Genomic DNA, 104,620 nt, shown 5'->3' on the forward strand with positions numbered 1-104,620 from the left:
TCTCATCGCAGAGTTACAGGGTCAGGGAGTCAGAGGCATAATCCTTAGGGAGAAATCCTGACGATCCAGCAGACACAATCTGGTGAGATTTGTTATTGAAGCCTGACAAAAACAAAGAAAACAAAACAACAACAGCAATACACCATGTATCACTCGAGGTGAGGAAAACTTCAATCCATTTGGAGTAACTGTAAAACATTAACAACATCTTTTTCCTGAAAAACAATTAGCATATTTGCCAGAGGCCCAGGGAACCGAATGTGCATATTTACCAAAGGTCCGGACCACTTCGCTTCCGCAGCACCGACCGGTATCCAGGAAGGTGAAGCCTGAAGCGCTGGCACGTCGCTATATTGCTGCGGCTACACCCCCAGAAGCCGAGATCTTTTCCCCCGTGCCAAGATCATTAGCCCCTCTGCTGTTTGTCCTCTGTTGCCCCGTACCCTCCGTACTTTTCCTACCTTTTCAGTGGCTAGAGTCAAAACCATGTCTGACTGCCCCTTGTCTTCTGTTTCTAGGCCCATCCCTCCCTGTGTCATTGATGGCCAGCCTGAGTACACGGTGAGACGCCTCTTGAGGGTTCGACTAAGGGTCAGGGGTTTCCAGGACCTGGTTAACTGGGAGGGTTATGACCCGGAGGAGAAGTGCTGGGTTCCGCTAAAGACATCTTGGACCCAGCCCTCATCGCTGACTTTCATCGCCGGCACCTCAGTCCACCAGGTATCTACCCAGGTGGAATGCCAGGTGGTGTCCCTAGAGAGGGGGGGTACTGTCACGCCCTGATCTGTTTCACCGTGTCCTTGTGCTTGTCTCCACCCCCTCCAGGTGTTGCCCATCTTCCCCACTTATCCTCTGGGTATTTATACCTGTGTTTTCTGTCTGTCTGTGCCAGTTCGTTTTGTTTGTCAAGCTTACCAGCGTTCGACCTGTCAGCTCCTGTCTTTTCCCAGCCCCTCTTTTTCTCATCCTCCTGGTTTTTGACCCTTGCCTGTCCTGACCCTTTACCCGCCTGCCTGACTACTCTGCCCATCCCTGAGCCTGCCTGCCATCCTGTACCTTGCTCCTACTCTGGATTACTGACCCCTGCCTGCCTTGACCTGTCGTTTGCCTGCCCCTGTTGTTACAATAAACATTGTTACTTCACATAGTCTGCACTTGGGACTTACCTTGATTCCTAATAGTGTTATGACAAGGTAGAAGTGGTGCACAGAAGATATCCCTATTTGATAAAAGACCAAGTCCATATTACGGCAAGAACAGCTCAAATAAGCAAAGAGAAACGACAGTCCATCATTACTTTAAGACATGAAGGTCAGTCAATCCGGAACATTTCAAGAACTTTAAAAGTTTCTTCAAGTGCTATAGCAAAACCCATCAAGTGCTATGATGGAACTGGCTCTCACAAAGACTGCCACAGGAAAGGAAGACCCAGAGTTACCTCTGCTGCAGAGGATAAATTCATTACATTTACCAGCCTCAGAAATTGCAGCCCAAATAAATGATTCACAGAGTTCAAGTAACAGACACATCTCAACATCAACTGTTCAGAGGAGACTGCGTGAATCAGGCCTTCATGGTCAAATTGCTGCAAAGAAACCACTACTGAAGGACACCAATAAGAAGAAGAGACTTGCTTGGGCCAAGAAACATGAGCAATTGACATTAGACCGGTGGAAATCATTCCTTTTGTCTGATGCATCCAAATATTTGATTTATTCCAACCGCCATGTCTTTGTGAGACGCAGAGTAGGTGAACGGATGATCTCCGCATGTGTGGTTCCCACCATGAAGCATGGAGGAGGAGGTGTGATGGTGTGGGGGTGCTTTGCTGGTGACACTGTCAGATCTTGATATACAATTCAAAGCACACTTAAATAGCATGGCTACCACAGCATTCTGCAGCAATACGCCATCCCATCTGGTTTGCGCTTAGTGGGACTATCATTTGTTTTTCAACAGGACAATGACCCAAAACACACCTCCGGGCTGTGTAAAGGCTATTTGACCAAGACAGAGAGTAATAGAGTGCTGCGTCAGATGACCTGGCCTCCAAAATCACCTGATCTCAACCCAATTGAGGTGGTTTGGGATGAGTTGGACCGCAGAGTGAAGGAAAAGCAGCCAACAAGTGCTCAGCATATGTAGAAACTCCTTCCAGATGAAGCTGGTTTAGAGAATGCCATGACTGTGTAAAGCTGTCATCAAGGGTGGTTATTTTTGAAGGATCTCAAATATAAAATATATTTTGATTTGTTTCACTTTTTGGGTTACTACATGATTCCATATGTGTTATTTCATAGATTTGATGTCTTCACTATTATTCTACAATGTAGAAAAAGTACAAATAAAGAAAAACCCTTGGATGAGTATGTGTCCACACTTTTGACTGGTACTGTAAATCACACCCTGTATTCAAAAACACCTTGTGTTATTTGTAGTGGCTGCAGACCACGAAAACACTTCTCTTCTAAATGCCTACAGATAGCTGTCAGCGGGGCTTTCCATGGTACCGTTACGCCCTAACTCTAGTCTTCTCATAAAACTAGTGAACATCCTTCTCTCTATAAGACCATGAGTACCTTTTTATGCATTACTCGCCTTAAATTATTTTTGTATCATTTATTTTAATTTGATTCAGATCAATTTAAATTGACGTACTGAAATCAGTTGCCGTCCCTCAATTGTTTGCGGATGATGTGTCTCTTCCTGGGCAGCTCATAGTAAGGGTCTGGTCTGGGCGGGTCTCATCCTCTTTTGGTCAGACAGGAATTTCCCCCACGCTTTATAAAATGTGCCACCGGTTTTCCTCTCAGACCACCAATGGAAAGCTCCTCAGGCAGAATCAATCATCCTATTCGTGATGCCCAATTGTTGTGGATATTCTTACACAGGGACACTCAAAGTCAATCTTAAATGAATCATTGTTTATTATCAGTACGCTGGAGAGGTTCCAACCAACTCAATGCACCAAGTACACATGTCGATCAGGAGCTCTACCGGGGAAGACCCGTTAGTTCCCTTATATACTAGTTACAGACATGTTACATAGGCATAGTTCATAGGGTTAGTTCCGGCATGTGTCTGGCACCGTGTCCTATCTTAACTTGAAGAACTTGGGCTTCCGAGTGGCACAGCGGTCTAAAGCACTGCATCTCAGTGCTAGGGGCGTCACTACAGACACCCTGGTTAGATTCCAGGCTGTATCACAACCGGCCTTGATTGGGAGTCCCATAGGGTGACGCACAATTGGCCCAGCATCGTCTGGGTTTGGCCGGTGTAGGCCGTCATTGTAAATAAGAATTTGTTCTTAACTGACTTGCCTAGATAAATAAAGATAAAAAATGAATAATTTAAGAACATATTCTCGGCGATCTGCCAGATAAGGAGGAGAGTCATGACAGCCCCCCTTCATATCTTTACCAGCACAGGCAGGAACCAAGGGTTGTTTTTTGACACCAAAGCCAAGATGAACCCAAGGGGCATGAATTTTCGAGCTCTACCCATAGATTTTACGGTGAGGTAGTGTCCCCATGAGTGACAGAACACTGTGCCATTCACGGCACAACGAGAGAGCATTACCAACCCCTATGCTTCGTATGTTTTGCTGGCTGCCCCATCACCACCACAGAAAGCACTGGGCTAGGCTGAAACACCTGCATTTTGAGGCTGCCTTACTCAAGAAAGCAAAAAAGAGACCAAGTTTGTATTCTTTCTTTTTTTAACGTTGTTGGCAAACTGATATGTGATACACATTACTATATACAGTATAAATTCCAGTCATAGTTTATCAAAAGCCTTTTCAAAGTCAGCTATGAAAACCAGCCCTGGTTTCCCAGATTTTTCAGTGTTCTATTGTTTCCAGAACTTGTCATATTATCTCCAATGTACACTGCTCAAAAAAATAAAGGGAACACTTAAACAACACAATGTAACTCCAAGTCAATCCCACTTCTGTGAAATCAAACTGTCCACTTAGGAAGCAACACTGATTGACAATAAATTGCACATGCTGTTGTGCAAATGGAGTAGACAAAAGGTGGAAATTATAGGCAATTAGCAAGACACCCCCAATAAAGGAGTGTTTCTGCAGGTGGTAACCACAGACCATTTCTCAGTTCCTATGCTTCCTGGCTGATGTTTTGGTCACTTCTGAATGCTGGCGGTGCTTTCACTCTAGTGGTAGCATGAGACGGAGTCTACAACCCACACAAGTGGCTCAGGTAGTGCAGCTCATCCAGGATGGCACATCTGTGGCAAGAAGGTTTGCTGTGTCTGTCAGCGTAGTGTCCAGAGCATGGAGGCGCTACCAGGAGACAGGCCAGTACATCAGGAGACGTGGAGGAGGCCGTAGGAGGGCAACAACCCAGCAGCAGGACCACTACCTCCGCATTTGTGCAAGGAGGAGCAGGAGCAGCACTGCCAGAGCCCTGCAAAATGACCTCCAGCAGGCCACAAATGTGCATGTGTCTGCTCAAACGGTCTGAAACAGACTCAATCAGGGTGGTATGAGGGCCCGACGTCCACAGGTGGGGGTTGTGCTTACAGCCCAACACCGTGCAGGACGTTTGGCATTTGCCAGAGAACACCAAGATTGGCAAAATCGCCACTGGCGCCCTGTGCTCTTCACAGATGAAAGCAGGTTCACACTGAGCACATGTGACAGACGTGACAGAGTCTGGAGACGCCGTGGAGAACGTTCTGCTGCCTGCAACATCCTCCAGCATGACCGGTTTGGCGGTGGGTCAGTCATGGTGTGGGGTGGCATTTCTTTGGGGGGCCGCACAGCCCTCCATGTGCTCGCCAGAGGTAGCCTGACTGCCATTAGGTACCGAGATGAGATCCTCAGACCCCTTGTGAGACCATATGCTGGTGCGGTTGGCCCTAGGTTCTTCCTAATGCAAGACAATGCTAGACCTCATGTGGCTGGAGTGTGTCAGCAGTTCCTGCAAGAGGAAGGCATTGATGCTATGGACTGGCCCGCCCGTTTCCCAGACCTGAATCCAATTGAGCACATCTGGGACATCATGTCTCGTTCCATCCACCAACGCCACGTTGCAGCACAGACTGTCCAGGAGTTGGCGGATGCTTTAGTCCAGGTCTGGGAGGAGATCCCTCAGGAGACCATCCGCCACCTCATCAGGAGCATGCCCAGGCGTTGTAGGGAGGTCATACAGGCACGTGGAGGCCACACACACTACTGAGCCTCATTTTGACTTGTTTTAAGCACATTACATCAAAGTTGGATCAGCCTGTAGTGTGGTTTTCCACTTTAATTTTGAGTGTGACTCCAAATCCAGACCTCCATGGGTTGATAAATTTGATTTCCATTGATAATTTTTGTGTGATTTTGTTGTCAGCACATTCAATTATGTAAAGAAAAAAGTATTTAATAAGAATATTTCATTCATTCAGATCTAGGATGTGTTATTTTAGTGTTCCCTTTATTTTTTTGAGCAGTGAAAAATACATGAAAAAAAAACCTGTCTGATTAGGATGAATAATATCCGACAATACTTTTTAATTCTATGCACTATGCATTTTACTAGAATTTTTGCATCACAACACTGAAGTGTAAGGGCCTCCATTTTTTTTAAATGGACAGAATCTTTATATTTACCACTTGGATCCTGTTTCAGTAGTAATGAAATCAGACTTTCTTGTTAAGTATCTGATAATCTGCCATTTTCATATGAGTGGTTAAAACATGCTAATAACGGTCATCTGAGTACAGCAAAAAATATTCTGTATACCTCAACTGGTATGCCTTCCAGCCCAGGAGTTTTCCTGGACATAAAGGCTTTAATTGCATCAAAATGTTCCTCCCCTGTAATTTGGCCTTCACACGAGTCTTTCTGTACAGCTGTTAATTTTACATTATTAATAGAACAATTAACTTTGGTTCGTGGAGATGGAGGAGACAGAAACATATGCTTAAAGTACTTTGCTTCATCTTTCAAAATATAGTTTGGTGAATCATGGGTGACTCTGTCATTTGTAACAAGTTTTTGTTAGCATGCAGTTTGCTTAATTTTTATAATGTATTACACTTCACATTTCTTGAATAAGTTCCTACATTTCTTTTTTTTCTTGCTATCTGTACTGTTAGTCCTTCTATTTCCTTTGTTAACTATGGACTCTCTTGACCTAAAGTGATTTTGTTTTAGAGATGAGTATTGAATTGCATGGCCTCGAAGGCACATTTAAAAGTGTCCTATATAATAAGAGGATCTGCTGTATCTATATTATTTCTGACATTTTTTATAAATCCTTCTGTCCTAGTTAAAAACAAGTATTATTAAATTTCCAATATTCTAGCCCAGGGGGAAATTCTGTAAGTCTAACGTATATGCCAATGATTTGATGGTCCAACTACATTGTCCCCCATCAACGCTTTTTTCACTTTTGGTGCCAGCAAGAATGACATACAGTTGAAGTCGGACATTTACATACATTTAGGTTGGAGTCATTGAAACTCGTTTTTCAACCAACCCACAAATTTCTTGTTAACAAAAAATAGTTTTGGCAAGTCGGTTAGGACATCTTCTTTGTGCATGACACAAGTAATTTTTCCAACAATTGTTTACAGACAGATTATTTCACTTATAATTCACTGTATCACAATTCCAGTGGGTCAGAAGTTTACATACACTAAGTGTAACGGTTGTCTGTGGTGGAAGAAGAGGAGGACCAAAGCGCAGCGTGGCATGTGTTCATGATGTAAATATTTAATGAGTCAAACTGAACACTGAAATACAAAACAACAAAGTGAAAGACCGACCCTACAATGACACAGTCCTGTCTGGTGACGACACACAACAGGAAAATAATCACCCACAACTCAAGGGTGAAAACAGGCTACCTAAGTATGGTTCTCAATCAGGGACAACGATTGACAGCTGCCTCTGATTGAGAACCATACCAGTCCAAACACAGAAATCCCAAATCATAGAAAAAAGAACATAGACTGCCCACCCCAACTCACGCCCTGACCATACTAAAACAAAGACAAAACAAAGGAACTAAGGTCAGAACGTGACACTAAGTTGACTGTGCCTTTAAACAGCTTGGAAAATTCCAGAAAATGATGTCATGGCTTTAGAAGCTTCTGATAGGCTAATTGACATAATTTGAGATAATTGGAGGTGTACCTGTGGGTGCATTTCAAGGCATACCTTCAAACTCAGTGTGTCTTTGCTTGACATCATGGGGAAATCAAAAGAAATCAGCCAAGACCTCAGAAAAAAACTGTAGACCTCCACAGGTCTGGTTCATCCTTGGGAGCAATTTCAAAACGCCTGAAGGGACCATGTTCATCTGTACAAACAATAGTACTCAACTATAAACACCATGGGACCACCCAGGAAGGAGATGTGTTCTGTCTCCTAGAGATGAACATACTTTGGTGCGAAAATCAATCCCAGAACAACAGCAAAGGACCTTGTGAAGATGCTGGAGGAAACAGGTACAAAGTATCTATATCCACACTAAAACGAGTTCTGTATCGACATAACCTGAAAGGTCACTCAGCAAGGAAGAAGCCACTGCTCCTAACCTGCCTTAAAAAAAAGCGGGGAGAACTGAAAAAGTGTGTGCAAGCAAAGAGGCCTACAAACCTGACTCAGTTACACCAGCTCTGTCAGGAGGAATGGGCCAAAATCGACCCAACTTATTGTGGGAAGCTTGTGGTATGCTACCCAAAACGTTTGACCCAAGTTAAACAATTTAGAGGCAATGCTACCAAATACTAATGGAGTGTATGTAAACTTCTGACCCCCTGGAAATGTGATGAAAGAAATAAAAGCAGAAATAAATCATTCTCTCTACTATTATTCTGACATTTCACATTCTTAAAATAAAGTGGTGATCCTAACTGACTTTTTACTAGGATTAAAATTCAGGAATTGTGAAAAGCTGAGTTTAAATGTATTTGGCTCAGGTGCATGTAAACTTCCAACTTCAACTGTATATACTGCATTTCATACTATTCTGCTGTATCTTAGTCTATGCCGCTCTGACATTGCTCCTCCATATATTAATATTTTCTTAATTCCATTCAGTTACTTAGATTTGTGTGTATTGGGTATATGTTGTGAAATTGTTATGATATTACTTGTTAGATATTGTTGCATTGTCGGAACTAGAAGCACAAGCATTTCGCTACACTCGCAATAACATCTGCAAAACACTTGTATGTGACGAATACATTTTTGGGGGGGATTGTCCTTCACAGGCCATTGATGTATTTAAATCCGTATTATAATCTGCCACCATAATAATATAGTCTTGTATTACTTGAAGGTTTGATAAATTAGTATATATGTATATACGTATATATACACAAAGAAGCGTGGATCATCATTATTTGGACCATATAGATTAATGAGCCAGATCTGTTTATGGTCCAATAACATATTTGAAATAATCCATCTACCTTGGGGATCGTTATGGACAATTTGCACATTCGGATTCAAATTATTGTTAATTAATATCATCACCCCTTTTGAGTGTCTTTGCCCATGGGAGAAGTGTATTTCGAACCCCCCCCCCCCCACCATTAATTTTCCCACACAACTTCATCAAAAAAAATTGAAGAGTTTCCTGTAAACAATAGATATTATATTCCTTCTCTTTTAGCTAGGTAAACACATCGTATTTTCTTATAATCTGCTAAGTCATTACAATTACAACTGACTTTACTTATTTCACCATTTACCATAATGAGATACAAGTTTCAATTCGATTTATCATAAGATATGTTTGTAAGCTTATTATTAAAAAGTCATGACTGAGTGTCCATATAGCTGTACCATGATATTTGCATTGCTACTAAGTAAACCTCCAATTGTTCTCCACTTTTGCATATGATAAAACCTCTTCCCATCCCAAATGGGTTGTCATCCCAGTGACCGGTACTCCAGCCCATCCCCCCGGATCCCAGGGCCCCCGAGAGACTGGGACCCATCCTTCAAAAAGAGCACACAGTGCCACCCACAGAATGCCTGTCCTAACTTAATAATGGACTAATAAAAGTATAAAGAGTGTTTTTTGCAGATGCAGGAATGGCCACATGCAGGAACGCCCCCAAATTGCAGTCCACAATTGCACCCTTCTCCCAACAGATGGCCTGCCATGCCATAATCAGTTACATACCCAACCAAAAAACTCACTTTGATCAGAACCCTCATATACAGCCAAAGCAGTAGGTGGCGGCATGCACCTATATAATTTGTTTGCCGACAGACATAATATCAAAGAAGAATACCCGGTACTGTAGGTGGCGGCAATATGGAATGTTTTTTTTTTGTTTTTCTTATTCAATACCCGGTCCAGCTGGTGACGGTAATGCACCATTAACATTGGATGCCAACCGCCGTTAAACCCCATCGAAGAAGAAGAAGAAGTGGCGGCGGCAATACACCAGTCGGTGTAGTCTGCCATAAAACTTTGAAGGAGAAGAAGAAGAGCACGAGCACTCCTCAGGGTGTATAGTTCTTTTCTTTCAATGTTTTATCAAGACAAGCAAGTTGAAAATGACCTTTGCCTTTCCTCTACGAATGAATGTTTTTATAGATGAAGACCTAGACTAAAACTTTGAATAGCTACCTGAATGGAAACTTAATAGTTGAATAAATGAGACTGACGTCTTGAAAAGATAGAACATGTACCTGTTGCGCTTCTCTATTGCCATCATTCTTGGGTTTGTGTGGTATTTATTTGACCGCGGACAAGTAGCGGCTCAAATTGCTTTATGTTTACTATTTTGGCAATCAACCCCAAATGTTTTAATAAAGACCAGACGGGAAAGCGGAACTCAGACAGACGATGTGGCTGAAGAACATTTATTCCAGGTAATTTAAATATTCTATACATTTGTCATGACTGACTATTCAATTGCAGTAAAGTGTTACTGTTTCATCTGCACGAGAGCTCATCATTGCTACAATTTAACGCTCATAATGAGATTCAATGTAACAGGGCAAGTGAGCCATGCACGTTACTTTTGTTTACATAATGACAGAAACAATGTAACCAGTTCATGATTCATGTCAGTGATGTCAATGTTCACTCATTAATACCACCAAACATTTTAATATTTCAACTGATTGCCTGTCTGCAATCTATTAAGTCGTTAGCCAATGAAACATTGCAGTTGTAGTAGTTGTGGGGTCAAATGAAACGCATAAAATTTAAATGGAAAGTTATTGACATGGACCTCCTCATGTCCTATATATAGCTGGTGGCAAATTGCCCATATTTTTACAAGTGAAGGGGAAAATAAGGTGATACATGGGTGATGAAAGGAGCGCAATGATAACACCCGCGAAATAATGGTGTCCCCTAGCCCAGTAATCCTTGTACCATCTAAATCGCTGTGAAATATATTTTCAATAACATCACCTGTTTTAAGGTGGTGGGTGGTTTTGGTCCACCAGCTTCAAACATCTGTGAAAACTTTTTTGCGATTTAGATGGTGCAATGCTTCCCTACTCGATTCAGTGCTTGTTTTTTTTTTTCATGAACTGAAATTGAGCCAACAGTATTTTAGCAACCAGGAAATGACAGAGCGATTTCCGCTAGATAACACAACCACAAAGTCAGAACATTTTGACAACAGATGCCGCTGCAGAGAATATTGATAAAAGTCCCCTTGTCCGAGAGATTTACATGGTTATTAAAATGTCACACCAGGGTAAGCCTACAAGAAACACAGCCCTTATTTTAAGTGTTTGTAAAATCTCCTATGGAAAAAATGAATGGTGAAAACCGATTGGAATAATTTAAATATTTGACCGCTAGGTGTTATGACACCTCCACGGTTAGGCTTTATTAGCGCCCGGTATATTAGGGACAAATAAATATAAGTCCTATGTGTAGCACCTTTAAACTTCGCTAAGTGAAGTGGACTGACACCTGGTAATAGACTTGCGGAAATGTAATTTCACCATGGGTCCCTGATGTGTACTACACAGAAATGCATAATTATGGATACGAAAGTCGTTCTCTTCATTGTGATGTATCCAAAACTTCTACCTGTTATGCAAAGGTAGACATATGCAATATCCTTCTTTGCCTATTTAGGTATTATTCTACAGACTGGCTATTATTTTAAAGCTGCACTATGCAAAAATAGCATAGCGTAGAAATAGCACACAGAACAGATCTACCGGTTCTTAAACTTGCTTTCAATGAGAATGACAGATCTATAACATACATTTCTATGTGAATTTGGTCAGGTCTCCAAAAAAGTGACATATTGCAGCTTTATTTGAGCTCTGCCACCAAACAAGAACAAATGATGTTGGTCCGGACTGGGCCAAGTCTTAACCTATCATAGACTATCATGTTTCACAAGTCTTAAAATCAAAGTAAAGCTCAGTAGGGTATTGCATAGTAGAGTACAGTACATTGTAGTGTATTCAACTGAAGTGTTCTCTACTGTGCACTGTACTGAACTCTATTCTACTCTACTAAACTCTATTGTACTATACAGTGCTGCCCAAACTTGTGAAACAAGTTTACAAGACGTCTATGGTTGGTTCAGATTTACCGAACCAAATCTGAACCTATCATGGCCGTCTATGTTAGGGCCAAATTTATGCCGGTCCAGGCGTCTGTGGGTGTTGAAATCTGCTTGTCAATGTCCATGGACGTCCGGCGTTGACTACTATGATTTCCCATTGTTGCTCAATTGCAGAGATTCCATTACAGATTTTTCCAAAATTCTGTTAGCGATTTGGTAACAGAATTTCTAGTTTTAATCATTTAATAAATTATCAACAAAATTGATATCAGTAACAACACTATAACTAATTGATAGGTCTACCTTGTTACTTCTGTGAACTTTCATTATCCTCCCTCATGAAGGAGAGAAATTAGGAAATACCTTGAAGGTATGTGGGTTTTTGGTAACAGAATTTCAAGGCACAAGGCAACGTGTCTTAAACATACAGAAGGCGGGAAAAAATGTTACTAAACTAAATATGTGTTGATTTGAATTGACAGCGGTCTTTACTTCAACATGGTAGTGTTTTGATCACAGGAGGTTGGTGGCACCTTAATTAAAGAAAACAGGCTCGTGGTAGTGACTGGAGCGGAAGAGCTGGAACGGTATCAAATACATCAAAATACACCATGCGTTTGATGCAATTCTATATGCTCTGTTGCAGCCATTGTTATGAGCCGGCCTCCCCTCAGCAGCCCCCACTGGTTTTGATGTATTGATAATACCTTTTTACCTTTTTTCCCCCTGCTCGATGTTTTCTAAGACCCCTTTTTTTAATAAGTCAAACTGACACCCAGTCATTTGACACCCAACTTCACATGTTAGTGCTCATGCGTCCTTTTACATTGAAAATGAACCTATGCCATCTTTCTACTTAATCTACATGGAATTAATGATGTCCAAACACTATATTCACCTCTTTACTGTGCCCTGTACTGTACTCTTTACTGTACTGAACTCTACTGTAATGTATCTGAAATGTCTTACAGGAAACCACCGACCATTTAGGTTGTGATGTGACTGATACAACAAGCACTAAAGCTGAAACATCACAGGAGAGACAGTTTCCCCATGTGAAGAGATCTCTTCAGCAAGGTGTGCAATTTTCCTCTGCATAATTTGAGATCTTGCCAGAATGTTCCTAGACATTTAAAAAAAAAAAGTAATCCCGTCAGGTTTTCTGCCAGGGTAAGAGATTTGTAAAGCGGAGTCTATTGTTAAGATCAAGGATGAAATAACCAAAACACTCTGCCCTTTTCCTTAGTGTACTTGGTCAGCCACATGTAGTTCTTCTGTATTCTGTGACACAGTTGAATAGGATAGCAAATGCAGCTGCAGACATATCTCATGTTACATGATCTGGGGCTTGGGTGACAAAGATGTTGAGGCAATAGACACAAAAATAACTCTGTCAATGTGCTGTGCTGTGGATTATGGAAAGCGGGTGTTGCTTTACCAAGCTCTGCTTGGAACGAGTTGGTTGGCATATTTTGTATAAGGCATGCTCAGACCAGTTTGGACTGTTTTCTGTCGGGAAGTGTTTTTGATAATCCTGCTAAAATGAATTTCCCAGCTCACTTCAACCTACACCTTTGAATAAATCATAAGTACCAAATGTAGCCTTTCACTTACAATACTCAGGGCTCTTTTGAAGTGTGTTCAGAAAGTATTCAGACCCCTTCACTTTTTCCACATTTTGTTACGTTACAGCCTTATTTTAAATTGTATTAAATCGGTCCCCCCCCCTCAAACTACACACAATTCCCCATAATGACAAAGCAAAAACAGGTTTTTAGAAATGGTTGCAAATGTATATAAAAACAAAACCTGCAATATCACATTTACATGAGTATTCAGACCCTTTACTCAGTACTTTGTTGAAGCACCTTTGGCAGCAGTTACAGCCTCGGGTGTTCTTGGGTATGACACTACAAGCTTGGCACACCTGTATTTGGGGAGTTAATTCCATTCTTCTCTGCAGATCCTCTCAAGCTCTGTCGGGTTAGATGGATAGCGTGGCTGCACAGCTATTTTCAGGTCTCTCCAGAGATGTTCGATCAGTTTCAAGTCCGGGCTCTGGCTGGGCCACTCAATGACACATGGATTGGCCAGGTGATGAGTGGTGCCTGGTTTCCTCCAGACGTGACACTTGGCATTCAGGCAAAAGTGTTCAATCTTTGTTTCATCAGACCAGAGAACCTTTTTTCTCATGGTCTGAGAGTCCTTTAGGTTCCTTTTGTCACACTCCAAGCGGGCTTTCATGTGCCTTTTACTGAGGAGTGGCATCCGTCTTGCCACTCTACCATAAAGGCCTGATTGGTGGAGTGCTGCAGAGATTAGTTGTCCTTCTGGAAAGTTCTCCCATCTCCACAGAGGAACTCAGGAGCTCTGTCAGACTAACCATCGGGTTCTTGGTCACCTCCCTGACCAAGGCCCTTCTCCTTGATTGCTCAGTTTGGCCAGGCGGCCAGCTCTAGGAAGAGTCTTGGTGGTTCCAAACTTCTATTTAAGAATGGAGGCCACCATGTTCATGGGGACCTTCAATTCTGCAGAATGTTTTTTGGTTCCCTTCCCCAGATCTGTGCCTCGCCACAATCCTGTCTCGGAGCTCAAGGTACAATTCCTTTGACCTCGCAGCTTGATTTTTGCTCTGACATGCACTGTCAACTGTGGGACCTTTTTATATAGACAGGTGTGTGCCTTTCCAAATCATGTCCAATCAATTGAATTTACCACAGGTGGACTTCAAGTTGTAGAAACATCTCAAGGATGATCAATGAAAACCTAATGCACCTGAGCCAAATTTCGAGTCTCAAAGCAAAGGGTCTGAATACTTATGCAAATAAGGTATTTCTGTTTTTTATTTTTAATACATATGCAAAAATGTCTCAACCAGTTTTGGCTTCGTCATTATGGGCTATTGTGTGTAGATTGATGACGGATAAACAATAAAATAATCACATTTAGAATAAGGCTGTAATGTATCAAAATGTGGAAAAAGTGAAGGGGTCTGAATACTTTCCGAATGCACTCTAAATGTACAATATTTTTTTTTGTCTTTGCCAACTATTTAGCCTTTGTTGATTTTGAGTGTACGTTTTCCCCAGTGTTTGACTGTGCCTACGCCCAGCTAGTCCTCCCCTGGTACAGCGTCCCTGGGCCCTGTGACAGTCAGCTCCTGCACCAGGTGCTGTGGAAGGAGTTTGACCAAGTCATCGATCAAGTCATCAGCAGAGGCAAAGACTTTGATGTCTGTGCTGCAAGTGTGGGCTGCATTCGCATCCTGACCCAGCACCTCCATAATGCCAAACAGTCTCATAGGTAATACAGCTCTCCTGCAGTCGCTAGTAGAATATCAATAGAAGCAATAGATTATGGCATCACCCATATTGAGTTGCCGTTCTACAGCTGTATCGCTTGCCTATACTGTTGAAGTGGTTTATGTATATGTGATTGTTTTGGATTTTTTTATTTATTTTTATTTTACCTTTATTTAACCAGGTAGGCAAGTTGAGAACAAGTTCTCATTTACAATTGCGACCTGGCCAAGATAAAGCAAAGCAGTTCGACAGATACAACAACACAGAGTTACACATGGAGTAAAACAAACATACAGTCAATAATAAAGTATAAACAAGTCTATATACAATGTGAGCAAATGAGGTGAGAAGGGAGGTAAAGGCAAAAAAAGGCCTTGGTGGCAAGGTAAATACAATATAGCAAGTAAAACACTGGAATGGTAGTTTTGCAATGGAAGAATGTGCAAAGTAGAAATAAAAATAATGGGGTGCAAAGGAGCAAAATAAATAAATAAATTAAATACAGTTGGGAAAGAGGTAGTTGATAGGGCTAAATTATATGTGGGCTATGTACAGGTGCAGTAATCTGTGAGCTGCTCTGACAGTTGGTGCTTAAAGCTAGTGAGGGAGATAAGTGTTTCCAGTTTCAGAGATTTTTGTAGTTCGTTCCAGTCATTGGCAGCAGAGAACTGGAAAGAGAGACGGCCAAAGAAAGAATTGGTTTTGGGGGTGACTAGAGAGATATATCTGCTGGAGCGTGTGCTACAGGTGGGAGATGCTATGGTGACCAGCGAGCTGAGATAAGGGGGGACTTTACCTAGCAGGGTCTTGTAGATGACATGGAGCCAGTGGGTTTGGCGACGAGTATGAAGCGAGGGCCAACCAACGAGAGCGTACAGGTCGCAATGGTGGGTAGTATATGGGGCTTTGGTGACAAAACGGATTGCACTGTGATAGACTGCATCCAGTTTGTTGAGTAGGGTATTGGAGGCTATTTTGTAAATTACATCGCCAAAGTCGAGGATTGGTAGGATGGTCAGTTTTACAAGGGTATGTTTGGCAGCATGAGTGAAGGATGCTTTGTTGCGAAATAGGAAGCCAATTCTAGATTTAACTTTGGATTGGAGATGTTTGATATGGGTCTGGAAGGAGAGTTTACAGTCTAACCAGACACCTAAGTATTTGTAGTTGTCCACGTATTCTAAGTCAGAGCCGTCCAGAGTAGTGATGTTGGACAGGCGGGTAGGTGCAGGTAGTGATCGGTTGAAGAGCATGCATTTAGTTTTACTTGTATTTAAGAGCAGTTGGAGGCCACGGAAGGAGAGTTGTATGGCATTGAAGCTTGCCTGGAGGGTTGTTAACACAGTGTCCAAAGAAGGGCCGGAAGTATACAGAATGGTGTCGTCTGCGTAGAGGTGGATCAGAGACTCACCAGCAGCAAGAGCGACCTCATTGATGTATACAGAGAAGAGAGTCGGTCCAATAATTGAACCCTGTGGCACCCCCATAGAGACTGCCAGAGGTCCGGACAACAGACCCTCAGATTTGACACACTGAACTCTATCAGAGAAGTAGTTGGTGAACCAGGCGAGGCAATCATTTGAGAAACCAAGGCTGTTGAGTCTGCCGATGAGGATGTGGTGATTGACAGAGTCGAAAGCCTTGGCCAGATCAATGAATACGGCTGCACAGTAATGTTTCTTATCGATGGCGGTTAAGATATCGTTTAGGACCTTGAGCGTGGCTGAGGTGCACCCATGACCAGCTCTGAAACCAGATTGCATAGCAGAGAAGGTATGGTGAGATTCGAAATGGTCGGTAATCTGTTTGTTGACTTGGCTTTCGAAGACCTTAGAAAGGCATGGTAGGATAGATATAGGTCTGTAGCAGTTTGGGTCAAGAGTGTCCCCCCCTTTGAAGAGGGGGATGACCGCAGCTGCTTTCCAATCTTTGGGAATCTCAGACGACACGAAAGAGAGGTTGAACAGGCTAGTAATAGGGGTGGCAACAATTTCGGCAGATAATTTTAGAAAGAAAGGGTCCAGATTGTCTAGCCCGGCTGATTTGTAGGGGTCCAGATTTTGCAGCTCTTTCAGAACATCAGCTGAATGGATTTGGGAGAAGGAGAAATGGGGAAGGCTTGGGCGAGTTGCTGTTGGGGGTGCAGTGCTGTTGACAGGGGTAGGAGTAGCCAGGTGGAAAGCATGGCCAGCAGTAGAAAAATGCTTATTGAAATTTTCAATTATGGTGGATTTATCAGTGGTGACAGTGTTTCCTATCTTCAGTGCAGTGGGCAGCTGGGAGGAGGTGTTCTTATTCTCCATGGACTTTACAGTGTCCCAGAACTTTTTTGAGTTAGTGTTGCAAGAAGCAAATTTCTGCTTGAAAAAGCTAGCCTTGGCTTTTCTAACTGCCTGTGTATAATGGTTTCTAGCTTCCCTGAACAGCTGCATATCACGGGGGCTGTTCGGGCTGTTCGGGCTGTTCGATGCTAATGCAGAACGCCATAGGACGTTTTTGTGTTGATTAAGGGCAGTCAGGTCTGGGGAGAACCAAGGGCTATATCTGTTCCTGGTTCTAAATTTCTTGAATGGGGCATGTTTATTTAGATGGTTAGGAAGGCATTTTGGATTTATTGGATAAATCATTAACATCCTCAGTTCTGAATTTCAAACTTAAAAAAAAAAATATATAGATTTAATGTGACCTAGGGTACTATGCAGGTTGTCACATGATGGAAGAATGGCCTGTATGAAGTATTGCGGTGATAGAATGTCTCGCTTTTCAATGTGTTGTCCTCTGTCCTGATATCATCAATCTAGGTATTGTTGCTCACTTTGTCATTATTCCAAATAGACTATTTTTATTAATATTGTCTGTCTGTTTTGTTCTCTCTCTCCGTGTGTCAGAAAACCATTGTTCCGCTCTAGAGGAGAGGAGGTTGAAGTTCTCCGAGTGTTCTCTGAAGCACTGGTGCGAAACCTTTTACCCCAGTCCCTATGGGGACTGGCAGTCAGCCACTGTGCCTTAAATGAGATAGTTGCCTTAAAAGGTAAGCTCCACAATATAGGCCTATCAGTGCCTCATGTAATTCTCTCAGCACATTGCGGAAGTTTTGAAAAAAGAAGAAATTAGCATGAAACCATTGTTTCTTATCATTCTATCATGATAAGTAAAGGATAGAGGTTAGAAATACTGCACATACTGTTACTAAACTAGGGCTATCCTTAGAGGAAAGCTAACACAATGTGTTGTTGAAACCTGCAGATAATGTAGAACACATTTCACTGCACCTATGTGACAATAAAATATATATATATATATATATATATATATATATATATATATAATGGTCAGTGGCTCTGATCACAGGAGCCAGTGAAACGGCTTGGATAATTTACATTTATGGCTTTGTAATGGTAAGGGTGTTTAACTGTTGTAGATAAAACATTTAACTTCTGTCTTCTGCACCTGTAACCTTAATTGAGTCTCAATAATGTTCAGTGAAACTTGACCGTTAACACCATTTTTTTTAAACCTGGGAGACGTGGATAATGGTGGATACTGGAGGTGGCCATTGGTATAAAAGTGAAACAAGTTGGAAAGGTTCTCCTTAATGGTCTGTTATTCTGAGCCAAAGTGTGTCTGCTTTTTACCTATATATACTGAGCAAAAATAGAAACGCAACATGCAACAATTTCAAAGATTTTACTGAGTTGCAGTTCATATAAGGAAATCAGTCAAATGAAATAAATTCATTAGGGCCTAATTTATAGATTTCACTTGACTGAGAATACAGATATGCGTCTGTTGGTTACAGATACCTTAAACAAAATGTAGGGACGTGGATCAGAAAACGAGTTCGTATCTGGTGTGACCACGCCGCCTCATGCAGCGTGACGCATCTCCTTCACATAGAGTTGATCAGGCTTTTGATTGTGGCCTGTGGAAGGTTGTTCTCTTCAATGGCTGTGCAAAATTGCTTGGTATTGGCGGGAACTGGAACACACTGTTGTACACCGCGATCCAGAGCATCCCCAACATTCTCAATGGCAGAAATGTCTGGTGAGTATGCAGGCCATGAAAGAACTGGAACATTTTCAGCTTCCAGAAATTATGTACAGATCCTAGCGACATGGGGCTGTGCATTATCATGCTGAAACATGAGGTGATGGTGGCGGATGAATGGCACAACAACGGGCCTCAGGATCTCGTCATGACATCTCTGTGGATTTAAATTGCCATCGATAAAATGCAATTGTGTTCATTGTCTGTAACTTATGCCCATACCATAATCCCACCGCCACCATTGGGTTCTCTTTTCACAATGTTGACATCAGTAAACCGCTCGCCCACACGATGCCATACTAGTAGTTTAAGGTTGTGAATCCAGATGGACGTATTGCCAAATTCTCTAAAACAACGTTGGAGGCGGCTTATGTTAAGAAATGTACATTTAATTCTCTGGCAACAGCTCTATTGGACATTCATGCAGTCAGTATGCCAATTGCATGCTCCCCCAATTTGAGACATCTGTCATTTGTTCCTTTTGCTTATTTTCAGAATAACTGTAAGATGTAAATATTGTGTCGTTCCTGGAAGCTGTTGCCGTAGTGATAACCAAAAGATACCTATGTGAGACAACTGCACATTTTAGAATGGCCTTTTATTGTCCCAAGCACAAGGTGCATCTGTGTAATTACCATTCTGTTTAATCAGCTTCTCGAAATGCCACACCAGTCAGGTGGATTGATTATCTTAGCAAGGAGAAATGCTCACTAACAGGGATATAAACTAATTTGTGCACAAGATTTAAGAGAAATAAGCTTCCCAAATTAGATATTTTATTTCAGCTCATGAAACATGGGGCAGTTTATATTTTTTGTTTAGTATTTATTGAACATGGTTTTGTCCCACTACTATGTGGTTTTACTCTGTAGTAGGTATCACATTGACTTTGTCATCCATGCCCTCAGTACTGGACCTGCTGGTGCGTTGGCTCTCAGACCCTGACAACCTCAACCAGCTGGTGGTGAGTCAGCTGGATGGAGCGACCCGTAAAAGCTCTGTGGCGGATCTGTGTGAGTCCCACTCTGACAGGGCCTCTCCAGCCTCCCTGGAGAGCCAGGCCAGTGGAGCGTGAGTGGACCTTTTCCTACCAGGCTGCCTCTCTTGTCTTTAATAAACACACTTCAGTGCTGCACGGGTGCAGAGAACACAGAAAGAAATTGTGCTTTGATTTTGTTTGGTGGTCTTTTTAGGACGCAGGAAGAAACAGAGGATGTGCAAACCAGTGACAGCAAGTCCAAAAAGAAAGGTGAGGGTATTTGTGTATTTGAAACCATCACTAGGCTAATTAAAATGTCCAGTTTATTCTGTGTGTTTTTCTTTCCCCTGCCTTAAAGTTATCACAGTTTGCAGTCAACTTGTGACATAGAAAAGGGCAATGAAAAAGGTTGACACTTAGCTAATCAGATATGGGTGTTTTTCCAGCTAACAAATTGAAGGAAGGCTGGTCTAAATTCCTTGACAAGATGAGATTGAAGAATGCTAAAAGGGAGAAGATGAAGAAAAGGGAGCAGGCGCTGGTTGTCATGGCCATGTCTATCCAGGGTCGTCCATCAAACGAAACTGAAGGGAGTAGCCGGGAGGGCTCCATCCGGAACCAGCAGGACTCTGACAATGTAAGGACACTGCACCAGAAAGAGCAGCTCTGCAGTCATCACTGCACTATTCACCCTGTTCTAGCCTTTTTTTTAAATAGCAATTCAACTGATTTCTAAAGACAGTGCTGAAGACAGTGCATACGTACAGACAGTACATGTTTTGCCATCTATCCAATAGAATATTATTTCTGAATGTCCTCTCTCCTCCCTAAACATTGTTCTATTTATAGTCTGGTAACATTAAGTATCAAACTGAGGATGAAATATAACACGGCTGACATTTTTATTTTGTCATTGGCTTGTTTCACCAGGAGGACAGTGATCTGGAGAGCTACTGGAACAGTGTACAAGAGGATATGATGGAATTCAATCTGTCGTATGAGCTGTGGCGGGTTGGCCACTGGGCTGTCAGCGTCCCTTGTGTAAGTCACTAATCGCACACAAGTCACTGTGGAATGCTTTGAATGTAACTACTGTTAGTTATGAAACTGAGCTGTGTGAAGACATGTCCTTGGTCGTTCTGTTACCTGTTTGTGCCAGAATGGTGTGTAAAGTAAGATGTTACTGTCTGTAGGTGGAGAGGGAAAACGAGGAACTGTGTTTTACAGTTCACCTGGAGGAGAGGGACAACCCTGAAAACCTTCACTGGAACGTGAGGAAGACCCAAACAGACATCATCCACTTCCGCAACCTATGGCAGGTTAGGGAATTATGAAGAGGGATATTGTATTGTTGCTATTGTGTTGCACAAGGTATCATTTCACTATGTAACCTCATGGCCAATGAAATGATGTAAAGCCACTATGCTGTTTGGTATTGAATTAATTCAGTGTAAAAGGTTATTGAGAAATGAGACCAATGGTAACTTCCTTATTTTGTTGGGTCTCAAGATGACAAAACCACAGCACTGTTGTCAAAACAGACCGCTGCAGGACTTGTGGATGTAACAGATACCGTACTGTTTCATTTATCTCTGACATCGTATGGATGTTGCACAGATACAACCAATGCTAATAGTCTTGAGTGTATAGTCTCTTCTGACACTGGTCCCCCTTTTGCATCCTCAATATGGGTCCAGATTTACATTTGAGTCATTTAGCAGACGCTCTTATCTACAGATCATACAATTTATATTTTATTAATATTTTTCCCTTGTTTGGATTGTTTGTTTTAGGACTCTGCTACTTTACCCTCCCTATCCGTGTTAGAAGAGAGTACTGTGGTGAACATCAGTGAGGATTTTAAAGAAGCCAAAAAGTCAATCAAGCACTTCTTACAGGTACACTGGCATACTTCAGGTAAGAGCATAAATTAACACAGATAGGTGATCTGATATGATAAAAATAAATGTCCTTTCCAGGAGCTGGTGTCTGATGATCTAGTGGGCCACACTCAGCCAGTGTTTCAGTTTCTGTGTCCTCTGGACAAGCTGCTGGTTGAAGAGGATCATGTGGGGGAAGTGTGGGGCCTCTTCAGTGGCCTGGCCTACTTCCTGACTCCGGGCCAAGAGGAGGATGAGGTAGGCATTTTAATAACCTGTTGAGCAAGGCCTGCAAGCCAGGTCGTCTTGTATCATGTCAGTGTCACCACAAATGGCAAATGATGCCCTCTGCTGGTGGATTAATAAACCAAACCAGTTGTGAGTCTCTAGCAGTCAGTCAGTATTTGTGATAGTGTTTCAATGCACAACTTTCAAAGACATTTGAAAGTAAGTATTTGGGTATTTGTATATATTTTTTAAACTAAATACCTGGCCTCCTAAGGCACTGCATCGCGGTGCTAGAGGTGTCACTACAGACCCGGGTTCAATCCCAGGCTGTGTTGCAGCCGGCCGCAACTTTGGTCGCCAGCTGTACAGCGTTTCCTCCTACACATTGGTGCGGCTGGCTTCCGGGTTAAGCAAGCAGTGTGTCAAGAAGCAGTGCGGCTTGACGGGGTTGTTTTTTGGACAATGCATGGCTCTAGACCTTCGCCTCTCCCGAGTCCGTACGGGAGTTGCAGCGATGGGACAAGACTGGAACTACCAATTGGATACCACGAAATTGGGAAGAAAAAAGGGGTAAAAAGTGTAAGAAAAACAAAATACTCTGTATTTTCAAATAATCTCATGCATTTGAAAGTAGGTCTGTTTGTTATTTGAAATAATGTATTTGGAAAAATGTTCTAATAGTAGGCTTTTTATGGGAAATGATTAGAAAATACATCAAAACACCTCGAACAGAAGTAGTAGCTAGTTCACATTATTTAAACATACTCAAACATACTCAAACATACTCATACCAAAAACAATAATTTTAATAATCAAATGTACATGTATGTGAACCCAGGTCTGCAATGCACATTGAATTTTTCAGGACAAGCACAACAGCCTTGGAAGAGGGACCAAACCAGATGATTCCAACACAACGGAGGCTGCAGACCCAACTGCAACTGAGAACCTGGATGGCGATACAAGGGATGACCTGGCCCGGGGCCCATGTATCATCATCTCCCAATGTGATGAGGATTCTCCTCCAGAACCCAGTTCCATTGAGTGCTGCAGAGATGACGAAACCGAACCAATAGAGAAATCTGACATTTTGGTTAATGCAGACAAAACCGAGGGATCTGAGAACCCCAGAACTTCTCACCTAAAGATGGCAATCAAAAGGCTATCTAGATCAGAGGAGTGTCTGGCCCAAACAAAATCAGACACCCCTGAAGACCAGACTGACTCTTTCTGTAGACTGCGACGTTCCAGTGAAAATGGAAGCTTGCAATTTGACCTCGCTGTCAGTCCAACACATCCTTTTGGTGGAAAGTCGAATAAAAAGGAGAAACTCACTTTCAAAATGTCAGGAGGGATGCCCAAGAGTAAAGGAAATGAAATGGGGAGTCAGCCAAAATTAGAAGACTCACCGTGTTTGAAAAAGGAACAATCCAGCTGGGAGCAAATGGAAGCAACCAAAGCCCTTTTTGATTTGTTGAAAGCAATATCTGGTTAGTTCTACCTTCCTAATTTGTTTGAAATTGTATACTGGGTTCGAGTCCAGGCTCTGTTGCAGCAGACCGCGACTGGGAGACCCATGGGATGGCGCACAATTGGCCCAGCGTTGTCCTGGTTAGGAGACGGTTTGGTCGGCAGGGATGTCCTTGTCCCATCGCGCACTAGCGACTCCTGTGGCGGGCCGGGCGCAGTGCACGCTGACACGGTTGCCAGGTGCACTGTTTCCTCAGACACATTGGTGAGGCTGGCATCTGGGTTAAGTAGGCATTGTGTCAAGAAGCAGTGCGGCTTGGTTGGGTTGTGTTTCGGAGGACGCACGGCTCTCGACCTTCGCCTCTCCCGAGTCCGTACGGGAGTTGCAGCGATGAGACAAGACTAACTACCAATTGGACATCACGAAATTGGGGAGATTTTTTAAAACATTTTTTATAAATAATAAATGGTATACTGAACAAAAATAACAAAAATATAAATACAAAAATATAAGTGCAACATGTAATGTTGGTTTCATATTTTTCTCTCAAATTTGTTTACATCCCTGTTAGTGAATATTTCTCCTTTGCCAAGATAATCAATCCACCTGACAGGTGTGGCATTTCAAGAAGCTAATTAAACAGTATGGTCATTACACAGGTGCACCTTGTGAGAGGACAATAAAAGGCCACTTTAAAATGTGCCGTTTCGTCACACAACACAGTGCCACAGATGTCAACATTTTTGCAATTGGCATGCTGACTGCAGGAATGTCCACCAGAGCTGTTGCCAGAGAATTTAATGTTAACTTCTCTACCATAAGCTGCCTCCAATGGCACTTTAGATAATTTGGCAGTACGTCTAAGTGGCCTCACAACCGAAGACCACTTGTAATCACACCAGCCCAGGACCTCCACATCTGGCTTTTTCACATGAGGGATCACCTGTTACCTGTCTGAAACGTCTCAGGGAAGCTCATCTGCGTGCTTGTCGTCCTCACCAGGGTCTTTTTGATTGCAGTTCAGTATCGTAACCGACTTCAGGGGGCAAATACTCACCTTCGAATGGCCACTGGCAAGCTGGAGAAGTGTGCTCTTCACAGATGAATCCTGGTTTCAACTGTACCGGGCAGATGGTAGGCAACATGTATTGTGTCGTGTGGGTGTGTTTGCTGATGTCAACATTGTGAACAGAGTGCCCCATGGTGGCGGTGGGGTTATGGAATGTGCATGCATATGCTTCGGACAATGAACACAATTATAATTTTATCAATGATGATTTGAACACACAGAGATACCGTGATGAGATCCTGAGGCCCATTGTCGTGCCATTCATCCGCCGCCATCACCTCGTGTTTCAGCATGATAATGAATGGCCCCATGTTGCAAGGATCTGTACATAATTCCTGGAGGCTGAAAATGTCCCAGTTCTTCCATGGCCAGCATACTCACCAGACGTGTCACCCATTCTGTAGGTTTGGGATGCTCTGAATCGACGTGTATGACCAGTGTTTTCCAGTTCCCGCCAATATCCAGCGACGACACACAGCCATTGAAGAGGAGTGGGGCAACATTCCACAGGCCACAGTCAACCGCCTGATCAACTCTATGTGAAGGAGATGTGTCGTACTGCATGAGGCAAATGTTGGTCACACCAGATACTGACTGGGTTTCTGATCCACACCCCTATTTAAAACAAAACAAAAAGTAATAATGGTGTCTGTGACCAACAGATGCATATCTGTATTCCCAGTCATGTAAAATCCATAGATTAGGGCCCAATGAATTTATTTCAATTGACTGATTTCTTTATAACTCAGTAAAAAGAAAAATATTGGTGCATGTTGCATTTATATTTTTGTTCAATGTCATTTTATATGTTTATATTTTAATTAGAGTCACCTTTTGAGGATGGTTATGAATATTAATGACATTTAATAGTGTGTAATAATCAGCACCCTACTTTGCCCTCCAGGCAATTCCATCCTTCTGAACATATTTGATGCGATTTTGAAACCCGTCATGCCGATATTGAAAAAGTAAGAACTGTGAAATATTCTCCCATTTTTCCACTGCAGTCCTGGTTTGTCATACTGACAGAGTAATAGGATGATCTACATTTGTCCTTTTGAGAATCCCAGCATGACTTTTTATAATATTCTCTAGGAAAGTGAACAGCTTCTTGAATAATATGAACCCAACGGAAGCACAGATTGCCTCCTATATCGACAACCTGCGTGAGAAACAGTGGCCCGGGGGCTTGCCGGAGGTGACATGCCCTATACCCCATCGCAGCAGTGAGGAGAAGCATGAAACCAAAGACCGAGCTCACCATCTCATCAATGCCAGATGTATGTGATATACACAGCGTTTTGTTTTTTTTCTATCTAAATGTTTGGAATTCTGCTTTTCATGCTTGGACAGAAATTTGAGAAGTTTGTCACAGTTCACTAACAACATGTTCTCATTTTAGATTCAAACTATTTAATCTTGAAGAAGACCGATATGGAGTCAGCATTTAAGCTCTTCCAGGACTGTGAAGAAAACAAGAAGCTGGTCTATGTGCGTATCTAGCCTCTTGAGTTTCTGTAGAGAGCACTGGAAGAGAGAACTCTGGCGTCAAGATCCTAATGTCCTCTCATCAATGTTGCAGTTCTGTCTCTCTATATTTGATATCTGTCAAATGTTCTAAAAATATACAGTACCAGTCAAAGTTTTAGACACCTACTCATTCAAGGGTTTTCTTTATTTGTACTATTTTCTACACTGTAGAATGGTAGGGAATACATCAAAACTATGAAATAACACATATGGAATCATGTAGTAACCAAAAAAGTGTTAAACAAATCAAAATATATTTTAGATTCTTCAAAGTAGCATTGATGACAGCTTTGTACACTATTGGCATTCTCTCAAATAGCTTCACCTGGAATGCTTTTCCAACAGTCTTGAAGCAGTTCCCACACATGCTGAGCACTTGTTGGCTGCTTTTCCTTCACTCTGTGGTCCCAACTCATCCCAAACCATCTAAATGGGGTTGAGGTCGGGTGATTGTTGAGGCCAGGTCATCTGATGCAGCACTCCATCACTCTCCTTGGTCAAATAGCCCTTACACAGCCTGGAGGTGTGTTTTGGATCATTGTCCTGTTGAAAAACAAATTATAGTCCCACTAAGCGCAAACTAGATGGGATGGCGTATCTCTGCAGAATGCTGTGGTAGCCATGCTGGTTAAGTATGCCTTGAATTTTAAATGAATTACATGCAGTGTCACCAGCAAAGCAGCATCACACCACCTCCATGCTTCACGACGGTAACCACATATGCGGAGATCATCCGTTCACCTACTCTACATCTCACAAAGAACCAAACATCTCAAATTTGGACAGATTTCCACCGGTCTAATGTCCATTGCTCGTGTTTCTTGGCTCAAACAAGTCTCTTCTTCTTACTGGTGTCCTTTAGTAGTGGTTTCTTTGCAGCAAGTCGACCACGAAGGCCTAATTTCACGCAGTCTCCTCTGAACAGTTGATGTTGAGATGTCTGTCACTTGAGCTCTGAGTAATTTATTTGGGCTGCAATCTAAGGTGCAGTTAACTCCTCTAATGAACGTATTCTCTGCAGCAGAGGTAACTCTGGGTCTTCCTTTCCTGTGGCGGTCCTTTGAGAGCCAGTTTCATCATAGCGCTTGATGGTTTTTGCGACTGCATTTGAAGAAACATTCAATTCATAGTTTTGACGTCCTCACTATTATTCTATAATGTAAGAAAAACCCTTGAATGAGTGGGTGTGTCCAAACTTTTGACTGGTACTGTAGACTTTCTTGTACAGTTATGTTGATTCACCTTTTGCTTCTCTTTCTTTTCAATAGATGCTGCTTTCATTCCTGTTGAGAGAGCTTCTGCCAGGTGAGGATGCCCTTAATGTGAGTGCCATAACCCTGCAGAAAGTGAACGTCAACTAACTCATTTTTAGATGTTCTCAGGTGAATCATGCTTTTAAATGATCTTTAGTTCAGTGAACTTTCGTTCTGATGTTTTAGAAAATGTTCATATTTATTTGATTGGTTGTCAGGCCTTACAACAGTCCCATTTAGTAGCATTTAATCCATATGTCTACACTTGATTGGAGTATTATAATAAATACATCTTTATGATACATTTCCAGGAAAACATATTTTACCTCATGCATTAAACATGCTGTGAATCATGCCTATTATTTAAAATGTATCATATGTTGACTATGAAATAAGTTGATCTTGATTATGTATTTAGCAACATGGGCAAATAATGTGTGGTATAAAAATGTGTGGTTATTCAGGTTCAAATGTCCTTTACCAGTGTAGAAAATGTCAATATTTGCTATCGAGATGGTAACAATGTACTCCATTGTCAAACTCAGAGGGACCATAAATGCACTTTTATTTCGAAAAACTTTACTGGTAGGGACAAACAGAGCACTGTGAATAAAATGTTAAAATGTTGTCCAAAACGTTTATAATCACGTTCAGAGTTGATGGGGAGATGTGTTAAATGACCAGAATCATTTGACTGAAGTTGTTCATATTGTGTTTGGTTTGGAGAATAATTAATTCTTATTATTCTTAATTCTTATTATTCTCCGAATAATAATAAGCCAGTAATTACACATGTGATCTAGGTTTTACCATGGCTTCCGAAGCAACTGAATGTGATGTTTTCGGTGTCGATGTGCCTTCTTAATAAAGTTATTTACATTTTTCTTGCTTTTTTGACATATGCCTGTTATGCTTTCATTTTTAACAATTTAAATAGGCAAGTCAGTTAAGAACAAATTCTTATTTACAATGACAATGACAGCCTAGGAACAATGGGTCTGCCTTGTTCAAGGGCAGAACGACAGATTTTTTACCTTGTCAGTTCGGGGATTTGATCTAGCAACCGTTACTGGCCCAACGCTCTAACCACTAGGCTACCTGCTGCCCCTTTAGATTGTGTGGTAAATATATTCTGTCTTCTGAATATGGATTCATCCAGTCCAATGGTATTACTGAGTTTTAACTGTCTTTCTCTATGTTGATCATTATTAAAGTTCACAGACAAAAATAAATGGATTATTAAAGTGGCAATATGTCACTTTTTGGGCGACCTGACTAAATTGACATAAATGTGAGCTATAGATTTCTAATTCTACTTGAAAGCGAAACGATTTCGGCATAGTGCAGTTTTAAGAGATTAACAACTCATTTGGATTTTGTAGCTATACTTAAGGATACCCAAGATAATCGATGCTGGTGGGAGGAGCTATAAGACAGACTGATTGTAATGGCTGGAATGGAGCTAGATGCAGACACCAACCCCCGGACCTTCTGGCAAAAAATCAAAACAATCAACGGAGACAAAACCAATAACATCATACCTGTGCTAAAGTCTCAAAACCAACTCATCGAAGACAACGAAACAAAAGCAACATTATTCAGAAACCACCTACAAAATGTTCATTCTTGTCCCGGCGATCCTCTCTTTGACAAAGACTGGAAAACCATCGACGACAGAGAAATGCAGAAAACAGTGTACACCTCAAATCCGACACCAGTAGACCATCCCCTCACCCACTCTGTTAGCGTTGAAGAAATCAAGACTCACCTGAAGAAAAAAAAAAAAAAAAAAGCACCAGGGGAAGACAACATTGACAGCACACTCATCAAACAAGCACCTGATGAATACCTGCACCTCCTTTCCAACCTCTTCACAGAATGTCCCACGGAAGGCTACTTTCCCCTACCTTGGAAATCTGCAGTTGTCACAATGATCCACAAACCTGGCAAAGACCCATACAACGTCACAAGTTATAGAACAATCAGCCTCCTCAGTCATGTCGGGAAGCTGTTTGAGAGAGTACTCACCCAAAGACTGAGCGGCCACATCGAGGAAATGGGCCTCCTTGGAATCCACCAAGCTGGCTTCAGGAAAGCAAGATCAACCACCGATAACATTCTAAGACTGTCAGAGGACATCCTTCGGAACTTCAAGAAAAAAAGAACTTACCCTGGCGGTTTTCTTTGACATAGAGAAAACATTTGACAAGATGTGGCACAATGGACTGTGTTACCGGCTCGCAGACTCCAATCTCAAACTACCGCTCTCCATCAGAAACATCATCACCAGCTTTCTCCATAACCGTACAATTAAAGTGAAGGTCTCCACAGCAATATCCTCACCTTTCACCCCGGAGGCAGGTGTCCCACAGGGGGCAGTTCTAAGTCCGCTACTCTTTCTACTCTACATATCAGATATCTACTACCCTCCACCCACCATAGGTCAAGTCTCACAGTTTGCCGATGACCTCTGCTACTGGTCCAGCTCCAAATGTCCTCAACTTGCTGCAAAAAAACTCCAGAAGTCTATTGAAAGGATCGAGTCGTGGTCTAACATGTGGCGAGTAAAATTGAACCCACAAAATACCCAATGTGTCCTCTTCACAAGAAGCACCAGCAAAAAAAACAGGAAACCCATAGATCTCAAACTCTACGGTGAAACAATAAAAGTAGAAAAATAAGCAAAATTCCTTGGAGTCACCTTCCAGAAGAACATGCACTGGACAACCCATAAAGCGAACATAGAGAGAGAGGGACAAAAAAGACTAAACCACCTAAAAACGCTGTGCGGAAGAAAATATGGATTCTCACCTCAGACTGCTGAAAGTCTACATCAGCATATCTGGACTGACATCAATAAACAATAGACAGTCAATCATTGGCCAGAAGTTCATCAACAGAGCCACTCACAACACATCATTGAAGGAAGCCGTGGGACAGGCCAAATGAACCACAGATACACACACCCATGTCCATAATGCTGAAACTGACCTAGAAGAGGGGAAGAAAAAAAATACAAAATACAAAAAAAAAAATATATATATAACAACAACAAAATAATAATTTGTGTGTGTATGAAAATGTGTAGATATATGTGAATGCACTCCTTAGCGCCCCCACCCCTCTCCCCATGCACAGTTGTGAGCTATAATTGTAATTACGTTTTTTATCCCTTATTTTTTTACTTTTTTATTTTATTTTAGATATTTTTTTATTTTTTTACTGCTATTTTTAAAGCAAAACACCACGAACTCATGCCGGGGAAAGCAAAAAGGCGAAACTGGCCTGCCCTGCCTCTTCCACCAATCCAATTGTTTCTTATGGACAGAAAAGAGCAGAGGCTCTGAGCTGTCCGATCAGGTCCATTGTCTACTTACTTGCTGGAATGGAATTCTTGGAACTGAGTCAAATGTGGTTTCCATATGTTTGTTTTTGATAACTTTCTAATTATTCCATTCCATTCCAGCAATTACAATGAGCCCATTCGCCTATCAAATTCTATTAGTCACATACACATGTTAAGCAGATATTATTGCGGATGCGGATAGCGAATTGCTTGTGTTTCTAGCCCAAACAGTGCAGTAATTTCTGTAACTATATCCTATAGTTCTTTTTTGAATGAGCATGTATATGAAAGTACTTATATATTCTTGATTTGATAGCACGTATTGTTGAGCTCAGTGATTTTGCTCAGCTCAAAGTAACACGTTTTTAGCGTTCCTCTGCTCTGCTGAATGCTCTTGCCTGCAATGCTATTCTTCAGTTTCACTCCAACACATTAGGTGGCAGCATTGTTGGTGGCGCGCTCACCAGTGAGTGTTTCGGGTTAATTCAAAATGGCTGCGCCCTGAGCATTAGTTGAAGGTGTCTGCTTTGAGCATTGAATAACGGGAAGGTACGGTAAAGGGGACTTTTTTCTTTCTTACATCTGTGTCTGCTAGCTAGCTTAGTCTTTGCAGTTTGTTTGAATGTGTATACATACTATTTATCTAACGTTAGCTAGCAAACGATAGCTCCTATTCTGCAATGTAACTAGCACGAGCTCACACTAACTAGCAAAAAGAGGATATTAGCTAAATGTTGTGTGCTTCTTTGCACTGCTGCTCAAACTGTTTTGTAATCACCTTTTCTATGGTTGGTGCCAGGAATTAGCTGGACCACTGTTTCAATTGTTTTGACGAGTAGTTATGTGCATGGTTTGTCAATAATAAAATAAAACACACTTTACAGACGTCAAATCTTCAATCACAGTGACGTCACTCGAACTCTCCAGTACAGCAATGTACTAGTTATGTCTTCCGTCTATGAAGAGCTGAAGGGAATACAGAATGGCATTTGCACAAGAACGAACCACCTCTCCCGTCTCAGTAATTGTCCTCGTCTTCTTTCCTTCATTCTGCACTCATCTGATAACACTGGCAATGGTGGATGCCTATAGGGAATGAGCTTTTCTCTGCTTCCATGCACATTCTCATCAGTGTATATGAAGCAAACGAGACGAGGAAGCCTGCGGTGTTTCCATTAGTTAGATTCCGTTGCAAAACATTTGGTCTGTTAAACGTTTTGCAACAGAAATCGTTTACCATTTTAGGGAGCAAACGGAAGCCGGGGGGGGAGGAAACTTAGAAACTTATTTGCTAAACGTTTTCCATTTGGAGTAAACGGTTTCAAGTGAAAAACATTTTGCAACAGAATCTGGCTAATGCATTCACGCATAATGTGCACCTCTATTTATAATAGTAAGTCTGAACAGGACCCCATGGGCTTGTTCATGTAATTGAAACAACATGCACAGCGCTGCAGATGTCAACTGGAGCTGCCCCTGAGGCCTCATTTTATAACCGCTGAGTACATTTCGCACTAAACTTCTGCGTGCACCTTTTCAGAAAAGTCTGCGCACCTACCAAAATATTGAGGTTTATTAACTTGGTGCACGCCATTCATACGCATGTTTCCCATAATAAATCAGTCATGTTGTAAAACTGTGTGTGTGGAAACGAGCATTGATACTCCACCTTTTATGGTGACAACGCCTTTATTTGCTGTATAATTTTGAACTATTGACGTTATGCCATGACACGCAAAATACGAATGAAATATTTCCAGTACCTTCACATTTTGTTGTGGTACAGCTTGCATAACATTTTATTTCGTCCATGTACACCCAATATCCCACAATGACAGGGAAAATGTGTTTGTAGACATTTTTGCAAATTTATTTTGAAAGAAATGCAGATCTCATTCACATAAGTTTTCACACCCCTGAGTCAGAACTTTGTAGAAGCACCTTTGGCAGCAATTACAGCTGAGTCTTTCAGGGTAAGTCTCTATGAGCTTGCCACATCTTTCCAAAAATGTTCAAGCTCTGTTAAATTGGTGGTTGTTCATTGCTAGACTACAATTTTCAGGTCTTGCTATAGATTTTCATGTAGATTAAGTCAACTGTAACTCGGCCACTCAGGAACGTTCACTGTCTTCTTGGTAATCAACTCCATTGTAGATTTGTTCTTGTGTTTTAGGTTACTGTCTTGCTGTAACATGAATTAATCTCCCAGTGTCTGGTGGAAAGCAGACTGAACCAGGTTTTCCTCTAGGATTTTGCCTGTACTTAGCTCCATTCAGTTTATTTTTTTATCCTGAAAAACTTCCCGGTCCTTAACAATTACAATCATACCCATAACATGATGCAGCCACCACTATGCTTGAAAATATAGAGTGGCACTCAGTAATGTGTTTTATTGGATTTGCCCCAAACATAAAACTTTGTATTCAGGACAAAAGCGTGAATTGCTTTGCCACATTTTTTTGCAGTGCCTTGTTACAAACAGGATGCATTTGGGGGATATAAAAAAATGATGTACAGGCTTCCTCCTCTTCACTCAGTCAATTAGTATTGTGGAGTAACTACAATGTTGTTGATCCATCCTCAGGTTAAAACTATCACAGCCATTTAAGTTCTAACTGTTTTAATCACCATTGGCCTCATGTTGAAATCCCTGAGCGGTTTCCTTCCTCTTCGGCAACTGAGTTAGGAAGGACGCCTGTGTCTTTGTTGTGACTGGGTGTATTGATGCACTATCCAAAGTGTAATTTAATAACTTCACCATGCTCAAAGGGATATTCAATGTCTGCTTTTTATTTTATTTTCACCCAACTACCAATAGGTGCAAGTCTTTGATAGGCATTGGAAAACCTCCCAGGTCTTTTTGGTTGAATCGGTTTTAAATTCACTGCTTGACTGAGGGTCTCGACAGATAATTGTTGTACCTCACACATACAATTTTAGGTAGTCGTAAAAATTCAATAAAAAAAAAATCATGTTAAACACTATTGAGTCCATGCAACTTGTTAAGTACATTTTTATTCCTGAACTTATTTACGCTTGCCATTACAAAGCGTTTGAAAACTTATTGACTTAAGACGTTTCCACTTTTTGTGTGTGTGGGAGAGAATCTTTATCAGTAATTTATGCTGTATCTGGATGAGGACTTTCTTTTTCAGACACTGACAATGGACCTGAATTAGAGGTCGACCAGTTATGATTTTTCATCGCCGATACAGATTATTGGAGGACCAAAAAAAGCCGATACCGATTTAATTGGACGATTTTAAAATGTGTAATAATGACAATTACAACAATACTGAATGAACACTAATTTGAATTTAATATAATACATCAATAAAATCAATTTAGCCTCAAATAAATAATGAAACATGTTCAATTTGGTTTACATAATGCAAAAACAAAGTGTTGGAGAAGAAAGTAAAAGTTTAATGCCAGCTAGCAACTTACCTTGGCTTACTGCATTCGTGTAACAGGCAGGCTCCTCGTGAGGCAGGTGGTTAGAGCGTTGGACTAGTTAACTGCAAGTTTTCAAGATTGAATCCCCGAGCTGACAAGGTAAAAATCTGTTGTTCTGCCCCTGAACGAGGCAGTTAACCCACCGTTCCTAGGCCGTCATTGAAAATAAAAATGTGTTCTTAACTGACTTGCCTAGTTAAATAAAGATTAAATAATGGTAGAAAAAAAAATCGGCAAATCGGTGTCCAAAAATACAGATTTCCGATTGTAATAACTTGAAATTGGCCCTAATTAATCGGCCATTCTGATTAATCGGTCAACCTCTACTATGCATTCAGGCAGGTAGCGTTCTCCTGGCATCCGTCAAACCCAGATTCATCTATCTGACTGCCAGATGGTGAAGAGTGATTCTTCACTCCAGAGAACGCGTTTCCACTGCTCCAGAGTCCAATGGTGGCGTGCTTTTTACCACCCCAGCCGATGCTTGGCATTGCTCATGGTAATTTTATGCCTATGTGCAAGTGCGGCTGCTTGACTATGGAAACCAATTTCATGAAGCTCCTGACGAACAGTTCTTGTATTAGCGTTACTTCCAGAGGCAGTTTGGAACTTGGTGGTGAGTGTTGCAACCGAGGACAGACGATTTTTACGCACTGCACGCTTCAGCACTCGGCGGTCCCGTTCTGTGAGCTTGTGAGGCCTACCACTTCGCGGCTGAGCCGTTGTTGCTCTTAGATGTTTCCACTTCAATAACAGCACTTACAGTTGAAAGTCACTGAGCTCTTCAGTAAAGCCATTCTACTGCCAATGTTTGTCTATGGAGTTTGCATGGCTGTGTCCTCGATTTGATATACGTCAGCAATGGGTGCGGTTGAATCCACTAATTTTGAACGGATGTCCACATACTTCTGTGTGAGATATATATATATATATATAACGTGTTTTTGTTCAGTATAGATCAGCTGTTAAATTCAACTGTATATCGGTATTATAAACTGCTGCCTATGATAGTAAATATAGGCTAGACCTATTTACTAGGCTACTAGGGTCCAATTAAATGAGATGCACATGGTAATTTGTTGAAGGCTATGGCTTCTTTGGGAATATGAACCTATCACAACCAGAAAAGGTGATGAATATATTCTGCAACGGTTATGATAATGAAAGGAAAAAAGTTCCTATGTCAAATTATTTTGGATTTTTGCTCTTCTCACTAGTGGTATATTGCTGCGTTCTGTTTTTGTTTTTTTGTATGAATAAGCTTTTATAACCCCATTTTGCACAAAATACTTACTTTCCAGCTTGCAATGCAATATTTCAACCACTAGCAGATGTGAGTACGCATGGTCTAAAGTTTGCTGTGAGGTGAGCACATTCTTACGTCAAGTAAAATTTGTATAAATGCCAACTTTTGCATGAACTGGCGCGCACACACATTTTGGGGTATATGTGTACTTAAGCATGGTTTTATAAATGAGGCCCCTGGAAATGATCAGAGGCCCGTCAGCCCAGTTTCTAGCCAGTCTTAGCAGCAGCTGCCTGACATGATCACTATTTTGAGATTTCAGCTTTATCAATATTACGTTTGGGCTTGGTAGAGTGATCTACTGTATAGCCTTGTCTAGACATGGTCAGTTAGCATTTTGTGAGCATTTCTCCAAGACTTTACTTATTGAGTTCTTTGTCTGGCCTTGAGAATTGGTGGCAAATCTGATGGCCGAATGGTAAATAACATCTAGCCGCTCGAGAGCACCCTTACCTGCCGATCTATAAATGATGTCTGCGTAATCTAGCATGGGTAGGATGGTCCTCTGAATCAGGGTTAGTTTGGCAGCTGGGGTCAAAGAGGAGCGATTACGATAGAGGAAACGAAGCCTAGATTTAACTTTAGCCTGCAGCTTTGATATGTGCTGAAAGGAGGACAGTGCACCGTCTAGCTGTAGTTGTATGAGGTGACTACCTCAAGCTCTCAACCCTCAGCGGTAGTAATAACACCTGTGGGAAGAGGGGCATTCTTCTTACCAAACCACATGACCTTTTGTTTTGGAGGTGTTTCGAACAAGGTTAAGGGTAGAGAATGCTTGTTGGACACTAAAGAAAGCTTTGTTGCAAAGCAGGCAGGCAGTGACTGAGACAACAGATTTTCTGACTTTATACACTGCACTCTTTGAGAGAGGTAGTTAGCAAACCAGGACAAAGACCCCTCAGAGACACCAATACTCCTTCGCCGGCCCAAAAGCATGGAATAGTCTCGTATCAAAAGCTTTGGCCAAGTCCATAAAAATAGCTGCACAATATTGCCTAGAAGGGCAATGGTGACATCATTGACAACCTTTAAGGTTGCAGTGACACATCCATAACCTGAGCGGGAACCAGATTACCAGAGGCGGGACCAAGTCAATGTTTTTCAAGTCACAAGTAAGTCTCAAGTCTTAGCACTCAAGTCCCAAGTCAAGACAGGCAAGTCCAAGTCGTCTCAAGTCCTAAACAAGTCATAATGTGCTCTTCACCAAATGTAATACCATTTCATATTTAACAAGAGTAATAGTATATTACATTTATGCAAATCATGAATGCTTTTATAAATATGTATTACTTCCCAAAAACATTATTTCCATGGAAATACATGGGTAGCCATGAGAAGAGAGAACAAAATATTGTAGGTCTCTCTCTCTCTCCAGATATACTCTAGACGCCTAAAATAATCCTGCCGTAAAGTTACAATCATTTATTAAAAGGTACATCTAAACAACTGATACTGAACTTCAAGTAGGCCTACAATTTGAACACTGGCATGAATGTCTGAGAAAAAAATACAGATCCCAAAGATGGGAGATAAAACCTGAACATGAAGACGCCGTGTGTGTGTGTGTGTGTGTGTGTAATGCATAAACAGTTTCATTTTTTTCTCTTATCTCCGGGCCCTATGATGCATTGCATTTGCAAAAGACCAAATTCGATAAAAGTCTGTCAGTCATTTGTGCTCGATGAGGCCGCGGTATGATGCCACCATGGCTGAAGACACGCTCCACTGGAGGCTCTGCCAAGACCCTGATGGCCACTCGGGACAGTGAAGGAAGAGCCTTCCTGTTCATTGCCCAGAAAAAAGAGGACATTCTGTCCTTCGCATATGTCAAGGTAGTGACTTAACTGTAGTGCTGGAGTGATCCCAACAGTTTCCTTCTGCCTCTTACAGTATGCTGCAAACGGCCCTTCTTCTTGTCCAAGACTATGGTCCTCTCGCTCTTCCTCATCAACAAGAGGCACAGCTTGCTCAGTCCCTGCAGCATCTTGCAGAATCAGTTCTGGCAAAACATGTAAAAGCAGAAACAAAAAGTCCGGTATTGGCGATGCAGTGGGTTAAACTGAAAAAGTATTATTGTTGCAGTCAATTGGATTAAATTATGAGAAGTAACATTAAACTCAATATTTACCTTTCACTCTTTGTGTCACCTCCTTCTTGACCAGCACATGGTGGTCCACCCACATCAGAGAAAAAGCTGGATCCAAGGCAGCTGCTTTGAGGTAGACTGGATCTGAAAAGGGGGCAGTGATTCCATCTTGTGTCCTGGCCATTTTCACATTGAAGATTCCAAGAAATATTTTGTTCAGGGATGCCTGGAGACTTCTGACCAGGCCGCTCAGGAAATGGACTTGAGGCTTCCGCTGCTCCAGGTGGTGATTCAGGGACAGGACCGAGGGAACAACAGAACTGATTGTGACCTATCTTCTCCCCCTGTGTCATATCTGTTGCTTCTCCAAATGGCCTCAGGATGTCCACCAACTCCTTCAACTTACTCCACTCCCGTACTGTGAACAACAACTCCTTGTGCCCAGCCTTATGTAGAACATGACTGAGCTTTTGATGGTCACATGTCTGTGTTGAGTTCCATCTTGTGTTGACAGCAGCAGGGATGCCTCTTTCCCCAAATTCAGCCTCAAACACCTCTTTGAATGTTGTACTTGTATGTAGCAGTGAGCTGATTTTTGATAACTTTGAAAGAGGAGTCATCACTTGTTTCTTTCAAGCCATCTTCTACCACCAGCTGGAGAGTGTGGGCTAAACACTGCAAGCACAGTTTTTTTTGCAATAGCAGTATCAACTGTTTGCTGGTCTTCCAGGGTTAGGGCATTCCAGAGCTCTGGGTCATCAAGGTGACCTTCGTCATGTACTTCATCTTCTTGTTCAATGGGGAAGCACAACGTGAATGCTTTTCTCATGTTGGTAGCATTGTCACTAATGATATAGTCCAATTTATCTTTAATGCTGTACTCACCACATATGGCCTCAAATTTCTCACAGATTCTTTTGGCCTTGTGTGGTCACAGGAAGCAGTCACAGGCCAAGCGATTGAACTTGAGCTGTATCCTCTCCATCTTTCTCCATACAGTTCAGTGACACCAAGGAACCCCCTCGTCTTTCGGTCGGAACAAATGTCCACTGTCACTGAAACATGGTCTGTGTTCAGTTTTGAACATCTCTCTGTAGCGAGGTTCTTTTGATGTCAATGTTCTACGACATACTGGGCTGTGCTTACTGTCAACCACTGACAGAAAGTGACAAACTCTTGTTTTCCACAATAGACAGTGGCAAATTGCAATCGATAACCAGGTCGGACATGATTGCATTGTTGAAAGCTTTCTGCTGTTCATGATTCATGCTGTACTGCCCTACACGGGTCTCCATGAACTGTGAGATTGGAGACTGTTGTGGTTCACTTGTGACATGTTTGTTCATCTGGTTTTGTTCAAATCTGTAAGCATAAAAAAAATAATAATTGAGCGGGGCAGTAGCACAATCTTGCCTGGTCTCAATCTTGGGTGTAATGATCACGTTCCTGCACTGGCTGACTCTGTAGGCTCATTGATTTAATGTTATGTTAGCCTACATGCTATACTAGCAAAGTTAGATACAGCTGTCGGCTATATTAGCCACGACTTACCGTTCTTTGTGCAGCTTCAAATGTCAAACAAAGTTGGAAGTTGTTGCGTCTCACTCTGTAATTTTCTTCCCGCATGTTTTGCAAGTTGCAATCTGTGTTTTGTTGACTACAGCGTAGTCTGTTGATACCCAAAATTATTATTTTCGGATAATCTTTCTAATGGCTCAATCTGAATTGACCCGCTGACGTTCCTCTGCACTGCCACGCACAACTTTTTCTCCACTGGCACAATTTGATTGGCTGCTGTCCGATTCAAACTTAAATCCGTTAAATGAAGAGTTGATACACTGCACACTTTTTTTTCCCCTCTTTTTTTTCTTAACGGCATCATTTTTTAGATTTGGGCTTTGGGTGTGTATCAAGTCAGGTCGAGTCATAAGGCTCAAGTCAAGTCACAAGTCATTGGTGTTAGTCAAGTTGCAAGTCATCATATTTGGGACGCTAGTCCAACCTCTGGAGAATACTATAGACATCAAGAAAGCCAGTCAGTTGTTTATTGACAAGTTTTTCCAACTCTTTTGATAAACAGGGCAAACTAGAAATAGGCCTATAACAGTTAGGATCAGCTTGGTCTCCCCCTTTTAAATAAAGGATGAACTGTGGCTGCCTTCCAAGCAATGGGAACCTCCCCAGAAAGGGGAGAGAGGCTTGGCGTTGATAGGGGCGGCAACCTTAAAGAAGAAAGGGTCTAAACCATCTGACCCAGATGTTTTTTTGGGGTCAAGTTTAAGGAGCTCCTTTAGCACCTCGGACTCAGTGACTGCCTGCACTGCCTGCAGGGAGAAACTTTGTAGCGGGGCAGGGTGAGAAGCATCGGGGCTAGTCGCATTAGAAGGGGTGGGAGATGAGGAAATGTTGGACGTGCAAGGAGGCATGGCTGAGTCAAATAGGAATCCTGACTTAATGAAGTTGTGATTTAAAGAGCTCAGCCATGTGCTTCTTGTCAGTAACAATCACATCATCAACATTAAGGGACATGGGCAGCTGTGAGGTAGAGGGTTTATTCTCCAGGTCTTTAACAGTTTTCCAGAACTTCTTGGGGTTAGATCCACAGAGCGAGAACTGCTCCTTAAAGTAACTAACTTTGGCCTTCCGGATAACGTGAGTGCACTTATTTCTCATTTGCCTGAACGATAGCCAGTTCATGAAGGAAGGCTTGCTCATTAAAGTTTTTTTAGCAAGCGTCTATGACAAATCAGGACAGGTAGTTTCACTGAGCAGCCATTACGAACACAGGCTGTAAAACAGTGATCACTAAGGTCATTACAGAAAACACCAAACTGATACCTATCAGGATTATCTTGGACTTCGCCATCAATTGTCATCTGAAGTTTTGGCATCTTCCATTAAATTGTGGCCATGAATCGGCCATAGAAATAGTTAGAAAGAATAAGATGACCCTCCGCACGGAAATTTGGATAACTATTGAAAGATGGTGTATATGCGTTTTTCTATTGTTATGGAAACAGTGCAGCCTCTGGTAGGTAGGCGGCTGGCAGGCTTCAGCTGCGGTACAGCAAAGCCAAGTCAGCCCGTGCTTATGGGGGAAGTGAAATGATAGGCTACAACGATTTTGCTCATGATCATGCACGCTTCATTTTCCTTATCTGGATAGACACTTGTAACGTTAGATAGAAACCACACCAATCAATGCAGTGGCATGTGTAGTGAAGCAATTTTAGTGGTCAAAACCATTCCTCTGTGGGCAATGGGGGGAGCAGGTTAACAAAATGCTATCATATAACACAATTATACCATTTATAAAATGGTCATATACACTCATTGGCAAGTTTATTAGGTATACCACCCCGTTGAGGAGTGGAAAAACATTGCCACATCCCACGAATCCAAGTTCCTGTTGCGTCATGATGATGGCAAAGTCAGGATTTGGTGTCAACAACATGAGCCCATGGTCCCATCCTGCGTGATGTCAATTGTTTCGGCTGGTGGCGTAATGGCACACGTTAGGGTCCCTTAATACCAATTTAGCAACGTCTGAATGCCACACCGTATCAAAGTCGTTGCTGACCAGGTGCATCCCTTCATGGCTACATGGGGGTTCGACACAGTACTAGATGGGTGTACTTAATAAACTGTCCACTTGAGGTATTTTTGAAATGTATTTTTTATAATTCCTCTTAAAGATAGGCCCCCTTTTAAATTTTCGCCAAAAATGACATACCCAAATCTAACTGCCTGTAGCTCAGGCCCTGACGCAAAGATATGCATATTCTTGATACCATTTGAAACGAAACACTTTGAAGTTTTCAAAATGTGAAATGAATGTAGGAGAATATAACACATTAGATCTGGTAGAAGATAATACAAAGAAAAAAACAACCGTTTGTATTTTTTTTTTGTACCATCTTTGAAATGCAAGAGAAAGGCCATAATGTATTTTATTTTTATTTTACCAGGTAAGTTGACTGAGAACATGTTCTCATTTGCAGCAACAACCTGGGGAATAGTTACAGGGGAGAGGAGGGGGATGAATGAGCCAATTGTAAACTGGGGATTATTAGGTGACCGTGATGGTTTGAGAGACAGATTGGGAATTTAGCCAGGACACCGGGGTTAACACCCCTACTCTTACGATAAGTGCCATGGGATCTTTACTTTAATGACCTCAGAGAGTCAGGACACCCGTTTAACGTCCCATCCGAATGACGGCACCCTACACAGGGCAGTGTCCCCAATCACTGCCCTGGGGCATTGGGATATTTTTGTAGACCAGAGGAAAGAGTGCCTCCTACTGGCCCTCCAACACCACTTCCAGCAGCATCTGGTCTCCCATCCAGGGACTGACCAGGACCAACCCTGCTTAGCTTCAGAAGCCAGCCAGCAGTGGTATGCAGGGTGGTATGCCAGCCCAGGTGCAGTTTAGATTTTGTCCTCTAGATTGCAGCAGTGTATGTGCAAAGTTTAAGACTGATCCAATGAACCATTGCATTTCTGGTCAAAATGTTGTATCAAGACTTCCCAAATGTGCCTAATTTGTTTATTAATAACTTTTCATGTTCAAAACTGTGCACTCTCCTCAAACAATAGCATGCTATTATTTCACTGTAATAGCTACTGTAAATTGGACAGTGCAGTTGGATTAACAATAATTTTTCTGCCAATATCAGATATGTCCATGTCCTGGGAAATGTTCTTGTTACTTACAACCGCATACTAATTGCATTAGCCTACATTAGCTCAACCGTTCCGCAGGGGACTCACCCGTCCTTTAGAAGTTTTAGCTAGGCAAGTCAGGTAAGAACACATTTTTATCTACAATGACTGCCTACCCCGGCCAAACCCTAACCCGGACTATGCTGGGCCAATTGTGCACCGCCCTATGGGACTCCCAATCACGGCCGGTTGTGATACAGTCTGGAATCGAACCAAGGTCTGTAGTGACGCCTCTAGCACTGAGATGCAGTATCTTCGACAGCTGAGCCTGTGTGTGTGTGTGTGTGTGTGTGTGTGTACATAAATAAAAATAGACAAGCAAAAAATAATAAGTCAACATTGACAAATGTTCGGGTAAAAAAAATAAGTGGAGGTGCAAAAACCCAAGTTTCACCCCCGTTTTAAATTTTCTCCAGGCAGCCAAGTGAACACAAGGCTTTGGCTCATCTCAGTTGCGAAGAGTAATAATTTTGCAGCTGTTTCTGGTTAATAAACATACTGGTGTGTGGTAACGTTTAAATTAAAACCCAGCTCTGAAACAAAATTTAGGCTGAAAAATAATTTGTATGCCGTATCATAGGAAAAGACACTGCATACACATGGATTTGCATGAAGTGAGCAGTTGGGATTTCTCACTTCATGCCCAAATATATCATACTTTGACTAAAACGAAGAATCATGGATTTATACCTCATGGGTAAGCTCTGGCCATAGACTTTCAGTTTGAAAAGGGAAATTTGTAAGTCCAATTTTCTCTGTGAACATGTCTGCTTTAATTGACATGTTTAGCTTTGTTCTTCATCTGGTCTATGTTCCTATCAGTATTGATCAGAACTTCAAGACCTCCTTTGCATTTGATTGACAGGCTAAACTATATTAATCTCATCCAGACCTATGGTGTGATTCATTGGGGTTCTATTGACTTTGGTGGTGACAATTCATTGCTGTGCATAACATCACAATGTTTGACAGAGGACATGTAAGGCCTGTGTCCCTTGACTGATTACGAAGGCTGAGGGTACAAGGCCCCAAGCCTGTGTGTTTGCAGAAATATCTTCAAATTATGTCCCAATTTGACTGTTGTTCAATAAGAGGTTGATGCTTTCTTTTGTGATCAATGTTTGGCTAGGAAAAGAAAGTCGATTCCTAATTTCTTATTGATTATCCAGTCTCAAGTGTTTTAGCATGCTCATCAATGGTAGGTTGGCTCTAGAAGCACAGCAGGTGCAGAAATAGCAATACACATATCACCTTCTAATAATGTATCAGCTACATATCTCCAAGAGAATATTGAGTTACAAAGAGCGGTATGATTTAGGAATGCAAAATGCAGTATTGTGAAATGTTGTTGCTGTTATCTAGGTCAGTACTTCACGAGCCCTCTGCTTGGCCTTCTGATGAACAATTTAATTTTTAGCGGGAACTGCTGTTTTCATTATTCATACTCGGGCTTGGGTCGTGGTGCATTAAAGCATGACACAGTCACTTCCTCACACTGCAAATGTTATTCCCGAACTCCCATATTTGGAGTACTAACTCCACATTTTCTGCCATTTCAAATGACTGTCTAGTGTATTTTACCATAATTCCACATCTTGCCTTGCATGTCTGTGTTTGTGTTAGGATGATGGTCCATTTATACATAAAATAAATAAAAAAAGGAATATAACTCCTAAGGCAGTTTGTCAGTTTCCTCAGTTTTTTGTTAATTTATTTTAATTTCTCTGTGCTATTTCTTTGATCGTTGCTTTTTCCCCCCACCTGAAATTGGGCAGATTACCCTGCTCATCTATGAATGCTGGACTCCTCTCTTTCTGACTCGCTCCCTAATCAATTTGAACTGCTACATGATTATTTTACAGGGGAATTACACGTTATGTGAGTAGCATGAAATTGACTGCCGAAATGTAGTGGCTGACCTGAGTAACATTTTCAAGGGCTAGAGTAGAGTTCTTAAAACCAAAATAATATTTGCGTTGCCCCACACTTAGCGACCCAGTTTGAATTCCGTTAACATTCTTACTAAGCCTCAAAATTGCTTTTAATTTAAGGACGATTCTGTAGAAAAGTCAACCTAGGCATCCCCAAATAAGGTTAGCATTTTCCGAATGAAACCACGTTCATAATTGTCCTTAAGGTACAGTTAGAGTTCAGGCTTTATTTTAAATGTTTAAGTAGGACATTTTATGGATTTTGACTGTTAAGGATTAGGATGCCAAGTCTCAAAGGCGCTTCAGTTTTTTGGTGTGTGTTTTACAGTCTTGTAAAGGTGACTGGGACAGGCAGTCTAACATCCATAATGTTTTGGAGGATATATATATTATTATTTTTTTTTTTTACGTGCTCCTTACTTTCAAATATCTTAACTTTCTATGTAAAGCTGGCTTTCATCAATGTTTTAATATGGTCTATAATTGTTTTCTCTCCGTAAAAATGTGCATTCACCACATTTTGTGTGCTTGTTCTGAAATGTATTCATCAGGCTTTTACTGAAGCAACTGATAATGTTATTTTGGAAAATGTATGCTGAAATGAATTTCTCATACGTGGCAGTACTAGATAAGTGTTTATCAACGATTTGTGAATAGTCCTGGAGTTCAACTGAAAGCTCCCCAAAATATACTGACTTCATCCAGTGTCCAGAAAAGTGGATTGGTAGTGTACAGTAGGCACATGTATAGTGGGTTGAAATTAGGGACACCCTTAACAAAGATGCGCAGTAATGATTGTATAAAATAAATGATTCCAATACTGAGCTATATTGTATGGTCAACATTTTTGGGGAAATGATGTTGTTATACTAATACAATTGCTCAGAAAGAGATTTTGTTTAACAAGTAATATTTTTTTCCCTCAAAGGTAGGGGTCAAAATGATTAACACCCCTAAAAGTTGAAAAGTAGTCAAGTTTACTATTTGGTCCCATATTCCTGTAACGCAATGACTACATCCATACAGAGGGTCAAAGATCATACATGCTAATCTCCCCTGTTATTGGTAATGGTGAGAGGTTAGCATATTTTGGGGGGGTATGACCTTTTTGAGCCTCTAACTTTCTCACTCATCTGTAATCATGGTAGCATCCACATTAATGTAGAGGTGTTTAGAAATTGCCTGTTTATAATAAAAGTAATTCCAAAATGACACTACATTATTTTTCAATTCTATTGGGCACAAATGATCTGAAACACAACCAAAACAAGCTGCAAATGCTTCCAGCAAGTTTGCAGTCACACGCTTGATGTTGTCCTTGCACGCTACTGTAGGAATATGGGACCAAATACTAAACATTTTCTTATTTTCTAAGAATCTTTCAGGGGTGACCCCTACATTTTTGAGGAAAAGTATTACTTGTTCAACAAAATATCTTACTCTAAGCAATTGTTTTAGTATGAAAAGAATGGGAAAATATTTCTCAGTATTTGAATTATTTTATACAGTCATTATTGCTCATCTTTATCACGGGTGTGAATAATTTAGGATCCCACTGTATATTGTCTAATTTGGGTAATTTGTTACAATATTTCAGAAAAATCGTCAAGCAGAAAAGTTGTATTTGTGTCTAGCTTCAACTGGTAAAGGTTCATTTTTTATATGTATAAAGATAGATAAATACTTGTAATGGTGTGGTGTATGGCCTTGTATACTATTCCGGCTGCCTGTAATTATGCAATTCTAGGTACTATACCATCTGCTGACATTTTTAAAAACCTTCCAAATGAAAAATGTGTTATGATATATTTTGACCAAGACATTTGAATGTCCATTCCTTCTGAAATTGCTATCTGTGATTTGATCTAAGACTTACAACCTCAGACTTTTGCTAATGTGTTCAGTCTCCCCAAAAAGCTTGTCCGTTTCATGTAACGTCCATAACACTTCTTATTTGCTTAATTTCTCAAATATTTAGAAGTCTGCTTATTTGGGTATACTGTACACAGTGCCTTCAGAAAGAATTCACACGCCTTGACTTTTTCCACATTTGGTTGTCTTACAGCCTGAATTTAAAATGGGTCAAGTAACAAAAAAATGTGAGTGGCCTACACACAATGACAAAGTGGCATTATGTCGTTTTGAAGTTTTTACAGATGAATAAACAATGAAAAGCTTAAATATATTGAGTCAAGTTCAGGAGTAATTAGGTGCATAATAAGTTACATGGACACACAGTGTGCAATAAGTGTTTGACATTATTTTTGAATGTCTACCTCATCTCTGTACCACACACACACACAATTATCTGTAAGGTCCTTCAGTCCAGCATTGAAATTCCAACACAGATTCAATTATAAAGACCAGGAAGGTTTTCCAATACCTCGCAAAGAAGGTCACCTATTGGTAGATGTGCAAAAAATATATATATATTGTGTGTGTGTGTGTGTGTGTAAAAATAGGTATGTCGGTCCTCTGTTGCAACACTCACTACGAAGTTCCAAATTACCTCTGGAAGCAACGTCAGCACAATAACTGTTTGTCGGGAGCTTCATGAAATAGGTTTCCATGGCCGAGCAGCCACACACAAGCCTAAAATCACCATGTGCAATGCCAACGTTGGTTAGAGTGGTGTACAGCTTGCTGCCATTGGACTCTGGAGCAGTGGAAACACGTTCTCTGGAGTGACGAATCACGCTTCACCCTCTGGCAGTCCTACAGACAAATCTTGGATTGGTGGATGCCAGGAGAACGCTACCTGCCCGAATGCATAGTGCCAACTGTAAAGTTTGGTGGAGGAGGAATAATGGTCTGGGGCTGTTTTTTCATGTTTTGGGCAAGGCCCCTTAGTTCCAGTGAAGGGAAATCTTCACGCTACAGCATACAATCATATTTACATTCCATACGATTCTGTGCTTCCAACATTGTGGCAACAGTTTTGGGAAGGCCCTTTCCTGTTTCAGCATGACAATGCTCCCATGCACAAAGCGAGGTCCATACAGACATGGTTTGTCGAGATCGGTGTGGAAGAACTTGACTGGCCTGCACAGAGCCCTGACCTCAAACCCATCAAACACCTTTGGGATGAATTGGAATGCCGACTGCAAGCCAGGCCTAATTCTCGTGTGGCTGAATGGAAGCGAATCCTTGCAACACTTCCAACGTTAGTGGAAAGCCTCCCATAAGAGTGGATGGAGGCTGTTATAGCAGCAAAGGGGAGGGTTCAACTCCATATTAATGCCCATGATTTTGGAATGAGATGTTCTATGAGCAGGTGTCCACATACTCTTGGTCATGTAGTGTATATTAGTGTTTTTCTTTTTAACAAATGTTTAGAATTTTTCTTCCACTTTGACATTAGAGTATTTTGTGTAGATCGTTGACAATAAGACAATTTAAATCCATTTTAATCCCACTTTGTAACAACAGAATGTGGAAAAAGTCAATAGGTGTGAATACTTCCTGAAGGCACGGTACACTTCCCTCAAGGGGTACTATCGACACACATCATTTTTTAATTTCTATTTTGCTTAACCATTCCGTGAGACATTAAAGTTTAGATTTTGCGTGCAAATGTGAAGTCCATAATGCTGAAATTGCCCTTAAACAAACTCAGCTGCAGTATATAGAACAACATCTTCTCATTGGTAACTTCTTCTTTGGATCACCAAAAGTGCCCCGCTATGTCTTTTTAGGTTGGGCAAAAAATTAGATCAACAAGAGCAGACACAAACGGAATTGTTTTTACGTCTCCTCTCCACTCCTTCGAGGTTCTAACTTTTATTGAATGCAGGTCTCACCCAATTCCACCCGGCTAAACCTTAGCTCCCTACTTGTCTCTTGTGTACACCCATTGATCTTTGGGTTTTACACCTGTGGTCTTTTCCAAGTGGGCATTACAGTCTACAGGCTTGCTATTTATGTGTTCTGGCTCTTTCTGCGGAGCAGGGCAAAGAGTTCAGCCCACTCTCCCCACTCCGCTAATTGACTGGTAATTTGGTAAATGCATTTGAAGGTGGAATGAAAAAGAAGACCCCTCTCTGCCCTTACTGTAGAGTGACGATGCTTATCCACCTGACCTTGCCTTGGCTAGGTTCCAAATGACCCCTTTACCTCTGCTGATGGGATCAGCACAGAGACATATGATGGAACTGAGTCATACAGCTTACTATGGTTCTGTACTGGTTCGGTGACGGTATCAGATTAGATACAGTGGAGACATTTGGACTGCAACCCATGTTTAATCTCAGAATCCCTAAATCCAGCGAGTACTAAAGGTCCTTCTCCCAAGGCCTTGCTTTTCACCCAGACACACTGATCCACACAATGCCCTCCAGGTGACTTGCAGGGAGTTCGAAGGCAAATTCCTTTTTAAATTACTAGACTGCTACGAAATATAAACCCTCGGGCTAAACCCGGGTTGTCTTCTATCGATTAGACTGTGTGATATTTTAATGAGCCCATCATGTTTGTAAATTAGTTGTTTTAAGGTGATGTCTTTTGAAGTTAATAGCATTTTTCTGCTCAAATTTCTTACACTGTAGTTTCTCTCTCCTTACAGACGGACGGATAGACGGCGTTCCATACAGAACGGGATGTCCAAGATCTCCAAGGCCGTGAAGAAGGTGGACATGGAGGGCGTGATCCGGGCCATCGTGAGGTTAGGACAGGCGGCTCCCGGACCTCCTCCTGGGTCCTGTCCTGGGACAGGTAAACTTTCTGCTCAGACTCCACTTCCTGTCTCATCTATTCGATTTCCCTTCAAACAAGAAGAGAGAAACTGTGTCAGATTCTTAACATGTCTTCTCTTGAATGTCTTGGAGTGTCAGGCTCTTGTGCATCAGTTGGTGGTTGCTCTTGAAATATACTTTGGAAGTTCCTGCCAAAAAGAAAGTGTTGGGTCCTTTTGAGGGTTGAGCTATGATGAATGATTTAGACTTCATTCTGTTAAGTTTCTCCCTCTCCCACACTGTGGGGGTTGGGGAGCTCAGGAAAATATGCCTTTGTGTGGTAGAGAGAGCTGTAATGAGGTGGGATGAGTTGCATCCAGGCAAAGCCGAGCCGTATGTTTGTCTAAAGGTACTCTCTTAGTGGTTTCGTATGCCATATGTCAGTGTTGCGGCATGCCATGCCAGTGTTTTTCTTTGCTCCCTTGCTCCATCAAGCTCTGTGTGTGTGTGTGTGTGTGTGTGTGTGTGGTAAACGGTAAATGAGTGCCAGTCGGCAGCCACTAGGCTTTAGGCACCGGCCTTGGCCCTTAAATTTCCCTCTCTCCTCTTCCCCTGCCCTTCTGACTAACCACCCCTGACAGGGGAAGCGCAGAGAGGTAGGCTGTCGGCTGCGGGGCAAATTTAAACAAACGAGAGAAATAAAAGGGGACGCAAGATACAAAAGGCAAGAACTGACAGCTTTGGTGGGGGAGAATAATTACAGTCCATAGTGAAATTAGCACACTCCAATGAGGGAGGGAGGAAAAAGAGCGGGACCACTAATATTTCTTCAGGACCTCAGGAAGATGCTGAGGATTGTACATGGGGCTTAACAGGTGTAACAAATTCAAGGAAGTAGTCATTTTCTGCAGCTGTTGCCGATGCAGTTACTGCTTTTTATATCAGAAATATGAGAGACGTTGGCCAACTGGGAGTGCATCCAGAATGCGTAGTTTAGAAATGGAGAGAGAGTAAGGGAGCGAGAGATGAAAGAGAGAGAGCGAAGCGGACTCCCGGTCTACTGATCTGAACACATCTCCGACGTTTCCCCGTCTCTCTCAAAACTACAGAGAAACTCCCTGGAGGAATGGCTTTACTGGTAACTGTGTGTGTGTGTGTGTCTCTTAGCGCATCCTGTAAATCAAGCATAAAGCTGTGTGTATAAGCTCTTAGCATTTAGACAAATGGGTCCCAATTTCAGTGAATAGGAGCATTAATGGTTAGAGGGGAGGCAGAAGCGGTGCGGAGTGCATTAGGAACCACTGATGGAGATTGAATAGACCCTTTCCTATCCTAAAAACAGCACTTCCTCTCTCTCTCACACTAGTGCTGAGCGATTAGTGCTTTTTGAGGTCGGTTTCGGTTCGATCATTAAAAAAATAAAAAAACATGAAATGCATCACGAAATAATGACGTTACAATGATTTCAGAGTTTATTAATTAATAGACTTCCAAAGCCCCAAATGGTGAGCATTCAAAATATTGAAAATATTCTATTGTCTCTGATCAGGTAGACCTCAATAGGATATTACTATGACATTCAATATTTCAGTTTATATTACTTTGTTTTATTTGACTGCTTTATTCTTTTTAATCTCTGCTCAGGCAATAGCAGTCAGCCAGCCAGACCATCTGTTATGTTCTCCTCATACTGGACTGTCTGTAGTCATCCTATTTAGCTTGCCTGCCTAAGTATGCTGTAGAGGTGCCTGCCTGTCAATCATTTTACTACTTCTTCAAAGTAGATGAGGCATACTTTCCAGAACTGTCTCTGTCCCTCGTTGTGTACATTCCTTTCTCATACGGTCTGTGTATATCTAAACCTAACATAGCAGGCGTAAAATTGTATCCGTACAGAGATCTGTATATAATGGTGATATTCTCATGTCGCTGCCCTAACAAGGGGTGTTGTCCCAAAGGCGGGAAGGCAGGTTGCAAGTTTAGCTTCAAAATAAGCCCATAGAAATGCATTGGGCTGATTTTGGCGAGTGAAAAAGCTGGCGCAGTGGATTATGGTAATTGTAGTTAATTACCACATTTCTGTGCTGAACTAAGTTGAATATTTGCTTAGTGAACACTACAACACCCTTCAGCCTAGCATCCCACATAGTTCTTGACTTGATTTCTTTCGTGAATGATTTGAGAAACAGCGTGTTGGGCTCACACAAAAAATAAATGGAATTCAAGTAATTGAACCGACATCGTTCAATTAGTTGTTTAATAATTGAAAAAAATAAAATATGATGATTAATCGCTCAGCACACACACACACACAAACTTTAGCACATCTGCAGGCTCTACTGTTGAAACCTTAAAGCTGGACCAGCAGCCAGATGACTGGCTGAAGGATCACTGCATGCCTATCAGGCTGGTGCTGCTGGTCTAATTGTGATAAATGATAGCTGTTCCGCTGTCTGTCACTCTCTCTTCGCACATTGCACTGCCTGCCTCAGATGTGTGGAGGGCTTCACCCCAGCAGCTCCCGATCCATAACATCGGCCTGTATCTTCAACAAAGAAATGCTGAAGTTTTCACTGAATATGTAAAGGGTAAACACATTTGCTTTGATGCAGTGGATGTTTTGAAAGTTAGAGGGCCTCAGGGGTATACTAGATGTCACTAACTGTGAATGGTCAGCCTCTGATCCTGTCTTCTCCAATGTTGTGGTGACAGGCTGCCAATACCCTCCCACACATGGCCAATAAAGTGTCTGAGCCTGTGAGTATGAAACACTTTATTACAGTTTAGAAGCTGTCCTGGAGGTGTAGCTGACAAGAGCTGTGGAAGAGCTTTCACAGTACACACACTGACTCACACCATGGTATTATGTCTGAGTCCCATATGACGCAAATCATGTCTGTGTGGAACCAGTACTGAGGATTGTAGCTCCTTGAAAAGCGAGGCACTTCTTCGCTGTACATCTCTCACTCTGCCCCAGCCCTGAGCCTTCTCTCTCCCTCGGATAACCAAATACTACATGCTGCCAGGACCCAGGGGTGGATAAATCATCCCTTTAACCAAAGTGAGCTAATTGAATGAGTTACTGATGTGATTGCCTTGGCTGGTCCACAGAGCATGGGGTGTACGTGTTGTTTTTAGTTTGTTCGTCTGTGTGAGGCCAACGGTCTTCACTATTCAGTGCTAAATGCTTCCCTAACTGGGGAGTTCCGATAGCTCGGCTTCAGCTGTTAAGCTGTCTGTCTGGACAGTTTCTAGAGTTCATGGGAGATGAAGGAAGGGCCCAGAGAGGTCTCTGTGGGATCCAGACTGATGTGTGACACGGAGTGGCTGTGGGAGCGGGACATTGTGTGGTTGCGAGAGGGTGGCCTGGGGGTGGTTTTGCCTTGGGCTTGGACTTCTGTCTGCTCTGAGCTCTGAGTTGCCAGGGTGGAGTCCATACTTGACTCTACTCCCGCCCCGGCCCCCATCCCTGTCCCCCTGCTCCCACCTTGCTTGTGCCTCTCCCAGGCAGAGCTCAGCTTCACAGCCAGGGCCAGCAGGTTCTTCCCCAAGAACACTGTCGAGACCCTGGGGTCCCTGTACCACAGCATGCCTGTGCCCCTGAGGGCCATTGTGAACACATTGATGGTGACCAGGCTAAGCCAGGGGTACAGGGCCTCCTTACGGGGCCCCCTCTGTCCCGGCAGGGCTGCGGCCCCCAGCTCTGTGAGGGCCACGCAGGGCAGCAGCAGCAGCAGGGCATAGCAATAGAAGAACACCAGGCCTTCGGCCCACAGGGGCACCCCCAGGTCAGTGGCCCCTGTGTGGGCTTCCCACAGCCCTGCCTGCAGGTCCAGAACATCCAGCAGGTCCACCACAACCCAGAGCAGCCTCCCCCGCACTTCCTGTTTCCTTCGCAGGGGCGTCATGTTGTCAGCCCCAGTCAGGATGAGGAACAGGGAGGGCAGGCAGACTGACAGCAGCAAGGTGAGCGTCTTCCTGGCCAGGGGGTCAGGCGGTCGGCGTTCCATTCGGTAGTTCTGGCAGACAAAGAAGAGTTTGAGCTGGAGCAGGGACAGGAAGAGGAACCAGAGTGCGTTGGCAAAGCCTCGGCGAGGCGAGTGCGCTTCAGACACCACTCCCGCCGACACGAAACGCAGAGCCAGCAGGAAGCCCAGGTCACCTAGCAACACAGCGGCACACGGCCACACGCCGGGCCCGGCCTTGCCACGGGCTCCCAGCATGCTCTGCTCCAGCAGGTAGAGGTCGACCACTGCCATGGTGCTCACCGTGACCAGGGTTGATACGCACACCTGGGGCGTAGGCACCATGCCTGGGAGAGGAACACAGAAACATGACAAAGCTGAGAGAAGGGAAATAATACAAAATATAGGAACTGTTTTGTTCCCGTCTAGACTCTGACCTCATTCATTTGCCAAAGTGAATTTCCCTTGCATGATAGACAAAAGCTTTCTTCACGACTCTTGTCTACTTAAGTGATGTTAGTCATTCTTTTTTGCTTGTTGCTATGGATAAAGATAATTTTGATGTCAGTTCAGCAGTGAGCTTTGGGTCAGAGGCCGTTCTTCCCTGGTCATACATCCTGAGGTGTTAGTTCTCACTCCTCTGCGGCTTTTTAATTTAAATGGGTCTCTTCGGCGATGAAAGTTTCAACCCCTCCCGGCGCCATGGCTAAAACTCTTGAGTATGACACAGGTTTCCTTCCATGGTGTTTTGCTTGGGTGGTCTTACCTTTATTCATTATTAATTAATTGTGTTAAAGTGCAGTAAATCTTTTTTTCTCCTTCCTGTTTACTCGGCCTGTTTGATTCTCATTGTTGCTGCCTGCCGCAGTCTTAAATTGGCAGAAAATTGCCTTCTCATTTGGGCTGAATATTAATAACGTCTCTTATTAATATTTGTTCTGAGATGTTTTTGACGGTAATTGCTTGTGTGTTCATGAACACACGTGTGTGTGTGTGTGTGTGTGTGTGTGTAAGCCATTCTAATTGGCTAATTATGTGCCATATTTCAGCAGTGAACAGTATAAAACCTCAGTATTGATTGGGAGTGTGAAATTATCAGACTTTACGGTGAAATCAAACACTCCTCTCCTTATCGTATTGAGGAGCCAGGAGAGCTGAGGAGGGTTGTCGGCCATCTGACTAGCACCGTCGAGGGTGTCAACACCGCCATGAGATCTGGCATTTTAAAATGAAATCATTACCACCTCAGATATCCCATAATGGCAACATTTGAGGGTGTGATCGAGCGAAACGATTGTGGGCTCCACGGCCATAGGGGAACAAATGAACAGAGCTAATAACGTGTGTTTATGTCTGCTTCTGACTGACGACAGGCATCAATCTTTTCAATGCACCGCTCATCTGAGCCCTGTCATCCACTGAGCGAGAGGGACTGTCAAAGGGTCTGCAGGAGAGACTTGTGAGAGGGGATTGAAAGTAAGATATATGCTCTTGGCTGTCTACATGCCTAATAAAGTATTACTGCATGATGGTAATAGTTCATAAATTAACTCTGCTTGGAGAGAGTTGGAGGGGAGATGAGATGAAAGCCAAAAGTGATGAAGAGGAAGCTGCAGACATAAAGATGTTGACGCAGGCAGCTAAAGAAGACATGGCATCTTACGCCTGCTCTGTGTATGAATAGATTTAAATGTATTCATCACCAGGGATCAGAGGAAATTAAACACTTTAATATCTGGAACAGAGGAGTGAAAAATGGATGGGTGAGAAAAAGACCTAGACTGACTGACTAATCCTCCTAGGGGCATGGTGAGGAAACGAAGAGGAGGGGCACAAATGTCAGCTTCACTAATATCTGATTATCATACATTTTTGTTTCACTGCGTCCTGATTATCAGTGCTGGAATTGAATGGATTCTAGTGTACCAAGCCGCTGACTGTGAGAATATTGGAATTGAAAAATGTTTTATCTGAACAAACCCCCACCCCCCCAAACTGCAGTCAGTGGAAGGAGAAAGGTAGTCTGCTACCCCAGACAGTGTGTTTGCCTTTCTCATTCCCAACACGCCTGTTGGCAATTCTATGTGCGTCTTAAATTGTACCCTGGAACCCTGGCATTCCTCTGTCAGCCTGTGTTTGTGTTGTGACGGCTTGTCAACGCACATTGATTTTGTTCTGAGTGAGCGGCCCAGATGACTGCCGTGTGTCCACTCTGCTCATCAATAATGACCAGATTCATCATCCCTATCATTAGAAAGCCGTACTGTAACTGACAGGCTGATTCAGGCTTCCGCTGCAAGTGTAAGGAATGGGGCCTGTAAAGGTGGACAGATAAACATTTTGTTTGTGATTCTTCAGCCGACGGTGTACAAGGACAGAAAGACTTCCTTCTTGTTTGTTATGCGTGTCGTGTGTATTGTGAAGAAAGGAGTGTTTTTGCCAATCACCCAGGTAATCTGTTATGGTTTTCAAATGAGCTCCCCTACACACATGGAGACACACACACACACCTCGTCTGTTTTCCTCTAATATTGGTGGTCTGCCAGGTGCGCTGGGAGGCAGGTAAAAGGAAGATGAATTGCTCTAGACTTATAATTCATATAAAAACATCCCCAGGATATTTGTCTTACTACAAACTAAATCCAATGTAATCTTACCCAGCAGGAGGGGAGATAGCTCAGTCTAGCCTAAGTTGTACATGGGGCTATGTGAAAGCCTGAGGTGCTTGCTTGTTAGAGAGAAAAGGGGATTTCTCTTCAATTAAATTCATTTATGGAGGTAAAACGTGGAGGGGAAAAAAAACATCCAACTAATGGTATAGTATTGGCAAATCGTGTCTCATCCAGGTGACTGAGTTGCCATCCAGCAGTAACAGCTGATGTCTCATGAGGCATTTGTACGCCTATGGGAACAGCTATTACATGTGTAGGGGTTGTAGGTATTGGAGCATGTACCCCAAATGATCATTTTAACAGAAATCTGTTTAAATACCTTCTCTAAGGGCGATTTTGTCTACCATTATGTTGGAGCCACACACTTAACACCTAGTCACTCATTCATTTATGGTACATTTTAATGATGCACCACCTGTTACATAATCACTCTTTATTAATACGTGCATACATAATTCAACTCTTTCAAAGTAGTGGATAGCTAGTTACCCAAAGCATGCGTTCTTCGCTGCTCCTCTTGGTTTGATTGAGATCCACGTCGCCTATTAGTCGTACTAGAACGGTCCCTGGATAAACATTAAAGGTCAAAAATGATAATCTGTGATTCCTAAATTAGTCTTTACATCGGTTGCTTTGTGTTAGACCTATAATGCTGTGTGTCTGTCGGGAATATTTGAACAAACTCCCACTCTGCTATGACGATCTTATCATACTGATAAAATAGGGGGAAAGTAATTGTCCATCTTCGAGTTTGTAAGATTTAAAACGTCAAGCCGCTTTTGCTTTTTCGGTCATCAGATAAACGTGTCATTTTGCACAGTTATCCCACAGTCATCGTGGGCGCAGAATTATCCATCTCTTGGTATGTCCGTATTGAATTTGACACCTTGGCTCTCCGGTCTGGCAGCCGAAGATCCAGTTATTCGGGAAGGAGCTGTGCGGGCTTGTTCGCCGGGCTCCGTATTCTGTGAGCTGTCGAAGTCGCTCAGAAGTAGACGGCTGCTTGACGCGGAATGATGATCAGGAATAGACGGCCAGATAAGTATCGACAGTAAAGCAAACCTCGAGGACACGAGAGAGAAACATGAGGAAACTCGCCGCTAGAGTTTATGATTGCGGTGTTAATTTGTAGGCAGGTTACATACTCTCGGCTCCCCGCCTCGTTCTCTCTCACTGGGTGAGTTCGTTTTGCATCGCCCAGTGCCCCGGGTAGGCGGAGTTAAAAAATAAATAAAAAATATATATATTTATATATATATTTTAGACCATTCCATTGGTCCTTAAGTGAAATCTTAACACACCGAGGGTACCGCTGCATAAATGTAGTTGCCCACAGTTATGTCCATCGGTTATGGTAATTATCATTATGCCACTTTGATGAAAACTAGCGTAATGGATTGGTATTAGATGGAAGTAGGTTACAGCCTTGATTGCCCTGCCAGTGCCGTACCCTAATGAAATTTATACGGAACGCACTCAGATATACGGAGCCAAGTAGAGCGAGAGATGCCTGTAGCCTATGGACACATCTCAAAACGCAGATGTTACTACTTTAATTAGACCCCTTCTGTTTCTTACCGTCTTTAGTTACACAACAAAACCATCCTGTTTCTTGTTGTAGTGTAGATTTAAAACAGTCCCAGCTGGCTGCCTTATGGCCTAAAGGGTTTAGGAATGGATGATTTTGATAGTCAAGGAGCATGCATTGCTTCACCTTGTCATTGTGTGTTCCGTTAAGTGAATGCATATGCATATCAATCTCCACCTTCTCAGCATCACTTCTAAACTCAAAGGCTTTCTCATTTAACCATCTCCCTTTTTATTATCTCGTCTCTGTGTGTGAGACAGGGGAAGGAGAGTCATCATTCTTGTCACAATCGGCTTCTCGCTCCACTGGCTTCCAGAGGTTTTCCATTCCCTTGGTTCAATTTGTTTGTTTTTCTCTCAGCTCTCCTCTTTCTCTCCCTTCTCATGCCTTCCAGTTTCATTCTCTCTGTCTCTCTTCTGCCTTTTTCCTTTGGTTCCCTGTGGGTGTGGTTGAAGGTCACTCTGCACTGGCTCTCTTTCAGCATGAAAAGGGGGAGCAGACATAGTGGGAGAGAGAGAGGGGGACAGAGGGAGGGAGAAAGGGAAGGCAGACTGTCCACAGCAGTGCATAGTCATCGCTTTCCCTCCTAAACATGAGGAAGTTTGGAAGGACGTGGGGTAAGAGACCGTCCAAGAATGCTAAGGACTGATTGGTTCCAAGCTGATGTCCACCAGTGGCAGAGGCCAACCACCACAGAGCCAGAATAGAATAGCAATCTCCTCTCCACCATCTGCTCTCACTAGTCTCCTTTCCGTCACATGTATCAGAGCTCTACCCTCTGCTGCTATTCATGCACAGCTTTACCTACCACACTGAATAATTTAGTTTAATGTGGCAATTGGAATGCCTTCTAAATTGCACAAATGAGAAAGTCACTTTAACTCTAACTACATGTACATACAACTAACCGGTGCCCCCTCACATTGACTCTGTACCGGCACACCCCTGTATATATTGTTATTTTTTACTGCTGCTCTTTAATTACTTGCTACTTTTATCTCTTATTCTTATCTGTGTTTTTTTTAAACTGCACTGTTGATTTGGGTCTCGTAAGTAAGCATTTCACTGTAAGGTCTACACCTGTTTTATTCGGCGCATGTGACTAATACAATTGGATTTGAAATTAAATGACAGAACCTTTCACAACCATAATACCTCACTACTTTTCTGTTGCTGCTACTACAGCTGCTACGACTACTACTGCTGCACTCCAATGCAACACTACCAAATCAATACCCATGTGATACAGTTCCTGGCTCTCCCACTAGCTCCTCCAGAGTTCCTGAGGCATCTTGTTGATGCCTCCAGTAGGCCATTCAGCTGCTGCTGCCTCTACACATGATTAATCATGAAGCACAACACTGTCGACAGTGTGAAGGGAACTTAATGGAGTCGAAAATACCATGTTTTCTTTGATATGGTGTAATCACTTGTTTTCCTGCCCTGCTTGCTGATCTGATTGGGCAGGTTCTCTGCTGTGTAGACTCAGATGGAGCCAGTATACGCCCTTGGAGCAGAGCTGTGCTGCTGGTTGTTGCTCACCCGTTTCGCTTGTTATGGAAAGGAGTTCTTTGGGAGTTTGGCCGTCACTGTCCGTCGTCATCATCCTGGTCATTTGGAAAATGTGCTTGAAGTACACTTATTTCAGTACAATATGTGAGAGTTGACTGTGGGCTTAGAGGACCTGAGCTGACCTGCTATTCTCTGTGGCAGACTGCCGTGTCCCTACCCCCTCTCTAGGCGTGCCGTGCAGGGGTAAGATGGGTCAACCCAATCAGCTGAATGACGTCCTGATAGGGATGAGTGATAAAACGGCAACATGGCAGCAGATTAAATGAACACGATAACGAATGAGCGTTTCACCGGAGTTTAATTAACCCCCAGCCGCATCCTACCCCCCACTCTCACGGCACACACCCCTCTGTAACTCCTCCCTTCTCCCTATCCCACCCAACCACCACACTGCCTGCCAGAGCAATTTATCCCCTGTCCTTCTTGTGTGCCCGGGGCAATTAATCCTGCCCCAAGGCCCCCTCCTATGTCTGTGTCCTCTACCTGCATGTCTGCCACACTTGCTTACACACATTCTCTTTTTCTTGCTGTCTCGCTCTCTCACGCACACATGCTTCTAAGACACCTGTAAACTGGAGGACCCTTACACTTCAATTATCTAAAATTTTAGCAATATGCATAGAATTGAAAAGTTATCGTCGGATATTATTCATCCTAATCAGACAGGTTTTTTAAATGGAAGATATGTAAGCGATAATAGAAGACAAGTATTAGAAACTATAGAACAATATGAAGAATCTGGGAAACCAGGCCTGGTATTCATAGCTGATTTTGAAAAAGGCATTCGATAAAGTATGACTAGAATTTATATATATATATATATATATATATATATATATATATATATATATATATATATATATATATATATAAAGTAAATGAATGAATGCCTGGACTATTTTAATTTATACAATGGGTTAAAGTTGTGTGGTAAATAATGAATACTTCTCAGAAAGTCTTCAACTGTCGCAGTAAAACGATTTTGTCCATTATCGGCATATCTATCTGTTATGGTCATCGACATAACAAATAGCTATTAAAATGAGCTCCAACAATAACATCAAGGGGCTGGAAATCCAGGGCTTAAAATCAAAGGCGTCAATGTATGTGGATAATTCATGTTTTCTTTTATATCCACAACTTGTATCCCTGCACAACCTCATTAACGGATCTAGATCATTTGTCTAACCTCTGGATTAAAACCAAATTATGATAAGTGTACCATATTACATATTGGATCGCTAAAAAATGAAATAATTTTACCAATAAAATGGTCTGACGGTGAAGTGGTCATATTCTGTATTCATATCCCGAAATACACTCTCACAATACATTTAATCAGAAATAGATAAAAATAGATAAGCTGATGCTACCATGGAAAGGTAAATGCCTTTTTTTTTAAATGGATTTTAATTGAGTCATATCCCAGTTGACCTATTTTTACTTATGGCCCTGCCCACACCGATTTACTTGTTTTAAAAAAAATTATATGCGCAAAACATATTCCACATTATTTGGAACGGCACGCCAGACAATATTAAACAGGGTTATTTTATATAAAGAATATGAATTCGGAGGGCTGAAATGATTAAATATGAACGTATTGAACCTCTCACTAAAGGTTTCAGTCATACAAAAGTTAATTCCAAACTCATTAAAAGTGCCTTTTCCCCTTTATTCCAATTACAACCTTTCACTTTAAGTTATTTGAAAATGAAATGCGACCGACCGGCTCGATTTGGTATTATGTAAAAAAAATAATAATAAATTGTGTTTTTTATATTGGATAAATGTATAGAGTCGGAGCTAGAAAATTGTATATGATATACTACAATTGCAGAAAAATGGGAAAGTAATTCTGCCTTGAAAGTTGGTAAACTTGTAACCCCGCTTTTGGCTCTTGAATGTTTTGGTACACCTACTGGAGAGCTCTTCTTTGTCTACACCCATTCTGTAAGTGAGGACTTGGTGGACTGTATATTCTTTAGGTTAGGTTTTACTTTGTGTTTGCTCCCATGTGCTGGTAAAGGCACAGATGACAGGCAGGTAGGATTCAAATTGAGGTGGTTTAATAACGCTGAAGATGCACAGGCACGGAACAGCACTGCACAGCGTATATAGTATGGATCTGCTAAGGTACTTGGTGGTCTGGCAACTTGCTTCAACGTGTGTGTGTGTGTGTGTATGTATGTGTAAAGAGATAAATAAAGATGGTGAATGACAGAATACAATCTCTCATAAACAATATGCATGGCAATAACATACAGCGTAATAAAACAAATAAGTGCATTAATTTAAGATCAAAAGGGTGCCGCCGCACGTGTACTACAAAGCATAGGACCATCTTCAGTACAGGGCTACAATGAACTTGAATACCTCTAAACAGTGAAATGCAATGTTATACCCATATAATGATTTACCCTACGTATACAATTACAGGGCATATAAAAAACGCACTTGGGGACATTATCCTATACAAATACAGGGTTAAATGTCCAAAATTATATGGGGGAAAGGGGGATACCTAGTTAGTTGTACAACTGAATGCCTTCAACTGAAATGTGTCTTCCGCATTTAACCCAACCCCTCTGAATCAGAGAGGTCTGAAGGTCTGCCATAATCGACATCCGCGCCTTCGGGGGCCCGGGGAACAGTGGGTTATCTGCCTTGCTCAGGGGCAGAATGACAGATTTTTACCTTGTCAGCTCAGGGATTCGATCCAGCAACCTTTCAGTTACTGGCCCAATGCTCTAACCACCATAACAGAGCTTGCCAGCTCACAGTAGCTAGCTCGCAGTAGAAACTACTAATTAGTGTAACCATAAATAGGACATTGTCGCAGAGACATAAATACCTGAAAGATATGTAATAAGGACGCACACTGGCCTTGGCTAACACAATGAAAGCTAACTGGTGGGAAAACACGGGTGGCTGGAGCTTTCTCTCACTTGACTTCTCTCGAGCTGATCTTCTCTGAGCTAGAGATCACCCAGCATGCTCTGCTCCACTTCACCAGTGGGCGGAGCTACATCTCAGATATGATGAACTAACATTACTGATACGGTTAACTACAAATACTTAACAGCGTTTTGTACACGTTCAGCATTGTTCACACCCTCTTAAGCCTTAGCCCCACCAATCTCTTTTTAAGGAGTCACATGTGAGGCCATGTGCTAAACAGAATGAGTACAGTAGTGTATTAAACAACCAAAGATTAAAAGCTGGTTTATACTACATGTCTGTAGACAGTTGTTGTTCATGATGTCACTGCATTCTATTGTCGTCCGACATCAAACTTGTCATTGTTGTTATGAAAAAGTATAAACACAAAAACTATAGGCTGCATGATATCAGCAGCCTGGTGGTCCAAAATAGCATCGCTGGTGTATTTTAACACCAACTGTTTAGAGTAGTACACAGCATTGTACGAGATCTTCAGTTTTTTGGCTATTCCATGTGAGAAAGTGCTTTCATTTCTCAGAACAAGAATAGACTGAAGAGTTTCAGAAGAAAGGTCTTTGTTTCTGACCATTTTGAGCCAGTATTCGAACCCATAAATGCTGGTGCTCCAGATACTCAACTAGTCCAAAGAAGGACAGTTTTTTTTTTTTTTGCTTTTTTAATCAGGACAACAGTTTTCAGCCATGCTAACAAAATTGCAAAAGGGTTTTCTAATGATACATTAGCCTTTTTAAAATGATAAACTTGGATTAGGTAATACAACATGCCATTGGAACACAGGTGTGATGGTTGCTGCCTATGTAGATATTCCATAAAAAAATCAGCTGTTTCCAGCCACAATGGTCATTTACAACATTAACGATGTCTACACTGTATTTCTGACCAATTTTATGTTATTTTAATGGACAAAAAAATGCATTTTCTTTCAAATGCAAGGACATTTCTAAGTGACCCTAAACTTGAACGGTAGTGTATGTCTGTCTATTTCGCCAAATATCTCACAATGTGTAATTTAGTTGGATGCCATTTTTAATCATGAGAATCTCCTCTTTCTAATTATGTAAGGCTGGGCAGTGTATTCCGTTGTCATCAAATGCTAGTCAACTTCTGACTATTTCTGGATTTTTTTCCCCTACTTCCTCGTTATGCAGACATAAGCACACTTGGCACCATTGGGGTGCGGATGTTTTACTTCCTACACAAGTTATTTTTCAGTTTCGTCCTAAGACTAGATGGTAGTGGTAAAAAGAAAGGGATAAAAAATGTTGGTGCCATTAAGGCAAAATGTAATTCTAAGTGTCACTCCAGTCAAAACAGGCTTTGCGAATGTTTGATTCCATTAATTTGCTATGGGCTAGTGTTCCAGCTTAGGCAATGTTCTTTTGCCATTTTTCAGCCTTGGGTTAATTTTGACTCATTCTATTGTCCAGCCTTCCATAATCCCAACTCATAACTTTAATACCCTGCATGAATCTACAGGTAGCTCAAGCTAACCAACTAGCAATGCAGAGCCACTGTGATACAAATACTATTATACACAAGCTAACAGTACGCTTTAACTTGCAATAACTTTCTGACCAAAATTAGAAACGTATAATGCCCTAGACCACTGCGCCACCTGGGAGGCCCATCAAATCAAATGTTATTGGTCACATACACATGGTTAGCAGATGTTAATGCGAGTGTAGCGAAATGCTTTCGCTTCTAGTTCCAACAGTGCAGTAATATCTAACAATTAATCTAACAATTCCCCAACAACTACCTAATACACACATCTAAAGGGGGAAATGAGAATATGTACATATAAGTATATGGATGAGCGATGGCCAAGCGGCATAGGCAAGGTGCAGTACATGGTATAAAATACACTATGTAATATGAGTAATGTAAGACATGTAAACATTATTAAGTACCCAAAAATTGGCAGCTGCACCATACAGATTACAAAATAGTTGGGAAGAGATTTTCTATGTGCCGATTCTACAGCACATACAGTTGAAGTTGGAAGTTTACATACACCTTAGCCAAATACATTTAATTTCAGTTTTTCACAATTCCTGACATTTAATCAGAGTAAAGATTCCCTGTCCTAGGTAAAATTAGGATCACCACTTTATTTGTGTCAGAATAATAGTAGTGATTTATTTCTGCTTTTATTTCTTTCATCACATTCCCAGTGGGTCAGAAGTTTACATACACTCAATTAGTATTTGGTAGCATTGCCTTTTAAATTGTTTAACTTGTTATGGCTGCAATCCCGATACCGGGATCGACATGACAACTACCAGTGAAAATAGAGGGCGCCAAAATTCAAACCACAGAAATTCCTAAAACATACATGTCTTATATCATTTTAAATCTACTTTCGTTGTTAATCCCACCAAAGTGTCCGATTTTTCAAATAGGCTTTTCAGCGAAAGCACTACAAACGATTGTTAGTTATCCACCAAACCACAATAAGCACAGCCATTTTCCAGCAAAATATAGCCTTCACAAAAAACAGAAATAAAGATAATTGAAGGTTAGTGATTAATTTTATCTTCATCAGATGACACTCATAGGACTTCATGTTACACAATACATGCATGTTTTGTTTGATAAAGTTCATATTTATGTAACAAAAATCTGAGTTTACATTGGCGCGTTAGATTCACTAGTTCCAAAAACATCAAGTGATTTTGCATAGCCACATCATTCAACAGAAATACTCATCATAAATGTAGATGATAATATAGTTATACACCTGGAATTATAGATATACCTCTCCTTAATGCAACCGCGGTGTCAGATTTCAAAAAAACTTTACGGAAAAAGAAATGCATGCAATAATCTGAGACGGCGCTCAATTTAAAAACACCACAGCCGCAAAGATGGCGTCTACATGATAAATATGCCCTTCTACATCAGAAAGCACTCCAGGAATCCCAGGTCCACAATAAATGTTTGTTTTGTTCGAAAATGTCCGTTATTTATGTCCAAATACCTTCTTTTGTTAGAGAGTTTGCTATACATATCCAAACGCTAATTCTGGTCAGCGTTATATCGGACAAAAACTTCAAAAAGTGATATTACCGGTCAAAGAAACATTTCAAACTAAGTACAGAATCAATCATTAGGATGTTTTTAACATATAGCTTCAATAAAGTTCCAACCGGAGTACTCCTTCTTGTCTTCGTGAGCAATGGAACGCAAGTGACTACCATGAGGAAAAAGTGGAATCACAAAATGGCTGCTTGATGGACAGCTGATATATTCTGCTCTCATTCACTCCCACAACAACATAGAAGCCTCCATTATAATTTATATTGATGGTTGACGTCTAGTGGAACCCATAGGCAGTGCAACATCATTCATATTGCAAGGGGATTTCATTGGGGACTCTGGTGAATAGATACAAGCTCAGATTTCTGACTTCCTGTTTTGATTTCAACTCAGGATTTTGCCTGCCAATATGAGTTCTGTTATACTCAGACATCATTCAAACAGTTTTAGAATCTTCAGAGTGTTTTCTATCCAATACTAATAATAATATGCAAATATTAGCGACTATGACTGAGGTGTAGGCCGTTTGATATGGGCACCTTTTTATCCAAGCTACTCAATACTGCCCCTGCAGCCATAAAAAGTTAATTTGGGTCAGCTTCCCACAATAAGTTGGGTGGATTTTGGCCCATTCCTCCTGACAGAGCTGGTGTAACTGAGTCAAGTTTGTAGGCCTCCTTAAATCGCAGACTCTTTTTCAGTTCTGCTCTCAAATTTTCTATAGGATTGAGGTCAGGGCTTTGTGATGGCCACTCCAATACCTTGACTTTGTTGTCCTTAAGCAAATTTTGCCACAACCTTGGAAGTATGCTTGGGGTCATTGTCCATTTTGGAAGACCCATTTGCGACCAAGCTTTAACTTCCTGACTGATGTCTTGAGATATTGCTTCAATATATCCACATCATTTTCCTCCCTCGTGATGCCATCTATTTTGTGAAGTGCACCAATCCCTCCTGCAGCAAAGCAGCCCCACAACATGATGCTGCCACCCTCGTGTTTCACGGTTGGGATGGTGTTCTTCGGCTTTCAAGGCTCACCCTTTTTTCCTCCAAACAGAACGATGGTCATTATGGCCAAACATATCTATTTTTGCTTCATCAGACCAGAGGACAATTCTCCAAAAAGTATGAGATTTGTCCCAATGTGCAGTTGCAACCTGTAGTCTGGCTTTTTTTTTATGGCGGTTTGGAGCAGTGGCTTCTTCCTTGTTGAGCGGCCTTTCAGGTTATGTCGATATAGGACTCGTTTTAGTGTGGATATAGATACTTTTGTACCTGTTTCCTCCAGCATCGTCACACGGTCCTTTGCTGCTGTTCTGGGATTGATTTGCACTTTTCACACCAAAGTATGTTCATCTCTAGGAGACAGAACGCGTCTCTTTCCTGAGCGGTATGACGGCTGCGTGGTCCCATGGCGTTTATACTTGCGTACTATTGTTTGTACAGATGAACGTGGTACCTTCAGTCGTTTGGAAATTGCTCCCATGGATGAACCAGACGTGTGGAGGTCTACTTTTTTTTTTGAGGTCTCTGCTGATTTAATTTGATTTTCCCATGATGTCAAGCAAAGAGACACTGAGTTTGTACAGAAACCCAACCTAAAACCCTAAACAGCAAGCAATGCAGGTGTAGAAGCACGGTGGCTAGGAAAAACTCCCTAGAAAGGCCAGAACCTAGGAAGAAACCTAGAGAGGAACCAGGCTATGAGGGGTGCCAGTCCTCTTCTGGCTGGGCTGGTGGAGATTATAACAGAACATGGCCAAGATGTTCAAATGTTCATAGATGACCAGCAGGGTCAAATAATAATAATAATCAGTGGTTGTTGAGGGTGCAACAGGTCAGCACCTCAGGATTAAATGTCAGTTGGCTTTTCATAGCCGATCGTTGAGTATATCTACCGCTCCTGCTGTCTCTAGAGAGTTGAAAACAGCAGGTCTGGGACAGGTAGCACGTCCGGTGAACAGGTCAGGGTTCCATAGCCGTAGGCAGAACAGTTGAAACTGGAGCAGCAGCACAGCAAGGAGTCGTCAGGTAGTCTTAAGGCATGGTCCTAGGGCTCAGTTCCTCCAAGAGAAAGAAAGATAATTAGAGAGAACATACTTAAATTCACACAGGACGCCAGATAAGACAGGAGAAATACTCCAGATATAATAGACTGACCCTAGCCCCCCGACACACTAAATACTGGAGGCTGAGACAGGAGGGGTCGGGAGACACTGGCCCCCAGACGATACCCCCAGACAGGGCCAAACAGGCTATATATAACCCCACCCACTTTGCCAATGCACAGCCCCCACACCACTAGAGGGATATCTTCAACCACCAACTTACCATCCTGAGACCAGGCCGAGTATAGCCCACAAAGATCTCCGCAACTGCACAACCCAATGGTGTGCGCCAACCCGGACAGGAAGACCACGTCAGTGACTCAACCCACTCAATTGACGCACCCCTCCTAGGGATGGCATGGAAGAGCACCAGTAAGCCAGTGGCTCAGCCCCTGTAATAGGGTTAGAGGCAGAGAATCCCAGTGGAGAGAGGGGAACCGGCCAGGCAGAGACAGCAAGGGCAGTTCATTGCTCCAGTGCCTTTCTGTTCACCTTCACACTGGGCCAGACTACACTCAATCATAGGACCTACTGAAGAAATTAGTCTTCAATAAAGACTTAACTTCTTGGCGCACCCATCCCTTTAGCGGGATCATTTTCGTCAACATCCACTGAATTGCAGAGCACCAAATTCAAATTAAATTACTTTCTTTTTTTTTTCATGAAAACACAAGTGCAATATAGCAAAACACAGCTTCGCTTGTTGTTAATCCATCTGGCGTGTCAGATTTCAAAAAAGCTTTTCGGCGAAAGCAAACCAAGCATTTATGTAAGGACATCTCTCTCAGCAGACAAAACATTACAAACAGCTAGCAGCAAAGTAGATTAGTCACGAATGTCAGAAAAGCAATAAAATGAATCGCTTACCTTTGATCTTTGGATGTTTGCCCCCATGAGACTCCCCGTTTAACAATAAATGTTCCCATTGTTCCATAAAGATTATTTTTATATCCAAAATACCTCCATTTGGTTGGCGCGTTATGTTCAGAAATCCACAGGCTCGAGCGGTCACGACGGGGCAGACAAATTCCAAATAGTATCTGTAAAGTTCGTAGAAACATGTCAAACGTTTTTTATAATCAATCCTCAGGTTGTTTTTACAATAAATAATCGATAATATTTCAACCGGACTGTAGAATTTTCAATAGGAGAGAGAGAGAGAGAATGTCTGCTCCAAGCTGCTCACTCATGCAAAACTCTGCTGGCACCCAGCCATCCACTGTCGAGATGTGATCTTTCTCGCTCATTTTTCAGAATTATCCCTTTTAAATGGAGGGAAGGCATGCAATGGAACAGGGAGCTTTCAAAATAGAAGGCACTACCTCTGGATTTTCCTCAGGTTTTTCGCCTGCAATATCAGTTCTGTTGTACTTCTGTTATACTTTTGACAGTTTTGGAAACATTAGATTGTTTTCTATCCTAATCTGAATTATATGCACATTCTAGATTCTGGGCCTGAGAAATAGGCAGTTTCATTTGGGTAAATTTTTCATACAAACATCAAAATACTGCCCTTTACACTCAAGAGGTTAAAGGTCGAGACCGAGTCTGCGTCTCTCACATGGGTTGGCAGACCATTCCATAAAAGTGGAGCTTTATAGGAGAAAGCCCTGCCTCCAGCTGTTTGCTTAGAAATTCTAGGGACGGTAAGGAGGCATGTGTCTTGTGACCTTAGCGTACGTGTAGGTATGTACGGCAGGACCAAATCGGAAAGATATTTAGGAGCAAGCCCATGTAATGCTTTGTAGGTTAGCAGTAAAACCTTGACATCAGCCCCAGCCTTAACAGGAAGCCAGTGTAGAGAGGCTAGCACTGGAGTAATATTGATCAAAGTTTGGAGTTCAAGTCAAGATTCTAGCAGCCATGTTTAGCACTAACTGAAGTTTATTTATTGCTTTATCCGGGTAGCTGGAAAGTAGAGCATTGTAGTAGTCTAACCTAGAAGTGACAAAAGCATGGATTACTTTTTCTGCATCCTTTTTGGACAGAAAGTTTCTGATTTTTGTAATGTTACGTAGATGGAAAAAAGCTGTCCTTGAAACATTCTTGATATGTTCGTCAAAAGAGAGATCAGGATCCAGAGTAAAGCCCAAGGTCCTTCAGTTTTATTTGAGACGACTGTACAACCATCAAGTTAATTGTCAGATTCAAAAGAAGATCTCTTTGTTTCTTGGGACCTGGAACAAGCATCTCTTTTTTTGTGAACTTGTGAACGGAACATTCTCATCTGGATCTTCACAACTAGCTAACTAGCTAACCGCAACCCCTGATGATTACTCCTGGCTAGCGTTTCCATCCACTTAGCTTGAAGCTAGCCCGGCCAGAGCTCCTGTGCTACCACCGAAGCATACTCCTGGGCTACAATATCCGGACCCACGACCGGTCTATCGATGTCACCGCATGAAGAGGCATAAACAGACTTAACCCCATCGCGACGTCCCCCAAAGGCTAACTTTCTAGCCCTTGCTATCTGCTTGCTTGCTAATTCGGCCTGCTAACTGCTAGCTTGTTTAGCCCCGGTCTGCTAACTGCTAGCTTGTTTAGCCCCGGCCTACTAACTGTTAGCTTGTTAGCACAGGCCTGCTAACTGTCTGAATCGCCGCGTCCCCAGCCAGCCCAACCACTCACTGGACCCATATTTACTTTCAATCTCTTTTCGATTTTTAATTCGATTATACCTCCCGGTAACCTGCCTCACCCAATGTGATACGGAATCGCTATTATTTTTACTTTTTAGAACACATTCAAGAACCTCCAGAAGCTAACGAGCTAACTAGCTACAAGCTATTTAGTCATTGTTAGCCACTGCTAGTGGCTTTTACCTTCTGCACAGCTAGCCAGTTTTTTTAACCTGGATAATACTCGCAAGTCTAGCTTCCCTGCCCCATCCACCGCTGCCCCCTGGACACTGATCACTTGGCTACATAGCTGATGCATGCTGGACTGTCCATTAATCACGGTACTCCAATCTGCTTGTTTATGTTTTATCTATCGGCCCCAGCCGCACTCAGGCTCTGTGTGTAGTTAATCCGACCCTCCCTGCCTAGTCAACGCCATTTTACCTGCTGTTGTTGTGCTAGCTGATTAGCTGTTGTTGTCTCACCTACTGTTTTAGCTAGCTCTCCCAATTCCACACCTGTGATTACTGTATGCCTCGCTGTATGTCTCTCTCAAATGTCAATATGCCTTGTATACTGTTGTTCAGGTTAGTTATCATTGTTTTAGTTTACAATGGAGCCCCTAGTTCCACTCTTCATACCCCTGATACCCCCTTTGTCCCACCTCCCACACATGCGGTGACCTCACCCATTACAACCAGCATGTCCAGAGATACAACCTCTCTCATCATCACCCAGTGCCTGGGCTTACCTCCGCTGTACCCGCACCCCACCATACCCCTGTCTGCGCATTATGCCCTGAATATATTCTACCATGCCCAGAAATCTGCTCCTTTTATTCTTTGTCCCCAACGCTCTAGGCAACCAGTTTTGATAGCCTTTAGCCGCACCCTCATAATACTCCTCCTCTGTTCCGCGGGGGATGTGGAGGTAAACCCAGGCCCTGCATGTCCCCAGGCACCCTCATTTGTTGACTTCTGTGATCGAAAAAGCCTTGGTTTCATGCATGTCAACATCAGAAGCCTCCTCCCTAAGTTTGTTTTACTCACTGCTTTAGCACACTCTGCTAACTAACCCTGATGTCCTTGCCGTGTCTGAATCCTGGCTCAGGAAGGCCACCAAAAATTCTGAGAATTCCATACCCAACTATAACATTTTCCGTCAAGATAGAACTGCCAAAGGGGGAGGAGTTGCAGTCTACTGCAGAGATTGACATTACTTTGCAGGCTTACTTTCCAGGTCCATACCCAAACAGTTCGAACTACTAATCTTAAAAATTACTCTCTCCAGAAATAAGTCTCTCACTGTTGCCGCCTGCTACCGACCCCCCTCAGCTCCCAGCTGTGCTCCCAGCGGACACCATTTGTGAATTGATCGCCCCCCATCTAGCTTCAGAGTTTGTTCTGTTAGGTGACCTAAACTGGGATATGCTTAACACCCTGGCAGTCCTACAATCTAAGCTAGATGCCCTCAATCTCACACAAATCATCAAGGAACCCACCAGGTACAACCCTAAATCTGTAAACAAGGGCACCCTCATAGACGTCATCCTGATCAACTGGCCCTCCAAATACACCTCCGCCGTCTTCAACCAGGATCACTGCCTCATTGCCTGTATCCGCTACGGAGCCGCAGTCAAACGACCACCCCTCATCACTGTCTAACGCTCCCTAAAACACTTCTGTGAGCAGGCCTTTCTAATCGACCTGGCCCGGGTATCCTGGAAGGACATTGACCTCATCCCGTCAGTTGAGAATGCCTGGTCATTCTTTAAAAGTAACTTCCTCACCATTTTAGATAAGCATGCTCCGTTCAAAAAATGCAGAACTAAGAACAGATATAGCCCTTGGTTCACTCCAGACCTGACTGCCCTTGACCAGCACAAAAACATCCTGTGGCGGACTGCAATAGCATCGAATAGTCCCCGCGATATGCAACTGTTCAGGGAAGTCAGGAACCAATACACTTAGTCAGTCAGGAAAGCTAAGACCAACTTCTTCAGGCAGAAATGTGCATTCTGTAGCTCCAACTCCAAAAAGTTCTGGGACACTGTGAAGTCCATGGAGAACAAGAGCACCTCCTCCCAGCTGCCCACTGCACTGAGGCTAGGTAACACGGTCACCACCGATAAATCCATGATTATCGAAAACTTCAACAAGCATTTCTCAACGGCTGGCCATGCCTTCCGCCTGGCTACTCCAACCTCGGCCAACAGCAAGCCTCTCAAGGTTCTCCTTTACCCAAATCCAGATAGCAGATGTTCTGAAAGAGCTGCAAAACCTGGACCCGTACAAATCAGCTGGGCTTGACAATCTGGACCCTCTATTTCTGAAACTATCCGCCGCCATTGTCGCAACCCCTATTACCAGCCTGTTCAACCTCTCTTTCATATCGTCTGAGATCCCCAAGGATTGGAAAGCTGCCGCAGTCATCCCCCTCTTCAAAGGGGGAGACACCGTGGACCCAAACTGTTACAGACCTATATCCATCCTGCCCTGCATATCTAAGGTCTTCGAAAGCCAAGTCAACAAACAGGTCACTGACCATCTCAAATCACACCGTACCTTCTCCGCTGTGCAATCTGGTTTCCGAGCCGGTCACGGGTGCAAGGTACTAAACTATATCATAACGGCCATCGATAAAAGACAGTACTGTGCAGCCGTCTTCATCGACCTTGCCAAGGCTTTCGACTCTGTCAATCACCATATTCTTATCGGCAGACTCAGTAGCCTCGGTTTTTCTGATGACTGCCTTGCCTGGTTCACCAACTACTTTGCAGACAGAGTTCAGTGTGTCAAATCGGAGGGCATGCTCTCCGGTCCTCTGGCAGTCTCTATGGGGGTGCCACAGGGTTCAATTCTCGGGCCGACTCTTTTCTCTGTATATATCAATGATGTTGCTCTTGCTGCGGGCGATTCCCTGATCCACCTCTACGCAGACGACACCATTCTGTATACTTCCGGCCCGTCCTTGGACACTGTGCTATCTAACCTCCAAATGAGCTTCAAGGCCATACAACACTCCTTCCGTGGCCTCCAACTGCTCTTAAACGCTAGTAAAACCAAATGAATGCTTTTCAACCGTTTGCTGCCTGCACCCGCACGCCTGACTAGTATCACCACCCTGGATGGTTCCGACCTTGAATATGTGGACATCTATAAGTACCTAGGTGTCTGGCTAGACTGTAAACTCTCCTTCCAGACTCATATCAAACATCTCCAATCGAAAATCAAATCTAGAGTCGGCTTTCTATTCCGCAACAAAGCCTCCTTCACTCACGCCGCCAAACTTACCCTAGTAAAACTGACTATCCTACCGATCCTCGACTTCGGCGACGTCATCTACAAAATAGCTTCCAACACTCTACTCAGCAAACTGGATGCAGTTTATCACAGTGCCATCCATTTTGTCACTAAAACACCTTATACCACCCACCACTGTGACCTGTATGCTCTAGTCGGCTGGCCCTCGCTACATATTCGTCGCCAGACCCACTGGTTCCAGGTCATCTACAAGTCCATGCTAGGTAAAGCTCCGCCTTATCTCAGTTCACTGGTCACGATGGCAACACCCACCCGTAGCACGCGCTCCAGCAGGTGTATCTCACTGATCATCCCTAAAGCCAACACCTCATTTGGCCGCCTTTCGTTCCAGTTCTCTGCTGCCTGTGACTGGAACGAATTGCAAAAATCGCTGAAGTTGGAGACTTTTATCTCCCTCACCAACTTCAAATATCTGCTATCTGAGCAGCTAACCGATCGCTGCAGCTGTACATAGTCTATCGGTAAATAGCCCACCCAAGTTTACCTACCTCATCCCCATACTGTTTTTATTTATTTACTTTTCTGCTCTTTTGCACACCAATATCTCTACCTGTACATGACCATCTGATCATTTATCACTCCAGTGTTAATCTGCAAAATTGTAATTATTTGCCTACCTCCTCATGCCTTTTGCACACAATGCATATAGACTCTCTTTTTTCTACTGTGTTATTGACTTGTTTATTGTTTACTCCATGTGTAACTCTGTGTTGTCTGTTCACACTGCTATGCTTTATCTTGGCCAGCTCGCAGTTGCAAATGAGAACTTGTTCTCAACTAGCCTACCTGGTTAAATAAAGGTGAAATAAAAATAAAATTCACAAGAAGCGTTGCCTGATGTGAACCATGCTTCGAACAAAAGAGATCTCAGAAGACCTAATATTAAGAAATGTTGACTTACATAAAGCTGGAAAGGATTACAAAAGTATCTCTAAAAGCCCTGATGTTCATCAGTCCACGGTAAGACAAATTGTCCATCCCAGCTTTGCAGATTTTGCTGCGAGGAGACCAAATCATTAGATCACTTGTTTTGGTACTGCTCATGTGTTGCTTGTTTTTGGTCGCAGGTTCAGGAATGGCTGAAGAATTGCAACATTTACCTGGAGCTAACTCTTGAAAAGCATTAGTCAATCGATCAATAATGTAATAATATTTTTTGTAAAAATGTTTTTTTAAATTACAATCTGTAGAAACAATGAGAATAGAAAGATTCAGAACTTTTGTGAAAAAATACAGCAGAGTTGAAAAATATATGACAACTATCAAAACTGGATGTTTGCAGTGATAGATGGGAAGGGTTGAGGGTAGCTCATGGGTGGGACTAAAAACAAAATAAATGTATAAAAGAACTGTAAAATGTGTGTGTATAAGCTGGAAGTAAAAGCCTAAGTATTGTTGTCCATTATTTTACTCCAATTAGGGGAAGGGTGGTAGTGTTAGGGGAACATTTCTAATTATATTTGAAAAAAATATATATGGGGAATTGGAAATGATGCAGCAATTACATTGATAGAACCCACAATCTATCTGCAGTATTAAAGCTGATCTACCCCCTAACAAAGAGAGTGGGGAGACGGAATACACACACCCCGCAGAGCCTCACTCCTCAGTATCTTTTCATGTCAACATTTTGTTTCTGAAAGAAAACATGTGTTTCCATATTCTATCTCCATCTGACATTCTTGTCAGACTTAAATGTGTGTTTGCTTGCACACACTTGAATGAGGATCTCCTGTGGTGCCTCTCTGTACTTCTGTTTTCTCCCCTTGTTCACCTTGGTCAAATTAACCTTTCCGTTGTTCAAATATTAATCCTGATGATCACGGTTCATGCTGAACACTCAAATCTACCTCCCGGCTATCTCTCCCTCTTCGCTTTCTCTCTTCTTTCATTCTCTGTCCATACACATTCGCAGTTACCCTTTTCTCTCTCGCTCATGTCAGTGCTCGCTATATCTTGTTAAAAAGAGTTAGTGAAGCTGAAAGGCCAATCACATTAACATGAGGAGTGACAAGCACAGTGGAGAGAATATGGTGTGAGGGTCAAGTCAGACGGACACTTCCAAGATTTTAATTGCATATGCCTAATTGCGCTCTTAATTATTATATATAATAACCCTCGGATCTGGAAATAAATTGGAGCAATTACTCACTACTGTCGCTGTGGCGTCTGACAGCTAAAATATCGCCAAAGATTAGCACTTAATCCTGATGCACAGACAGGATCTCAGAGAAACTCTTTGAAGATGAGGGAGTTAAATATCCCCTTCACTCGACAATGTGTAGGCCCGCCTTGGGTGATGGGTTCCAGCCATTTTGCGCTCTGGAGTCTAATCAGTCATGGTACAGGAGGAGAGAGAGAGAGCCGGCCGCTCATCTCGGACTGTGGGATGATTTGAATGTTCAGATGGAGAGGGAGCGTGGAGCAGGGTTGGCTATTTGGCCAGGGTGCAAATGCTCAGCGTCGCTCGCTCTCACTCTCTCTGCTCTAAATGTCCTGGGAAGTCAGGGAGCCGAGTTAACCTTGCTTTCATGGCATGCCAGCCTCCACTGCCAGTTTTAAAGAGTCTCATTTACAATTACCAACATGGCTCAATCCAAATAATGACTTCAATTAGGCTATTAAAAAGGGCCGGGGTGACAAGGAGACTCACCCTGTCATCTTCAAACGCCCCAATGACTGGCACCCTCAGGTAATGTTTTAATTAAAACGATGGGGACTATTCTGTTTGCCTGATATAGTTTGTGTTTTTGTCTTTGTGCCCACGTTCACTGTCTGGCATGTCATTGTCTGTTCACTGCTCTGCATCTCGCACTCTCTCTCTGCAACTCGCGCTCTCGCTCTGCATTTCTTGTGCGCTCTCTCAAAATTCAGTTCAAGGGGCTTTATTGGCATGGCAAACATGTTTACATTGCCAAAGCAAGTGAAATAGATAACAAACAAAAGTTAAACAAAAAACGAACAGTAAAAATTATACACATTAAGTTCCAAAAGTATAAAGACATTTCAAATGTCATTGTCTATATAGTGTCGTAATGATGTGCAAATAGATCAAGTACAAAACATACATATAGGTTGTAGTTACAATGGTGTTTGTTCTTCACTGGTTGCCCTTTTTCTCGTGGCAACAGGTCACAAATCCTGCTGCTATGATGGCGTACTGTGTTATTTCACCCAATAGATATGGGAGTTTATCAAAATTGGATTTGTTTTCAAATTCTTTGTGGGCCTGTGTAATCTGAGGGAAATACAGTTGAAGTCGGAAGTTTCCATACACCTTAGCCAAATACATTTAAACTCCGTTTTTCACAATTCCTGACATTTAATCCTAGTAAAAATTCCCTGTCCTAGGTCAGTTAGGATCACCACTTTATTTTAAGAATGTGAAATGTCAGAATAATAGTAGAGAGAATGATTGATTGATTGATTTATTTTATTTATTTCATCATATTCCCAGTGGGTCAGAAGTTTACATACACTCAATTAGTATTTGGTAGCATTGCCTTCGGGTAGCCTTCTACAAGTTTCCCACAATAAGTTGGGTGGATTTTGGCCCATTCCTCATTTTGGCCTCCTTGCTCGCATGCGCTTTTTCAGTTCTGCCCTCAAATTTTCAATAGGATTTTGAGGTCAGGACTTTGATGGACACTCCAATACCTTGACTTTGTTGTCTTTAAGCCATTTTGCCACAACTTGGAAGTATGCTTGGGGTCATTTGTCCATTGTAAAGACCCATTTGCGACCAAGCTTTAACTTCCTGACTGATGTCTTGAGATGTTGCTTCAATATATCCACATTGTTTTCCTCCCTCATGACGCCATCTATTGTGAAGTGCACCAGTCCCTCCTGCAGCAAAGCACCCCCACAACATGATGCTGCCACCCTCGTGCTTCACGGTTGGGATGGTGTTCTTTGGCTTGCAAGCCTCCCCCTTTTTCCTCCAAACATAACGATGGTCATTATGGCCAAACAGTTCTATTTTTGTTTTAGCAGACCAGAGGACATTTCTCCAAAAAGTACAATCTTTGTCCCTATGTGCAGTTGCAAACCGTAGTCTGACTTTTTAATGGCAGTTTTGGAGCAGTGGCTTCTTCCTTGTTGAGCGGCCTTTCAAGTCATGTCGATATAGGACTCGTTTTAGTGTGGATATAGATACTTTTGTACCTGTTTCCTCCAGCATCTTCACATGGTCCTTTGCTGCTGTTCTGGGATTGATTTGTACTTTTCGCACCACAGTATGTTCATCTCTAGGAGACACAACGCGTCTCCTTCCTGAGCGGTATGACGGCTGCGTGCTCCCATGGTGTTTATACTTGCGTACTATTGTTTGTACAGATGAACGTGGTACCTTCAGGTGTTTGGAAATTGCTCCCAAGGATGAACCAGACTTGTGGAGGTCTACCATTTTTTTCTGAGGTCTTAGTTGATATCTTTTGATTTTCCCATGATGTCAAGCAAAGAGGCACTGAGTTTGAAGGTAGGCCTTGAAATGCATCCACAGGTACACATCCAATTGACTAAAATTGTCAATTAGCCTATCAGAAGCTTCTAAAGCCATGACATCATTTTCTGGAATTTTCCAAGCTGTTTAAAGGCACAGTCAACTTAGTGTATGTAAACTTCTGACCCACTGGAATTGTGATACAGTGAATAATAAGTGAAATAATCTGTCTATAAACAATTGTTGGAAAAATGACTTGTCATGCACGAAGTAGATGTCCTAACTAGAGGTCGACCGATATATGATTCTTCAATACCGATACCGATTATTGGGGGACCTAAAAGGCCGATACCGATTAATCGGACGATTTAAAAAATAAATTAAAAAGAATGATAAAAAAAGAAGGAAAAAAAAAAATATATATATATATATATATATATATATATATATATATATATATATATATTTGTATTAAGGACAATTACAACAATACTGAATTAACACTTATTTTAACTTAATATAATACATCAATAAATTCAATTTAACCTCAAATAAATAATAAACATGTACAATTCGGTTTAAATAATGCAAAAACAAAGTGTTGGAGAAGAAAGTAAAAGTGCAATATGTGCTATGTAAGAAAGCTAACGTTTCAGTTCCTTGCTCAGAACATGAAAACATATGAATGCTGGTGGTTCCTTTTAACATGAGTCTTCAATATTCCCAGGTAAGAAGTTTTAGGTTGTAATTATTATTGGAATTATAGGACCATTTCCCACTATACCATTTGTATTTCATATACCTTTGACTATAGGATGTTCTTATAGGCACTTTAGTATTGCCAGTGTAACAGTATAGCTTCCGTCCCTCTCTTCGCTCCTCCCTGGGCTCGAACCAGGAACACAACGACAACAGCAGCTCTCGAAGCAGCGTTACCCATGCAGAGCAAGGGAAACAACGACTCCAAGTCTCAGACCGAGTGACGTTTGAAACGCTATTAGCGCGCGCTAACTAGCTTGCCATTTCACTTCGGTTACACCAGCCTCATCTCGGGAGTTGATAGGCTTGAAGTCATAAACAGTGCAATGCTTGACGCACAACGAGGAGCTGCTGGCAAAATGCACGAAAGTGCTGTTTGAATGAATGTTTACGCGCCTGCTTCTGCCTACCACCGCTCAGTCAGATACTTAGATACTTGTATGCTCAGTCAGATTATATGCAACGCAGGACACGCTAGATAATATCTAGTAATATCATCAACCATGCGTAGTTAACTAGTGATTATGATTGATTGATTTGGTTTTTTATAAGATAAGTTTAATGCTAGCTAGCAACTTACCTTGGCTTACTGCATTCGCGTAACAGGCAGTCTCGCAACGAGAGAGAGGCAGGTCGTTATTGCGTTGGACCAGTTAACTGTAAGATTGGATCCCCCGAGCTGACAAGGTGAAAATCTGTCGTTCTGCCCCTGAACGAGGCAGTTATTAACCCACCGTTCCTAGGCCGTCATTGAAAATAAGAATGTGTTCTTAACTGACTTGCCTAGTTAAATAAAGATTAAATAAAGGTGTAAAAAAAATATTTTAAAAAATCTGCAAAATCAGTGTCCAAAAATACCGATCGTTATGAAAACTTGAAATCAGCCCTAATTAATCGGCCATTCCGATTAAATCGGTCGACCTCTAGTCCTAACTGACTTGCCAAAACTATAGTTTGTTAACAATAAATTTGTGGAGTGGTTGAAAAATGAGTTTTAATGACTTCAACCTTAACTTACGTGTATGTAAACTTCTGACTTCAACTGTCTGTGGTCATACATCTAGCAGGAGGTTAGGAAGTGCAGCTCAGTTTCCACCTCATTTTGTGAGCAGTGTGCACATAGCAGGTCTAATCTTGAGAGCCAGGTCTGCCTTCGGCGGCCTTTCTCAATAGCAAGGCTATGCTCACTGAGTCTTTACATAGTCGAACATTTCCTTAATTTTGGGTCAGTCACAGTGGTCAGGTATTCTGCCACTGTGTACTCTCTGTTTAGGGCCAAATGGCATTCTAGTTTGTTCTGTTTCTTGGCTAATTCTTTCCAATGTGTCAAGTAATTATCTTTTTGTTTTCTCATGATTTGGTTGGGTCTAATTGTTTTGCTGTCCTGGGGCTCTGTGGGGTCTGTCTGTGTTTGTGAACAGAGCCCCAGTACCAGCTTGCTTAGGGGGCTCTTCTCCAGGTTTATTTCTCTGGAGGTGATGGCTTTGTTATGGAGATTTGGGAATCTCTTCTTTTAGGTGGTTGTAGAATTGAACGTCTCTTTTCTGGATTTTGATCATTAGCGGGTATCGGCCTAATTCTGCTCTGCATGCATTATTTGGTGTTTTACGTTGTATTTTTACAGAATTCTGTATGCAGTGTCTCAATTTGGTGTTTGTCCCATTTTGAGAATTCTTAGTTGGTGAGCGGACCCTAGACCTCACAACCATAAAGGGCAATGGGTTCTATAACTCATTCAATAATTTTTTGCCAGATCCTAATTGGTGTGTCGAATTTTGTGTTAATTTTTATGGCATAGAAGGCCCTTGTCTCTCTGATCATTCACAGCTTTGTCGAGGTTACCTGTGGCGCTGATGTTTAGGCTGAGGTATATATTGTTTTTTGTGTACTCTAGATGGAATTTGTGGTCCTGGCAATGGGACCTTTTTTGGAACACCATTATTTTTGTCTTACAGAGATTCACTGTCAGGGCCCAGGTCTGACAGAATCTGTGCAGAAGATCTAGGTGGTGCTGTAGGCCTTCCTTGGTTGGGGACAGAAGCACCAGATCATCAGCAAAAAGTAGACATTTGACTTCTGATTCTAGTATGGTGAGGCCGGATGCTGCAGACTGTTCTAGTGCCCTCGCCAATTCGTTGATATATACAGTACCTGTTAAATGTTTGGACACACCTACTCATTCAAGGGTTTTTCTTTATTTTTACTATTTTCTACATCGTCAAAAAGTAGTGAAGACCTCAACTATGAAATAACACATATGGAATCATGTAGTAACCCAAAAAGTGTTCAAAAAATAAAAATATATTTTAGATTCTATAAAGTAGCCACCCTTTGCCTTGATGACAGCTTTGCACACTCTTGGCATTCTCTCAACCAGCTTCACTTGGAATGCTTTTACAACAGTCTTGGAGGAGTTTCCACATATGCTGAGCACTTGTTGGCTGCTTTTTGGTTCCAACACGGCAGCTGGAACTAAAAATCTCCAATTTGGACTCCTGATTAAAGGACAGATTTCCACGATCTAATGTCCATTGCTCGTGTTTTTTTACCTAAACAAGTCTCTTCTTCTTACTGGTGTCCTTTAGTAGTGGTTTCTTTGCAGCAATTCGACCATGAAGGCCTGATTCACGTTGATGTAGAGATGTCTGTTACTAGAACTCTGTGAAGCATTTATTTGGGCTGCAATAGCTGATGCTGGTAGCTCTAATGAACTTATCCTCTGCAGCAGAGGTAACTCTGGATCTTCCTTTCCTGTGGCGTTCCTCATGAGAGCCAGTTTCATCATAGCACTTGATGGTTTTTGCGACTGCACTTGAAGAAACTTTCAAAGTTCATGAAACTTCATGTCTTAAAGTAATGGACTGTCTTTTCTCTTTGCTTATTTGAGCTGTTCTTGCCATAACATGGACTTGGTATTTTACCAAATAGGGCTATCTTCTGTATACCAACCCTATCTTGTCACAACACAACTGACTGGCTCAAACGCATTAAGAAGGAAAGAAATTCCATTATTTAACTTTTAACAAGGCACATCGGTTAATTGAAATGCATTCCTCATGAAGCTTGGTTGAGAGCTGGCTAAGAGTGTGAAAAACGGTCATCAAGGCAAAGGGTGGCTACTTTGAAAAATCGCAAATGTTTTGATTGGTTTAACACTTTTTAGTTTACTACATGATTCCATGTGTTATTTCATCGTTTTGATGTCTTCACCATTATTCTACTATGTAGAAAATAGTAAAAATAAAGAAAAACCCTTGAATGAGCAGGTGTCCACACTTTTGACTTGGTACTGTATGTTGAAGAGGGTGGGGCTTAAGCTGCATCCTTGTCTCACCCACGGCCCTGTGGGAAGAAATGTGTTTTTTGTCAATTTTAACCGCACTCTTGTTTGTACATGGATTTTTTTATGTTGGATTTTTTTCCCCTAACACCACTTTCCATCAATTTGTATAGCAGACCCTCATGCCAAATTGTGTCAAGCTTTTTTGAAGTCAGTGAAGCATGATAAGACTTTGTTTGTTTGTCAATTAGGGTGTGCAGGGTGAATACATGGTCTGTTGTACGATTTGGTAAAAAGCCAATTTGACATTTGCTCAGTACATTGTTTTTGCTGAGGAAATGTACGAGTCTAGTTATTGGGGTCAATTTTGTCTCCACTTTTGTGAATTGGGGTGAGCAGTCCTTGGTTCCAAATATTGTGGAATATGCCAGAGCTGAGGATGATAAAAAGTTTAAGGGATAGCCAATTTGAATTTGTGGTCTGTATATTTTATCATTTCATCTAGGATACCATCAACCCCACAGGCCTTTTTGGGTTGGAGGGTTTGTATTTTGTCCTGTAGTTCATTCACTATAATTGGAGAATCCAGTGGGTTCTGGTAGTCTTTAATAGTTGATTCTAAGATTTTGAATATGTTTTTGCTGTTTCTTCTTTGTCATCGAGCCAAAAAGATTTGAGAAGTGGTTTATCCATACATCCCCGTTTTCCAATTTTCCCAGAAGTGGTTAGATTCTATGGATTCTTCAATTACATTTAGCTGATTTCTGACGTGCTGTTCCTTTTTCCGTAGTGTATTTCTGTATTGTTTTAATGATTCACCATAGTGAAGGCTGCAGTTTTCTGGGTCTTTTTGTTTTTGGTTATATAGGTTTCTGAATTTGTTTCTTTATGTTTTGCATTTTTCATCAATCCATTTGTTGTTCATTTTCTTAGGTTGTCTGCTTTAAATGTTTAGATTTGATAGGGAAGCTGAGAGGTCAAATATACTGTTTTAAGTTTTCTACTGCCAAATTTACACCTTCACTATTACAGTGAAACATTTTGTCCAGGAAATTGTCAAGAAGGGATTGAGTTTGTTGTCTAATTGTTTTTTGTTGGTAGATTTCAACACTGCTTTCCTTCCATCTATAGCATTTCTTAATATTCCTTTGGCTTTAATGCCTCGTGATTGAGCAAAGCTCTGTTCAAGTATAGTGTGATTTTGCTGTGGACTGACTGTGAACTGACTCTGGGTTGAGGTCAGTGCTAAAGTTTTCTACAGTACTACTGCCAAGAGATGAGCTATAGGTGTACCTACCATAGGAGTTCCCTCAGCATACCATTAACAATACACATACCGTCCAACAGCGCTGTAGGAGTTGTGACCCGTTTTCGTTGGTAATGTTGTCGTAATTGTGTCTGGGTGGCATATCGGGAAGGGAATGCTGTCACCTCCAGGTAGGTGTTTGTCAACCTGTGTGCTGAGGTTGTCTGTCGGGTTCTTGTCCAGTTCTGGCATTGAGGTCGCCACAGACTAGTACATGTCCTTGAGCCTGGAAATTGTTGATCTCCTCCTCTAGGATGGAGAAGTTGTCATCGTTAAAGTATGGGGATTCTATTGGGTTGTCATGACGTGACTATCATTAATGTGATGACTGTTATTCATTGAATAATTCACGAAATCACCTACTACGTTTCATTGTTATTAGATTAAATTAATCATGTAACAATTAACTCATTAGGAATTTGGGGCACCACGGGAAAAGTTGTTTAACCAGTTACCGTCTCCCGAATTAAACTCAAGAATATATAGATATAACAGTCACTAATTAATAATTTCCTCATATCAGTCTCATTCTGAACGTTGCAGACTTCGTGAATCTGCACAAACCCGAGTCTCACTGATCATACCGTACCACACACATTGATTTGATTATTTTACAAACTAACTAAATGATAACATAGGATACACACACACGCAGTAGGTTATTGATTAGTAACTTAGTCCGCTAGGGACCTGTTGTCATCGTATTAACACAATATGACACTTGTTACACAAGATGGAGAGTTCCAAAGAGAATCAACACTTGGATACATTTGGAAACTATGCTTACAGTAGCGCTAATACATTGCCCCGAACTGCTGCTCTTTGGGTAAGAAGTCACGTATGTATTTACGTGTTGGAGGTCTTCGTTGGGCTCAGGCCATCGTGGGCAGGGTTCCGCTTCGTGAGTAGGGTTCGATTGGGCCCCAGTTCTTCGGATGGCCTTCACCTTCGTTCTCAGGTGTAAGTCTCTGATTGTTCATGAGGTCACAATGTCCTTCTTAGTTGTCTGTTTACTTGCACTCGTTCTGGAAGAGTGGTCTTCTGAGGACGGGCTAATCAGCCATGTCGATGATCCCGGAGTGGGGATGAGAGCAGTATAGGCAACAATGATTTGAAGAGAATAACCGGATGGTCCTACTTAAATTCACTGTCTTAGATGCAGTACTTAGAACAGCTACTCAACAGTAGCATTGGATTGTTAGAGGATCTTTTGTCTTCAACCTTGTGTTGCGTTCCGGGGTCGTGACTAATGTGGACCAAGCTGCAGCTTGTGGTCCGTCTAGTCCGATATGTTTATTCTTAATTTGATCCTGTATACCCTCTGGTAAAAAGGGGTGTCTGCGTCATGCTGACACAATCCCTGGGCTCCCTGGAGCGTGGCTAGTTACAAAGCACGGTTTCATCATTTACTATGATCTCATTAGAGAACTAAAATCACAATCTTATCGTCACAAAAACATTCTCTTTATCCTTGATATTTCTACACAACATAAAGGATGTAAACCAGATGGACACAGTGTAAAAGCTCTAAGTTACAATGTTTTCTTTATAACGTCTTCATACAACTTTTAATGACATCACAAAATAGGCATTAATTTTCCATATTCAATCTCTCATCATTCCCAACAATTGGATGTTGAAATATATTGTCCCAGTGTCCATTGTTAGATGTTGAAGTTTTGGGCGGCAAACTCTTCTGTAACAAAGTGACAATCCATTCACCCAAACTAGAGACCAGGATGGAGTTGGTCTGCTGCATTATAATTTACGATTGACGTGAGGTGTCATAAAATCCACAAACTCTCTGCATCTCTCTCTCTCTCGCTCTCTCTCTCTCTCTGCATCTCTCTCTTGCTCTCTCTCTCTGCATCTCTCTCTCTGCATCTCTCGCTCTCTGCATCTCTCGCTCTCTGCATCTCTCTTGCTCTCTCTCTCTGCATCCCTCTCTTGCTCTCTCTCTCGGCATCTCTTTCTTGCTCTCTCTCTCTCTGCATCTCTTGCTCTCTGCATCTCTCTCTCGCACTCTGCATTTCTCTCTTGCTCTCTCTCTCTCTCTGCATCTCTCTCTGCATCTCGTGCTCTCTCTCTCTGCATCTCTCTCTCTCTGCATCTCTCTCTCTCTGCATCTCTCTCTCTCTGCATCTCTCTCTCTCTCTCTCTGCATCTCTCTCTCTGCATCTCTCTCTCTCTCTGCATCTCTCTCTCTCTCTCTGCATCTCTCTCTCTCTCTCTCTCTCTCTCTCTCTCTCTCTGCCTCTCTCTGCATCTCTCTCTCTCTGCATCTCTCTCTGCATCTTGCTCGCTCTCTCTCTGCATCTTGCTCTCTGTTCTTTTAATCTGTTTCTAACACCATGGGACAACATCTCCACTGGTCTGTGGTCCTTTCATGTCATCCTCTCTGTCATCCTCTCTTTAGCATAATTGGCCGTCCGTTTGTCTGACTGCATACATGTCCCTCTGTCTATGCTTAAGCACTTTATAACGGCATTAGACCCATCTCCTCTAGTCTGCTAGTCTGTGTGGCTTTTCGTGTCATTGTTCATTGGCCGTAGAGTCTCCGGCAGATCATTATCTTATGGGGGAGAACAGAAGGAACGAGGAAGAGAGAAGGGGAGCCCGGATCTGTGTGCGGGGAGCACAGCCTTTATATTAAGCCTTATTTAATTAGATATTTTCTTTCTGTCCTCCCCTCCTCCCCATTTGTTTGTTTAGCTCTGTTGTTTTATGGGAGGAAGGGGAAGGAGGGGAGGGAAGGCAGTAGACAGAAGTGAGGTTGACATAGGATTACTGTTAATAAGCAGCTGAGGGACATGGGGGGGGATGGGCTCCAGGGACTTTATGGCTTTTCATTACTGAGGTTTTATCATTCAAATGGTTCTCATCTGCTCTGAAACAATATGAGTCTTGACGACACACGGTGTGTTGTAACTTCAGTCAGGTTGGGTTTCTATAAATTCCTGAGATACATGGAGAGCACAGGAGGTTGGTGGCACCTTAATTGGGGAGGACGGGCTCGTGGTAATGGCTGGAGCGGAATCTGTGGAATGGTATCAAATACATCCAACACGGAGTTTCCATGCGTTTGCCATTCTATTTAATCTGTTCCAGCCATTATTATAAGCCGCCGTCCTCTCAGCAGCCTCCTGTGATAGAGGCAGTAAGATAGATCGATGGGATTGACAGATAAATGGATGGATCGATTCACATTCATTAGTTTTTTTCTCACATAGAGTTAAGATGTTAAAAGAGCTTTTCTGCTCCATTAGTCCCAAATAAAGGTCCTCCTCATCCTCCTGTCATTGAATAATGTCTGCTGGGATGAATGGCTTTTCATTAGCGACATAATTAGGAACTGCAGGCAGTGTTCAACATGGTCCATCACGGCAGCACAGCAGCTCATAGCACCATTAGACTGTGGTCAAAAATCTGTTTCTCGCTCTTTGCTTATTCTGAGAGAAACATTTCAATCAAAGCGTGCCCGTTGCCTTAGGGGAAAGATGGCTGTTGAAGGTCAGTTGAAATTTAAACGGCAGTAATTAGATTGCTGATTAGTCATTGCCTCCCAATGCAACTCTGAGAAATGGCTTATTGTGCTATGGGTGTGTGGAGGTAGGCTTGACAAGAGAAGGGAATGCCAGTGGCGCGTGTTGACTTAATGTCACCCATCCATTTAGCTTCCGCTCTGGTTGGCCTGGCAGGCACTGGAAACGCCAGGCTCATTCATCTCAGGTCTCCCACTCAGCGGCCACGCACGTGGCTTCTGTCATACCCCCCTGACACACACACACACACACACACACACACGTGTGCACTTTAAAACAGACAGACGGACATAAACAACCACACACGCACTACAGAAACAACGACACACACACAACCACCCACACCTGCAAATGCTCTCACTCCCCAGGGCGGTCATGCGTGCACATACACTCAGCCCACTCTGAAAAGCCCTGTGATTGATTGACAGACCCCAGCAGTTATTGGTATTCCAGCAGCGAGCCGCACCCACTATGAGTGACAATCGGATGGATGTTTTTGCAGGTCCAGACTCCTCATCCATTTTAAAACATTTCACCTGTCTCTCTGTCTTTTCTCCTTCTGTCTCCATCAGAAGGGCATCCCTATTGGCCAGTTCTGCTAGGACTTCAACGAGAAGACAGAAGAGCTCAAGGAAGGGAATCCCTCTGCCCATCCAGATTCATGTTAAGGTGTGTTAAAAATACTACTCACTCAGTGTACCCAGCCGTGCCCCCTACAGCTTACCCTTTCAGAGATCCTGCCTGATTTCACTGGCTGCATACCATTACCCAAGAACCTCCATTATTCATACTGTTCCACTGAAGTAAGCTTTTCCGTTTGCATTCATTAATCTAGCGTTTTCCGGGGGGACGTAAAAGTCTCCAAGAATTTTGCGTGTATAAGAGGATAGAATCATCGTAAAGAGGATAGAATCATCGTAAAGTGTCTTTTTATGATTTTTTTTCATATGGTATTAATTTTTCATATCTCATACAGCAGTGTTTTTTGTTAATCATTTTCAAAGTCCTCTATCCAATTATACATGCATTGATGTCAGTGAATGTGGAATATCTAATGAGGGAACAGATTAAGCCTTGTAAACCCCATAGGCATTGACTTTGACAGAAAGACTCAGAACTTTGTCCAACCCACCTGCAGCCTCGCTCTTACTCACGGGCTCCATCTGCTGGTCACTACAAGCATCTCCTCACTACCCAAATGTCCTTTTGTGTATATAAAGGGGGATACCTAGTCGGTTGTACAACCGAATGCATTCAACTAAAATGTGTTTAATGCATTTAACCCAACCCCTTTAAATCAGAGAGGTGCGGAGGGCTGCCTTAATCAACATCCACGTCTTCGGCGCCCGGGGAACAGTGGATTAACTGCCTTGATCAGGGGCAGAACGACAGATTTTTACCTTGTCAGCTCGGGGATTCGATCCACCAACCTTTTGGTTACTGCAATGCTCGTAGAATTTCCCTTGCCGTGTCGATCTACTGAGTATTGTTTGTCATGCTTTATATAATACACTATATATACACCAGTATTTGGACACCTCTTCAAATTAGTGGATTTGGATATTTCAGCTTCACCCGTTGCTGACAGGTGTATAAAATCAAGCACACAGCCATGCAATCTCCATAGACAAACATAGGCAGTAGAATGGCCTTACTGAAGAGCTCAGTGACTTTCAACGTGGCACTGTCATAGGATGCCACCTTTCCAACAAGTCAGTTTGTCACATTTTTGCCCTGCTAGAGCTGCCCCGGTCAACTGTAAGTGCTGTTATTGTGACGTGGAAACGTCTAGGAGCAACAACGGCTCAGCCGCGAAGTGGTAGGCCACACAAGCTCACAGAACGGGACCTCAGAGTGCTGAAAGGCACAGCGCGTAAAAATCCTCTGTCCTCGGTTGCAACTCTCACTACAGAGTTCCAAACTACCTCTGGAAGCAACGTCAGCACAAAAACTGTTCATCGGGAGCTTCATGAAATAGATATCCATGGCTGAGCACAAGCCAAAGATCACCATGTGCAATGCCAAGCGTCGGCAGGAATGGTGTAAAGCTCACCGCAAATGGACTCTGGAGCAGTTGAAACGCGTTCTCTAGTGTGATGAATCGCGCTTTACCATCTGGCTGTCTGACTGACAAATCTGGGTTTGGCAGATGCCAGGAGAACACTATTTGCCCCCAATACATAGTGCCAACTGTAAAGTTTGGTGGAGGATGGTCTTGGGCTGTTTTTCATGGTTTGGGCTAGGTCCCTTAGTTCCAGTTAAGAGAGATCTTAACGCTACAGCATCCAATGACATTCTAGACAATTCTGTGCTTCCAACTTTGTGGCTACAGTTTGGGGAAGGCCCTTTCCTGTTTCAGCATGACAATGCCTGGCCTGTACAGAGCCCTGACCTCAACCCCATCAAACACCTTTGGGATGATTTGGAACGCTGACTGCAAGCCAGGCCTAATTGCCCAGACTTGGTTTAGCTAGTATAGTGCAAGTGTCTCTCTCACTGGCATGCCACAGGGCTGTTGGAACCTTGCAGCCTCGATCAGCCTTGTATTCATTGTTCCTTCATTTCTTTGTCCCTGTCTCTGACTCATCCTGTTCAACAAAAAGGTAGGAACAGTAGCAAATCTTCCTATTTTACAAAGTCACCATCCCTAAATCAAGAGTAATTCTCGGATGTTGCTATTGTCCGCCAGATCGATGCCAGGAGATTTAGGCCACCCCAGCGAATGGCTATTTCATAAAAGAAAAATGGTGTCATTTCATTGTGAGGTCACTGATGATAGATAATTCCATTGACAAGTTAACGCAGAACAGAGGCTGTGAGAGCAACTTCCACTTCATACAGCGTCCGTTCCACTTTGATCACACCTTGATTGATAGATTCAAATGAACTCTCTTCCCTACTCTCTTGATCTAGCTCTCTTTCATGTCTTACTCATTCTCAATGCAGCCTGACAGGACGTATGACCTGAAGATCGGCCAACCCACAGTGTCTTACTTCCTCAAGCAGGTGGCTGGCATCCAGAAAGGGGGCCAGTAAAACCGGCAAGGTTTGGACATTGTTGGCTGGTTTCCCCCCCTCACTCCATCTCTGTAGCCGGCTGTCTGAGGCCAGGCCCGTACCGGACGGGCAGACGTCTCACACAGGGCGTTGAGGCGGAGATTGGACTTCTTTGATTGATGATATATTTATGATCGGGGGGGGCTTTAAGCCAGGCAATTACAGGCAGGAGGAAGGTAGTGGGAAAAGTGGTGGGCTAAGGAAAGAGAATTATGGATTTCCTCCTTCTGTGCCAGCTCCTCCCTTTGATCACTTCCTCGTTTTTTCCTCCACACTCTGCCCTCCTTTTTGCTCCTTACCCTTTCTCATTATTCCACCGTTCGCTCCCCTTGGTTTCTTCATCCTATTTCCACTTTGGACTCTTATCTCTTTCTCCATCTCTAGGCTATGAGACAGCCGGGAGGGTGTCTGTGGAGGGCTGTGTATGAGATCACTCAGGTCAAGGCACAGGACGAGGCCTTGAAGATGCAGAATGCTTCCTTAGAGACGGTCGTCAAGAGCATCATCGGTTTGGCTCGCTCGTTGGGCGTTGAGATCGTCAACGAGTAAGACCCTTGTCTCAAAGTGCCTAGTGTCATTAATATTGGAACAATACTTGGCATTGAAAAACTCATTCTGTTGTACTCCCAGGTACACTACCGTTCAAACGTTTGTGGTCTCTTAGAAATGTCCTTGTTTTTTGAAAGAAAAGCAAAAACATTTGTCCATTAAAATAACATAATTGATCAAAAATGCAGTGTAGACATTGTTAATGTTGTAAATTACTATTGTAGCTGGAAACTGCTTTTTTTTAAATGGAATATCTACATAGGCCCATTATCAGCAACCATCACTCATGTGTTCCAATGGCACGTTGTGTAAGCTAATCCAAGTTGATAGGGTCATTAGGGTCATTAGAAAACCCTTTTGCAATTATGTTAGCACAGCTGAAAACTGTTCTGCTGATTTTAAAGAAGCAATAATATTGGCTGCCTTTAGACTAGTTGAGTATCTGGAGCATCAGCATTTGTGGGTTCGATTACGGGCTCAAAATGACCAGAAACAAATACCTTTCTTCTGAAACTCGTCAGTCTATTCTTGTTCTGAGAAATTAGTATTTTCCATGCTTGAAATTGGCAAGAAACTGAAGATCTCATACAGCGTGGTGTACTACTCCTTCACAGAACAGCGCAAACTGGCTCTAACCAGAATAAAGAGGAGTGGGAAGCCCTGGTGCACAACTGAGTAAAAGGACAAGTACATTAGTGTCTAGTTTGAGAAACAGACGCCTAACAAGTCCTCAACTGGCAGCTTCGTTAAATAGTACCCGCAAAACACCAGTCTCAACGTCAACAGTGAAGAAGCGACTCTGGGATGCTGGCCTTCTATGCAGAGTTACAAAGAAAAAGCCATATCTCAGACTGGCCAATAAAAGATTAAGATGCGAAAAAGAACACAGACATTGGACAGAGGAAGATTGGGAAAAAGTGTTATGGACAGACAAATCTAAGTTTGAGGTGTTCGGATCACGAAGAACATTCGTGAGACGCAGAAAAAATGAAAAGATGCTGGAGGAGTGCTTGACGCAATCTGTCAAGCATGGTGGAGTCAATGTGATGGTCTGGGGGTGCAGTGCTTTGGTGGTAATACAGTGCTTTGGTGGTAAAGTGGGAGATTTGTACAGGGTAAAAGGGATCTTGAAGAAGGAAGGCTATCACTCCATTTTGCAACGCCATGCCATAACCTGTGGACGGCGTTTAATTGGTGCCAATTTCCTCCTCCAACAGGACAATGACACAAAGCATAGCTCCAAACTATGCAAAGTCTATTTAGGGAAGACGCAGTCAGCTGGTATTCTGTCTATAATGTAGTGGCCAGCACAGTCACCGGATCTGAGAGGTGTTTCAGGAAGCATGGGGTGAAATCTTTCAAGATTACCTCAACAAATTGACAACTAGAATGCCGGAGGTCTGCAAGGCTGTAATTGCTGCAAATGGAGTGTTCTTTGACGAAAGCGAAGTTTGAAGGACACAATTATTATTTCAATTAAAAATCATTATTTATAACCTTGTCAACGTCTTGACTATTTCCTATTCATTTTCATTATTTCCTATTCCTATTCATGTATGTTTTCATGGAAAACAAGGACATTTCTAAGTGACCCCAAACTTTTGAATGGTTGTGTATGTGTTAACAGACTGTAATTAAGTGCCATTCTCTTAATTGGCAAATGGTACTGTCCACTATTCAGTTAGGACCACTGTATCGTTGATAAAAAAATAGTTGTGCCACTTTATTCACTTTTTGTCTTATTTTCCCCTCTCTCTCTCTCTCTCTCTCCCAGTCTCTCACCCTGTCTCGCCTTACCTTCCTCCCTCTTATCCCACCTTCAGTTTATCGGCAGAGGAGTCTAACACTTTCCTGGAGGAGAAGGAGAGGCTGAGAGCCGAGGCTGCAGCCGAAGCAGAGTCAGTGAAGAAGAAATGAGGACCACCCCATATCCTACATATGCATTTATACTGACCCTGTACTGTACACATACCACTCACATACACACGTTCTGTCATAACTGTCATTTACAGTAGATCTGTATTTCTTAGCAAAATAAACTTGTATGATTTTAAGTGTAGTTGAGTGTGTTTTTATGCCAATTTTCTCAACGAGATTCATGTTTTCTCTAGAGTTTATTAAATACAAACAATGTGCAGAAGATGATTTAAGGAATGTTTTTCATCTCTCAATATTGGCATCAAACCAAGCTGTATTAAAGGAATTTGTTATAAAAATTGCTGCATCTTCTTTCATTTGCCATCTATCAAATTAAAAAATGGTTGAATGGTCCAGAAGAAGTGGTTTTCCTGTGCTTTATATACACTGAGTATACCAAACATTAAGTCCACCTTAATATTGAGTTACATGGCCCATGTCTCCAGCGCTTCCCACAGTTGTCAAGTTGGCTAGATGTCCTTTGGGTGGTGGGCCATTCTTGATACAAAAGGAAACTGTTGAGCATGAAAAAAACCAGCAGGTTTGCAGTTGTTGACACAAACCGGTGCGCCTGGCACATACTACCATACTCTGTTCAAAGGCACTTAAGGCTTAAAAGTACTTCTTTAACCTGTGTTGTGTCTTTGGCTTTTCCCGATTAAGTGAAATGATGTGCTATTCTATAAAATAATTTCTCTGTAATTAATATTACCTGATTGAGCTAATCATGTGAATGTAATTAACTAGAGTCGGGGCACCACAAAATAATATTTATAGAGCTGTTATCTTCCGAATAAACTCTTAAAGACTTGGTAATATTTTACATCAATAGCAGTCAATATTAATAGTCACCTTAATTCAGTCTCATCTGAAAGTTGTAAATTCTTGGTTATCTTCACGAACCCTGGCTAACAAGTTGAATCAACGATACAAAATTGGGTTTATTTATTTACTAAATACCTAACTAATCACACAGAATTACACATAACTAATCATAACTTGATTACAAATTACGTCATAAAGGAAAACGTCCCTAGCGGGCGGACAAATATGACAGCTTGTTACACAAAAGAAAAGGGTCTGGGTTTGAGTGAAAGAGCGGGAAGACTGAGGAACAAAGGGCGAAGCTGTGCTATCGTAAATACAGTATCTTATGCATTCTAAATTACCGCCCATTTGGAAAAGGAAAATGCAATAAATACTTACTCTTGAGCTGCGTTTCGGTAGGTTGGTGGTAGATGGGAGGCCGTGTTGCCAAACCGAGTCCTTTGTCCTTTGAAGAATGTCTCTGGTGGTCAATTGGATACGTTGTAGTAACGTTGTGTGATAGACGAGATACTCTCTGTTCCTTCCTAACCCTCGTTTGCAGCTGCTGTTGCTGGCTCAACGGCTAGGAGGTATCACTTCTGTAGTAAATAAGAGTTTAAAGTTCATACCATTCGCAACCAAAGCTCACGCTGATGTTGGCTTCGTTCTGTAGTTATTATCTGAACCATTCTGACATCGGACCGTCGTCCTCACATCCTCGGAACAGAAGATTATATTGTTGTCAAGGCTTTATATAGGAAGGGAGAGGAGGGCGTGTTTGAAAAGTTTTATAACCCATGTCCCTTCACAGGGGCGGGCCACTGATTGAGCAGAGCCCTAACCTTATGAAAACCCAAATCTCTCATTAGGAATTAAAATACATTTAATCTCTTCACCAATCATTTATTTTCAAACATATAAATTGAACAATTCCATGTGAATCCCATAACTACAATGTGCAGACTTTCCACTGTAGAGTTTGTCATCTTATCATTGATGAGAATGTCTCAGATGACAACCGAACTGACATCATATTCATTCAGTACCACCGCATATGTTCAATTGGTCGGATTACCAGAATATAGTTAATTTCCCCCCACCTTCTGATGTTCCCAGAATCTCTATGTTAACCAAGGGGTTTTCAAATTTCACATCAGTAGGGTAGAGAGAGGAAACAGGGGGGAAGAGGTATTTATGACTGTCATAAACCTACCCCCCAGGCCAATGTCATGACACCTGTATCCTCCCCTTCATCTACACTGATTGAAGTAGATTTTACAAGTGACATCAATAAGGGATTTCACCTGGTCAGTCTGTCATGGAAAGAGCAGGTGTTTGTAATGTTTTGTATACTCTGTGTATATTTCCACACAATGAGGTTGGAATAATAATGTGAAAATGATAATTACATTTTAGTGTTATGGCTGTTAGAAAATATTTAGTTTTGGGGATTGAAGTTTTGGCCTTCCTGGTGACATCACCAGGTGGTATAAGTTAATAGACCAATAACAAAGAGTTTCAAACCTCTGTCTATAACAGCTAGTTTTCAGGTTGCATATCCCTCCCATTAGGCTCACCCTTCACTACCAGACAGTCCTAGCAAAATTCTTATTAACAAATATTTACTACTTATCCTTTTACTGTAAAATATATTGCAAAACTAGTTAAATTCGTTTTTATAACTTTACACATTTACTTTATGATTCCATCCTTATAAATGTAATTTGCCTGATACAAGTGAAGGGCCATAGAGAATGATAGAGGCCTCTAGTGGCCAAAAAGGTCATATTAGCATGGGCAAGGCCATTGAGGGCTTCCACCATTCTAATGTAGTCAAATGGGTGGGACTTCCAACTTTATTGGTTGATCCCTCCTGGTGACCCTGTTGGAGTCATGTCCAACCGGATTATCAGGAGGGATCAGCCAGTCGTGAAGAATAAAATGTACTACTTCAAAAGAGAGAGACTCAATGGCTGCTCATGCTGTCACAGACGCTATAGATGCCGCATTCTAAACAACTGGGTACTCGGAAATCTCAGACTTCCGACCTCAGTGCATTCAAAACAACTGGGAACTTGGGAAAATAAATAGCTCTGACTGGGGGGAAAAAACTATTTGAACAGTCATCCTACTCGGAATTCCAACTTGGGAACTCGGGCCTCTTTCTATAGCTCTTTCTATATTTTACCATGTTTATTCTCTTACAGACACCTTAAAGCATACTTTTAAATTAAATTATGTGAGCTAAACAGAAACATGAAAAAATATATACAAATATTTTCCTTAAAGTATAAGTTTCAGAAAGTTCTAACGTTACTGTCCCCACTACAAAACAAAATACTTAAATATATGTAATTTTGTCCTTGAAACATTTAAATGAAATAATGTATAATTCCGTTCATTCTTATGGAGGACTGCTTTTCTGAGGAGTGCCAATATGACCGACCTCTCATTGGCCAAAAAATAGCATCAGCGATCCAGGATGTATATACCTCATTGGCTGAATGGCACCATAAATCGCTAAGGATCATGACGAAAGTGGCTGTAACTAGCAAAGGATCATGGTCAACGTAGCGGTTTTCATCCTACCTGCTTGCTAGTACTACAAACCAATCTAGCCAAATGTAGCGAGCTAGCTAGGTAGCTGTGTTTGCTATACCTAAAATGTACTCTAATCACAGGCGGCAGGTGGCACTTTAATTGGGGTGGACGGGCTTTTAGTAATGGCTGGAGCGGAATCAATGGAATGGTATCAAACACATCAAACATGTTATCCATGTGGTTAATACCATTCCATTCACTCCATTCCAGCCATTATTATGAGCTGTCCTCCCCTCAGCAGCCTCCGGTGACTATAATCTAACGTTATAGCTAGTTAGTTAGCTAGCCTCTGTGTCTCTCATTAGGAGCAAAACTGGAGAAGTGTTTTGATGATGATGATGGCTGAGGGTAAAGGAATGACTGACTAGTAGTATATTTAGATTCTACTGTATATACACTTGTGTATGCAAAACATGAAGAACACCTGCTCTTTCCATGACATAGACTGACCAGGTGAAAGCTATGATCCCTTATTGATGTCACTTGTAAAATACACTTCAATCAGTGTAGATGAAGGGGAGGAGACAGGTTAAAGAAGGATTTTTAAGAAACATGGATTGTGTATGTGTGCCATTCAGAGGGTGAATGGGCAAGACAGAAGACTGACGTGCCTTTGAATGGGACATGGTAGTAGGTGCCAAGCGCACCGGTTTGTGTCAAGAACTGCAATGCTGCAGAGTTTTTCAGCCTCCAACAGAAGCATTGGAGTCAACACGGGCCATCATGTTCACTCCAACAAGAGGGACGGGGGTGCAACTTAATATTCCTAATGTTTGGTATATTCAGTGCCATAACTGTTCCTCCGTACTGCTGTGTAAATTCACCTCGGTCTTCAGAGCAATTAAACATTGTCTTGAATACAAGCCATGTCTATTTATTTGCTATATTGACAGACTAATCTACTGTTTTATTGAAACATGTTTACTTGGCAACCAATTAGTTTAAATGATACACCAACTCCATGCAGCTGGAATCATTTAGTCACTTGTCAGTACACTAGTAAAAAATATTTGAAACAATTATATACATATGTACGACAGCTAGCAATATCTGGACCACAATGCAGTTGAGCATACTTGGCATTCTATATTATACTACAACATCAGTCTAACTGAATATGGATGTTGTTGGTTGAATGTTCCAGAATGATCTTCATCTGGTGAACTTATTGTTTTGGGTAATGGCAGCTGGTTTATCAGGCTTTGGTGATGTTCTTCACTACCCTCTGCATTTGACAGCGGGTATATTGGTTGGTACTGCACATCTCTTGGAAAGACATAAAGACTGATCATGAGGATGTGTAGAACATGAAGACTGATCATGAGGAGGTGTAAAACATGAAGACTGATCATGAGGATGTGTAGAACATGAAGACTGATCATGAGGATGTGTAAAACATGAAGACTGATCATGTGGATGTGTAAAACATGAAGACATGAGGCTGTGTAAAACATAAAGACTAATCATGTGGATGTGTAAAACATGAAGACTGATCATGAGGATGTGTAAATCATAAAGACTGAACATGTGGATGTGTAAAACATGAAGACTGATCATGTGGATGTGTAAAACATGAAGACTGATCATGTGGATGTGTAAAACATGAAGACTGATCATGTGGATGTGTAAAACATGAAGACATGAGGATGTGTAAATCATAAAGACTGATCATGAGGATGTGTAAATCATAAAGACTGAACATGTGGATGTGTAAAACATGAAGACTGATCATGTGGATGTGTAAAACATGAAGACTGATCATGAGGATGTGTAAAACATGAAGACTGATCATGAGGATGTGTAAAACATGAAGACTGATCATGTGGATGTGTAAATCATAAAGACTGAACATGTGGATGTGTAAAACATGAAGACTGAGCATGTGGATGTGTAAAACATGAAGACTGATCATGTGGATGTGTAAAACATGAAGACATGAGGCTGTGTAAAACATAAAGACTAATCATGTGGATGTGTAAAACATGAAGACTGATCATGTGGATGTGTAAAACATGAAGACTGATCATGTGGATGTGTAAAACATGAAGACTGATCATGTGGATGTGTAAAACATGAAGACATGAGGCTGTGTAAAACATAAAGACTAATCATATGGATGTGTAAAACATGAAGACTGAACATGTGGATGTGTAAAACATGAAGACTGATCATGAGAATGTGTAAAACATGAAGACATGAGGATGTGTAAATCATAAAGACTAATCATGAGGATGTGTAAAACATGAAGACACGAGGATGTGTAAAACATGAAGACACGAGGATGTGTAAAACATGAAGACATGAGGATGTGTAAAACATGAAGACACGAGGATGTGTAAAACATGAAGACTGATCATGTGGATGTGTAAAACAAAGACTGATCATGTGGATGTGTAAAACATAAAGACATGAGGATGTGTAAAACATAAAGACTAATCATATGGATGTGTAAAACATGAAGACATGAGGATGTGTAAAACATGAAGACACGAGGATGTGTAAAACATGAAGACATGAGGATGTGTAAAACATAAAGACATGAGGATGTGTAAAACATGAAGACATGAGGATGTGTAAAACATAAAGACATGAGGATGTGTAAAACATGAAGACATGAGGATGTGTAAAACATGAAGACATGTGGATGTGTAAAACATAAAGACATGAGGATGTGTAAAACATGAAGACATGAGGATGTGTAAAACATGAAGACATGTGGATGTGTAAAACATAAAGACATGAGGATGTGTAAAACATGAAGACTGATCATGTGGATGTGTAAAACATAAAGACATGAGGATGTGTAAAACATGAAGACATGTGGATGTGTAAAACATGAAGACATGAGGATGTGTAAAACATAAAGACATGAGGATGTGTAAAACATAAAGACATGAGGATGTGTAAAACATAAAGACATGAGGATGTGTAAAACATAAAGACATGAGGATGTGTAAATCATAAAGACTGATCATGAGGATGTGTAAAACATGAAGACATGAGGATGTGTAAAACATGAAGACTGAATATGTGGATGTGTAAAACATGAAGACTGAGCATGTGGATGTGTAAAACATGAAGACTGATCATGTGGATGTGTAAAACATGAAGACTGAGCATGTGGATGTGTAAAACATGAAGACTGATCATGTGGATGTGTAAAACATGAAGACTGATCATGTGGATGTGTAAAACATGAAGACTGATCATGTGGATGTGTAAAACATGAAGACTGAGCATGTGGATGTGTAAAACATGAAGACTGAGCATGTGGATGTGTAAAACATGAAGACTGAGCATGTGGATGTGTAAAACATGAAGACTGAGCATGTGGATGTGTAAAACATGAAGACTAATCATGTGGATGTGTAAAACATGAAGACTGATCATGTGGATGTGTAAAACATGAAGAGATGAGGATGTGTAAAACAGAAAGACTAATCATGTGGATGTGTAAAACATGAAGACTGATCATGTGGATGTGTAAAACATGAAGAGATTAGGATGTGTAAAACATAAAGACTAATCATGTGGATGTGTAAAACATGAAGACTGAGCATGTGGATGTGTAAAACATGAAGAGATGAGGATGTGTAAAACATGAAGACTGAGCATGTGGATGTGTAAAACATGAAGAGATGAGGATGTGTAAAACATGAAGACTGAGCATGTGGATGTGTAAAACATGAAGACTGAGCATGTGGATGTGTAAATCGTACAACTCATGTTCATCTGTAAACAAAAAAGGGTACAGTAGACTGGTATGTCTTTTGTTACACTCAGGGGCAATAATGGGCAATTGAGATGGGTTTGAGTTGTAGACAGTCTAGTCGTGTATTGTTGTGTATGAGCACCTACAGTTGTGCTTTTGAGTAGACAAGTACTGACAACAATAGAGTGAACAGGTTCGATGAGTATACTACAAATGTTTTATATATTACAATATAATCTTTGTATCTGAAAATCATTGTAATGTGGTTAGCCTTAATCTAAATTCAAATTATTCAAATCTGAAAGATAAAATTCAGCCTAAGAGCGAGTGATGCCCACGGTGAATGGCTAGGCCCGCTACGCTAGAAAACCACACACTACTGCAGAGACTTTGATATTACCAGTCACAATTGATATGGTGAAAACAATGTGTGGGGAGGCAGGGGCAAAGAAATTCACATCAATAACTTTGTCAGATAACACTGTTAAACAAAGAATTTATGCTATTGCTAGCAATCAAGAGGAAACTCAGATTGAACGACTCTCCCCAGTTTATGCGCTCCAAACGGACGTTAGCTGTGAGGGCCGAGATGCCCACGCATTGACCTTTGTTCTCTATACATGTCAGGGGAAGCTATTCACGAGGACATATTGTTCTGTCTCACGATTCCTGAGCATGAACCCTCCATAGTAACCCTCCAAGCTCATCATTAATCTTGAGGCCCTGGGTCTGAACCCTGCCCTGTGCAATTGGGTCCTGGAATTCCTGACGGGACGCCCCCAGGTGGTGAATGTAGGAAACAACACCTCCGCTTTGCTGATCCTCAACACTTGGGCCACACAAGGGTGCGTGCACAGCCCCCTCCTGTACTCCCTGTTCACCCATGGCTGCATGGCCATGAACGCCTCCAACTCAATCATCAAGTTTGCAGACGACACAACAGTAGTGGGCTTGATTACCAACAATGATGAGACAGTCTACGGGGAGGAGGTGAGGGCTCTGGGAGCGTCAACAAAACAAAGGAGATGATCGTGAACTTCAGGAAACAGCAGAGGGAGCACCCCACTATCCACATCGACGGGACAGCAATGGAGCAAGTGGAATGTTTTAAGTTCCTCGGCGTACACATCACGGACAAACTGAAATGGTCCACCCACACAGACAGGGTGGTGGTCCACCCACACAGACAGCGTGGCGGTCCACCCACACAGACAGCGTGGCGGTCCACCCACACAGACAGCGTGGTGGTCCACCCACACAGACAGCGTGGTGGTCCACCCACACAGACTGTGTGTTGGTCCACCCACACAGACAGCGTGGTGGTCCACCCACACAGACAGCGTGGTGGTACACCCACACAGACAGCGTGTTGGTCCACCCACACAGACAGCGTGGTGGTCCACCCACACAGACTGCGTGTTGGTCCACCCACACAGACAGCGTGGTGGTCCACCCACACAGACAGCGTGGTGGTCCACCCACACAGACAGCGTGTTGGTCCACCCACACAGACAGCGTGGTGTTCCACCCACACAGACAGCGTGGTGGTCCACCCACACAGACAGCGTGGTGGTCCACCCACACAGACAGGGTGGTGAAGAAGGCACAACAGCCTTCTTGCTCATCCATATATTTATATATTCTTAATTCCATTATTTTACTTAGATTTATGTGTATTGGTTATATATTGTGAAATTGTTGGATATTACATGTTAGATATTGCTGCACTGTCGGAACTAGAAGCACGAGCATTTCGCTACACCCGCAATAACATTTGCAAAACACGTGTATGTGACCAATACAATTTGATTTGATATTATTTGAAATGGCACAGGGGAGTTTCAGTGTGCTGCGTGGCTATATTGACAAAAAAGCGATTCCATGGGATAGAATTGTGTGCTATTGCACAGATGGGGTTATATCTATGGCAGGACGGCAGGCAGGTCTCTGCACTCTAGTTATGAATGTGTCTCCTTCTGCCATATGGACACATTGTATGATACACCGAGAGCAACTGGCGGCAAAAGAGCTGAGCACAGAACTCAGATATGCTGCAGCAGGTAACTTTGATTGTAAACCACATCGACCTACATCCACTGTGCGCACGCCTGTTCACTAAACTATGTGGAGATATGATATCAGAGCATGATGATGTTCTATTTCACACTGAGGCTTGGTGGTTATCGAGGGGGAGTGTTGGAAACATTTTTCGCATTGAGAGAGGAACTTTTGTCCTTCACAATGGATGTAAAAAAAAACGTGGTTGACTTTCTGTGTAATGAAAATAAAATGTCTCTCAAGACATATTTGGGAAACTGTACGCAAGCATGCAGGGGAAATGCAGAAATATTCTACAGATGAGTGACCGAATCAGTGGATTCAGGGGAAATAATTGTTATTGGAGAGAAAGTTTTCTGTAAGCGAATCATTCCCCCTTCCCTCAGCTGTGCATGTTTATCACAGAAAACAGCATCTGTAAGTGTAACACACGAGTGATGACTGCTCACCTCCAACACTTGGAAGAGCACTTTGGGACCTACAGTACTTCCCAATCCTACTTCCCAAATCATTTTGAACGGTCATCCAACTCGGGCCTCTTTCTGGAGCTCAGACTTTCCGACCAGAAGATCACTGACGTCATGATTTGACCTTATTTTTTTCAGAACTCCCCGTTGTCTTGAAAGCACTATGAAACTCATTGTACCCATCGTCATGTCAAAACGGTGTGAAGCTGGATCCAGTGCTCTCGTCTGTATTAATACCAAATATGGGACACCACACTCCACAAAGCAAGTCCTGCAGGCTCTAGTTTTGTCTAATCTTGATTATTGTCCAGTCATGTGGTCATGTCCTGCAAAGAAAGATCTAGTTAAGCTGCAACTGGCCCAGAACAGAGCACTACGTCTTGCTCTTCATTGTAATCAGAGGGCTAATATAAGTACTATTCATGCCAGTCTCTCTTGGCTAAGAGTTGAGGAGAGTCTGACTGTATTACGTCTCTTTTTATGAGAACCATTAATATGCTCTGACAATAGACATGCCACCAGGGGTCTTTTCACAGTCCCCAAATCCAGAGCAAATTCAAGAAAGTGTACAGTATAATATAGAGCCATTATTGCATGAAACTATCTTCCATTTTGTGTTTCTCAAATGAACAGCAAACCTGAGTTAAACAAACAGTTAAAGCAACAATAGCTCTCCCTTATTTGACCTAAATATTTTGTGTGTATGTATTGACATGTAGGCTATACGCGTCGATTTTAAATATATGTAGTTCAGTCCTTGAGCAGTTCTTATCTGTTAATGTTCTGTATTTCATGTTTTGTGTGGACCCCAGGAAGAGTAGCTGCTGCTTTCGCAACAGGTAAAGGGAATCCAATTAAGATACCAAATATGAGCATGGTGTAAGTCATGGCAAAATGTGTAGAATTGCAGGAATTAGCTTTATAAATGCATTTTTTTCCATCTGCCCCATGGAAGTAAACAACGTCCTTTTTCCAGGACCGTGTCTTTCAATGACAATTCGTAAAAATCCCAATAACTTCACAGATCTTCATTGTAAAGGGTTTAAACACTGTTTCTCATGCTTGTTCAATGAACCATAAACAATTACTGAACATGCACCTGTGGAACGGTCGTTAAGACACTAACAGCTTACAGACAGTAGGCAATTAAGGTCACAGTTATGAAAACTTAGGACACAAAAGAGGTCTTTCTACTGACTTTGAAAAACACCAATAGAAAGATGCCCAGGGTCCCTGCTCATCTGCGTGAACGTGCCTTAGGCATGCTGCAAGGAGACATGAGGACTGCAGATGTGGCCAGGGCAATAAATTGCAATGTCCGTACTGTGAGACGCCTAAGCCAGTGCTACAGGGAGACAGGACGGACAGCTGATCGTCCTCGCTGTGGCAGACCTCCCTCATGTGGTACCCTTCCTGCAGGCTCAATCTGACAAGACCCTCCAGCATGACAATGCCACCAGCCATACTGCTCATTCTATGCATGATTTCCTGCAAGACAGGAATGTCAGTGTTCTGCCATGGCCAGCGAAGAGCCCGGATCTCAATCCCGTTGAGCACGTCTGGGACTTGTTGGATTAGAGAGTGAGGGCTAGGGTCATTCCCCCCCCAGACATGTCCAGGTACTTGCAGGTGCCTTGGTGGAAGAGTGGGGTAACATCTCACAGCAAGAACTGACAAATCTGGTGCAGTCCATGAGGAGGAGATGCACTGCAGTACTTAATGCAGCTGGTGGCCACACCAGATACTGACTGTTACTTTTGATTTTGACCCACCCTTTGTTCAGGGACACATTATTCCATTTCTGTTAGTCACATGTCTGTGGAACTTGTTCAGTTTATGTCTCAGTTGTTGAATCTTGTTATGTTCATACAAATATTTACACATGTTAAGTTTGCTGAAAATAAACGCAGTTGACAGTGAGAGGCCATTTCTTTTTTTTCCAATGAGTACCAAGTGTTTGAATATGCACTACTTTTGCTTCGCCACAAGATGACAGAAGAGAGCTACAATCTATTCTATCGCTGCTGCTCTCATCTCCAGGTGGCTCACTGCAGTGACTGGTCTGGTGCTGAAACAAAATGTGGGTATGGCAGGTTTAGTATATAAGGTTTAGTACATAAGATATTAAAGGCCTCACATTTGTACCCTATCCTGCAGATCTGCTTTTGAAATTAGATTTGAGGGACCTGAGGAGGCGGCAGGATGCATTTACCCAGTAACATGGCAATGCCCATCACTCATATAACGTCAGTGATTTTACCAAAAATGTGCCCTCCATGATGTGAAGAGCACAGAGCTTTCATTGGGTACTAGTCAGTGATTGATAGTACATTCATCATGACTGTCCCTCTTTCTCTCTGGTTTTGGCTTCCTCTCTTCTCTTGCTCTCTTTTTCTCCCCCCTCTCTCCCTTCTCTCTCTCTCTTTCTCTCTCTCTCTGGCTCCCCCAGTCCCCCCTCCCATCTGAATCGGAGGCTGAGGAAAGAGGGGGCTGCTTGAATCAGAGCTTCGACACAGGAATGCCTATATATGGAGTCTGACACCATCACAGCACGCTCTCAGAGTAGCAGGTACATTGAGTGAGTGTGATCTGCTGCTATTTGTAAAGCTGGAGGGGCTCCTATTGGGTGTGTGTGCAGGGGCGGGCTGGCCATCTGGTATTTCAGACAAATGTCAGATGGGCTGGTCAATGTTTTGCCTTGTAGGCCTGTCTAACTATTAATACATGTATTTTTTCGCAAAATACCTGGTGGCTTGGGGGGGGGTCAGGTGGAAAAACAGCTGGCGTGTTAGAAATGACAGAGCCGATCTTTGGTCCCAGTCCGCCCCTGTGTGAATGTGTGTGTCAAAGTGAACATGCCTGCTTGAGTGGGAGGCCAACTGTGTGTGTGTGGTGTGTGCCTGTGTGTGTGAGAGCCTCGGTGTGGAGCATGTGCGTCAGTCTGAGTCAGATCGTTGCGTCAGTGCTGTTGCTGAGCGGAGCTCGCTCCAGGGGAAGAAACGGAGGAGAGAGCGAGGGATGGAGGAGAGAGGAGGGAGGGAGGGATGAGGGGATGATGATGAGAGTAGGTAGAAGGAGGAGGAGGTGGACAGGAAGTGACGACACAAAGAGATCCAACCGCTTTAAGTGCACTTTAATATAAATGCATTTGTTTGACAACCAAATACACTTTTCAGCAACACAAGAGAACACTGATCCACAATGTCCATTCTTCAATATATCATCATGTATACAGTCCATCTTAAACAATAGAAATGTCTCTGATATGTACAGACTGATGTATTTATACAAATGTACAAATGTGTACAATCCTTCAAAAAAATTGCATGTGCCTACATCCACAGACACAATGCATTATGCATTGAACATCAACAGTTTCTTCTTTGTCAATTCAACACATACAATATAATACTTACACATATGTTAAACGTAGCATTTAATAGCTAGAACGTAGGAATCAATCCTTTACTTGACC

General features: G+C 42.2%; 3 protein-coding genes and 1 pseudogene across 18 annotated transcripts; 2 read left to right on the forward strand and 2 right to left on the reverse strand.

Annotated features, from left to right (window-relative positions):
* Nucleotides 1–9,224: 9,224 nt before the first annotated feature.
* LOC110504973 (uncharacterized) lies at nucleotides 9,225–28,177 on the forward strand. 10 transcript variants are annotated; one of them, XR_016491652.1, is made up of 18 exons: nucleotides 9,225–9,848; nucleotides 12,493–12,598; nucleotides 14,611–14,824; nucleotides 17,712–17,854; nucleotides 19,779–19,941; nucleotides 20,064–20,119; nucleotides 20,296–20,486; nucleotides 20,780–20,890; nucleotides 21,043–21,168; nucleotides 21,643–21,747; nucleotides 21,829–21,987; nucleotides 22,823–23,447; nucleotides 24,431–24,562; nucleotides 24,719–25,133; nucleotides 25,402–25,465; nucleotides 25,593–25,777; nucleotides 25,900–25,988; nucleotides 27,296–28,177. XR_016491652.1 is itself a non-coding variant. In XM_021583889.3 (16 exons), the coding sequence occupies exons 1-16, from the start codon at nucleotides 9,660–9,662 to the stop codon at nucleotides 27,386–27,388; spliced, it is 2,619 nt and encodes an 872-aa protein (XP_021439564.3). In that variant the 5' UTR covers nucleotides 9,225–9,659; the 3' UTR covers nucleotides 27,389–28,177. The 10 variants fall into 10 exon arrangements, 2 of the variants coding, with proteins under 2 accessions (XP_021439564.3, XP_036825666.2); XR_016491654.1 differs by having other exon boundaries at nucleotides 24,719–25,070; XR_016491655.1 differs by having other exon boundaries at nucleotides 24,902–25,133.
* A 2,890-nt stretch (nucleotides 28,178–31,067) lies between these two features.
* On the forward strand, nucleotides 31,068–91,799 carry LOC110504976 (uncharacterized). Of its 7 annotated transcripts, none has more exons than XR_016491656.1 (5): nucleotides 31,068–31,175; nucleotides 48,692–48,840; nucleotides 86,550–86,646; nucleotides 89,419–89,579; nucleotides 91,358–91,799. XR_016491656.1 is itself a non-coding variant. In XM_090219642.1 (4 exons), exons 2-4 carry the CDS (start codon nucleotides 48,726–48,728, stop codon nucleotides 91,498–91,500), a joined length of 306 nt encoding a protein of 101 aa, XP_090075768.1. In that variant the 5' UTR covers nucleotides 31,068–31,175; nucleotides 48,692–48,725; the 3' UTR covers nucleotides 91,501–91,637. The 7 variants fall into 7 exon arrangements, 3 of the variants coding, with proteins under 3 accessions (XP_090075768.1, XP_090075770.1, XP_090075769.1); XR_016491657.1 differs by having other exon boundaries at nucleotides 31,109–31,180; XR_016491658.1 differs by lacking the exon at nucleotides 89,419–89,579.
* On the reverse strand, nucleotides 37,007–38,303 carry LOC149971614 (zinc finger BED domain-containing protein 4-like; annotated as a pseudogene).
* On the reverse strand, nucleotides 50,251–56,652 carry LOC110504974 (transmembrane protein 121). Its single transcript, XM_021583891.3, has 2 exons — nucleotides 55,927–56,652; nucleotides 50,251–53,112 (listed from the first exon to the last, which is right to left on the reverse strand). The coding sequence occupies exon 2, from the start codon at nucleotides 53,108–53,110 to the stop codon at nucleotides 52,052–52,054; it is 1,059 nt and encodes a 352-aa protein (XP_021439566.3). The 5' UTR covers nucleotides 53,111–53,112; nucleotides 55,927–56,652; the 3' UTR covers nucleotides 50,251–52,051.
* Nucleotides 91,800–104,620: the final 12,821 nt, after the last annotated feature.

This window comes from Oncorhynchus mykiss, chromosome 25 (genome assembly GCF_057628025.1).
Source record: "Oncorhynchus mykiss isolate SJ-2025 chromosome 25, ASM5762802v1, whole genome shotgun sequence".
NCBI classification, from domain to species: domain Eukaryota; kingdom Metazoa; phylum Chordata; class Actinopteri; order Salmoniformes; family Salmonidae; genus Oncorhynchus; species Oncorhynchus mykiss.

Bases quoted from the DNA above. Each gene is read 5' to 3' on its own strand.
- LOC110504973 (XM_021583889.3), top strand. From the start codon at position 9,660: ATGTACCTGTTGCGCTTCTCTATTGCCATCATTCTTGGGTTTGTGTGG. The intron at 17,855-19,778 runs GTAAGCTCCACA...CCATGCCCTCAG, and splicing joins TGAGATAGTTGCCTTAAAAG to TACTGGACCTGCTGGTGCGT. The intron at 25,989-27,295 runs GTGCGTATCTAG...TCTTTTCAATAG, and splicing joins AAAACAAGAAGCTGGTCTAT to ATGCTGCTTTCATTCCTGTT.
- LOC110504976 (XM_090219642.1), top strand. From the start codon at position 48,726: ATGTCCAAGATCTCCAAGGCCGTGAAGAAGGTGGACATGGAGGGCGTG. The intron at 48,841-86,549 runs GTAAACTTTCTG...TGTCTCCATCAG, and splicing joins TGGGTCCTGTCCTGGGACAG to AAGGGCATCCCTATTGGCCA. The intron at 86,647-91,406 runs GTGTGTTAAAAA...TCCCACCTTCAG, and splicing joins CCATCCAGATTCATGTTAAG to TTTATCGGCAGAGGAGTCTA.
- LOC110504974 (XM_021583891.3), bottom strand. From the start codon at position 53,110: ATGGTGCCTACGCCCCAGGTGTGCGTATCAACCCTGGTCACGGTGAGC.